Source organism: Rhopilema esculentum, chromosome 8, assembly GCF_057945365.1.
Source record: "Rhopilema esculentum isolate cy_ngs chromosome 8, ASM5794536v1, whole genome shotgun sequence".
NCBI lineage: Eukaryota > Metazoa > Cnidaria > Scyphozoa > Rhizostomeae > Rhizostomatidae > Rhopilema > Rhopilema esculentum.
The window spans coordinates 2,805,325-2,928,283 of NC_142822.1; the positions used below are offsets into that span (position 1 = coordinate 2,805,325).

General features: G+C 37.5%; 4 protein-coding genes across 7 annotated transcripts; 2 read left to right on the plus strand and 2 right to left on the minus strand.

Moving 5' to 3' along the window:
* The first annotated feature begins 445 nt into the window (after positions 1-445).
* Positions 446-48,426, plus strand: LOC135694755 (tyrosine-protein kinase transmembrane receptor Ror). The gene is made up of 13 exons (XM_065213617.2): positions 446-709; positions 1,150-1,198; positions 14,329-14,351; positions 15,017-15,182; positions 17,688-17,812; positions 19,524-19,545; positions 22,303-22,451; positions 27,355-27,684; positions 42,414-42,455; positions 43,396-43,440; positions 43,987-44,226; positions 44,841-45,019; positions 45,455-48,426. The coding sequence occupies exons 1-13, from the start codon at positions 655-657 to the stop codon at positions 46,889-46,891; spliced, it is 2,862 nt and encodes a 953-aa protein (XP_065069689.1). The 5' UTR covers positions 446-654; the 3' UTR covers positions 46,892-48,426.
* Positions 48,427-48,981: 555 nt separating this feature from the next.
* Positions 48,982-62,831, minus strand: LOC135694761 (uncharacterized). Of its 4 annotated transcripts, XM_065213630.2 has the most exons (6): positions 62,692-62,831; positions 62,441-62,509; positions 57,796-58,019; positions 56,308-56,481; positions 55,100-55,218; positions 53,376-53,501 (listed from the first exon to the last, which is right to left on the minus strand). In XM_065213630.2, the coding sequence occupies exons 1-5, from the start codon at positions 62,814-62,816 to the stop codon at positions 55,115-55,117; spliced, it is 696 nt and encodes a 231-aa protein (XP_065069702.2). In that variant the 5' UTR covers positions 62,817-62,831; the 3' UTR covers positions 53,376-53,501; positions 55,100-55,114. The 4 variants fall into 4 exon arrangements, with proteins under 4 accessions (XP_065069701.2, XP_065069698.2, XP_065069700.2 ...); XM_065213629.2 differs by lacking the exon at positions 55,100-55,218 and having other exon boundaries at positions 48,982-53,501; positions 57,796-57,911; XM_065213626.2 differs by lacking the exon at positions 55,100-55,218 and having other exon boundaries at positions 48,987-53,501.
* A 3,040-nt stretch (positions 62,832-65,871) lies between these two features.
* LOC135694751 (uncharacterized) lies at positions 65,872-69,641 on the minus strand. Its single transcript, XM_065213611.2, has 2 exons — positions 69,183-69,641; positions 65,872-68,280 (listed from the first exon to the last, which is right to left on the minus strand). Exons 1-2 carry the CDS (start codon positions 69,304-69,306, stop codon positions 67,028-67,030), a joined length of 1,377 nt encoding a protein of 458 aa, XP_065069683.2. The 5' UTR covers positions 69,307-69,641; the 3' UTR covers positions 65,872-67,027.
* A 1,534-nt stretch (positions 69,642-71,175) lies between these two features.
* On the plus strand, positions 71,176-122,867 carry LOC135694747 (cytoplasmic dynein 1 heavy chain 1; the record flags this gene model as incomplete). The annotated part of the gene is given in 86 exon segments (XM_089109586.1): positions 71,176-71,782; positions 72,106-72,361; positions 72,882-73,068; positions 73,534-73,754; positions 74,669-74,719; positions 75,489-75,658; positions 76,196-76,441; positions 76,777-76,993; positions 77,223-77,465; positions 77,834-77,971; positions 78,383-78,517; positions 78,967-79,038; positions 79,539-79,622; positions 80,184-80,363; positions 80,706-80,840; positions 81,190-81,336; positions 81,773-82,014; positions 82,372-82,555; positions 82,980-83,099; positions 83,456-83,596; positions 83,951-84,173; positions 84,537-84,682; positions 85,065-85,175; positions 85,633-85,842; positions 86,246-86,392; positions 86,974-87,140; positions 87,576-87,749; positions 88,188-88,353; positions 89,064-89,249; positions 89,620-89,820; positions 90,303-90,585; positions 90,839-90,939; positions 91,099-91,249; positions 93,056-93,293; positions 93,525-93,708; positions 94,147-94,359; positions 94,918-95,070; positions 95,326-95,411; positions 96,181-96,337; positions 96,639-96,878; positions 97,500-97,703; positions 98,063-98,230; positions 98,726-98,959; positions 99,221-99,395; positions 100,169-100,322; positions 100,801-100,966; positions 101,341-101,504; positions 101,774-101,960; positions 102,221-102,412; positions 102,985-103,269; positions 103,912-104,097; positions 104,530-104,721; positions 105,024-105,116; positions 105,442-105,528; positions 105,648-105,713; positions 106,583-106,670; positions 107,341-107,536; positions 107,860-107,977; positions 108,369-108,458; positions 109,036-109,161; positions 109,362-109,500; positions 109,932-110,032; positions 110,578-110,762; positions 111,296-111,512; positions 112,107-112,257; positions 112,853-112,940; positions 113,417-113,582; positions 114,000-114,134; positions 114,438-114,532; positions 114,673-114,775; positions 114,962-115,036; positions 115,667-115,742; positions 116,213-116,485; positions 117,410-117,470; positions 117,667-117,790; positions 118,248-118,361; positions 118,498-118,668; positions 118,829-118,930; positions 119,364-119,485; positions 119,884-119,987; positions 120,493-120,571; positions 120,766-120,859; positions 120,973-121,041; positions 121,307-121,430; positions 121,737-121,879; positions 122,757-122,867. Coding segments are annotated over 86 exon segments (13,611 nt in total), but the record flags the coding sequence as incomplete, so codon positions are not given.
* Positions 122,868-122,959: the final 92 nt, after the last annotated feature.

The window sequence follows — 122,959 nt, forward strand, 5'->3', positions numbered from 1 at the left end:
TGTCATTTTTCCTCTCCAACATTCCCTCGTCTGTCCATATCTTATTTTTCGCTATAGTCATATTGTTACGTAAGAATGTTATTAGGACTTTGAAATGTGAGTCCATTTTCTTTTCGTAGCTATTAACAAGCATAGGAATTTGTTAAGAACTAATTTACACTATCTCCCCAGAAGTCTCTTTACGGATGTGATGAGTTGCACTTTGCCCTTATTCCGCACAAATTTTCCACCTTTTTGTTCGCACTAATGCGTTCGTGTTCTCACATTTTACAACCTTTTCTTTGGACTTCTTGTTTCTTTTGTTCATCTACTTAGCAGATTTCGCGTGTCCTAGCGCCCTTTGTTTCTATTGTTTCTTTTGTTTTCATCGACTCTTTTGTTTGAATTGTTTCTATTGTTTTTATTGTTGACATTTTTCATTCCCACAACTCTGTGCGATTGTCTTTTCTCAATGCTGTGGTTTGCATTTAGTCGCTTTTCGCTAAGTCGATCACAACTCCAAATGCTGCGAGATTTCTATGGTAAAACCTACTTTTAATCCATTAATATTTCTGCTGATTTCCAGTAATACGACTTGTATGGAATGGTTCTCAATGTTTCGCATTTGAGTGTTCAGAATCTTCACTTAGATCTCTACTGGAACCTGAATAAAACATGCGTTTCCAGCTCACTGAATGGATCACACTGACGGTCTACCTTCTATGGACAGGTAAGCTTAAAAAGTTTTTCACCCCCACACATTAAGTTTGAACATTTTTGTTGCGGTTTAAGTCTATCACTTAAATTGATGTGTATATACATCCTTGTTTAGTTCATGAATTGGATATTTTGCTTACAATGCGACTAAGAATTGTTTATGATTCCTCATATTATTACCGTTGATTAACCTCTACTTCGATAGGCCGTACCGCCGAAAGAATGCAAATTTGTGTTCGATAAACATCGAATTCGCTACTTTAATCTCTTCACTGTTAGTCAAAACAAAGTGCAAGTCTTTCGTAACCTGCACTTGGCTGCCATAAAGTCTCCGTTGTTTTCATCCGATTTTGTACCTATTCACATGGTTGATTGGAATTGACACTTTATTTTGAGCTAAGGTGCGAATCAAAACTTCTGCTTTGAAATATACCGTTTCTTTTGTTCTCACAGATTCGGTTCTTTATTCTGGCATTATGGTCATGTCTTCCAAGTTTGATCGGTATGTGATTTTCACGAGTTGATTTGTTTTTATATACGTTTTATGACAGAAGGCCTTTGGTTTCACAAGTTTGAAACGAAAAAGACCTGTTGTGTTTTAAGGGTAGAAGTCGTGGGCCTACCACAATCCACTCTTATTATTCTTGGGCTTGCGGTTTTCACTGAGGGTTAGGTTTCAAGGATTTCGGCATTTACATTGGCATGTAAGCGAGAATTCGCAGTTATTTGGTAAAATATTGTGTTTCTTTGCGTTTTCTAATTACTTCAGTGCTGCAATAAAACGATATCCAGTCAAGTTTTGTGTAAATAAGTAACTGGCGACTTTGCTATGCCCGGCAAGTTGTAAATATCAATCCAGAGGAATGAGTGTGGATAAGGTTTATTTACATAGACATGTGTCATGTATTTAGCTCAACTCAACCCCAATGTGAGGGGAACCGTTCAACATTTAATCAAGTTTCCATTTTTGAACGATCGCCAGTTGTTTGACGGTTCAATATTTTGAAATACAATTTTCTGCTTCGGCGAAATCAGCCATATTTTATTAATTTTTAATTGCACAAGAATATAATAACAGAAATTATCCCCGAGGTTCTGAAATCCTTCCAAAATATCAGAATTTGAATTAATTTGCTATTTTTTTATTTTATATATTCATTGTTATATCTATAGAAAAGCATATGCTATATTTATTTTGGAGTTCATGGTGTCCAGTTTTCCAGATGTTTAGTTTTACCCCTGATGTAGCTCCATTTTTATTATAAATATATGAATCACCAATAAGATTGAACTACCAAGTGATTTTTTAACTTTTATGGAAACTTAGTGTGACAATTGAAGTTGAAGCTAATATTGAGTTTTAAATTAAATAATGTAAGCCATGTTAAGCTATGTATCATGTTATTTTAAAATGTGTCATGTTATGCAAGACATAACTGAATGCAAAGGCAAATTAGCTAGATAACTTATAAACTGCAAATTCCAATTGTTTAGATAAGATACAGTTAAGATTAAGAAATTGTTTTACATGAAATAGCTGTAGTAGTTTTTCATATCCTGGTTTCATATTCAAATTATTAAGCAAACATGTTCAACACATAGTGTGTATCTCAGATTAAAATGAAGTAAAGCCTCATTAACATATGATAAACCAGGAAGGGTTTAATTTAGCAACTTACAAATGGTCATTTTTCTTGAAAGCTGCCTTGTGAAGTTTTGTAAAGGTTTTTGTGGCTTTTATTTCAACAAAAAAGGTGTTACTGTTATGTTAGTAAATTAAGTTGGATATTCCAAGGATAGGAAAGTTGAACATTATTACATTGTTATACAGTAGCATATTCATGTATAGAAGAAGATGCCTATGTTTTGTTTTTGATAATTAAAATGGAGGTAAAATGTTTGTATAAGGTTTTGTTTTGTTTTTTAATCTAAGTTTTGTTTTTTAATCTTAGAATTCATCTTTCAATTTGATATCATCACTTGTTTGTGATTTTTAGTTTTGATTTATGTGAAATCTTAGTTCAAGTATTTCCAGCATCTGAAACTTATTCATCTTGAATAAAGTATGTTAAGTAAGCAAGATGAAAGAACCAAATATCAGCAGAAAGGAAAGTCTACACTATGGAACTGTTGAAACGTCTCAATTTATTAATGAAATCTCTATTTATTTTCATATATTTATAAAGGTATATGTATTTATATATTCATCTATCCTATGATTATATATATACTCATTTATTTATGGTTTTGGTTTTATGGTTTTGTTGTGCTCAAAAACACTATTTACTTAAGATGAAAATGGCTGTGATGCTTTAGAATTGCTATTTCTACCCAATTTTTTATTGACAGCTCATTCTAAGCTGTGTTAGATTGGCAAGTAAAGGGTGGGATTATATCCTGGACCCTGCCTTTCCATTGCATTCAGGGCCACTTTTTTCAATCCTAAGTTGTTTCATCATACCAAACAGGCACCCTTTAATATCAGAGACTACATTAGATAAAGTTCTGCTTGTGTGTCTTCAACCTGGCCAATGGCTGGTAGTTTTTCTTGGCCCAGATCTAGGTTACCCACATAATTTGATTTTATGATTAGTCTTCAAGATTGATTCAATTTATAATAGGTTTGAGTTATATTTTCTTACAAATCTTCATTTCCATCTATGTGTTTTAATATCACTTGATTGGTATCTACACGTCACCTTGTCATTCTGGTCAGTTCACACACACTTGTTTATGTTAGTTGGTATTCGATCTGTCTTTCAATGAAGAAGAAAAACTTGTATCTCTTACTGAACGTAAGTCACCTGTGGAGATTCACTGAAGAACCTTTTCAGACTGAGAGCAAGCATGTTGGCTTTTGTATCTCAGGAAATTACCACGCCGTTTTGGAGAATCGCGGATATAATTCCATACCTGATTTCAATGACGCTTAAGGACAGAAATGACGAAAGTAAACCTTAAAGCCCACGACTTTGGGGTTGAATTATCGCCACGTTGGAGACCTGAATAGTATGGCTTGTGTTTTTAAATGAGGGTTTAGAGTTACTTAAAGTTTGTTTGCGACCAAAATGGGATTATGGTTAGTTATGTTGAAAGTCCATTGTGTGACTAAATGAATTTCAGTAAGGGTTACTGATTAGGAAACAAATTCCGAAGGGTACGTTTTGGTGGTTTTTAAATTAGGTTTTCATCAAGAATGATCTTCATTGAGGATAAACATCGGGAATCTTTGCCACTGACGTTTTTAGTACATTATTCAGGACTTACCACCTCGTCTGCCATCACTCAATTAGGCGGGTGGGGCTTGAAAGTTTCGACAGAGAAACGAGTAGAATACTTTTGGTCACTTTATTTACATTTCTTCAGATGTCCGAGTCGAATTTCTATCTTCGTTGAATTTAATTAGTTCTGTGAACACAAGTCTGTGAGCCCTGTCGATTAGTGAGTAGCCAAAGATGATTGCAATGTTTATTTCAAACAGGGCCGTTCTCAATGTTTATCTTTCTAGTTACATACGTTTTTCACTTGCATCTCTAACGATTTGCCTTTAATTTTACCCTCCTGTTGATTTCTGACCATTTAAATTGTTGCATCTTGCTGATAGTTGAAGTCGGGCGAAATGTAAAAGTATAAAGCCATGATATTGGATTCTACTTTATTTGTTTTTTAGCAAAAATAGGCCTAGTCATTTACGCCTAACAGAAGGAGATTTGCGAGGCCAACTTATCTAAAATCCTTCGGGCTGCATTCATATCTGACAGGAGGGTTGTCATTAACCAGAAATGATGATGATCAGTGCTTGGCGCCAGGAAGTTACCAAGACGGGTCGTAAATCACCAACGCAAGTTGAAAATTGTCAAAGTTACAATACATGCTGCTTTGAAAGGGCTAAATGTTTTTAATAGAAATGACGCGTCAAGAGATCAACTCAAAGTCCTGAGGTCCTCGTAGAAGCCACAAGGAACAACCAGTGTATGTCACAGTCATAATGGTCACATTTGTGCCTTGATTCTGTGGTCGTGCTTCAAGTGGCCAGTTTCTCAGCAATTCTGGAAATGCTTTATGTAATGGAGGCCACTTTTTCGCTCAATAAAAGACTAAAAAAGCTTAAAATTTTCATGCAGATAAACCTTTTGATTACAACAAATCCACTGAACTAAAGTTCTCAAGTAAAACAGCGTCGGCAAAATGACTACCACAATTGGAGCTAGAAAAGGAAGAGGAACTTTCTTTACATTGCTGGCCCCTCCAGTTTAGGTTCAGTGGCGCAGGTCCTGTCATGTTAACTAGGGTCATGGTATGCTCACATCCAGTAAATCGGCAATATCCTCCATAGTTCTGTATGGAAGCGAGCACCTGGGAATGATTTACGGGGTTGTTTTTGGTCAGGTGTAAAGATGTGAAGACACTTGACATTTATGTCTGACGAAAGAAGATATATCATTTTGTAGGCAGCAAATTTCAGAATGTTTTTGAAACTAAAAATTTGACGCTTGTGCTGATTGGTTTTTGGCCTTCTGTGCTTATCGCCGCGCTTTTGTACTTATCAACTCGCTTCTGCGCTTATCGCCGCATTCAGCAAACAGCAAATATCTGCAAATAACTTGTACAAAACCAGGGTCACCGCCAGGCTAATGTTGACAAATGGCAATCTAGCTAAGCAGGACTCGAACTGACAAATAGCAACTGAAGACAACGATTTTTGAAAGACAACAAAGATTTTATGAGATAGGTGGATAGATAGAGTGACGTAGATGGATAAAGCTCGTACCCAGGCGCCAAATCTACTTCATCCAGAAGACGTTGGAATGTTCACGATAACAACTCAAGTTTATTTGACAAGACATAGATGGACAAGACAGGAATTCAAATGACCTTGAAATTCTATCCTATCTGATTGGGCTTATCTATCTCTAGCGCCAGTGAGATAATGTTCAACTAAATCGAAAAAGCAGTGACAAGCTTGTCTCATAAGTGAAAGTTTGCCGAAGCTCCAGTGAATATCTGTTTTTCAAAGTGCCAAGCTTGTTACAGTTTGGTAATAAATGACAGTTGATGTGTTTCACCGTACAAGAGGATACAGCTTTTGATATAGATAAATTAGTTTGAACCAAGCTAGAATATGGAATTTTTCTGGTGACATAGGTATGGTCTATCTGCATCGCTTATACCTGTCTGCATAATTGACATGCAGACATGCAGATGCAGACTGTTTTCCAATGCATACCGGATAAGGAGGTTCCGAAACACAGGTCCTTTCACAGATGTCTAAAAGTAGTGGGAGAAGGGGTGCCCAAGCGATTTCTGGTCTTTCTGACATGGGGAGGTGGCCAAGACTTTATTCTGGTGTAAAAAACTTTCAAAAAATAAGAAAAGTTTGTGTAGCCTACCGAAAATTAAAATGAACAATTCTAAGATTGAATACAAAATTTTTAAGCGAAAACTCAGTAATTGTTTATGCAAGTGGCAGTAATTGAAGGATTTAGATGGTGCTGGCACTAGTTTTCAGTTAGCGCTTAGTGCAAAAGCCAGAACTACCAATAATGGTATCGGATCATTAAGTTTTCAAGGGTCTAAAATCTGGAAATCACTCTCGGAATCGATAAAGACAGCACAAAATACTAGACAATTGAAGAATTTGATCAAAACTTGGTTCCTTGAAAACAAGTGCGCATGCTCATTTTGCAGTAAATGAACTGTCTCATGCAATCCTTGAAATTGCTTCATGTTAGTCTTAATTAGTGTATATTCACTATTGTAGAAACTAACGTTAAATGATCTACAATAGCATACAATACAATAGCATACAATACAATAGCATACAATACAATACAATACTCTGGGACAATTTAATCTACAGGTGCAATCGGATGGTGGATAAGGTCCCCTCAACATTCCAAATGTTTTACGCTTCCTCGGCAAAAATTTCCTCTCTGGGTACCATTTTAGCATTTCTCGTGGCTTTAGTCAGATGTCTATTACCTAGCTATGCTTTATAGTTTAGATTGAAATTGATACTAAAAGTTTTGATGCTGGAAGAAGCTTTGGGGTGTTAAGGTTAGAAAATGAGATTTATAGAAATCGTGTTTTGGAAGATTTTCTTCATTATTGACTAATCAAAATACCAGTTAAGAAAGGATTAAGTTGTTCTAGTTATAAGCCAGAAGCAGAAAGCAAACTTTACACTTAATATTATAACAATTAAGAAATTTACAATGATAGTGTCTTAATTATCAGCTGTTAAAAACCACATTCTTTGAATATTGAATAAAGACATTTGTATTTTAAAGCAACTACGCTAATGAGCACAGAAACAGTTACGATAAGGATATACTAAATATTTTATACCCATACGGCTTTACTCCTCTTTTTGCCATGACCTCATATTGTTTCAATGCTTTTTATTGATGAACATGAGGTTGGGCTTGCTATTGACCCCCCCCCTAGACTAGGAAACCCCAACTTTTATGTCCGAATCGTCTCCCTCTTACCTTGTTGTGCCACTTTACCTTCTTACCCCCTTCAGCCTCTTGCTATCTCATTCCCCTACAATTATCCTCATCCCCCTTCCTATACCCCTCTTACCTGCTTATACCCCTCTTACCTTCTTACCTCCCTGTTACCACCTCGTCCTCATTTTGCCTTCTCATCCCCCCTTTGCCTTCCTATACCCCTCTTGTCTCTTCATCATCCCTCCTATTTCCCCATCCTCTCTTACCTCCTCGTTTCCCTCCCCCGCTAGCCTCGTCACCCTCGCCAGCCTCTTTGCCACCATCTTCCCCCTCTTCTGTATAACAACAAAATCATTGCTGAAAATTTTAATTTGTTTTTGCCCGTCAATTATATTTTCATGGTCGTCAGAACAGTTGCTTATGGTAACAAAGTGATTTTACAGACGTTAATTAATGCAAATGATTTTTTTTAAATAATGATGGGTCAGAGAAACATTTCTTGGTTGTTTTATTTAACAAGACATAAACATTTTTGCTTTAGCTTATTTGTTGTTGTTTATAGCGTTGTTCATGTGGGCAGAACTCATCCGCCAATCCAAACTGTGCGCCCAATTCCAGTTTTGCCCTTGGTTTCCTAATGTTTCCTCATATGAGAACCATTACGTTTCACCGCCTGGAGATTATGGCGTACTCGGTGATGTTTTCTGTTTTCTCTGCTTTCTTTCCATGGCGAATGTCGATAAGGATTAGATTGGCTTTCTCTTGATAATCTATGCACTGCAAGGCAGTCCTTTACGAACTCTTCTTAAGACAGATAAGCTTTAAAAATGTATACAATCTCATCTATGTAATAAATCATTCACAGACATGATCGAAAAACGTTGAAGAGTCCCTTTTGGTTGATGCATATCAAGGCCCATTTTGATATGATAAAATATTGATAAAAGTCTCAAGATGAATATCTCACGCACTGTCAATATCCCGTTGAAGAATCTTAGGGAAAAGCTACAGACCTCGCTTCACAGTTAATCTCGTCTTCAACCGAATTAGAGCGTTAGTCTAATCAGCAGTTTCTTTCAAAAGTTACGACCTCGTTTGTCTTTAGAAATAAAAAATCCTTTTGATTGTCAGTGAGTAACTTAATAGAAGCAGCAAGATTTATTGCATTTCGTGTCCGCACTACGTCTTGGCAATATCAAGGGTGGGTGTAATTACCCCCAAATGGTTGGCGCTGCCATTAAATTAGTCAATATATTGAGTCAGATACATAAAAATATCCAATCCAAGATGCCGGTGTTTCCAGACCTTGGATAGCATGAAGAAATGCTTTTATCTTTTTCAAAAACATTTTTGTGAAAATACACGTATTTTTTATAAGAAACTAAGGTCCGGTGCTGGTAGGCAGTTTCTTAAAGTTTCCGGCCATTGTGCTATCAAAGGTTTCTTACATGTTTCTTTAGTTTCTTAGGTAATGAATTTTTCTTAGGTAATGAACGTGTTTCCAAGGTAAAGTAAATGGTTCACTCACATTCAGAGATAAACTAACAAAGTGATCAAAAAATTTTTTTTTCCTAGAATGACTAACTCTGTTGAGATCTGTAAGCTGTAAACCTCATTGAACTTTATCATGGTCAAGTTGAAGTCAAAACAAATTTTTAAATAGAAACTTCTTGAGGGTGCAATTTACTGAGAATGAATGCAAACTGCATGTGAAGTGTGATGTTGCAATATACAGTGATGTTCAATGTCAAGACTGTTTCGAGTTTCAACTCGGAAAAGTTAAAACTGCAAATTATAAGTTTCTCAGCTTTGTTCAATTTGGGTAGGGTTTTTTTAACTTTCGAACAATTAAGCCTACCGTTTCTTATAACCTGTTTCTTATAAAAAAATGAGTGTACTCGAGGACGTTTTACTTCTGCCATAAAGGTGTTATGATAAAAGTCGAAGCACCCTTGGGTTAGTCCTCATGTTGATCCGTTGTGATATTAATAAGTCTCGTTGATCGTTGGTTGTCAAGAAAGATTTGTGTATAATTCAGATAGAAACCACGATTTATCACCCATATTGAATTTTCAATTTTGAAATATATCATCCAAGTACAGAGCATTGGGCTGTTTTACGGACAATCCTTCCTTCAGTACCAGTTCTTTTAAGTGACTTCTGCCCTCCAGGAAGCTTGTGCACCTTGACAACTGTAAACTATTTCATAAACTTCTGTTATTGAGATCTTTGCTGTACAACCCTGCGGCCGTGTTTGTAAAATCCTGGCTTAGAACGACTCCTAAGCAGCATCAAATTCAGTGGAAAGGAATTATCCCGTAGCCTTAATTTCCGGAGATTGGTCGACATTATCTTAAAGCATTTGATTGAGTGTTAGTGGGACTAAGAATAAAGACCCAAAAGCCATTAATTTGGTAAGGCAGTATTCTTGTATTACCAAAAGGCTACCGACACAGATCATCATATTTGCAAACTTCATTCAGACAGTTTTTGGAACAAAGTTAACACTCTTTATTCAAGAATGATTATGTGGTATATAGCTGACCCAGCTGGAGAAATCGTTTCTACATATCAGAAGCAGGCCATTCATTTTATTTTCAACAATGTCTTTTGATAGGAATTGTTGGGGAGACGAGCAAGAGAAAGTTTTTTAATAAGTGAGGCAACTTAATGAGTGAGGCAACAGAAGTCATGGAGTCGAAGAGCATGCACATGGAACGAAGTTATTACTACGCATGCTCTCTGACTCCAGGGCGGAGGGTTCCCTCACTCATTTGAAGATTTTCGCTCGCTCGTCTGCCCAACAAGGAAAAGCAGTATTGCTGTGAAACGACCGTTCAAGTTTGGAATTTCTGTCATAAGGAAACTGTAGCCTTCTTGCTCATCGACTGTAAACGAGTGAAAAGAAGTAATTTTTATTAACTCCCCTAACTCGTCTGTAGTCTTGTAAATCTCTTGGAATGTTAGGGGATATGGTAAATTTCTGCGATTCAGTACATTTTGTTTAGTAGAGTTAACATCTACACGCAGAGAAAACGTAGGAAGTTCAGTGTAAAGAAAATTGATGTTATAATGTGAGCGAGACGCCCAACATGGAGAAATGATTTTGAGATTTTGCACCCTCACACCTCACCTTCTTTCTCACCTCTTCTCCACCTCTTTCCCCCCCCCCCCCTTCTTCCCAAGAAATTTTGCACCATTTAAGGTGCTGTTTGCAGAATGTCATCTTCATGTAAATAGGGCGCGATATTTTCGTTTTGTCATTCTCCCCGTTTTGTCACTCAATGGCACGCCCGGAATTTGTCGGAACAAGTGCAAAGCCTGGTAATCAGTAGCGAAACCAGCACAAGCACAAGCACTAGAGACTTGCTTTCTTCCTTTTTTTTAAGAACACCAAAGCTCGATTTCCAAGAAAAGAACAAAGTGAGAACATGCCAAACCTCATAAAGAATTAGGAGAAAAACGATGTGTTATTTGCGAATTTTCTTATATGAAGCGATATTGTCAGGTAACCAACGATATGCTATGAATGTAAATACAAAATTGTAATTTGGTGGTCTTGGGGGCAGTTTATAGTATGTAACTGTAGAAAAAACAATGTCAATATAAGAACAATGTTAAGAAAACTGAGCCTCAAATTATACCCAAAAATAAAGAACAGTGAGCCTCGGCAGGAACTATATTGTGCTTATAAAGGAGTGTATGCACCAGTAAGGAAGGACTGGACACAAGGATGGTCACAAGCAAAATAACACCAAAACCGTCCATTTTTCTTACACTTGTGCTTGTATTGCTGTGTTTCCATTGGGGGCATTTAAACCACAAGCAAAACTAATATAGGAAATAGCTAGGCCTTGTATATATGCCTAGCTAGACCGTCCCCATCAGCGCATAAGGTCTTCGCTTGCGTTTGTGCTTGTATCGCTACTGTGGGCCAAACTCGTATAGTCGGATTTAAACTAGTTTCGTTTCATTTTAGTTAAATTCGATCTGTTAATTTAGATATGAATAAGTTAATGAAATAGGTAACTGTGCTAACATCAATACAGCCCAATTGATCAATCATGCTGAAAGTATTTAGATTTCGTTATGGTTACAAATTTGGCTTAACGACTAGTTTTGGTCAAGTCTTACCAATGTGATTGTATCAAATGTGACCTAATTAAGCCTTGTCTGAATCTTACAATTACAAAGAATGCACTTGCTTTCGCTTTTCCGTTCTGTATTATTAGTTGGTTACCTTTGCGGTTGCTTTTTTCAGTATTTCTAAACTGCGCGCCTAGCGGTTGCTCCCTGAATCAGAAATTCATAACTTATAATTTAATCGAAGCAAATAAAGTTGAAGCTCGTCTATAACGTTCTACAAATGTTTAAATATCAACGTATTCTTGTAGCGCCATATGTTTGCAATTGATACTTTTAGTCCTTTTGAAGGTAATTTGATAGATATCATTTGAAGTTAGAGTTTTTTAAAATTTGGTTTATAGATTATATGAATTTTCCCTTTTTCAAAGTATAAAACTAAATATGTACATGGTTTATAGAAAAAAAGGGAGTGGGGGGGGGGGGGTTATAGAAGAGTGAGAGGTATATGTTTCATCCTTTTCCATCCATTCCTGTCTTCTCTCCTTTTCCAAAAGGCTACCAACTGATGAAATTGGTGACTTATAAAACTATTTTCGCTTATATGCTTTTGGTTAATAAGTTAGTTAAGAGAGATGGGTTTGGAAGTAATGTATCCCATGTAATTGTTTTTCATCATCTAAGAGATTATGATCGCATCACGTCCTGGCAATACAGTATAATCCATTTATTATTTTATTTTGTCAAGATTTCTGCATTGGTGCCCGTGTTTGGGGGCCGTGAGCTTCTAGAAAGTCTAGGCTTTTGCTTGAGTCAAAGCAGCTTCAACTGAGCCGGTATCAACATTGGGCCGACTCATGTTGATAGCTTATAGTGCTTCCTTTAGGCGTGATATCTCAGTGTCTTACATCAGTAGTAGAAGGCTAGTTGGGAACCCTTTCTCTCTTTTACGTCATCATGGAAGGTTTTCCACGAAAACACCGTAAACCAGGTTCCTGGGTGCCATGATGTTGAAGAAATCGATGCCATCGTGTTTAACACAATGCAGTTCCGTTTTAATGCAAGATAGAGTCTCCCCCGTTCTCCTTTTCCAGGTGACTGCTTGCTTTTGACTTACGGTTTGGATGTTTGTACCTTGTGAAAGGAATATTTTTACATCGGTGTGACAGTATATAAAGGTTTGTTTGCAAACACTATGAAGCTGCATATAGTACGAATGCAGTGAGCGTTTGTTTGAAGCAACCACTTCACAGCCTCTCCTTCACCTATTCTCCCTATGTTAATGCCCAATCTAATAATTAAAGCATTAAGTTTATTGAAAACCAAGTATTAAGAGCTACTTTTCGAAAGAAAAATGACAAACGAAAAAGGTAGTATAAAAGAACATAAAACAGAACACATCATCAGTCAAAAGTTGCAATATCTTTCACCCCTGAACACAAAATGAATACATAATCATGTAAAGGAATAATTTCCTTCCAATCTTTGAAAAAACCATTTTCGAGCAATTTATTAAGGAAAATTATTTTGTTATCTTAGTCTTGGTTTCTTTTAATGAATGCGTCTATTTCATATTAAGATTTTTCATATGACAAAATTAAAGTAAATCTTTTATGCATAATCTGTTCTTGGTTGAACAGTTCCTTGGTAAAGTTCATCTTATGTTTTTAATGTTTTTCATATCAAATAAATGACATCTAAATTCTTGATGAGAAAAAACTGCCCGTGCTATTTTTTCAAGTGGTTTATCTTATACACTGTAATCTATTATTTTTCTTATTTAAACGATGTTTCCAAATGCCTTTGAATAGAATAAACGCATTGTGGTGTTCGAACTGACGTTATCCAATTTGCATTAGCTATTTTTTGGAGAGCTCTCGTATTATCCAGTCAGATGGATAAGGCTTCTCAAGAGCTCAAAAAACCACACGTGAAGGCCAGGGACAAGAGGCAAAACACTGTTTTGAGATCTGCAGCTGGCTCGTTGTCATAACAACACGTCAATATTGAAAACATCAATAATACGTTTAAAGAAATTTTCAACTGCCACCTTCTGCATAAATTGCGGCAATGCGATTGGAAGTTTTAAGCAGAGCTTAACTTGTCATAATTTAGAGATTTCTCAGCCCTAATACCGAGAAACTGTTTTCTTGGCCAAGCAAAAGTGCGTGTGGGATTATTTTTTTCAGAAAAGGGTTGGACCTTGAGGTTAGCAACAAGTCGAAGACTTGTCCTTCGAGTGTCTTCAAAGTATTACTTTTTGTTATGCTTCTGTTGAATAAGAGTAGATGAGGAATAAGGACCAAACGGTCTTGTTAAGTCAAGAAACAGAGAATACGGTTTACAAGGGGCGCTCAGCTAAGGGAAACTTACACGTATATATAGCTAAAGCGTTTTACCAAGCATATATTTGTTTGAAACGAAACAAACACGCCTTCCCTCCATTCATATTTTTTATCAGTATCTTAGCAAAGAACCAGAGCTGAAGTTTTTGTTTTCACCAGAACCGAGTCGAAACAGTTTCATATCCGGTTTTTTTAGGATAACAGCATCAAATTAATGATATGGCCATGTTTTGAAACAATGTGTTGCCGCCATTTTACGGACACCTCCTATTAACGTGTCTTTCTAAAAATCTTTATTGAAACAGAATCCCCTGCATTATGTTCACAGAAGTTGCATGAACCAATCAAACGCGTCCTCCTTTCACGTTTCTTGCCATTCACATCTAGTTATAAGTTTCGCTTATCTTCTGGACCTTATGGTCATTGTCTGTCGTTTACACTCTTAGAGTTGTCGGACGAACAGTTCATCTGTATTATTTGATTCCATTTCCATTTTTCCGTACCAGCTCAAAGTTGGTTATTTTCAAAATTGATTTTCTGCATTCCATACCTTATAGAAATAGTAGTCACACACGCAAGCCTTTCCACACAAGCAGTTATTATATATTCTTGCAGTTATTTCCACACAAGCAGTTATTCTTGTCTCAAGACGCTACCATATATGAATTTCAATCATGTACCTGTCATGAATTTAACTATGAGTATTCAGCTTTGTGTCCACACATATTTGATTTTTATTCTTTATTTTTCAGGACATCTTGTGCGGACTGCAAAGGTAAGTCTCAACTCACACCCACATTTCATAATGACTAGCTTTGCAGAGTTGGACACTAAAATTTGACAGGCGACACTGATTGGGCGATCTGAACAGTCACGTGCTCGTGTTTCTTTCTGCCTTTTTTGAACCACAACTGTATATGTGTATGTATTTCCTAGCCTCTCTAGAAAATGAATGCAAGATAACTTTTGGTAGCACTGCTCTGTTTTATTGAGCTACTTTATGACTGGTTTTGCTTATCACCCATTTATATCGAAACTTAGTGTAACGATGCTGTTTGTTCAAGTAGCTTTTTGACTAAGAAAATTTTCAAAAAAATTAATTTAAATATTCATATTTCTCACATCCAGAAATTATGATTTGCAAATACACTTGACGCCGTGATTGAAAACCGTAGGTACAGTTGATTGATGCACTGAAGGAAGTTGAAATAATCAGCTGATGAAAAGGGGGTATTTCTGGATATTTGTAAAAGGGTACGAACATTCAAAACCCTTGGGCCCCAAGCCAAACAAAACTTAATGATGACGATTTCCAACTGCAAAAAGTTTAGCGTCGATTTTGTGAGGTGTGGTCCAACTGAATTTGGCCCTGGTCTTCTGTTTAATTATCTATATTTTGTCTTGTTAATTTATTATGAAATGATACTGCTTCTATCATAGAGCTTGTGTTCACGAAGAGCCCCCGCAACAAAACTGTAACCGTAAACGACAAAGTGCGCTTGCGGTGTCGCGTTACTGGCGCGCCGTTGCCGCACGTGGCCTTTCTCTGGAATGGCAAGCCGATGTCTGAAAACGAGCACGGAAAAACAATCACTAGTGATAAGAAGTAAGTTTGATTATCTGTCACTGTTTGTTTACATTTTTGATTTCACTGGAAGACCTACCTTCGCTCTAGGTGCGCCGGTATGGGCAGTTATGGTATGCGAAAAAGAGTTGCGAAAAAGAGTATGTTATCAACACGAATAAGTACTGTTTCGTGGCTAATTGTTATTGGGGTAAGAAACTCGTGTATGGATATGGCCTTTTGCCTAGGGTAAAGTATTTCATTTTAAGAGAAGGAATCTATAATGAGGGTGGCAATCTAAACGAAAGAGCTATCGACCTTTTTCCTAGGATGGAGTCCTTTTTCTATTAAAATACCTTTAATAAGGTAGAATCTATCATTTGGGTTATACGAACCTTTACTAGAGGCATCGCGGAGCCATTTTTGAGCTAGGGCTAGGGACATGTTTTCTAGGGAAGATTGCTTAGGTGGGAATCTATTTCCAGAGTAGAAACTCACAAACCTGTTTTAAAAGCATCGAAAGTTAAGTTCTTTATATTAAAGACCCAAATTAAAGACATCTCTTTATATTAAAGACACTTGTGATGTCTCTCAAAATAAGCAATTCAAGGATAATGTGAATATTGTTACTATAACAATGCAAATAAGAATAAAAATGAAATTTTTAGGGGGTGATAGGCTATTTCCTCTCTTAGAGAAGCATTTTTTTTGTTAAGAATGTTCCCTCTAGTATCTTCGCACCTATTCGGTACATCGAATGATTCAACGGTTTGAAGAAGAAAGGTTAAAAATGTCTTGCTTCCCGCCCTAAACGTGCCTTGTTCCTCACCTTGAAAATGCTTTGCTTCCAGCTCTAAACGTGCCACTTTTCCCGCCTTAAACGTCGGCTGATTCTCTTTTTCTAGAGAGTGATAACTATTTATGAAATGTAATTTTTGTCATAGGGGAAAATTATAATTATGTAACATGTAAACTAAACGCTAGGAAGCCTCAGATAACATGCCTACGTGAGTGTAGTAATTCATAATATATTGTGTTTGTGTCTTGTGTTCACCGATGAAACCTCGACGTCTGAAAAGCTTTCTAATTACCAGACGCCCATTACATATTAATTTGCTGAAAGTTTTCTTTTGTGCTGAAGGAAAAACTGGTCTGGAATTGTTCGTCTGTGATTCTAAATCTCCTGCTTTAGTCAACAAATTCAATTTGTTTGAAAGCCAAATATGTGCGATCAGTCTATAGCCATAGAAATCTTTCAGGCAAAAATTGTTTCTTGCTGCTCTAAGCTTGCTTTTTTGTGAAAACTGAGACCTTTTAGAATCCAAGTGACTTTTGCCCAGCTGGATGCGGTATGATAAGACATTCATTTTCATATCATTAAAAAATTGCCCATCCAATTTCAGAACTCGTAATTTTTCAGCATCCGAGTTCCTGTGAAGATTAAAAATGGGCGGGACTACATGAGTAGATAATGTAAATTTAACTCTTTCATGAGAAATTATTGTTTTTCTCAGTAGCAAGCCTTCAAGTTTTTAATCACGGATAATCTGTATGGAATAAAAGCTAGGTAAACCTGATAACACACTAGGTATTAACTTATGCCAATTCTGGTACATAGCAAGGACTGTTTAAACGCCTTTTGAGAATAAAGGTTAAAAGTACAGATGGGCCTTTTGTTTATTCGTTCAAAGACGTACGTTATCGCTTCCCCTGGACTTTAAAACAAGGGAGATCAACTAGAACAAAATCTGTTTTTCGGATCTTTTGGTCAAATTCTCACTTTGAAGAGTATTGAACGTTTCCTACTAGGTGCTTGAGGAAAACGAGGCATTGTGAGCTATCAATATGAGGCCTTTTCAAAATTGTAAATTTGCGACTATTATGCTCATGATATTATTCTGATATTTCCTAAACCAACTGAATGCATCCAAAATTTGGTCTTTTTTCTTATAATTGGAAATGGAATATTACGTGTTCTTAAATATCTTCAGTTTATATTAAAATTCGTCCAAATTTGGAAATTTCAAGTCGATTCGCTGTAAAATAGGCCGAAACTCCAGGAGGGCATTTTTTGTTGCTGATAACAGAAGTGCGCTACAAATTTTTTGAATCTTTTCCTACCCAACACCAGTTATTTAAAAGTCCAAAGAAAATTCTTCTGATTATTCTAGAAGATGCTGTTTTATTATTTGTAAAAATGTTCATTTTAGTATTCTACAGTCGTGTTGGTGTAAGAACACACTATAATTATCCCAATTAATTTTAATTTATTCATCAAGCATAATGAACGAAACAATGCTCAGAAAACAAATGTCAGTCAACATTTCCCAACAGACGTGCATCGAATTATCAGCTTTCAAATCGTAAATGAAAACGAATGGATGAAAAGTATAATCGTTGGAGCGTGAGAAAACCCTTAATTCACCTCCTTCAGATTATCCTTTATTTAAATTGTGTTTTAATTGTAAATTCTCAGATAAAGCTGTTATCTGTGTCAAACTATGGATGTTCCTGGTTAAACAATTCTTGTTTTTTGTGTTACTGTAGAGGTACAAGAGCAAAGAAGGTTTATTTGACGATTAACAAAGCGAGTCTGTCAGACCAAGGATATTACCAGTGTCGAGCGAGCAACAGTTACCAAACAATTTATAGTAGCAAGGGATATATTGTGGGTGAGTCGATGTTAATAAATTCTTGATATTATTTGAGATATTATAATTTTCGGTGAAACCAAATTCGAAAATGGCTTTAAAAAAGCAAACACTTTAAAGGAACCATCCTTCAACTTCAGTATGTTTAACAATTTGTCAGTATGTTTTTAAAAGTTTTTTGTGAACACTTTAGTAGTGCTGGAGAAAAGCACGCACACTTTTTTATCAAAACACCGATTTTACTGAGCCACCTTATTTTATCAGAACACCTTGATTTTACTGAGCCGCCTTATTTTATCAGAACACCTTGATTTTACTTAGCCTCCTTATTTTATCAGAACACCTTGATTTTACTTAGCCTCCTTATTTTATCAGAACACCTTGATATTACTGAGCCTCCTTATTTTATCAGAACACCTTGATTTTACTAAGCCTCCTTATTTTATCAGAACACCTTGATTTTACTGAGCCTCCTTAATTTATCAGAACACCTTGATTTTACTGAGCCTCCTTATTTTAAAAAAATTGTAACCCTGAGCCTAAAATTGTTCTTCAATCAACATCATGTGTGAATTTGGTATAAATTGAGGAAGATTCTTCAAATCATTGCTTATGCTTATGTTAGTTGTTCATCATTGAAACATTTAAGAAAATGAAACTTAGTACCACAATCAAAGCTTAACAAGTGCACCTCATATTTGATTGCACAATAAGCGAAGGTAGATAAAGTCGAACTGTTGATGAAATTCGAGTCTGTCTGTTGTTCTTTGTTCATTCTAAAATTTCACCAGTTTCGAGCCTCAATATTCTCAGGAAATTTATTCATATAAAAAGTGTGTAAATAAGACGAAATGAGTTGTGATTATGCACCTTAGCATATTAAAGAGCCATTGATTTGTTGACATTGAACCTTTTTGATCGTCAAATGTTTCTTAGGTATTTGATTTCAGATTGGCAATTTTGAAAGATATCTTCATTTTTGGCATAGCTGATTTCTATTCTTAGATTCTGGCATGAACTGCACAAACATTTGAATGAAAAAGTGTAGAAAGTTGTGTGTGAACAGTTGTTTGAGTGAATGTCAGGAAAGAAAATATTTTCATTAGAAACGCCTTTGAATCAACAAAACTAACGAGAAGTTACAAAGGAATCCAGCCAGTAATATTTTTAAAGGAACTTTATCTACTCTTTTAGAGCAATTAAAAACTACTGTTTTTCTTGCATGATTTAATCAAACTGCAAACTGTTTGTGGACGTTTTTTCAGCAAAATATGGTGTGATTGTGTTAAAAAATCTCATAGTCAAATTAAGAATTAAGAAACTCGCTGTGGCAAAATTTGTTAAGAGACATGAGGTGCTGTGTACGTACCAGATGAAGATCTGTGTCGATACTATTTTGTCGTTACGTCATCTACTCAGTTCGTCCAAGAAGTCACCTGCACCAAGTCCCCCTACTAGCTACCGGAGCATAACTTTGGCTTGTCAATAATGTCTTCAACAGAAACACTTTCAATTTTCAGGATCATTTGGAGATATTAGTTGTGTATTCCACTTTATAAATGTGAAATGATAGTCTTAAGGCAGAAACTATCCTTGCGCCGTGTTCTAAAGCTCTTCGCAGTTTGTCATATATTTTTATTGTTATTTGGTCTATAGAGGCAAATAAAGTTCCTCGCATTCTATGGTACAATTATTTATCAATTTGTTATATTTGTTATTTTTCTTTTTGCAGTTAAAAGATCAGAATCATCACGGTAGGTTTTATTCTATATTAGTTCTATTCTTTTTTAATGTTCTTTTGGATATATCGATATATCTGCAGCACAAAATAATGCACAAAATATTTTTATCAAACTTCAGGACCTCATTAAGGGGTCTCCCAGTGCTTCAAGTATGATATATCCTCCAGTTATCTGCTTATTTTTATTTCTGTAATTTCTACGTTTTTTGTGAAGAGGATGCCTTTTGGCATGGGGGCTTTTGTGCGCCTACCAATCAGGTGCAGATTTTTATGGTATTTCTACAACGTTTTCTCCTTAAAGAACCCTTCTTTCTAAAGGAAAATCGATAGGCTGCCCACGTTAATTTTTCATGCGAGGCAAAGAGCAGTGTTTATTATTAGCTTCAAAATATCTTGCCAGTTTCATGGTCGATTTAACCATGGCAAAAACTGTCCGTGTGTTGAATAAACATTGGAGTTACTGGATCTATCCCCGCAGTTGTGAATCAACCGGGAAGCAACTGATGATTATTTTCGTTAGCGAAAAATTTAATTTTCGTTTGAATATTCATATTGCGAGGGACATCACAGAATTGTTCGTTCTTTGGCTATCTGTCTGGTGACATTTTCTGTCCTGGTGGTGAATGCAAGCAATTGAGACTATAAAGATTGGGAATGGCTCGTAGGAATAATGAAATGATGTATGGCATATAGAACCTCCTTAAGCTTTGCTTCGTAAAGTCTAGATAGACATTTCTCCAGCCATTGCAGGTCGGATGAGTTTTCTTTCCGTGCATTTAAAAAACTATTGTTCCTTAGCGGGCAACCCTGCCACGGTTTTTACTTTAGGGGGGCATTCTTGCACCAAGTTCCCGCTACTAATATGGGGCTATGGAATTTTTTAGGCCAAATATGGATCAGATTTGAGCATATTTTAAGACTATGTCCCTAAATAGATCCCAGGCAAGCATCGAAATTATTCGCAAAATCATATACCTCATAATTTGATCTATTCATTATCAACTTACACATTCGAATTTAACAGTGTTTCGCAATGTTTTCGCAATTTGCTTGAATATGTTGTTTGGAATGTCCGCTTGGCATGATTGTTTTTAAATTAATCTTTGGACTTTCACTTCTAGTCGATAAAGTTGCCTGCTTGGTTTTACTTTAAAAAGAGTCCAATGACATGAGGCCCAGTTTGCCATGTAGAAATGTTTTTGTTTTGTTTCCAGTCCTCAGTCTTCATGGTTTCAGCCGTTAAAGTGCGTTGATAAGCGAACGAATTTGTCTGTTTTTCCTTATCAGCCTTCGCACAACGCCTACTTCTGGATTATCCTGCAAATCCACACCTAATTATCGCGTTTGCAAACTTTAAGTCGGGATTTTCAGCTGGATTTGCGAATTTTAGACAATTGAGAACTACATTTTGTCAATCTTGTTTCTGAATTTTGCCGTTTCTCATTGACAACTGTTAGTTTCTCCATGGTTTTGCAAAATTCTCTTGCGAATTAGCTGAGCTTTAGCCCTGTAAACCATTAGTGCCCTAGCATAAATCATATATCTTTTTTACGAATTGGATAACTGCCTCTTCAATAATCCAGTAACTCAAATAATATGCGAAGAATCGATAGTACTTTCTGCTGTGGAGCTTCGACCTGAGCCTTTCAAAGCATGTTTTAGTGGTTTTGAGCTGTTTCAGTTAAGGTAGATTAACGATTCACTCGATTCTCGTTGTAACAGAAAAAGCGCTGCTGCAAAGAATTGTGAATTGTTCTATTCTTTTTCCTAGTTACATCTAGAGACACTTGTTTCTCATTGCACTCTTTTTTTAAAAAACATGCTTTATATATAAGAACACCATGGCTGGATTTGCCAAAATAGATTAGAGTATTATGATAACGTCCTAGTCTCAGACGAAAAATTAGAAGAGAAAGCACAAAGTGTTTTGAAACGTTGCTCTGTTGTTAACAAAATCATGCTACATCAGATTTTATTGGCAGAGCAACCCTGCTACTCAAGATATCTTGCAAAACTGGTATTTAGTTGCCTAAGAAACAATTGATATTATGTAGATGTACAAAACTCAATATTAGAATAAGACAATATTTAAGAACACCCGAGCATGAAATTAGCAAAACTTTAGAACATCGATCTGGCTTTTTGTTAACAAATTAACAAATTAGAAAATCATCTGGTTTTTATTAACCAAAGAGTGTAGACTTAGGCTTCTCCTATAGAGTAATGAAGTAAATTGCATCAAAAGTACACACTGGAAGGTGTCCGTTTTTGGAATGTTTGCTTATATTAGAAGTTGTCTGTTATTGCAGAGTGTCTGTTATTGAAAGTTGTCCGTTATTTGAGAGTATGCATGGATGAAGAACGTGTGTTATTAGGAGGTGACCATTACTGGAAGGTGTCCATTATTGCAGAGTGTCTGTTATTGAAAGTTGTCCGTTATTTGAGAGTATGCATGGATGAACATAATTTGTTATTAGTAGGTGACCGTTGCTGGAATGTGCCCCTTATCTGTGTGTCCGTTATTGGAACTCGTCCGTTGATTCGAGTTCCCACTTTTGACCTTACTACCTTTGTTTTTACTTGCCGCCATTATTTATTATTCCAATTAATCCTGTTGCCTCTACATTTATTATTCCATTACCAAATTTCCTATCCCCTTCGCCCCCTCCGTTCTCTTTGTGTGAATTTTTCTATTCTTTTTCCTAGTTACATCTAGAGACACTTGACGTCTGTTCGATGTGTTTTTTTAAAATGCCACTTTTTGTTTCAGCACATACACGGAAAGGAGGCCACAGGTGCCTGCAGGCCCCGTTTGTTTGTTATACAGAAACTCAACATGCAAAAACGAGATCAATCCACCACGTGCCATATACGCAACAAGCAAAGAGAGTTTCTTATTCCAAGAGAAGAAATTGAGAGGTGAGTTATCTGATCTTTTATTATCAATGTAAACTCTACATTGCTTCCTACAATTCGAACTGTAAAATGAAAGCAACATTTGTCGTTTATCAGTAGTTATCACAAGCTGGCTTAAATATGGAGAATAACCGAAGGGGCAAGTTTTGTCCGCGATGGGAGAAACTCGAAGAACCCAATTTATTAAGAAGTTGATTTATCAGATTTTACTGTGCCATTTCTTACTGTTATTTCTTATGATATTGGACTGAGTTATCAGAAGACGATAAACAAAGGGATCAAGTGATCAAATGATAAGTAACAAGGTATCAGATAGTTTTGATGCGTCAGGGATCTATTTGCTTTAAAACGAAGTGCATATCCACGCTGCAGCTTTCATTATCACAGACCCATGCTTTTTTTAAAGCATGCCTACGATTAGGGGCAAGAATAATAGCCTTCTTTTAAAGAAGATTTGTTAAAATAACAACCAGTTGGTCACAACATATGGAAAGAAGTATATTCAAATTAATTGTTATTTTCGGTCAAGGTTGATCGACAGTAACGATACAACATGTTTAAAAGTAAATGTATGATTATGCAAAATGTAGGATTGTTAAAAAAAGATCTTCTGTCAAGTTTCAGCAACAGCTGGGGAATCATAGCGCTTAATCGGCTGAAGCATTATTAGTGTTATTCCCTTCAGATAAAAGGCCCCCATAAACTGCCACTATCTTATTTTACCAAAGGTTGGGATAAAATGACATTCGAAAGTACGCCTTTCCTCCCCAAGTAAATACTGGCTTTTCTCGTTCATTGGCCTCCTTCAAAGTGTCTCTTTATAGGATCACATAGATACTGCTACATGGGACACCCAAGCTTTTTTTCTGGTGGGTGAAGGCTGTCGTTCAGCTCGTCCCTAGAAAATGGTTGCAAAGAGGACTCCCTTTTTTAAGACATTACCAATATTTCCATGCGTCAGAAATTCCTGAAAATGGGTAGGGGTAAGGTCTGAAGAGCAGCGTTAGAAAAAAATTGTGAACAAAGTTTCGAAATATATTTTGGGTTTTTACAAGATTTATTGCGGTTGCTAAAACGAAAGAGTTTACAGTTTGATAGAGTTCGGAAAACACTTTAATCTTCCTCCGGATGAAATTTTGCCCTATTTGCCTTGCTCGAAGTTTTCCTTTTATTTTTTTATAAAAGGATTATTTTCATGGTCTCATCATTATTATGTGAACGTTGTTGTTATTTTGGCTGCGAAAAAATCATTAAAAATATGTCAAGGCATGAAATTCCTTTTCAATAATACAGAAAAGTTGTTAACCTTCCTCCAGACAAAAACATCCCAAAAGGCAAACCTTCCTCACAAAACAATAGAAAGTGGGTGTGGCTTGGTTGTGTCATAGGAGCTTCTATTGTTTTTCGTGGACCTTCCTCCGCTCAGTGGCCGTGCGACCGTGATGTTTTCCTGACTATGGATTGACCCTTAGCAGCCAACACTAACCATAACATTTCTGACCATATCTGGTACCTCCATGACTTGAATTTTTCAAACAAACTTAATGCTTCTTTCAAATTTGTTATCGATTTAAAAAAGATTTTTATTTGCTAAATATTTTATCGTTATATTATGATTTTTTATAGAAGTCCAGTAAAACATTTCTTTTGACCCTGTTTTTCGGCTCATATTAGTAATTTTTTTTATAGTCAATCTAAAGAAGCACATTTTATAAAAACAAGGTACAAAGACAATATGAATGGGAGCATGATAGGCATGTCTACCCATTGGCCTTAACAAAATGAAAATGATACAGTAGCCCCAACGGCTGCTATACCAAAATCCTGCTTAGGTCATTCGTTAGAGATAAGTTCGTTCGTTCGTTAGATTAACAGAATAAAGAGACTTCCTATATTTGTTTCTGTTTTTGGTATTTGCTATTGTCTTTATGATAAATACAGTGACCTTCTGTCTCGTTCATCGTGCCTGCATCTCTAACCGAGTCTCTAACATCACAAATCAATCATCAATGTTGTATCATGCTTTCTGTATCCCTGACTGTTTCACTTTTGTTTATCTTTGATGATGTGTGATGCGTGATGTGTGATGTGTGATATGTGATGTGATGTGTTGTAGCACTTCGCGAGAAAAACATGTGAGTTTCTAAACTCTTAAGCACGGTTTACACATGCAATTTTTCAAATGCAACTTCGTGCAACTTGTCGCACAAACATGACGAGATGAGACTGAAAAGTGTCACGTGTAAGCGGGCGTGCTACTTACTTAAACTTTCATTTTGCAACCTACTGCAACCCGCGACTAATTCAGGATCGAGATCCTATTTCCAGGTGAAGTTGCAATAGGTTGCAGGTCACTGGCCAATGAGAATACTGCAAAATATAATGTGCTTTTTACTCTGTGTTGTGGTCGTGTGTTTCCCGGTGACGACTCAATTCAAAATGGTGAAGTCAATCAAGTTCGAATGGTCATCCGAGGCATGAAACACGTTAGTTGAAAATCTCGAGAGGTACTCGTGCCATTATAACACAAAATTTGACGTGTATAAGGACAGGAACAAGCGGCTACAAGCGGCTACAAGCTCCTAAATTATTGCGTCTTGCGATCCACTGCTTCACCCAAAGCCTTTTTTCTTTGCTTTCGTCTAAATTTTCGTTTGTGCAGCACTGCTACACAGCCAGCGTCTGCTCCCTGTTTGTTTGATTTCCCATTTTTACTGGGTCTCCAGGATTCCCGACAAAGTTACGGCAACTTGTTGCCAGTTTTTGCAACTTGAAGTAACTCGATGCAACCAAGTGTAAACTAGCCTTTATAAGTCTCCTCTAGAATTTGTGAATACCTAAATTGGATAGAAGACGCTCTTTGCAAAAAATGGTGCTTGGAGAAAGGCGATGCTGATTCCCTGTGCTCTAATAGTGTGGCTGAATAACCTTCGCGAGATGCTGAAATGACTTTAGCAAATACCGTAAAAGCTCTATTAAGCCACCGGGGGCTTGTTTATTTTTTCAGTCCTAGAGGGGGGCTTAAAAGAAAGGAAGCTTATTAGAGAGAGGGGGCTTATTAAAAACTTGAAGTAAAAAATGTTTTGAAATTGCCCTTGTCAATTTCTTGTTTTAAAAATGTCATACAAATGTTCTCAGAAAGCTTATCTAGCAGCTTCGAAAGTCTATTATAAGGTCCTTATCTTCATCATAATCACCAGGATCAACTGATAACCCTGGACATCTTCTAAACAAATTTTGACTGACTTCTTAGGTGCACAAGAACGTCTTGAATGGGCCGTAGTTAATGCACACTATCTTATTATCAAACCTACTAAATGCGCATGTTTACTATGTTTGACAACAAAGGCTAAAGAAGGGGGGGGGGGGGGGGCTTGATAGAGAGTGGGGACTTATTTTACGTTTATGCTTGATAAGGAGGGGCTTAATAGAGAGGGGGCTTAATACAGAAGGGAACTTAATACAGAAGGGGACTTAATACAGAAGGGGGCTTCATAGAGAGGGGTGCTTAATAGAGCTTTTACGGTAAGTTTTATAAGCCTTGGATGCTGTGTTTGTAATCCATAAACCTTGTCACTATCGGAGGAGCGTCACGTGCGTCGTCTGAACTGACCATTTTATCGAATACAGTCGTTAACTGCATTCCAGTTTTATGACTCGTTTTGTCTTCTTTCAACATTTGGTTTTAGCCTGTGTGGAAACAGATTTAGCTGCGGTCGCTATTTCCCCCGATTAAATCCACTGCGATTTAACTCATCCTGGTTTCCAACAGGCTCTTTGATATATGAATAAATGAATTTACTGATAGCTTATCAAACCTTCTCACTTGATCACAAATTTAATTCAGCTTGCACTATTTTTCTAATCTCGTTATTAAATTAATATCCCACATCAGATAATTTTATCCGCTGCAGTCATCTTTGTTTAATACAGGAACATTTGATCCGCAGCAGCCTTTTTGGAATGACCTCTTTCGCGTTCATTTCAACTAATCTCACATATTCTTACCCTTGTTATAACAGTCATGTACCTTCCTTGCTGCTGTTGTTGAGATTTGTGGGACATTTGTCAACTGGATAATTCAACAATTCGTGCATTTTTATTGCGCACGACTAGGGAGCAAGCTTGCTATTCTGTGCTGCAATAATTTCATCGTTAGCCACTCGCGCATGCGCTACATGTAGTCATTTGCAATGATTAAAGCGCGTCATATGATCTCACACAGTTGTAGTTACGTGTTAGTGCTCGCAGTTGATGAAAGTTCGTTATTATTTCGCATGCCTCGTAGAGATCAAATCTGCTTCCCGCCTTTTTCTTCCTTTTTGAACAATTTATTTATTGCTACATGATTCCTGCCATGGCCCTTCCTTGTGTCGTCATTTCTCGCCATCTTTCTCTTGTAAGCTCGTGGAATTGCCACCCTCTCTGTTAATTCCAAAATTCTAGTCTCTATTCTTCCCTATTTGTCCTTAACAGTTCTTATTTCAACAAATCCTGAATTAAACTGATTGCTTACGCTCGTCCTATGCATTTTAGTCAAAACATTTAACTTCTTTTGTTCTGCATGTAATTGTCGTTTTTATTATGTTAAATCTAATTCTTTAATTTCTGTGAATAACAGTCGCTCGTGGGCTTGCTATGCTACAACAAAATCGCATATTTCATTAAAACTTATATCCATGCTTGTAAATGAAGCAGATGCGATTCTTAAAAACTGTCTGGTTTGAAGCCGTAATATCATGTGTACAAGTTCTTGCAAAGAAATATGAACTGAATATTATTTAATTGACATTTTGCAGTGTTTTGTTAAAAATTTATAACATGAGCAATTATTCTGCTTATTGCTTTTTAAAGTCCCGTATTCAGTGACCTATTCCGTTAATAAATCAATGCCTTCTTCTTTTAGATACGTACAAATCGATCATGAAGCAGGGCCTGATCACAAAGGTTTGTCGCCCGTACGTCCTCCCACTTCTTTGCCACACACAGTTTCCGTATTGTGCCCAAAACAGTGATAAAACGCCAGATTCCTCCAGTTTAGTGGAGTTATGCCGCGACGATTGTCTCAAACTGCAAAATGACATATGCAAAACGGAGTACATTGCCGCTAAAGCTGACAAGTTCTTCTCTAGAGAACTTCTGCCAGACTGCTCAAAATTGCCAGCAAGCAACTGTGTTCACATTTTGAGTGAAAAAAAGCCATGGAAGCGAAAGAAGAATCGTCTTCCTGTGACAAGTAAGTAAATTTTGTGTTTGTTTGTGTTCTTATTCGTTTTCGTCAATAAATGCCTTTTGACCATCAATAACAGTAATGACGTTAAGCATTACCTGGCGATTTCTTCTGGTATTTTGACCCCCTTGCCCCCCTCCCCCAACAGAAAAATATAACTATATGCCTAACCTTGCAAATGACATCACCCATTTCCATTTTACCTGCTGAGAGTAAAGTTCGACAAAAAAGAATCTTGACCATCAAAGATGGATGCTTTTTGATCGACTGCTAGAACTTCATTCGAGGCATGGGGTAGATTCAATGTGACCAGGGGCGGATTAATGATTTCTGGTTCCTGGTGACGTCACAATAGCGTTCGATAGCATATAAATTAAATACCTACCTGCACCCTGAAAATGAATTATTTCAAATGGGTTTTTAAAAAATACTGTTTGATTAAAAAGGACAAAGAAGATTCTCGCACTATAATGCGACCAAAATTGTGTTATGTTATAGAACCAGTCTGCTCGATTTTCAGTTTGAGACATTCCAAAAATCAGGGATATACAAAGTTTTTACATCCAATTAGTTAAGACGTGAACTGTTGGTATCATATTGGGCTAGGCCATATTTTATTTCAATCAATAATCAACTGTTTGTATCAATTTTTTATACACCCATCATTCGAATGCTAACTGTCATCTTTGGTCAACATGTGCTGGTCATATTGCTGTTAACATGATTTTTATTGCATTTCTACCACTTACGTTCATCATTTAGGTGAAAAAAGAAAATACACCAAACGTTTCAAGTTTCGAAAGAATCTATGAATTCTTTCAATATTCTGCCTGAGATTTCTTAAGGTTTAGACTTTTTTACTCATCGATTAAGATATTCCGCAATACTTGAAAGCAAAATCTCGAGAAGATTTATTTAAAGTTTAGAGCTTTTCAGAATTTTTGTTAAATCTTCTTTCAGACTACTTAATTCCAAGGTCTTTGTGACCTGTGGTTGGAACAAATTCACTGCCTCATGTGGAATCATGTTTCAATCCTTTCCCAGTAATTGACGGAAAACCTGTTGTCGGTGATCGTAGCCTTGGTCACGTCGAAGCCTGTAACTAGTGTCTTTCTGCTTAGACCTAGTGGCTTGAGATTTACGCGCGCGAATATGAGGTGATTCGCGTTTACGGATGAGTCAATCTGCTTTATGGCCTTCTCACATTTATATTTCAACCAAGTTTAGATTACAATGGAATTTTTCTATTACGAGCCCTGTTTATTCCGAACTTCTGGCTTTTAAGAACCCCCTGTTTAACAGTCCCTCGATATAACGAACTCCCACTTTTACTAGTCCTTATTCTTGGTCACCACGGATTTCGTTATCGCGGGATCCCGTGGGTACCTTAATAAGTTTTGAGGTACGGGGTCGTGCGATTATTTAGGGGTACTTTTTTCTTTTAAGTGCAGATATATCAGTACCAATTTTGAAATACATGAGGTATCATGGGTACCATTTGCATGGTTAGAAACATGCAGGGTTATGGGTACCAATTTGGGGAAATTTTGCGAAATTGTTATCAGAATTTAACAAAATGAATGTCCCGTTAGTAACGAAATTATGAAATATGTGTAATTTTGCGAGTTTGTGTTGTGTTTTGAAAATGTTATTGGCCTTGCGGAATTATTGTTTTAGTTTTCATCATGTTCGCGGAATTATGGGTCACATTTTTGCAGACATGTGCGGAATTATTGGTGCAAATATTGAACCAAAATGACACGTCCCCTTTCAAAGCTAGTCCTAGTTACCCATAATATTTAACCATTCCAAAGTCGTGTTAGCCTGTCCCCCTGGTAATGGTGAGTTCCTAATGAACCCAGTACACAGGCTTACAAGTAAACATAACCAGTAATCAGCGAAACGCCAAGAAAAAGAAGTAAGATTTCTCGGATTTTGAGCAATTTATGAAGTTTGGTTTTTTAATCATGTTTGATCCAATGAAATCAAATGCTTTTATAGTTGCCATCGGTGTTTTATGAATCTTTGAATTGGGATTTTTGGTTCATACTCCAGTGCTTTGGTTTATTTGCTACGTTATTAACGTATAAACAGACGGGGGTAGTGGCTTATTATGATCATTTGACAAATGGTCTTTAAATAGTTTTGATCCTTACAGTTCATTCCTAGACATTTCGTAGACAAAAGATTCTAAGCCAATTGTTAGGTTCGTAATGTCTCTTAGAATACATAGTAAATATGAGTTTTTAGTTTCCTTCATCGTATTGCAAACTTGTTTATGTGTCAATGGCTGAACCAGTTCCAAATGGCTTAGAGCAATTTCTTGAAATTGCTGTTCACTTAAGACCAAACAGGGCAATATAGACGGTACAGTTAACTGAATTCGCCCGTCCGTTTTTCAGTTCACTGGGGCGTCTTACGGGATATGCAAGTTATTTTTTATGCTTTTTACGCATTTCTTTGCCCAACTTCAATCACCTCTATTTGATCATCGGTTAAAGCAACGTTCGTTTTCAAATTTTTTCTTCATGAATAATTTTATTCCAAGTGAAGACGATTTTTGGATATCCATGGCTCCTGGCAGTCTCGCTCTGCTGCAAAGCCTCACTTTGGCGACATCGGACGACATCGCCCTCAAGATATTTTCGCCTTTAAAACACGAGTTAAATCAGCCAACCGACTAAAGCTCTGCATGTTGTGGTTAGAAAAGCAGTGACACGACAGTACATGCTTTCAGGCGCCACAATGCCTTTGTGAAACGAAATAGAGATGATATGAGGTGCATATATGCTTATCTAGAACTATGTCCGTGTGAAGGCGATTCAGCACGTGTTGTTTGAAACACCTGCACTTTAACGACCTAGCTTACAAATGAATACGTGATCATGCAATTTATAGTGAGACGGTCATGCTTATAGACGGGTTAAATGCCTCTTTGCCTTTGTCCTGTTATCGATATGTACACATGGCCTGTTTCAAACTTGCCAGTCTCAAATGCTGAACAACTTTATTTGCTATCTTTGGACTGCCAGGAAGGTCACTGAACGAGGCACAGGTCACACCTTTGTGCCTCGTTCTATCAAAGTCTTTGGTTCTATTGAACTGGCCCAGAACTAGGCGTGAACCTGATTTCAGTTGTAGCTCGTAATGTGTCTTTAATTGTCATTCCTTTACAATTAAATGAATGTAGTAAGACTACATCAGGGGTTGATTATTGCTGCGGAAAATGTAGTTATGTCATCCTGTTACAACACCAATAACCAATAGTTGGTTATTAATATCCAATTTTATGATGATATTGATCTCATAATGTTTGATTTGTGTTCAAAGTTTTATATGTTGAAAGAAACGTTTTGAAGAAAAGTTTTGTAACTGAGAATCAAACGATTCAGCAAGGTGATTGCCTCTCAACCATTGGCTCGGCGAGCCTAGGAAAAAGTCGTCCATGTTTTACGATGCTGAGCGAAAGAAAGCCAAGGAGATCAAGGGATGGCGTATAATGCTGAGGATAGAGTGGCCATAGTAACACCGCGTTTCCTAACAAAAACTCATTTATTTTCTTTGACTTTCTTCGCGGTCGTACACTATAGATTATTCCCACCGGTCACGTGATCACCACCAATCATCTTTTTCTTTAGACTCTTGTTGTTGTTGTTGTTGTTGTTGTTGTCATGACTGTCTAGCATGTGCCCTCAGTTCTTGTATAGTTGTCCGAGAAGCACGAAGCTTCAGTTCCCTAGGCGGGAGCAATAATCTAGAATTGTTGAGGACCACTTCTTACTGTTTTACTACATCAATAAGGTCTTTGAACATGGACTGAAAGGAGTTTAAGACAATTAAAGGGATTAATTGTAAAAGTTAAAGCCTGTGACGAATGCGATTTGATTCAAATCGCTTGTGGATAGGATTTGTTTTACTCTCTTAGATTATTAAGACAAATTATCTCCAAAGCTGCACTGGTATGTCTGACAAATAGCGAGATATCAATCAGTCGCTTTTTCGCTTAGGCCAATTAATATGATTCAGATAACTTCATGCAACCAGCTGATTTAGCTTCTTAAGAGGTGCAAGATTTCAGTAGACTGAAAAAATAAAACAAATTGCCTCAAGCATTGCTTAGTTTTGGCCTTAGCCTAAACCGATCATATCAGTCAGTATTGTGTTTGTCAGCGAATCACCAGCGAAGCAGAAAAGCCTACCAAAGACCACAAGTGAGATACTAGGTGCAGACTACATTTTGCAATATTTATTGTGAGAAACGAACTAAGGAAGCTGCAGTAGCGTAGTGAGGCCTTTCCACCCCCCCCACTTGCAAAATATATCTTTGGAAAGGGCGTTTTCTGGTATGGATCCCCCAATTTTACCACACTGTCTTCGCTGCGGGGTAACTGCAAAGTGGGGCTCATATCGTTTATTGATGGTCTTCTGTTGCCATTTCAACATTCATTGCTAGGTTTTTGATCATTTTGCTAGAAACTGTCATTCTAAGACTTGTCTGTATCATCGTTTGATTACATTTACTATAATAAGTTGATTATCTTTTTCCACATCGATTATAAAGAATAATATCCTTAGCAACACGCAGACGAATTGTTGGCAAACGTAGGGCACTACTGCTCAGCTTTGAATGCATTTCGAAAATAACATCAGCTTATACTGTGGATAAAAAGTATTGCGTTGTTAGAAGGTTAACAAGATTAAAGTTTCCCAAAGATAGTATTGTTAATGTAGGCTGCAATTTGTGTACTTTGTTTTTTCTGGTGAAAAGGCCCATACAGTATATACAATGTTCTGTTTTGAGTGATATTGTGATACAAAACCACACCACACAGAAGGAAAACGAGCAACTCGATACGTCTATTTCTTAGCCGGTATGTCACTGTTCAAGCTTATGTAGCAGCTGGTAGCATTGTCTATGTGCACAATCGATATCTATACAATTTTAACGCGTTATTTCATTAAACTGAGCTAAATTTCCTTTCAAGAAGCCAAGAAAGGAACTCGAAAGGGTCATTAATGTTCCGAACTATTCCCTCACAATTGCTTTGACAATCAATTTATCTACCAGTTGAGGTATTTTCTGTTTGGTTCTTCCAGTGAGGCAGAAGGGTGTCGCAAAAATATAGCGGTTTCTGTCAATATATAATTGGACAGCCATGGCAGAATTTTGGTGCAGAATTTCTTTTCTTTGCAAGCACCAAGTTGCCAGCACATTGCAAATCTTTACATGTATCTGTAAGTCCAGGTAACATATGCGTTGGGAAGTTGTTTGTTAAGCAACTGGAGAGCTAATTTTCCTGGCTATCTTGCCAGTGCCGTTTTGCAGCTTTAAAGCATTTGTTCACACGATAGGAAAGATAAAGACGTGGCCATTTTTTTATGAATAGAAGTTCCAGTTTAGTGCCTATTTTGTCATAACTACGTTAAAATTGTAAGCTTTGGAAATGAAATAACTGGTCTTGGTTGTATGTAATTTTCAATTGTGAAACTGAAGAAAATTGATGTTTAGACGATTTTTGATGAAAATAACTCTTGGATGGCCATAAAGCTATTTTTCCTACGTTACGTTAGATAATTTATAAACATCTTTCCTTGCCACTTATCACCTCATTCCCTCAAAAGGAAGCGAAAACCGCAAGACACGTCGCGCGACGGCTGTTGATGCGGCGTGCGAACGTAACCCTTCAAAGGAATACCGTCGGCGAATTCAAAACAGTGGCTGCCTCATTTCCTGGCTATTCCAACCATTTCATGTCACTTGTCAATGTACAAGTTTCTTTTACGGGTGCCTTTTGGCCGAATATGATAACATCTATTCGTTGATCTTATCTCGCCATATAATGTTCATTGCAGTCCCATGTTCCACTTTGCGATTTTCGTTTCTTGAATAGCTTGGCCCCCCTGAACCGCCTGATTATCTCACTTCTTACTTCGCAGCAGTATATCAAGAAATATTTAGTAGCATTTGACATTTCCAGGCATTGACAAACCATAGAAAAGTTTCCGGTCCTCCCTACCCCCGTGTTGGCAGTTCACACCGCGCTTTGTTAGTCGGGTGTTTTGAGTTCGCCATTGTTTGGGATTTTAAAGTGGATTTAGCGCAAAGGAGCCGACCCTGTATTTTTAATTATGCAAAAGTTTCTCGCAAACGATCTTGTCTTGTGAAGCCTCCGCTTGCTATTGAGCAGGATTCGAAGAGAAGCGCGGTTGCGAAATTGTCGCTTATTTATCGGTGAAATTCAGGCCATGAAAGCAAGCCTATGGTGTCATTGAAGATACGTTAGTTCTCATCTATATATATATACATCTTTGACAATGGAACTTACGGGAGAGAGGATGGAGCTTAGCTTTAATATTGGTGAGAAACTTTACCTTTGTTTTGGAGTGCGAACGCCGCTTAATATTGGTCCTTGCTTACCAGCAGCGTCTTCTTAAAGAATGACTTTTACTGAGCAAAGCCTGAACATGTTTGTATTTTTGTTTGCGTCTGTTATTACCACCCTATCCAGTTTTCTATTGAACGGTCCTTATCTTCTGAAACTGATACTGTGTTTTGTTTCAAATGAGTCACATGTGCTGTTAAACCCTTGATCGCGCAATTCATAGCTCGCCGTATAAATAGAGCTTAAATTTCAAGGATGTCCCATCTTAATCTACTCGACTGTATAATTTCGTATTAATTTCATCTTTTAATGTTCTTCAGTAGCATCATTTTCGTGCTTTTCCCTGTGCTTCGTATGATATTTCAGAAACACCGCAAGTCGTATCGAAAAATGGCGAATAGATTCCGTCTTAATTTGCTATGAAGTGCGCAGCGGAACGCGACGTTTTCAAGTTGTCAAGAGTCTGTTGACAGCACCTTTCAAGATTTATTATTTTTTAAAAGGAGGTTACATTTCTAGCAGGTGAAGATCTTTGGTCACATTTGTGTGTTGATTATGTAAAAAACACAGTGCGATTTTGTGGAATTACGTCGCATCTTTGTCAGATATAACTCGATTTTTAGGTGATCAGAGAACATAACTCCAGTTTTTGTTGACGATTTTGTTTTAAAGTATTCTTTAATATTTATGAAGTCTATCCACGCGGATTTTGCTGCTAGGTCAAGAAATCAAATCCCAGCTCGGTGTTTTATGCTTGTTGTACTTGAAAGGACTAATAATTGTGCTATTTCCCTTATGGAAACCCTGAAAGCCTTTGCTGCCATTTACCTTTTTCGCGAGTTTTAAAAGTTTGCTTGGTTGATTGATCAAAAGAGCAACTATGTTGAAGAAATACTGGTTGTTAACCAGGGTACACAAGAAATCAATATAATAGGAGTCGTGACTCGGTCTGGACGATAGCGGTATATTCAGATATCAGATAAATGTTGCTTTGAATTTGGTACCCCTTTTAAGTATCTCTCCCTGAACATTGTTATCATTCCCTTCATCCTTACCCTAGTAAATTTCGGTGACAACTCACAGTCACGTTTACGCAGGCCTAAGTAAACTCTGGACAATAGATAAAAAATCAATGGCGTTTTAGCAAGAAGAAGGAAAGTTTGACACCTCGTTTTCGCATATGCTTCAGTTTTTGGTGCTAGCCTTTGCGAGCTTTGTCCGTTCTTGTGAAAGCATTTGTTTTTGAACAATTAACGGTAACCTTTATACTGAAAAGTATACTTGAACAGCACTAGGCTTATGCTGATTATCATCAGCTGCGCGTGTTTCAGTGTCAAACATCTTCTTAATTAGCCCCAAAGCGAGAATAACTGTCGGTCTACCCGAACCACCTCTATTGTTATGATCAGTGTTAACCGGGAATCGTTGGATGTTCGTCCCAGGAATCGTTGGATATTCGTCCGTGCTGTGCTACGTTGTAGCTAGCGAGGGACAAATTCTATATTCTGGGAAAGCTGTAGAAAGATTTCCACTAAGCTGCATAGAAGTAAATAAATTCGCAATTGAAGGTCAAGAACCCATTGGCTTATTACTCCAGCGGAAATAGTATTAAGAAGATAGCCAAAAAGGTGAGAGATAATGGTTAAAGGCAAAGGATCTTAGTAAAACCTGTCTTATATGGGAAATTTACCATACTACAAGGAAGGGAAATGAAGAAGGTTTAAGATATCACTGAATATCAGTCTTTATGAATATCCTTGTGTTTTGCATTCAGGGGAATTTTCAAGGGATCTTCCACTTTTCATACTACTATAGGAATGATATAAATTTTGTCAAGCCATGATATTTGAATTGCTGATTCTGAAAGTATTCCAATTTTTTAATGTCTGATATGTGTTCATAGGAACATCGTCTGCTCTTGAAAAAACGAGATATCTTAATGATGCAATTTTCTGTTATAAACATGGCAGAGCAAGTAGCTGCTGAAAATGAAACAAAAATTTGCGAGACGAGGGTGGCAATATTCTTATAATATTCTTAAAACCGGGTTGATTCTGCGCCTCAATATTCTTATTCCCAATTATCTGATAAAGAATAAAGAGTGCAAACTTCCTTAGTATGCCTGAGAAAATGGGAACATCAGACGCGTCATACAGGTCAAAATCCTTATGGCCTCTTATCTCGGTTTAGTTAGCCTCAAAAACAGTGCCCTGGGTAGGTTGAATTTGGTTACTGAAAATGACGTCACAATTCTGTTTCGAGATTGATAATGGTAATTGAAGTACTACATAAAATGGAACGTTTCTTGCTTCTCTGTTTTGCGGTAAAATAAGTTCCAAGCCGTTTTCATGTTATGGTGGAGCAGCTTTGTTGCCGTCTGATAAAAACACAAGTTTTGTTCTAAAAATTAATCTTCTTAATTTTCGTAATCAAAAGTGGTTGGTATTTTTACAACAAAATGGTCCAATGATTGTATGTGGACCAAAATAATTATATGTGTTTTTATTTTTTGTGAAAATGTATAAAATAAATTTGTCATTACAAAGGGTTTTATAACGTACAAATTCTAAGGGATAAGCTTCTTACAAAGAGAATTAGTATGAATTTCGTATATTTACGTTGATTTAAATTTTTAAGTAGAAAATACCCAATTATTATCGATAATAGTATTTTTTATAGCAAAAAGTTTTGGTAAATCGAGGTGATCTGGGATACTTTCCACGAGACACACTCATTTTTTTAAGTAACTTTACTCTAAATATTTTAGTAGCCTTCCTTGTTTTGACACCTTTGCTGCCTTGCATACACACAGCTCAAAATTTTCATTAATCGAAGTATTAACATTTTCTGGCACGGACCCTTAAGTTCAATAGTTTAAGTTTTTATCTAAAAGGCAAAATGTTGTAGCAGTTATAGTTAACTTCAAGTAATTTCTTAGTCTCTTAAATTTCAGAAATTGGAAGATTTGATAAGCGGTTGTGTTTAACAATGGTTAAGGCTAGCAACGGACAATTTTTAAAGTTGGGAATATGATATTTTATTGTAGTCAATAGCTTGACATTTCTCAAATAGAGAAGGGTCGGGCCTTCATAATACGTTCATTGTCAGGAGGCACAAAATGATACTTGTGTCAGTAAAACTATACATGGTTAATTCGTTGATTCAAGTTTTTATTGATAATGAACTGTTTCAGGAACTTTTAACAAGAGGTTTGGACTTGATAGTAAATATTTCTTTAAAATTCAACCCAAAACTACTTCTTACAATAGTAGAACTCTGAAGAAATATTTTTAGGTAATTAGAGGTAATACTGCATTGGTAAATGGAAAATAAGTAATAAAAGTAGCAACAATCACATTATCCTTCCAGAAGTTCCCCCTGCTGAAGGTTTTTTCCTTGAGATCCCGATTGCGATTTCTTTGTCGCTAGTCACAGTTAAAACTTTCCAATGCACTGTTTTGCGGCCAAAAGTCGTGAATTTTCTCCCAAATTGCGAAAACACATGCAGCGATGGTCTTATCGTCACAATTGTCCTGAATTCTTTTTGTGAATGTTGCCATCTTCAGTGCTTTAAATTGTCCTTGATAACAGTCGAGAAAACGTGTTTTTTTTTAAGTCAGGAGGTCACCAGTGTGATGAAATCTTTTTTTGAATCATCCTTCACTTGATCGGCTCGGCTTGTTGAAAATGATATTTTTGAGGTGTTTTTTTATGTTTCTTTATTATTGATAATCATTATTAAGTTAATTGCAAATCATTGTTGATTATTTAGTGAAAATCATATGTTGTTCTGATAGCGCTTTAATATTGACCCAGACTTTCCCTTTTATTACATCTTTTTAGTGTTCTTTCCAGAGAGTTGTTTGTCTTTACCAAGCTGTTGTTCCAACCCTATATGCACATTTTCTTCTCTCTTCATTCCCATATTTCCAACGCATACTGTTGCAGTGAGTCTTTAAAGAAGACTCATGTTTGTTATTGCGTTTGGTCTAAACTGTCTTTGCTACTTTCCTAAGTGGGCCTAAGAGAATGCAATACCAAATATTTGGATTTGGATATCCCGAGACAATACCATTTATGTGTTACCCTTATCGCTAGACTCAGGCCCTTTCCATCCCGTGACATTTCTTTACTTTAATTGATACCTTGCAACAGTCCCTCTGTTACAAAGTTGAAAGCTTGACCCCCTAGCTGCAGTATTTTGGTAGAGATCGTGGCTGGGATAGCCCTGCAAAGACCATTGCTTATCCTTTGCATGACTTATTAAAGACTTGTCACACCAATGAAACACTCGGCTGAGTATGAAATCAATTCAAGCCAATTTAAATTCTCGCATTCTCAAGCAAATCAGCCTGCAAAATAGGATAGGATGCCCTGCATGGCAGAACAATGCTAAACGATTGACCAGCCGTAAACTTTGATAGCCTCTCCGCAGTCGCATTCAATCGATTTCATTTCCTCAAAAGGATAAGCACGACTCTGCATAATTGCATTTCTTCACCTCAAACCAGATTTTGGCCTAATTTGAGAGCGTTTTCATTCACTCTATAATACAACGAGATTTATTGAGCGAATGTTGGCGTTTTCGTTTTATCTTGTTAATTTCATTGATTTATTGAGTTGAAATTGCACCGGGGGAATAAAAAGCATCGCTTGTTACTTCGCTGGATTTGCATTTTATCTTTTAGATTAGGCCTAAGATTACTACCAAGTTCCCTTTGTAACTCAGCAACGGGGGTCCTTTCGTATTCCGCACCGTTATAAGCGAATTTATGACAAATCATTTCTTTAAGCAGGCTAGTGTGAATTTATTTAGAATTAACGCTCTTCGCAGTTTCGAAATTGCATCGTTGGGCGAGCTTTTTGCTCGAATCGCCAGCTGTTTCAAATACAACAGCCTATAGATCATATCATACCGAATTTCCTTGGCAATGATGGAAGCAAGAAAACCTTGGGATTCCTTGGCAATAGATCAAGTTATCGTGATCTATGCCCCTTCTAAACATATGTGGCATGTGTATAGGTTTAATTTTTTACAGCTTGTTTATGTTAGGCCAAGGTTTTTCCTTTAATGATACTGGTTTCAAGTTTTAACTTGACACCTTAGATCCTTTTTAGTATTCCATTTTTCGAAATTATATTTTGAAACGATGATATTTATTAAAACGCGAAAAAATAGAGAAACGTGCTACCAATAGAGTACCGAAGTGTGACGTCATAAAAATCTATTTTTAGAATTTCTTAAATTTGGCCACATAATTTGAAAAAACGGCATAAAATGCTTCACAACATGCAAAATTAGTTAGATATGTTCCAAATTGGGCGAGATATGGCCAGTGAAAGATTTCAAGTTTGCTAATGGATTATTGTTGTTCTTACCTGGTCCATAAAGATATGACCCAAGACATAATTACAGAGGTTTGATGGGGCAAGACCGAAGGAAGATGGGACTTTAAACAAATCTTTGCCCCTCCTCAAATTCAATGTTGAGTGCATGTTTTTAAAGCCCAAATGATAGAATTACTAACCAAACATTGTTGCTTGGAGAAAGTGGGAATCAAAATTTACAGGGACAACTTTGTCTAGACAATTTTGTTCAGGATTGTAGGTTGTTGGCCGTCGTCTGTAGGTACAGTAACTATGCCCCCTAGTTTCAATGTTTGTAATACCAGTCCAAAAAAATTTTCGAAAAAATTTTAATTAAAGATCAAGTTGAACATTTTTACTAGAGTTTTTCTCTAAAATTTTGAATGATCACGGCCGTTAGCTGTCAAGAAGCCGTCTCTCCTTGGAACTATACTTTTCTCTTTTTATTTTCAGTTGTTTTGCCTTTTATTGCTTGCCTTTTTATCTATTGTCCATTCTTGTGATATTCTCGACGTCATGAAATTATTACCCAAGTGTAATTTATTACCACACAACGGTTTCGGCTTCAGTTGCAGTAGGATGTAAATATTGGGAGTTCGATTTGGAATCTGCTTTCTGCGGTATTTGAACGTGGCTTATGATCCTATAAACTAAGCTCGACAGCTGCTAAGAAAATCCTGGTAGCGATTTTGAAATTCAACTGTTCAAATTTTCGTATGGTTGGTGTTTAAACAACTGACATTCTGGCCGGGCTGCAATCTGGACGTTTGCCGCCCTTTCCGTATGCGGTGAGTGGGAACAGCTACCCAGCGTCGACTTGAAGTTCAACTGTTCAACAGTGGACAAAACATTATGCGTTATGCTTCATAATGTGGACAAAACATTATGCTTTAAAAAGCAATTGAGGTCCATTTGCAAAAAGGCTGGGCAAAAGCTACATGCTCTCTCGAGAATCTCTCACTTTCTTGGCACTGAACAACCAAAGAGAATAATGAAGGCATTTATCTTGTCCCAGTTCAGCTACTGTCCTCTTGTTTGGATGTTCTGCGATAGAACACTCAATAGTTAAGTTAATCGTATTCACGAACGGGCATTGCGGATAACTTACAAAGATATGAAATCACAGGAATTTACAACTGTTGATGATTGAAATTTATAAAACAAAATGGGAGCTCAATCCTACTTTCATGAAAGATATCTTTATTGAAAAACACAGTACGTATGGATTGAGAAGCTGCCACAATCTACTACTGCCCCAAGCGCGCACCACGTGCTATGGCTTAGAGACGATATCGTTTCTAGGGAGTAGATTGTGGCAGGCACTTCCAATGACATAAAACAATCAGATACCCTCTCCAGCTTTAAAAGGAGAATAAAATCTTGGAAAGGAGAGGAATGCAACTGTGGACTGTGTAGACCTTTCGTAGCTCAGGTTGGGTTCTTGAAAATGCCAAATATATTGGCATTTTCAGGATAAATGTATTGTATTGTAAATTCCAAAAATGCTATAAAAACATTGTAAAGTAATTATATATGTATTTATACTTATTTCTTATGTTAGATATATATGTATTTTTATTTCTTTTTATTTTTAAAAATTTTACTTTGTAGTAGGCTTGAATTAGCTTTTATTTTGTAGCTATTTTTATACGCCTACTTTAATTAAATAGATAATGATAATAATAATAATAATAATAATAATAAATCAAAGATCAGGAACAACGTTAAGAACCGTTTGGAAAATGCACCCCGACCTCTTGTCAATCAATCCCAACCCAAACGAGGCATTGCTGATTTCAGAAGGACAACGCACGTTTATTCAGCATTTTACAAATAAAAACATATGTACGAAATGATTTTTGTTGGCAAAAGGGCTTTGTAAAAAATTTTCTCAGCCAAAATACTTCCTGCCTTGCTTGGTTCGGAAGAATCCAAAAAGAGAACAAGCCTGACCTTAATTGACCGTCTCTCACCTCGTGTGTGATTTTGTGGAACCCGTCATTTCTTGTTAAAGCCCGTAAAGGTTCCGACAATCGTTGTTGGCTTATGAGTCAGACAAACAACCCTTGTTTGAGCAGGTGCTGGCTTGCTATATTTCTTCAACAGCCTATTTTCAAATATTTTCAATTCATTGTGTTTTCCAAGATTGGCGTCCCAAGAAACAGCGTTTACTTTTAGGAGACAAGCGCTCACTGAATAATTTTGTTTGGAAGCAGCGTTTGTTTAGTTTCTTGTCGTAATCTAAATATTCATTTTTCTTATTTGCAGTTCCTATTTTTGTTTGTATGTGTAACTCGCGAAACCGGACGATACGCTCTGAACAGCTTTTGCTAACGTTGTATTGCTGTTGTTGTTGTTGTTATTAGAAGCGCTTTTTTTCTCGCTTTTGTGGTTGTTTGGTAGTGAATGTTGATAGAACGGCAAACAGTTTCATTCCCCTCGTGAAACTGTACACTTTTTTGTATAAGAACCAGTAAATTTAAGTTCAGACTGACTGTTCTTAATTTTTTAAAAAATCTGAGGCTGGATTGTTCTTCATTTGTTCTTAAATTAATAGGCTGTAAGAAGTGCTCTTGCTAACTTTTTCGTAATTTTCACCGAGATAAGCACCCACACATGGCTAAAAATCTTCGTTTTTGAGATAAAACGTTGTTCAAAATTGCATTTTACAATCGCGCAGTCTCAGCTTGTTTTTTAATTTGTTCTTAACTTTTGACCAATTTTGAGGCTCGTATTCTTATAAAATTGTTCTTATAAAAAAGTGTAATTTAGAATTGAAACAGACTGTTTTTATTTTAGGTTACCTCATTCTTTATCACCAAATTATAGTAATATCGCAATGATAGCTTAAAATATAACTTGTTTGGTTTTTAAAATAATCTAGGACTGTCTAAGGTAATGTTTGTTCTGCTGGCTCTGGTTTAGAGTATGTTAAACTGAAAAAAACCTTTCGAAATTTGTTAAAACTGTTAAATTTTTTTGTAGATTCGCCAGCAGTATCTCAGTGGTCAGGGATGACCAATCAAGGTGTGTTTTTTAATCAATCTTCGCTTTGGATCCGGGCGGGCTCAGTCAGTTGGTCCAATGTTTATTGTGTGTGTTCCTGAGAGCAGAAACCGGACCCTAATCTCTGAATCTGGGTTGCGTAAAATGTACCCTGTTCTCTGCCAAAATTGTGTAACCCTTTTCACGGAGAATTTTTAAGCTTGAGCAAGTATTTTTGAAACCAATTCATGTAAGAACCATATCTGAACTTATGTCTTATGAACATATAAGAACTTATGTCTGAAGGCATATTAAAGAGCAGATTTCACTAAATTTGATTTTAACAACAAACCCTTGTGGTTCTTTATATATATTTTAACAAAATGGGACAGTTGTGAAACAATAACTGCAACACAAAACTTACTTCGCAGTTGTGTTCAATGTTTTTAATGAAGAAATGGAAAAGCTGTGTCAAATTCCAAATTTATCCCTGGAAAGAGTACAAACTAGCAAAGACTTGAACAAGAACTTGAATTTCTTATCTTGGATTAGAACAATAGGCAAGGCTAGATGCCACTGCAAAATTTGTTGTACTTCAATAGCCATTGATTTACCATAAAATTATCTGTAACATCATATCAGTAGCTTTCTGCTCTTTTGTCGTTCCTCTGAATGAGTTAAAAAGCAGCCCTATTGTCAAGATTCTTATTCCTAGAATTCTAGCTTTCAGACCACCCTTTCTCAGAGTTTTTCGGAACTCACATGATATATGTTTGACCAACTGACTGAGCCAGTCGGGCTTTGGCTTCATCTTTCTTTCTATTTCGTTGTCGATTGGTCTATTTGAATTAAATTTGCAGTTATGCAGATCACTATGTTTTAAGTACAGTTTAATTTTTCATTTTCTGTTCTATAAACGATCAGATGTAATGTTATGGTGAAACAGTGGCCTTTTAGTTTTGTAAAACTCCTGTTTTTTTAGATTCACAGACGCGCCGTATAGAGTGGTCAGCTGTTGTTGACGAAGGTGAGTCTAGCTAATTATTACCTATCGATAAACAAATCTGGTTTGTATTGAAAAGAGGCTCTAGATGAAATAGAGTGCTACCTTGCATTCAGCATCAGCTTTTGTTGCAAGAATCACTGGGCTCTGCAGATGTCGAACAAAGCGCCAGTTCCAAGGAAAATTCTGTTAAGAACATATAGTGCCTGTCCATATTTCAACGAATCCGATTCATTTCAGAAGATGCCAAGGGGTTTTCACTTAACGCGCATTTTTTGTACGAAGGGCAAAAAGCTCCTTAAAAGTCTCGTACACCTTTGGTGGAAATTCCACTTTATTAACTGAGAATCCCTAGAAATCATTCTGCTTTGGTGGAATCTCATAATTTTTGGGAAAAAGTGTTTTGTCCCGCGTGTTTGAACGTTAAGCAGAATCTTCAGGGTTTGCCACAGATTTGTAGGGTCAAAGTCCCGCGGAGTTGTTGGAAACCGCGGGGTTGCATGCTATTGAGCTATTTTCTTATACGTTAAAACATAATAGTCTGCAAAGTTCGTCTGTCTTTGTTTCTAGACGACAACTGCTTTTTGGACCAAGGAGATGATTATCGTGGAATACTTAACGTGACCGAGTCTTCTTCACCGTGTAAAAGGTGGAGCGAAACAAAATATCATATGACAACCAAGAAATATCCAGAACTTCATGGTGGCCATAACTATTGCCGAAATCCAGGACGAACGATGGAGAGACCATGGTGTATTGTAGACTACAACGGAAAGGATATTGCGCAGTTTTGTAGCGTACCACGATGTGGTAAGTGTGGATATTTTTAGCGTTACCAGATAGAATATCTGGAAACAATTGTCTTCTTCAAATGGTATATTCTACAGATCTAATCAATCTAGCAATTGCGATTCAATAGTCCATTTTCTGAATGTCTTCACGGCTGCTGGTCCTCGATTTCAAACTGAGGCATTTTAGACAGAGAGAATTATTACATGATACTCAAAGGCATTTGACATGCATAAGTACAGCGAATCCAAAAATAACTCGATCAGAGCACGCGCGTTTGAAAGAATTTCGAAACTACTCACGTGAAACCACTATAATGTCTCGCCAATTGGCAGAAAGGCGGAAATTGTTCACATGTTTTTCTCTGGGCGTAATTCAATTGGTCAACACATGGAGGTCAAGTGGCTGTAAGCCACTTTTATCTGTGTCGAATGCCTTTAACCTTGTTTTTTATTTCTCTTAATGATGTCACATTGTATCTCTTCAATTTAACTCCGATATCCAGGATCATGAAAGCTGTCTTGTAAGAATTTTGAACATTAGCCAAATCTCGATGATAGGCCACCTATGTTACTACCTGCTCACTGTTCCATCTGCTCCATCTGCTCACTGTTTTAACTAATGATTTGTTGCAGCCCTTCCAAAGAGCGTTGAAGTAGTCAGCATCCTTTGGACGATCATTCCCTGCCTGATATTTGCGCTGGCTTTGTCTCTTGCCATCATCATCATTGCCTGGAGACGACACAAGCAAAACCTATATCGCAGCCCTACGTCTGTTCCAATAACCCCTGTACAACCAAGGGTCAATCCAAAGGTAATATGCTCTTGTATTGCACCTTTTATAAAAACCCAGAATTTTCATATTTGTTTACCTGCATTGATTTGAACCATGTTCTTCTAGCCCAAAGAAAATCAAGAAAACCCCCTTTTACATAATTTAGGGCCATAGTATATGTGGCCTCCTTCCGTTTCCCAGTAGGTATACGTGCCCTCCTTCCGTTTCCTTGGGTCTGGCAAGCTGAAAACTGTGCAAATGGAGAACATTAAAGCTATTTTTGGGTTTACATAATGTACTTCTGATAAACACCATTATTGAGAGACAGATTTTCTTTGAGCTACGATTGAAATCTTAAATAAAATCTTTGTCTCAAATCCAATAATCATTACCGTATCTATCATTGCTTATATGTGCGAGCAATCAGTTTGTCTTCAGTTGAATTTTATGTTTAAAATGTAACGCTTTTTTCAGATTCCAGAGCTAAAACGAGAGGATCTTTGCGACTTCCGGTTAATGGGTGAAGGCAATTTTGGAAGAGTTTACAGTGCTGAAATGATTAGCAACAGAGATGGAAAAACATACACGGCGTCTGTTGCTGTCAAAATTCTCATTGAAAAAGCAACTAACAAACAAACAGAGGACTTCATTCGCGAGGCGGAGACCCGCATCAATTTCAGGCAGGAGAATGTTGCGTCTTTGATTGGGGTTATTATGAAAGAAGAACCTTTTTGCCTGACTTATGAATACACGGAATTCGGGGATTTGCACGAGCATCTGCTTTTGCACTCTCCAAACTTTAGTGGTGCTCACGCCAGCGATGACTGTGAACCACTAGACTATGTCGATCTTGTTGATATTTGCAACCAAATTTGCAGGGGAATGGTTTATTTGTCATCCCAGTCATTTGTCCACAAAGATCTTGCTGCTCGAAATTGTCTTGTTGCGGACAATGGGGTGATAAAGATATGCGATTTTAGCGGACTCCGTGATTTGTATGCTGGTGATTATTACAGGGTTTCTGCACGATTGCCCATTCCAATAAGATGGATGAGTCCGGAAAGTCTGCTTTTGAGCAGCTATTCCTCTGCAAGTGATGTTTGGTCATTTGGTGTAGTCCTGTGGGAAGTCTTCTCTTACGGGCTTCAGCCACATTTTGGTTATAGCAACCAGGAAGTGATTGTCCGTATTCAAAACGGCCAGCACCTGCCTTGTCCAGATGGCTGCTCAATGTCTGTTTATACAGTGATGAAAGAATGTTGGACTGAAGATCCTGCAAAGAGGCCCGGATTTCAGAAGTTACTCGATCACATAAAAGCACTAAATGAACCAGCTAATATATCTCACATGAACAGTCACATTCGGAATGGACCTGTTCCAACTCAATTACCTTACCAGTTAAAAAATGGACATGCTCCTTCTCACCACTCCACTCATTCCGGATCAGGTCACATTTCACCCAGAAGCCACTCACCGTCTGGGCACAGTCTTCCACACAATGGCTCAATTCGCAGCCATTCCCCTTCTGGTCATAGTATTCCTCCACCAGGTTATAACATACACAGTGTTCCTGCATCTTACATCGAGGGTTATTGCCCATCAATGGTAAGCCATCCAGGCACTTTGAATCCGGAGTCCTTATTAAGTCAGCCTGGATCAGTAGCTAGCCATGGTGGTGCAATGAAAAGCTACCCACCTTCAGTTGCCAGTCACCCAGGATCTTACATGAGTCATCCTGGTCAGATGGCTCGTCCAATTTACCACAGCCTTCCTCGATCAATGGTGAGCCAGCCTCCCTCCATGATGCAGTCGCTTCATAGTAGAGCATCATCTGTAGCAAGCCATTCTAGTTCCGGTCACAGCTATGGTTCGTCCGGTCGAAGCTACTGTTCCAGCAACGGTTACACATAACCATTCATGTCTTTCTATGATATGAAAAAGGATATTCTCGCTCAAAGCGCTGATCCCTAACTTCATCCTCAAAGTGCCACATGGATCACTGTGACTGCTGACGGTGATGCCAAGGATGCTTGGCATATAGTTGATATAATTGCCAAAGATATATGGAAGCCGAACTAGTAGAATATTCCTGCATGGCAGCCTTGGATGACTAAGAGCTGCTCGAAAAACGTAGAAAATGCAGTTAATCAGCCAGTTATAGTTTAGAATGCGTGATATTCACCCCCGAAAGTCATCTTGTTTGTTGACATCTTGGTCTCCGCGAATTCGCCAACTTAGAATAATATCGTAAAGTATATGTCAAAGATCTTAATTGCTGTCGGCTAAGCCAATTATGGAGCTCTCCCTTGAAACCTCAGATAAATATCACCATAGAGTTTTTAAAAGACCCACCAACTTTCAAAGGGTAATTGCTTGAATTAGTGGAACTCCATTGATTATTAGCATTCAAAGTACCTCTCGTGGTTGTTTTACTTTCTGTGTGTCAGTCAGGAAGAACTGACAGGGCTTACTTGACATCAGCATGAAAAGTCGATTAAACAGAATCTCCGTCCCTCCGTTCCCAGTTAGCTCCGGTACCAAGACGACTTGTTATAATTGGTAAACGAGGCCAAGTATATTCGTGAGAATCGCCACCTTGCCAGATTCGAAGGAGTGCAGAACATAGCGGTACTGTATCGACCCATTTTGTGCTCAAGGCCTAAATGCAGTCATCTCAAGTTACTTTAAGCCATTTTCATGCCATTTTCATGTCATTTTCATGCCACCCTTTGCTTTAAACTCGTTGGATCCAAGGTTCCACCTAGCTTACTGTACGCTATCCTGTGCGTTGATTTCTCCCACTAAGTATATAAAATTAATGTTTTTATGTTTTAGTATAATTAAGTCAAAGTCGGCTGTATCGAATAGGGAATTGAATCTTACAGGAAATTTATAATTTTTTAGCTATTGAAAATTTTTCTTCACCAAATATACTACTCTCAATCATTATTCTCACGGCAGCATTCGTGTTTTATATAGATCAACGGTAAAGAAAAGTTCTTTTCCAATGGTCATAAAACTTTGCAACAATTTTGTATCTAAAAATTTGTGTAAAATCCCTCACAAAATCCCTAAAATGAATGTTATATATTGGCTGTGGTTCTAAAATACCATAAAGCAATGTTTTCTCTGATGCTTCAAGAAATTCAGATAAGTTCTTGTCATGCTGTCGTATATGAATCAATCTACGCATGCCCAACAAATTTCCTTTACTTACAGCCCCCCCCCCCCCCCCTTTACAATCCCCTCTATCCTAACTATTACTTGTTCATAAAAATATGTAAATACAGAATAATTTCGAGTGCTTAGTTCTTATTGTGAATGTGATTTTAGTTTATAATTTTCTTAACGTTTCCCATCGATGTTGAGTATATGTATAACGAATTTTATACCTCTGGTTTGCTAGATAGAAAAATTTAGAATTTGAAAGAGTAACTGGATTATCACTTTTGAAATCTTTCTTGTCCAGGTTTTCTTTTCCGGACATTATAAAAAGATTCGTCCTGATGCATGGACAGGGTTGGGTATATCCTCACTAATTTTCTTACCTCGACCTCCTAATCCTTCAAATATTTTAAACATTTGTTTTTAACATAGAGTTAATAAAAGCTCTATTAAATGGTTCGGGGAAGATAAAAATATATTTGATTTAGTCTTTTGAATAAAGAAGTGAACCTGAGCTTCAATTCAAATGATAATACCTTAGAAACCTATAATTACGACTTAAAGAACCCAGATGTTCTTCAGGTTTTAAGGTAGCATGGCTCCTTTCCGCCCGTTGTGCAGTTGAGGCGTATTAGATGTACGAGTTTGGAGTACCGGCAGCAGTTTAAAGCTCGGGTGCTTTTGGGCCTATCTTTATTTTAAATACGAAAAAGAAATTGCTATGACTTTTCGCCATCGATTGTTATGAGAAAACCCTCAGATTATTTTGTTTATAGCACTTTACCCCTGTCTGATACGTGTGAATCGCATACAGTATAATCCGCTAATAAAGTACTTGTGTAAAGCGTCTCTGAATATCGTTTTTCGTCAAAATTTCGTTGACTGCTCCGTCAATATTGCTCAAGATCTTCAATGTTTCGTCTGCATTAGACAAATCCAAAATTAAAAAAATCGTTGAGTTTATTCCTATGACGGAAGGCATCTTTATACAATAATGAATAAATGATGCAACACCAAAGAAGAAGTACGCTATAACCGAAAGTACGTTATAAATGAGTACATTGTAAGCGGTGTACTTTCTTAATGTTAAGAACGGACCTTTTTGCGGGACCAAGTACACCAGTACGTTATATCCGAAAGGACGTTATAACCGAAAGTACGTTATAAACGAGTACATTATAACCACTACTTTAATCACATGCCTGTGCTTATGGTGTTTACGGTTAGAGGTCTATTGTGACAACGCCCTTTTGCTCTCCGGTAACTGCCCCTTGTAGTCCAGTCGCTTAAGGTGAAAATAGTGACAGACTGGAACACAGCACCAAACTTTTCATGGTGATACCTAGGGGCATGGAAAACATTTCCAGAAGGAGTGCCGGTTTCTATCGATTTCTTCATCATTTTAGTATTTTCGGAAATGAAAAATTTTAGCACAATGCAGCTTAACGATGATAAGTATACTTAGAACTTGTTTCTTTATAACCATGTTTGTCTTGTTTGTTCAAAATTTTTGGATATACAAAAGTGAAGCAGTCGATGAAATTACAGCCTGCAGGCTTGGACCTAGCCAAAATTTTGCCCGGTTTCGTGTTTGTTGACCCTTTACAACCCAGTGTGTCAGTGGTAAATAAATATTGCTAAGATTTGCACTGATCATGAAAATTTATGAGGTTAATTTGCCCTCCCTTTATCTAAAATGTCAAATTTTACTCGGTTTACATTGCCTTTGACCCACTTCCTGCATCTTTATTCTAATTTCCATGAATCTTTCCGAGAAAGAAAGACTAGTCCCTCAATACAAGATCTAAGACTCACATTTGCATCCATATTCCATTTCTTATCGTTATGCATCAGAGCATCCATACTTTGTATCACTCTCAATTTTCACCGATTTCGAGCCTCATAAACATAATTTATTTTTTCTAAAGAGAGGTGCATAAGCTTTCTTGTTCACATCTGCCTCATAACAACTAATCACTTGTTTTCAAAAGAAGAAATTGCTCTTTCTTTCAGTTGGGCAAGGGAAAGTTTGAGCTTATTCCCACTTGGCCTTCAATCTGGAACTTTGCTTACATGCCCCAGAGGGAAGAGACAAAGAAATACGTCACTCCCGTGGGATCTTATATTTCACTTCCAGATATTTGAATTTGGTACCAGAGAGGCATTTACGAACTTTGTCACGGTCAGTCCTAGGCAAGACAGATATTGTATGTGGGCACTTCATGCAGTGAGATATTCAGGCAGTTAGTGAAGGATTCGGTTTGCAATTCAAGTTCAGTCAAAGGTTTGAGTTTGAGCCGAAGATACACCCATACCTTGAGACTCGACAATAAGACAAGGACGAAATCACTTATTTTCTTGTTGGAGGTGAGTCAGCTACGAACCTTAGTTGGTATTGCTGTAAATTGTCAGTGTTTGAAAGTTATAAATTGCAAGTATTTCGTATTTTAAAACTTCGGGAATAGGGGTACAGTGGTACTATCTAGTAATTTCGAATCCACGTGGTGCTTATCCTCCATCATGCAAGACCTAAACAGGATTATATTTTAATTTATATACTAACTCCCCTTAGTATAGAAATTTCCTATACGAAGAAATGAACCTTCCCCTGGCTTGCCTGTTACAAAGATATGACAAGGTTCAAAGTTTCGAGAAACAATTATTCCCTTTATATGAACGTAAAATGTAACATTTTGAATGCATTCTCATATGACCTTATTTGAGAAGCCTAGAAACTTTAAAGCTTGCATACATTGAATAAATACAATGATAAACACGTGGCTGATCCATGGCTCCACCATCGAAACGGTGAGATGTCGTTATTGAAGCTCAATCCAATTCAATGCCTGACCAATTATCAGAACAACTTTATTTTTCCAAATCTAGAGTTATTAATAGAATAAAAAAATAGAGATTATATAGTATTATAAAGCATTTCATTGATACAATTAATGATACGTTTGTACTACTGCAAAGTATAGCAATAAACATTTGCTAACATTTATCATTGAAAAATAATGTCTGGTGGCGAAATTAATTATTCGGCAGTTAAAGAACATTTTCGTTGTTATACACGATAAAATTGACCGATTAGTTAGCACACGATAAAGCCAATTATACAATTAGACATGCGCTTTGGTACCCTCGATACCAGAGCCGCAAAAATTTTAGGCTGCAAAAAATTCATTATATTTGCAGATGTTCTGTCTACCAAAAGTGACAAGTTTTTATGAAGGGGGATGTATCTCAAAGTGATTTCCCAAAAATTGACGCAATTACTGGTGCAAGGTACTGCGAAAGCTGAGGGTGGCTTAGGGGCCCCATTGTGCTTTTTAACATACATGTGGGGAACTTATGTTTCCCTTAGAATTATTTCTGTGCTCTTTCAATCTCCAATTCTCAGTGACACCAAATAAACTAACATTTGCTACGATCATCGTTTAGTATCTTTGTCACAAATATCTACCTCCTTTTACTCTACTTCTTCCAAGCATTAACCATCCGTATTCATACATTTTTCTTACTGATCAAGAATATTCGAGAACTTAGTCATGCTTTATACGTTTGTTCCTTTTTGTCAAATTGCACCACGATACCGAAAGCTCCACAATTTTCTACCAAATTCTCGATTCTCAAAACGAGGCTAAATGCGAGTTCGGGGTTTTTTGGGCCTAGTCGATACTCGGATAATAAAGTTTGTAAAGTCAACGATTACTACGAATTACATCTAAGTCAATGATTAAAATTTATTAAAATCAAGGTGAGTTATTCAGCGTTCTCAACATACTTTTATGTCATCTTAATCTTAGCTATCAGCACGTTGAGCACCCAAACCATTTCACCATCCAGTTCATAATAAAGCTGATGTCTCGGTGCTGTCGGAACTAAATTCATATTGGGGAGGGGCTGCCCAGGACAACTGTTGGGGCTGGGGGCTCTAGCCAGTCGCTGCTTTGAGGTTTTGCCCGAGTGCCATGACATGTACAAAGCAGGCAGAGATCATCTATAACTGGCAACAGTTGTTTAGTTTTATGTGAGGCCTTCTTTCTATTGATTCTAGACTAGGGGTGTAGAGCTAGGGGACTCGGGGGCTGAGCCCCCTGTTAATGCCGAAGATCCATGACATGTACAAAGCAGGCAGAGATCATCTATAACTGGCAACAGTTGTTTAGCTTCATGTGAGGCCTTCTTTCTATTGACTCTAGACTAGGGGTGTAGAGCTAGGGAACTCGGGGGCTGAGCCCCCTGTTAATGCCGAAGATAAGCCAATTTTTTACTTTCCTGCTTGTTCGGGAGATGAATCCTGCCCGTCTTCCAGACATGCACTAGTCCCCATTTTGAGCTCATTGCACATGCGCATTATCACTTGAAGCCCTGGCAAAAATTTCAAAAATTGTGTGGTCGCAGACAGAACAGCTGTGTGAATACTGCTATTAATGCGCATGTGCTATGACCCCGCAACACTGATTGGTTCAAGACAGTATTGTTTCGAAACAAAGGACTGATAGTTTCGTCTCCCGACAACTGCTGTTATTAGCAACAACATGTGCAAGATCCCCCTTGTTATTTTGATAGACCATTGCTCTAAAAGGACTTATCAGTGACAGGCAAGATATTTACCTTTTCAACGTATTCATAACTGTCTACAACATCATCTAAACAGTACCAGTATTCTTCGTACACAGCGACAGGATACCCACCTTTTTTCTGATTTGGAGTGAATTCGGGCACATAAAGTTTCTACGGGATCGACCCAAGCGTATGGATTATATCGGGTAGCGTTGTTGTTGTTGAAGAAACACGGATAGAAATAAAATCAGCAAACAACGACATAGCGGAAAAGAAACAGAAAAATCAATTTGAGGGCTATTAGTAAATAAATCACAGTATTCAGTGCTTTTTAGATGCATACAGACTGACAGTTTCCTTCCTGTAGCAGGAGTTGATATAATTTATGTTCAAAAGCCCGAGATACGACTATAATAGCCATTCGGGGGTTAAAAAATAGCCTTTGGAGGCGCAGGTCTGCTTAGCATCATTCTGCAGTGTATCAATCTACAACAATAGGTGCAGTTCAGTGCGAAAGATTTTTCTTAAAAATCGTCTTGGGAGAAGACATCCCCGTCGCTTTGAGATAACGGCATAAAGTCACTTTGGGATGAAGGTGGACTGAGACTTTCAGAATCGTCGAGGACCGACGACGGGCGTTTTGCTTTAATATCTGTCTCATGAAAAAACACTTTGTTTAAATTGACCGGGATTGGTTCTGCCTTTCTTTTGTCGGGATTTTGCTTCAATGGAGTTTCCTCTGACTGGTAGTTTTCTTCGTCTTGACTTTGCGGATGGCAAAGCACCCCTGTAAAGACAATTGCAAAGTGATAGTAACATGAAGTAACTGTTGCTACAATATATTTCTACCTTTTGTCCTCCTAAGTGAACTGTTCAGGCAGATGTGGATTGAATCCTAGAGATTAGATGAATGACCAACAGAGGTCTCATAATAACGTCATAAACGAACATCATGCGCAGTGGGGTTGGAAGAAAAACACGAAACGAGGCGAAAAATTTAGATCTGAACAAATAAGCATAATTTCCAATGAAGCTAATCACAACTACATTTGAACGAAAATAAAACAGAAAGTAAACTCTTATTACTTAAGTCAAGTTTCATAAATCATACTACTTGCAGATTTGTCTTGCTTCTTCTCTAAAAAGGCATTATCAAGTACTGTACCTTATTAAAAAGGATCGCAAAGTAAGGCTACCTTATTTGAAAGAGATTGCCAATCTTACTCAGAACAACGGAAAAATTTTCTATTTTCAGTTTTGAAATCTTTCTTTAAAAATGTAACACTTAGATAGAATATAAGCAACCATGTTTAATTTCGGACATGATCAGAAATTTTTCCGACATAGAAGCAGCTTACCTTTACAGGGGGGGGCTTTTCGCCCCGTCTGACCCCTTCCTCTCTCTATCTACACCACTGATCATATGTAATACCAACTAGATTAATTACGAATTGGCTCACAAATTGACAAATCAACAAATTGGGCCTCGTTCAAAGAGGTAGCAACAATCAACAGGTCTAAGTCATAATAAGGGAAAAAAACTTCACCCTTGGCCCTTGGCGCATAAAACAAGATGTGCAAGTAGCGAAAATTTTCTCTGATTGATCAACATAATTCTATATCCTTCATCGTTGTCACTTTTAACAAAAAAAGAGTAGAAGCAGCGTAAAATGCTGATTCAGATATCTTCAAAATTTCGGATAGCTTCCAAAATTAAGTGCAACGAAATATTATATGATGTTTTTCAGTTAAACTGTAAGGTGTGGTGCCAAAAGTTCTGGGGGAGTACCCCTAAACCCCTCGGCTCTCGGCTCGCTTCCCTCACCTACCATCTTCATACCTTAGGAAAAAGTCTGCCCCCTTGTTAACATCAAGAGAGACTTTTGGGGGGGGGCCTAGCCCCTCTTAACCAGCCAGTGAATGTTTGGTTGGTTGGGCAAATTTTTTACTTGCCAATGTAAATTATCCCTTTAAATTGCTGTTGATTTTCCATGAATGAACAGTTTCTGTTAACGTTTTAGATTCGGTGCAGTGGCGGATTCAGACCGGGTTCCAAGGGTTCTGGAACCCTGTCAAATTTTCCTAAGACACATAACATCAGTTTTTCCTTTACTTTCGAATAAATGGCAACGAGTCCCAACGTCAAATGGCCTCTAGTACCACAACCTTTGCTGCTCTCTAAGTATGGTATTGTGAAAGAAAGGAGCCCTTTCGTAGCCAAGGCAACTCTTTGTACCATATCGTATTTTTTAAGAAAGGAACCCTGTCGTAGCCATGGCAATCGATTGTCTTATATTGTTTTTGGCACAGACAAAAGAACCCTCTTGGAACCCATCTCCTGAACTCATTGGAACCAATGAGGTATAATAAAAGCTATTCTTATACCTCATTGATTGGAACTTATTTAAACCGCTGACCATGCATGCGTCCTGTTTTCATAATGGCGACGTGAAGCTGCGAGTGAAGGCTTTGACTGCACGATGACGAGGGGAAGAGACCAGCACCTGGAGATCAATGAAATTTAAGGATCGTATGGAAGAGTGCTACGAGTTTTCAACAAAGCTTTTCAAACACGCCTCGCAAACTATTTGCTCATTTTTCTCGACTGGCCTAGCTAACCGGGAGAAGACAGATAGCCGCTTTTTTGCTCATGGATCAAGCGAAAAGTCCATTTCAGATAGTTGATAAGTGACGTACACGAGGTTTACTTTTATCGACGATTTACTTTATGACGCAATAAGAAGGAGAGAATTCTTGGCAGGAAGCTCAGGAATGTCGAAGACATTTTCTCTTTGACGTGCAAAGTTTATAGAACTCTTGAAGCCCCATACATAATATATTTAACTATAGAGTGAGAACTTTATCAAGACAAAATGAAAAACTTTAGAGAAAGGGGCAAGATGATTTCATATGTCATAATTTGATCTTTTCAATAATTGGGTTTGTTTGCTATATATGGTAAGAGTCTTCGTCCATCGTTATCCATTTTTGACAATCTTGGTGACTATTTGTAAATTTGTCTTGTTTATTTTTGGTAACATTGATATCATGAACTTCACTCAAATCAGACAACTTCACTACAAAAGTAAGCTTAAGTCCTGCTGTAACCAGCTAGAGGAATTTATTAAGGTCCTCTGTTTGGCAAGAAATTGAAATCATTCTTGTAGAATTCATAGTGACAATTCCTGGCTTGGTTTACAGACTGATTTTTCTTACCTGCCTTGTAATCATGATAATGAAAGATATTATCTTGTCTAAATTAAACTTTACACTTGTGAATCTTAAAAAAAGTGAAAATTGCGTCACCCAATTTTGGACGAAAGTAAAGGGCGTTGCTAGAAAAATATAGGACCACACCCATGTAGGAACCCACAAAAAATTTTGTCTAGATCCGCCACTGATTCGGTGGATAGTTTTAGATTTTTAAACAAGGCAAGTAGATAGGATATGAAAATAGTTGTGGCTGCAAGGCATTTCTTATAGCACAGCCCCCTGCCTTACTCATTGCACCCCTGGTTAAGGGTATTTAAGTCACCTTGCTAAAAGCTCTAGAAAATTATCTTGTTTAAAAAATTGAGTGAGAAACTTCAAACCTTCGGTGTTGTCATTTTCAATCGGTCCTCGACGATTTCTCTTTAGTGGTAATGGTGACAATGGAATTCTATTTTTCCGTTTCCCACAGCTCGACTCTGAAATGCGAGGTTGTCGACCATTGTCATCTGTAGATGACGCGCTCTCATTCGAGTTTGTGTTCATCCTTGATATTTCTGAAAAAAGGCATGACAATCTAACAAAGCGTTAGCCCTTTTATACTTCATCATGGGCGTATCTAAAAACGTTTTTAGGGGAGGGGCTGGATGTGTAGTCAGTCAATCTACTGAAAAAGGGATTTCATTATGGGTGTGACCATGTACGTGATTACGGCAAAAGCCTTTAACGATGTACGAAAAACTAATCATAGCAGCAACAATTGTTCTTGAATATGAATTATGCAATTTAAAGTTTTATCATATCAAATGCAATGCTAAAAAGTGACGAATCAATATTGAAAGGTGACGAATCATTTTACAAGTGACACTCATCTTCACGGATGTCTCCCCCTGGGGGGAGGGCGGGTGTTGATGGGGGTACATTAACAAGTTTGAAGGTAGCGGGAGTTGCCGTTATTTAGAGTTACCATTTTTCTGAAATGCGAGGAATCATCGGAATCAGTTATTGATGTATTATATATGTGGAACTATGGGTACCATTTGAAGAAACATGCAAAATTATGGATACCATTTTTGGAAAATATTGTAAGATTATTAGGAGGGGGATTTAGCGTCAACAAAATGAATGTCTAGTTAGAAATGAGAGTATAAAATATATGAATGAGATTTTGGAGCAAAGGACATAAATAATGTGCTTAACAAATGTTACTCGCTTTGCGGAATTATGAGTATAGCTTTTATCATTTTTGAGAAAATATGTGTCACATTTTTTCAGACATATGCGGAATTATGGGTCAAAATTTTTTTAACCAAATGGCACCTCCCCGTCCAAAATCGTGATTAGCTACCCTCCACCACCTAGGTTCTTCCAGCTCCCTTGTGTGTGTGTGATCCTAAAAATACGGTGTGCTCTTAAAAGGTTGTCTATTAGGGTAAAGGATGAGGGCCACATATAGGTCCATTGAGGTAGATGACGAGGAGAACGTAAAAATAGACAGCAATACCCAAGTAGAAGTAAGGATGAAGTTATAAATATTATTTTAAATATGAATAGAAAAGTGAATAGAGCAAATGACACCCTAGTGGGCTACCGGGTTGACCACACCAAATGCTCTTGAAAAAAGGAACGCCCTAAAATGAAAATTGTTAATAGATTGTCTCTGAACCAAACAATAAAACACTTGGTTAAAACAGTTTCCGAAAAAGTTTTCAACACACCCTAACCGCATGATCAGTTATGTAAACGGATGATCCGTGTTTAGATCGCTTGACTTTAAGGAAATGATACGAACTAACCCCACCGTTATCCGTCCCCTCAATGTGCCCTTAAATATCTTGGTCTAATCTAATATTCAATTGATTATAACTTACCTCTGGATATTTCTTCATCGGTTTCTCCTTGCCGTACCTTGGTGGGTATTCCCACATCTCTGTTGGAGTCTTCCCCAGAATCAGTAGATTCGAAACGTATTCCTTTGTCACTTTCACTGGAAGACGAATCAAATTTAACGTTTGGTTTCCCTATTCCTGCAAAACGTTTGGGATCCATGTTATTTGGTGCCCTGTGTGGGTGACTGTCCTTCTTGGCAATTGTACTGTAATGAAGACAAATACGAGTCACATCAAACTAAAAAATCCTTTATATATTTAACTTTGCTCTTTAATAAACCTTCTAGTTGCCTGCAATTTGTGTGATTCTGAACCCAAAACGATAATCAAAACATGGACACATTTAAAAATTCAGAGGACTTAACTCACATAAAATCTCACATCGTACAAATTTTTTTATTTTCAAAATTGTATTTGCAAAAAGTGGTGAACCTTTTTTCACTTAGTTTGTGGCGTAGCCAGAGTGGGAAGATTGGGGGGCAAACCAGTAAGAAAAATAGCAGGGGGTCCGTGGTCTTCACCCGGGAAAACTTTTAAGACCATACCCTTTAGAATGCTGGGAAACGGCTCTTTTTAGATGGCTTATAATGAGCTATGCCATTTGCACATGTCAAAGTTTGGTTAATCAAACGTCACAACAACAAAATTTGCATCACAATTCCTCTCAAGTTTTATTTTCTGAATCTTGTCAGGCGAGAAATTTCTATGTTAAAAAACTGTTTTTTAAAGACGCGAGTAAAGTTAGTTGACTTGTACTTCAGTTTCAATATTCTGGTCGTTCAACTGCTACTTATTTTTTGCATTACATTGGATTGCTTCTTATTGTTTTTGCGACATTGACTTCTTCACATTTATTTACCATCAATTTTTCAAAGTTAATTTAATAAGAATTGTTGATAGCATTTTAACGTAGCACGGTTGCTCTATTTTGTTAAAAGGCGCCCTGTCCCACCGGGTTTCGATTGCCATTTAAATTTTCAATTGGTTTGACTATACAAAAGGCATATTCATACGTCCAATTGTCTATCATAAAACGCCACAGAGCCAGAGCCTATTGTTAACTCTATGTATTGCAGATTTGCACTTTTCTCAGAGACCAACGTTCTGAGCATTGGGGGGCGATTGCCCCCCCTTGCCCCCGTCGCTACGTTACTACATTTAGTAAAACTATGGTGAAACTCCACTTTGCCTGTTATTGCTTTTGGCAAAAAACAAGTTGCCCATCACAAGCTACTGCGCATGTCTTGAAGGACATACTAATGTCGTTGATCACAGATTGTAACTTTTCAAGAATGTTGAAAATATCTTTATGGCCTCTAATACAAGTCATTCAAGGTTTGTTTAACTTTTTTCAATAAGCAATTTTGAATAATTTCACTTATAACTTATTACCTATTAAATGATCTTACTGCGCATATTTTTTAGTAAATATACATGTTGATACAACTAAGATTCAGTTGGGAGAATCAACCGGATTTGTGTTTTTGCTTTGTGTCTTTGAGAGCACTCCAAAACTCTGGAAAGTATCTGAAAAACTATGGGTTTGCTTTGAATTACTGGGCGTTTGGTTATAGATCAATGGACTGAATTTGATGCAGCTCCTTGTAAACAAAAGTACGTGCAAGGGACCATGAATACTCCCATTAAGGTCTGACAGGGGATCCAGTCCGTTTGAGGGTCTTACCAAATGGCTACCAAATTGCCCATTTTCGATAATAACTCAACTGCTCAGTTTAGCTTGCGATTTTTGATAGATAATGAACAAGATTTATCTTTCCCGAAACAACAACAATCAGTTATGAAGAAATTTGTCAAAAAGGGACCAGGGGAGCACAAAGAAATGGATGTTACCAAGGAAATAATTTCGGTTTTTATGCTACCGTTTGTCAAAAAGTATTACCATTTGAGGGTATTTTTTTCAAAAATTTTAGCGTTGGCCCTCTTTGAGCCTGACCGGACCCCTCTGTCAGGCCATAATGGGAGTACCCCCCCCCCCCGGGTGTGTTTTGCGAACGAGCAAAATTGTGCTTTGTTTGTATGAATTTATTCGAATATTTTTGACAAAAGAAGAGACCTATTTGACAAAAAACTACTAAATCTCTTTTTACATCAAGATACTGTGCTCTGATACTTCCTTTAGGCAGGTGCTCTGTGATCTTTCTTGAATTTCAATCGCTTTCTTTACTTTGAGCTTGATTGACACTTCCATAAGTAAGACTTGGGCAATGGGAGACGTCCCTTGTAGAAAGGGCAGGTGGAAAGCTTTTCAAATCAAAAGTAAAGAAATCACTGGCTCGCATAATCCTTCTGCGTGAATTTTGTCATAATCTTCTTTATTTCTTTATAGGATAAATATCAAGCTTTGAATTTCTTCCTGGGTGCTTATTCAGACCCTTACAGCCAAGGACAGATTTTCCTTATATTTTCCTTATATCAGTTACAAATCATTTGCAAAAGATAGACATCAGCGTGCGGAATTATGATTAGGTATTGAACCTGTGCCTAAAACTGTAGACTTGTCCGAAAGATATCTGATAAAATATCTTGGACAAATTAATTCTAAGAGATTTTGCTGCCATCCGTTTTGTGCAAATTGATGATTTCGTACATTGATAGGCTCCTTCCGTATGAGAAACTGTGCGTAGACATGGTGAAAAGGATAGCGAATTTTCTCAAGAAATTCTTTAAATTTGAAGAAGTTTCTTACACGAGGACATCAATCCTCAACAAATTCTGCTTAAAATTTTTTAAAAATCGTGCAAGATTTTTTTTCCAGCTAGTCATAATTTCTTTTTTGTACGAAACTCCTGGTTTTAACGTACAAAAAGCAAGATGTCTATGAGTTGTTAGTTGAATAAAATAGAATAGAAATGAAATAGCTTGCCACAGAAGTCTTGTTCAGAAAGTATTATGCTCTATCATACCTAGAGCAGTTTTCACTATCAAGGGATAGTTCATGGCCCAAAGAAAAAGGACTATTATTCAAGAGAGACAACACAAGGAATGTGCACATACTACGCAATCAAAAATCGGCAATATTTGAAAAATCCGCTTCTCCCTAAACAACTATTTTAACAAACTTCCACAAAGATCATGAACGTAATAGCCATAACATTTGTGTAAGTCCCCCCTCCCCTCCCCATCTTTGATTACGTAATATATGAACGTCCCCATACCCAATATTTTTTCCATACCCAGCACATCGATAATTTTATCCAGTTACAACCATGGTGATTGGAAGGAGCATAAGGTAGTGCTCAGTTAATTTTTCCAAAGTGTGAGCCCTCGGTTTTTGGATATCAGGCACTAGGAATAATTTGCATTAGTCATAAGCCAAAAAAATAATATGGTTAATCATAAGTCACTGGTTTCACAAAATTTTTAGTCATTAGTCAGTTGGCAAACAGTCTGCTAGTTAGCTAGTGAAATCCCTTACTACCCCCTCAACAGATATCGAATTAATGTATGGCATACTTGCTCTAAAAAAATACAAGCTAATCAGGTTTGTAGTGAAAGTAGGCTTTCTGACTGCTACCACATTTACTGCTGTCAATAAAACAATATATGAACAATTTTTTGGCGCTACCAAATCTGAAAATTGCTTTGAAAAAAGCAAACAATTTAACTACACTACAAACTTCTGAACCTCTTCAGAGTATAGAATGTCAGAATTAAGGTGAAGCTGAACGAACAAGATGAAGAATAAATACCCATTTGTGGATCGAATTTTCCATCTTTTTTTGGACCATTTTTTGACATTTTATACTCTGAGGAGTTTCAGACAACAAAGCTGTATGTTTAAAATGTTTCATTTTTTCAAAGTCATTTTCATGACAAAATATGTTTTTTACAAGATTCTCAGAAAATCTTGCAGAATTTGCTGATCAACATTTTGTCTTTTTATTGTTAATTAACAATAGCAAAGGTTGGGAAACTTTGCAATTGACCTTAACATGGCTCAACTTATAATAATAATAATAATAATAATAATAAATAATTTGTTTAAAGTTGGCGTACTAAATGAACGGCTGATAGCTATAAAGAAGCTAATTAAGGCCAACTATCTATAAAGAGTTAGTATGAAATAAAAATATATGATACAATATTAAAAAGGTTTAAGGTATAATGTTCTAAATATAACCTAACCCAGCAATAAATTTTTTACACAATCTACAGTCGCATTCTATAGGGTGTGCTCTTAATTCTTTTTTAAATGTTGCCAATGATTGGGACTCTCTTATACTGTGAGGTAGTGTTTGCCACAGTTTTTGACCTAAATATCTCACAGTTTCTATACCATAAGAAGTTGTCCTGGCTTTTGGAATGCAAAGATTATTTTTACAGCTAAACATTTGAAGGTGAAGCTAAACATGAAGCTAAGGTGAAGCTAAACATTTTAGGCAAACGTACTTTGGATAGGAGGTCAATTGATTGATTGTAATCAATTTTAGTTCTGTGCGAAGATTACTTGCCTTTTGAAACTTTTCAAGTTTTTGAAAAAATCACTTGGGGCAGAGGGCGCACCGGGAAATTTCCCGGTGTCCCGGTGGGTCAGTCCGCTTCTGCCCGGAACTACATTCTTTTGTGAGTGACGATTAAAAGAAAACTGTCATAAAAACAAACCAACCTCGCACATGGAAACCAGCAGATATCCCTACAATGTCCTTTGCAGGATATCGGCAACTTTTTATATTTTCTGCAAAAAGATGCATAGTGTAAACAAAAAGCCTCAATCGGCAGTTACTTTTCTCGTTCTCTCCCGACTGAATCTAAATGACAAGCCCCGGAAATCGATATGAATTTCAGTACTCTCAATTTGACGAAAGATTATTGATAGCCAAAAGAATCATTGACAATATATTATTGATTAAAACGTACCGTTTTCCCGGGCCTATCCCATCAGCAACAGTTCCCGATGCAAGGCGAACGTTGGGACGGAGACGGACGCTTTCTGTCAAACTGCGGTTAATCCCCTTTATTGTTTTTTTCAGTCTTTTGTTCATATAGTGTATTGATATTTCGGGCCATTTACTGACGAGACTGCACAACAGTTGCGGCCGGGCCCTTTACGCCTAGGGGGGCCAGCATCAAAATGGCCCCCCTCCGAAACTAACACTATTGTCTTTTTCCTGACAATATTGGCAGTCCAGGGGCGGTGCCAAGAAATTCAAAGTGGGGGAGGGGCTCGAGTTAATAGCTTTATTCGACTAAAAGACCAACATTGGGAAGGGTCGGCGAGAGATTGTCGGAGGCCCTTGGCATAACTCTGAATAGAGGCTTTCTTGCAAGCGTAGCGAGCTGACAATTTTTGCGACCACGCCCTTTAGATAAGCTTAAAATACATTTCAAAATATTTCTTGCAGTCTGTTTCTTGAAATCGTTTAAAAATTCTGCTATTTTTAAGGCATGTTTTTAGTACGTTTGATTAATTCCAGTCTTAAAATGGATTTCATTACTTTGTTATAGGGAAAAACATCCACCCTATCGTTGTATCGTCGAGACAAATTGGTCCTTCCATGAGAAATGAAGCAAAGTGACAAAATCTACTGACCCCCACATGAGCACAGGGACGCAAATAAAATATTTTTTCATGGGGGTGTCAGGACAAGTTGGACCGACTCACGTACAAAATTGACTGTCTCTTAGAAGCCAATCCAAGCAGATAAACTAAATAAAAATGTGTCAAAAACATGTTTGGGGAACTTTCAAGAGACCCTACGATGTGGTAGAATGAGAGTTTTGTTCTTTTTGTAACTGTTGTGTTCATTTGGCACCTTGGAGGGGGATCCAAAGCGCTTGATAAAATATTTACCTTTGTTTTGCTAAACTTGTACATTTGGGGCAGCTTAACAAACTCAACACATTCATACAACTCAACTAACAGTCAATGGGCAAATTAGGGGAGTGTAGGGGTAACAAATAATGGAAAGAGTCGGTCCTAGCCAATAAGTGGAGGATTCCAGTTACTCATAAGGCTAGAAAATGCGTTTCTAACATATCTTTGAATGCATCATGTCATTTGATACAAAATGAAGTAAATATTTCATCGAACTTTAAAGAAATATTATTAAAGGCCAAACAAAACGCAACCGTTAAGAAAATTAGGCCCGACCCAACTTTCTTGTCAAAATCAATATATGCCTCTTGAAACAAGCCTGAAGTATCTACGCGTTAGAAACATGAAGTCAATGTTTTGAGTTAAAAGTAATCTGTTTAATTTATCCTTTATGAAAAAACCTAATAAGAGCTGATTTCATTATGTTTTAGCTTTGAATGCACTTTTTAACGTTATTTCTTGTTATCTTGTGCACTTAAAACTCTACGTTCGTGGAAGTGTCTTGAGACAAAACATATGGACCAATCTAGGATAAAGCAATTAAACAACCAAATTGTCTGTTAATAAGGTCTCTGAAGGCCACCAGAGCCAAAGATACTCATCAAAAATCAAAATTTTCCCTGGAATTGGGGCATGAGTCCGGACACCCTAAACACAGACTGTCCCCCGACACCCTAAACACAGTCTGTGTGCACTATAAGTGCTGTATTCTCCACATAAAAGAATTAATACTGTTAGTTTCCTGACAATCCTCTAAAAAATTGATTAATTTTTTCGCCCCTTGGAACAGTACAAATGTTTTGTCTGGATAATACAGTACTGAAGGGGCACAAAGACGTGTCCTTGAAGTGAGACTGTTCTAGGGGGTATGGCGGCGTGCGCCCCAATAAAGTTTTGAATTTTATGGCGTCTTCTTTGTCACTGCTGACCTCCTAGAGACCTAATAATCAGACAAGTCGGTCATATCAAACTTTTTTCGAGCTTTGGCGCCCCTATAAAAAAGTCAGCTGGGGGGGCCCTGGCCCCCCCGGCCCCCTGTCAGGCCGCCACTGTTGCACAAGCGGTCTCGAATAAATTCCTTCTTTAGGATCGAGCTATTAATATCCACCCCCCCCCCCCATTGTTACTGTCAGATTTTGAAAAACAACTACCAGCCAATTACAACTGACGGCTTGTGCAGTTTGCACCGAATATCTACTTGAAGTTACATAATATCATATTAGAACTTTTATTCTAGAGTATTTTTTGATGGGATTACATTTCAGTACGTTTTGGGGTCACAAAATTCTATTATTTTCGTACAAAGAATTGTTTTATTCCAAAAACTGTAAGAAATATCCAAATAAATTCTAGCTGAAAAGAGGATTACACGCCTCTTAGCTTAGACTGGACGTTACAGTGGCGTAAGGGAGCAGTGTAGGGCCCTTAGTAAAAGTAGTGATTTGGAGACCATATACTTAACTAGATTTGAGTCAAATTTTAGAGCCTAAGTACTCACTTTTCACGGTTTTTTTCACTTTTCAGTGTTCTTTTGGAAAAAACCGTAAAAATCTTGAAGGGTCCTCTTTTTTCACTTTTCCCGCAGGGCTACTACGAAATCCTCTTGCTTGGCCCTGGCACGAATTCGAACTTGTCTGGATTCACCACCACTTGGCATTTGGGGCACTCTGCTATTATCTAGACACAATCCCGAGGTTGCGGAAAATATCCAAAGATAAATAAGCAATGTCATAGAAAGAGACCAATAAGGTAATTAATCCCGTCTGGAAATATCCAAAGATAATAAAAATTTTACAGAGAGGATTGTGAATACTTTCCATTCAGTGCCAGGCACGTCTCACCATTCTAAAAGTAGGTGGGCTTAAACGCTGGAAAACACTGGAAAACGTTGGAAAACGCCGGAAAACGCCTCCTTTAGAAAATACTTCCTTCTTTCCGCTTATTTTTCAAAAACAGTTCGATTCAGGGAATTAATTAACTACTATAAAATAGATTTAACAAGATAATACACCAAGAAAATGAACAAAAAAGGGTTCCCATTCCAGAAGAACTGCTACTACTTAGGATCCGTTAAAGTAAACTTTTGTAAAGTTGCGTTAGAGTAAATTTTCTAACCTACAATTGCAAACAAATGGGGGGGCAAGGGGTTAAAGCGCGGTGTCTGTTCAGTGCTATTTAAGAGTAGGTTTTACTATAAAATTTGATATATTTATGATGCGGTACGATATGTAGGTTTCCAGTTCATGTCCTTTTTTGTGTGGTAAAGATCATACAAACGTTTTATTAACATCAAGAGAGCGATGTACTACAAAAGAAGCTCAAGAGTAGCTTGATTCCATTGCAAAAACAACAGGAATGTTAAACAGCAATGTAGATTCTAAAGCGTTCCAATTTTAACTGGACCTTGAGCCATTTCTCCGTCGCCAACCTATCTTCTCAACGCATTGTTTTCACAACTAGTGGTGTCGTAAAAACATCACGGCCCTAATCTCACTGGCTGGAAGAAGGTTGTAAAAACAAACAAGAATTGAGAAAATTGAAGAAATCATATTGCCTTTTGCTTTTTAAAATACAGTCAGATAAAATAATTAAATAATACAAGACTCTTGTTTTTTAATGTGAATGCGTTTTTAAAAGCTTTGAAAAAACTTCTCAGAGTAAAAAATTTCACAGCGACGCTTAACTTGATTAAATTCGACTAACTTTATTGAGTGCAGCAGAATGTAGTTGGCGCGATTGAACCTGTCGCATTATGCGACTTCACATGGAACCCTCTGGAGCGACTCCAAATTAAACATTGCTTTTAGCAGCTAATTTTTATAAGGCCCCTCTCTTTTTGGGAGCTGTGTACACCACTATTCGCAAGTATAGTTAAAACTTTTAAAACCCGTGGAAGGAAACAGCTGATGAAAAACATTGTTCGAAAATGTGAACCAAGGTTTTACTTTAATGAATTTCCACATCCAACACTATTCAAAATGCATAGTACAACCAGTAAAACGTGCAGCGCCACTACCAAAACGCGGAATATGGAAATTCAGATTTTCGAATATGATCTTAAAAACCATAACAGGCGTTTCAATGAACTCTTTGGAGCATAGGATGCGAGAGATTTGTAGATAGGGTTGTAAATTTCCCTAATTCCAACATTTCACCTTCAGCTTTCACGTTAAAATCTATTTGCTTCCGAGACGCTTCAAAGGCAAAAACTGCAAGAAATATGCAATACAATTTAAGCAATAAAGGCAGATTCAAATGGTCTCCAGATTCCAATCGTATGTGTTCGGTCCTTTCCCTCGTGCAGTGCGATCGATCCTATGATGCTTCCCCCATAGCATTCTAGGTAAAGGGGCGTTTTGTCACTACCTCTACGCACTTTCATTGATTACTAGTCATTTCAATGTTTCTAGACAATCGCTCGAGGTTTATGCGTAACCTTTCAAGCTGTTCTGTTCCCCTCCGTTGTCTCGGTATCGGAACGGGGTCGGTTTCATCCTGATGTCTGATGCCCAGAATGTCTTTCTGCAGCAGATTCCCCTTCATTTGTCCTTTTGTTTTTGACAAACGCGGGAATGAATTGAACTTCCTACGTCGTCTTGAGAATGCTGGTACTGGGCTCACAGTGCCCGTGGGAAGATAATAGGAAGGCAAACCTTCTGTCTGCTGCCCCAGAGCCGGATCATTAATGTCACTGATAGATTCCATCAATTCTCCAGTGTTCAAGGGATTTTCTGTAGCTGACAATGGTGAAGAAACCCTTCGACCATTAACAGTAGCCCAATTCAAGTTATCCTGTCGGCTTCCTTCTACAGTGAATTCTCTGCTTTTGGAGGGCATAAAGGCTCTCTTCTTGAAATCATTTCCGACCTCAGTTTGAGAGCGAGGTCTTCTTGCGCTTCTCATGGCGTCAATATTCAATTTCCATTGCTGTTCTGAGACTCCACAACTCTTCGCTGTCCCCATGTCCATACTATAACTTCTATGTTTCGATGTTGCTTGCTTTTTAGTGAATTCTTTTCTTTCCATTTTGTGCGAATCACTAATATCCACATTTGGCCATTCATATCCAGATCTGGGTTGGACAGGAGAGCTGTTCCATTGGTCTTGATTCTTTAAAAGCTCATCTTCTTTATTATTAGTATGAATTTTTGCACTGAATTCTCTTTCTTCATGTTCCCTTGTTTCTTCAGGTGGTGCATTTTTAAGTTTTTGCACCTCTATATTATTTTTTAGGCCCCTTGAAATAATCCATCGAGAACTACGCTTAATTGCTTTCTTCAAGGTTCCATGTGCTGACCGCCTAAGAAAGAGCTCCTCCCTGCCATTGGCGAAGCTTTTATCCAATGCACAGCAATTTATCTCATTTTGCTTACGGTCAATTGCTTTTGCATTGCTTTTTTCACTCGTTCCATTTATCAAACAAATACTGGGTCGTCTAGTCACAGCTCCGTCAACTCTAGACACTGACTCTTCGTCGTCCTGAGCTGTGCTATTCCGATGGGTTCTTTTGCGGTAAGCCAAGTACCCTAGTAGCGGCACTATTATTATGGCAATACCTATCGCAATTCCAGTTAGAATACCAGTAAGATACGTTTCTGATACTGCTTTCTCTTTATCCTTGATGCACTTTTCTGCAGAATAAAGAGAAGTTTTGGTAAAATGTTATATTTGCCTAGTTTTGGTAAAATGATATATAGTTTCGGTAGACGGTCGGGCTAGAGCCCCCCTGCTCCGCGGTGCCTGTTATTAGTCCATGACAAAGCTCTAATTCATTAAATGAAAGCTACCGCCCTGCAAAAATGGTCCAGGTTCCCTGTATAGGGGGTTTAAATAAGGTATCTTGAGAAGTAAGGGGCTTGACATCCCGGGGATGTTTTGTCAATGAAGACTGAAGAGGCAAGCACTTCTATGTCCTGCTCCGGCAAATGGTTTTCCTGGGTCGACTTTCCCTAAGTGAACAGCCTTTAAATCCAGTCTTAAGCATCCCATAAAATCACCTAATAGCATTCCAAGTAATTTCCCTTTAAATAAACACGAGCATTGGCTTTAATGTAATGCAATATAGGGTAAAAATGCGTTTACAGTCTCATTTACCACGCAATGTTACGAAGTATAGCAAGTATCTTGTCAAATTAGCAGGGTAAAATCTTCAAATCTGAGCCCGGCCCAGATTTAGGCCCTCGGTTTTCTGGCATACATGTTTATTTTCAGTTATAAGCAGACAGTTTCTTTTGGCTAACTTGCAGTGAGTTGAAATTATCAGAATAAATTGTTGAAATTAGAATTACTAGTGTCTAGTACGGATGTTCCTTGCCGGCGAAGCTCTCTTAATGTATACAAGAGATTTTAGGCTCGGTGACCCAAAAATGGCGTCAATATATTCTAGGCCAATAGCCCCTAGACATTAAGCCCGGCGCTGCCATATTGTTCTGTTAGCACAAAACTAGCAGCTTTGATCATGTTTTTATATATTAAACTCTGTGCTATTCTAAAATTGCCCCTAGCATGTTAACTTTATTTAAGCTTTACTCACCTAAAGTGACACATTCACAGAATCTGATGACATACGAAGACCAAACCAAAACTGCAAAATAAAGCTGTAAAGAAATAGTTGGTTTTCGCTCGTTCTTTGTCGAATGATAAATGCAATCATCCATGTTGTATGTTGCTTCATTTCATATCGTAAGTGACATCTGTTTAATTATAGATAAGAGGATGTTGTATAATACCATCCATGCAAAACAAAATGAAATGTTGTCGAAAATATCAAGTCGAGCCCAAATGAACACTTATTCATTTTTATTACCATAATTGCTCGCAAACGGTAATTTGCGAATCCATTATTTGTTTACTTAGCTGATATAAAGAAGAGCTAGCGGATTAATGTGCTATTATAGTGTGTGTTCAGTGGGACTTATATTCACTGCTTTCTTTTCAACAAACGACGATCAGTTATGCCTCAGCGGAATTGGTCCAATGTGGCAGGGTGTTTGATCTGAATTCAAGTGTTATTTCTCTTAGGACTTAATGTCTTTGGTGTGAATTGAAGAGTACATTGATTTTTTTCTTGAACAATATATCTCCTTTTGTAGAAAACTTCAAAACACCCACATGCCTGCGTAAGCAGCAGGGGTGGACTGGACCGGGTGGATAGGTGGCGATCGCCACCCAGGCCCCTCAGAATTTCAATAAGCAGAAATTTTGGAGTTTATGTATAAGTCCATATACGTAAAAGTAACTGTAACGTAACGATAAACGTAAAAGTAACTGATTGGAAACTACGGCTATCTCTGGAACCGGAAACTTCAGAGCCACAAAGCTACCCCGGATATAAAGCCCGCCCCTGTTACGCAGGCCTTAATGGCATGGGAAAAACTTCTTCTTTTAATTACAAAATAGAAATAAACTAAGCTAATTCGAATAGAAAAATGATGACCAAACTTTCCGAATTGTAAACTTGACGAAAACTAAAATAGAGCCAGCCTATTGCTTTATCAATCGTTTGAATATGTAAACAGTTTCCGAGGATTTGATCTCTTTTGGTAAACTATTAATTCCATATCTTGGGACCCAAAGATTTAAGACAAAACATTCATTTTTTATTAGAAAGTCACTATAAACAACGAGCTCTGGACCGTCAAAAAAAGTAAGAAGCTTCAGTACTCGTATCAAGCTAATTCAGAAAAAATGAATTTTGAAAAAGCCAAGAAGTCAGAAATTTCGTCGAAATCTATCGTTATGGGTTTGTATAGAACGTTCACAGTTTTAGACAGAGAGAATGAAACTGTACTTCTCCTGCCCTCATAGAATAAGAATGGAATCGAATCTATTAACATTTGTTTGCAGAAACTGTCATGACATCAGCATTTGTTTGCAAATGCGAAAACTCTTCACAACAAGTTTCTGTTGGACAATTTCCTAGCATCTAAAAACTGAATGTTACTGAATGTTCACTGAATGTTTAAATTAATCATAAGTATAATTAAAAAAATCACACTGTCAAAAAAATAAGCACAACAAGATTGAGAGGTCTAGTCATCTGAAACTTTTTTGATGACTTATGGAATGAGTTTTATTACTTGTATCTGATATAGAATTCACCCCCAAAAAACAAACTCACTTGGTTTTTAAACTATTTGATTCTAATGAAATAAATATTTGCAAAATAGAATCGTTTAGCAGTTTTTATTCTGCTTGGTCATGGGCCCAAATATTATTCACCATTTAAGTTTATTGTTTAATTGAAAACGGGCACCTAACGTCAAGCAAAGTTAACCTTCCTATTTTTTCGTTTTGAAAAATTGTCTTATTAGCTTTTATTATTGTCTCATTCCTTGCTGTTACCAACTTGCAACCCTTATCTTTGTAAGTTGGAGACAAAATGTTTGTGGTTCGTTTTTTCATTTTGTTCAAGATTCGAATTTTTAGCTTTAGTGTTTACACAGCAGCGAGCGGGTGACGGAGGAGCTCCCAGGCTGGATTTCCTCTGAAGAAAGGGCGTGGGATCACATATCCCAGCAGTCTGTGCGCGAAGTTCGCTCTTCTGTTTTCATTCGATTGGAGGTGAGATACCCTTTTTCAATGAGAATGGAATAATCGCTCGAGATCTCAGCAATCCGAAATGGAACAAGCTGGGGAAGGTGGGGAACCTCCAACTCCAGCAGTAATGACTGCAGATCTTGGGAAAGTTGTGAAATACATTCGCAGTGTCTCCGCTGGAATACTTGATGATGACCCGTCAGGCTCACCTGAATTGGACAAGGCCTTGCAAGACCCGGCAAATGTCGAGTTTATCAAGAAGTTCATCTCAGACCCTCAGACACGCTCTATGCTAGTTTATAGAAATGTCCCCAAGGAAGAAGAAGGAGATTCTGAAGATGGTGCTGGTAGCACACAGACTGTCGCGGCTGAGTATAAAGTTGAGCTCACCGTACAGTTCTTCTCCTCAAAAATCGTCTCTGTAGGCTTTATAAAAAGAGGCCCAGTTTTAGAGGCTGACAAGAAGATTGGCACACAAGTGAGAGTCTTGAATTTCGAATGCGGTTCTCCGTTTGAGACCCTGCATTCGTATGTAAGCAATGCCGTGGCTCCGTTTTTCAAGTCCTATGTGAAGAAGTCTGGAAAATCAGACAGGTAACACCCTTCAGACGTGCATTTGGTAGAGCTGTTAAACATTGTCTTGCAGACACTGCAAAATTATCTCATCCTCAGATTTAACCAAGTTCAAGTACACTTTATGTAAAGTAACATTGATTGTCGGTTTTTGCCAAAATTTTTGGAAAAATTCAGAAATTGAAAAGCAATCTATAAATTTGAAATGTTTATGCATTGAGATAAAAGCTTATATTTATGCATTGAGATAAAATCAACTGCCATGTTATTTCCTCATTTTAAAAGTTTTTGATCACAAAATATATTTTATTTTCTCATCAATAATTTTCTGTTATGTTATCCAGGGAAGGCGACAAAATGATGCCAATGGTCGAAAAAAAGATCGCAGAGTTAGAAATGGGTTTGTTACACCTTCAGCAGAACATTGACATTCCAGAGATCACACTGACCTTCCACCCTTTCGTTGTTGCTGTCGTGAAAAAGTGCAATGGAGAGGGGAGGAAACCAACTCCAGAAGATTTTGCAGATAAAGTTGATGATTCAACGTTTTTGAATGCTTTGCAACATGGAGTAAACAGATGGATAAGGGAAATTCAGAAGGTTTTTTATGATAATTATATAAGTTCAAATTTACATAATCCAACGAATTTCTTTTCATAAAGTTTAGATGCTACAGTACTCATTCAAGTTTTATCATGTACAGAAAAAAATTGTATGCCAGTTGAACATGCTTTATTTTAGGATGCTTTGTGAATTTCTTCCAAGCTGCAGAAGCCTTTCATTTAGATAACAAATCTTCTGCAAGTGGTATCAACTATTAAACATGATTAACATGAATTTTTCATAAATTTTTGCAAAACACTTTACAATGATTAATAGGAAAAGAAAGTTTCTACAAAATCTCACCTAATAGGCATGGCTGACCATCTAAAAACGTGATCTCTTCATTCTTTGTCACATGACACATTCTTCGAAATTTTTTTTATCATGAATTTTAACCAGCTGGAATTTCTGAGCTGTTGCTCTAAAGATTTATGAAGCAAAAGTTCATTTAATATTTTCCAAGTCTTCATCACTGAATGTTTGAATATTCATTGAATTACAAATCATTTTGTACTAGGTAACAAAACTGGACAGAGATTACTCATCAGGAACTGCTTTGCAAGAAATAAGCTTTTGGTTGAATCTTGAGAAAGCTCTGCAGAGAATTCAAGAGAAAAGGGACAGTCAAGAAGTCACATTGACATTGGACATATTGAAATATGCCAAAAGATTCCATGCAACGGTCAGCTTTGATAGTGATACAGGTAAGATCATTTGATTTCACCTCAAACTATAGCTGTCTGTGAACTAATGATTTAATTTTTTGTATGATGAAAGTGACTTTGAAAATTCTGCAAATTTTTGTTCCACAGATGTAGTTTTTTCCTGAAACAGTCTAATAATGTTGTTTGCCTTGAAGATGCTTTGGATGAAAACAATCAGCATGACATGACTTTTACATTTACGATAATATTTTCCTTGATTTTACACAGTGGCAGATAATTGGGGGGATCTAGGGGGCAGCTGCTCCTCAAATATTTTTGGAAGGCAATTGTCTCTTGTTCTAAAAGAATGGTGAAACGTGATGTCATTTTATAAAAACAATTGGCCTGCCCCCAATATACATTCTGGAAAGCTACCCAATTCCTTAATTTGCTACTTGTAATATTATGACTAGATAACTTCAAAGTTATCTAGTCAAAATGATCAATTTTCAACACATTTTGCAGGGTTGAAGCAAGCATTGACAACTGTAAATGACTATAACCCTTTGATGAAAGATTTCCCATTAGAAGAGCTGCTTTCTGCCACTGAGTTGAGTCGTATCAAAATAGCTCTCATGAGCATATTTGCTCATATGAGAAAAATAAGGAGTACAAGATATCCAGTGCAAAGAGCTTTGAGGCTTGTGGAAGCCATATCACGAGATCTCAGTTCGCAGTTCTTAAAGGTTTGCACCATTCTAGAGTATTTTTGAGTCAAAATTATTTTTTCAGCAATTATTCTTTCTAAAATATTTTAGGCTCCTTCCAGTTTGACAGTTTAGAGTAAAGAGGCAATGACATCATAAAGTGTATTTGGAATTTATGAATCTTAATAATTTTCCCTGAAGAAATGTAATGATTTTGCCATGCAGAATAAGTATGATAGTTTTCAAATGTAAGTTGCTTTCCCTATTCTTACTTCTATGAACCAAGCCTAATCTGCAGTAATCCATTAGTAAGCTTCTTTAGCAGGCTTTCAATGAGCATGAGTAGGATTTCAATTACCTTTCGATAGTTTTTGGCAAATTTGACCTGCACAGTTAGAGGTTCTATATTGGTCATTTAGATGTGGTTCGAATTAAAGAATTCTGAAAGCATGTTTTTATGTAGTGCTTGCTTTTATGTTACTCAATGGCATTGTAGCTTATTGATTAGCATTGAGGGAGTTATTTTTACCAGTTATATGCTCTTTGTCCTTTATGAGTGTTAACCTTGTTGTTATAAACTTTTTGGTAAACATGCTTAGATGAACTAAAGGAAATATTATAGGGTTAACTTAGCTGCTATTGTAATACCAAGAAAAAATTAACTCTTCTTGCGTGCAATTTTCAAGAGGCAGTCATCCTCTCTCCTTGTTCGTTCAAGTCTCCCTTTGTCCTTTCAGATGAGTCCTTATTTACTTCAATCACATAATCAACATAACTAAGGGGTTACATGAATAAAATATAGTGAAAGTTTCCCTAAAATTGTATCACTGTCTTTGTAGGATAGTGGTACATATCAAAATTTGATATCAGGTGGATGAAAAAAGGTATAAACATGCATTAAAGAATTTTCAGCTTGAAATGTTCTTATTTTACAATAAACTTTTTTTACTCAGGTTGTTGGGACAAGGAAGCTGATGCTTATTAATTATGAAGAATTTGAAAAGGTTTGTTCATGAGTTGAATTTTTCTTTAGATTAAATTTCCAGCATGAATTGTTTTGTTGAAAGCTCCTTAGATTTTTAAAAGTGAAGGGATTTTTTAAAGTGTCTCAGATTTTGAGAGCTTCTTTAAGTGGTCAATTTTAATGCTATAAGCAAGGAAAAACTCTACTTTTCAATTATATTCTTTTTTATTATGTCTGTTAAAACTATTTTTAGCCAACATATTATGCTATTATAGTAGGCACTGGCATAACATTTAATCCAGGGGAAATGCGCTTTGTTATGAACAGAAGAAATTCTGCTAATCTGCAGAAGGTGCTCCAAAAAATACTATATAATTTTTTTTATCCAATTTTTATCAAAAATTGCTAATCTTGTGGCTAATGATTCATATGGCATAGAATGCTCTTTAATATATACTCTTTTATTCCAGTTCAGAAAAACCCTTACCCATAAACCCAGGAGCCTCATCACTAGGATAATATTAGTTGCAATCAAACTTATTTAAGGTAGCAGGAGAAGACCCTCACCAGATCATTTTCTTATTTTGCTGTTGTTTTTCTTCTTTTACCCTTTGACTAGACTCTCTGCAGACATCCATAACTGTTCAAGAAATGTTTAACCAGAGGAATGATGTCTGGTCTTGTTGGTGTACTTTTCTGCAGAGAATCTTGCTGTTGTGGCTCTTTTCTCTTTCACAGTACAAATTTCTGTTTGCCACCTTTTTGCTAAACAAAGTTCCCTTTGGTGACATTAGTGAAATATTTTATAGGTAATGGCAAGCTGTTTTGATGTTTTTGGCACATGGGATGATGAGTATGAAAAGCTTCAATCACTGCTTCGTGATATTGCAAAAAAGAAGAGGGATGAGAGCATGAAGATGGCCTGGAGGATTAACCCAAGCCATAAGAAATTGCAGGATAGATTGAATCAAATGAGAGTGTAAGTTCATTTGTATGATTTCATAACTTTTTCTGTATTTCCATCTTAAAGAACAAATTCATTCAGTTATAAGTTTTAGTCATGTGTTTGCACTGAGTGGTGATTATTGGCTACCAAATCAAGATCAGCACTCTGCTTTGTCATTTGAAATATTTGAGAATATTTAATTACCACCCTTTCCAAGGTTTGTGATGAAGTACCATGTATATACTTTATGATATAAGAATCACATGGGGTATTGTAGATGTTAGTTGTCCAATCATGCTGACCTGTTCATGAATGACAACTTTACTTTCTACTGTCTCTTCGCAACCAAAAAGATCAGTCACATGGTGTCAGGTGTACAAAGACTTTACATCTAAACAAATTCCAGCATCTTTTGACATGAAAATTGTTGCTTTGTTTCTTTTGCCCCTATATATATTTGTTCACTTTACTTCTGTTGTTAATGCATTTTCACCTCTACAAACAGGTCAGTATGACTTTTTAAACCTTTGTAGAAAATTGTTTTTAATAAGATGTAACTGGGTGTTTCAGGTTTCGCCGTCAACATGAGCAACTTAGAGCTGTGATCATGCGTGTGCTACGGCCTGCTCCATCAGACTCTGGAGCTGGGAGTTCTGCTAGTGAGAACAGGAAGTCTAAAGATGAAGAGGCTATGATTGACATGGCTGATGCTAATGCTGTCAATGAAGTTGATATGGCATATGACAACATGAAAGAAGTTGATGGACTTGACGTTAGCAAAGAAGGTACAGAGGTATGGGAGGCTTCTCTGAAGAGGTGAGAAGAACATATGATAGTTAATGTTGTATCCAATTTTATTATATCCTGTATGCAGCAAGATTCTTACCAGGATGGCTTTATTGACCTAAATGAGCCTGGCTCTGAAAATACAGTTACAAAGAAAGTCAGGTTTTTGAAAACGCTATTATAGCTATAACTGTTTATTGTAAAATTAACAAGCAGATTTCTTATTTAATTCTCAAGGAATTATTTTGCGTATTTGCTAATTAAATTCTTTCTTAGATTTTTAAGGATTAGATTAAAACTGATATAGATTTGAAAACAAATATCTTGCTTTTCTGTGTCTAATTTCATATGCTAATTCCTTCTAGATATGATGAAAAGATTGACCGTGTGGAGACAAGGATCACATCAAGATTGCGTGACCAACTTGGAACAGCAAAGAATGCCAATGAAATGTTCAGAATATTTTCAAGATTCAATGCATTGTTTGTAAGACCAAGGATAAGAGGAGCCATAAGAGAGTATCAAACACAGTTGATTCAGAGAGTGAAGGATGACATTGAAACACTCCATGACAAGTTCAAGGTACCTGAATTAATGGTTGTTTGGTGTTGAAGATATTTTGTTTTAATCTTATCATTTTTTGTTTGTTCCAACCTTAGCGAATATTTTTTAAATAAAGTTAATGAATGCAGTTGGGAAGGGATAATTATTTTCATACTTAGTTAGCCCAAAACTATTTGAACTTAACCAACTTTTCTGGTACTGTAGAGATGGCAAATTTTACTAACTGTGATCTTTTTATGTTACATAGGTTCAGTTTCCACACAGCAAAGCTTGCCGAATGAGCAAAGTGAGGGATCTCCCTCCCATCTCTGGTTCCATCATCTGGGCCAGACAGATTGAAAGACAATTGAAGGCATATTTGCGTCGTGTTGAAGATGTATTGGGCAAGGATTGGGAAAACCATGTCGAGGGACAAAGACTCAAGGCTGATGGAGACAGTTTCAGGCAGAAACTGAGCACACAAGAGCTTTTTGATGACTGGGCGCAACAGGTAATGAGGGCCATCTTAGCTATTTATTTTTGGTTGACACTGATAAAGACATTGAGGACTAATCTACAAATTGAATAAAACTGATCTGAACAAAGATTTTTTTGTGAAGTAAGCAATAGTCCTCTTAAAAGCACCTGTCAGGAGTTTCTGTTTTCATTATTACCTCTGGCAAGATTGGCAAATTGCTTATCGTTTGTTAAATACTTTTCGTAGCTGCGTTTAGGCATTCTTAACCAGGTTGTCTTGAAATATGGGGTTGCTAAATTCCACTGCCCTCAAGACTCTCTTTACAGGAGGTTGATATTCCACCAATATGTCAAGTTATTTGTAATATGATGTTATTAATTTATATACCGTTGTCCTTTTAGGTTCAGCAAAGAAATCTCGGTGTTGTTGGAAGAATATTTGCCATTGACACCGTTCGCACACGTGGAGGTGGGCCAAGAGCCACCCAGCTGAAATTGAAAGTTAACTTCCAGCCTGATGTTATCACACTAGCTAAAGAGGTTAGAGATTTACACGAGATGAAATGGGCTGTATTTTGTATATTCATGCAGTACGACATCAGGCCGGTTTTGAAAACATGCCGGGCTCTGCCTTTAAGCTCTTGTTCAATGCTTTAAATTCAATGTGTTTTGTTCGGGTTTTCCTGGCTATAAAGTATCACTGTTTGATGTTGGCTTAGCATTGTTCTTAACCTTTTGATAATCTACGGTTCATTAACTGTTATTGCAATTGAAGTACCTTTTATGATGTAGATGTTTTAAGAATGTTACTTATTGCAAATGTGCCATTAAAGTGAAATGAACTGCCAGTTAGTTAAGAAAAAGCCTTCTGAAAGTAAGACTATAAATCTAATGAGGTGAGCTTTATCGATCATGCCAATTTTTTAACTAACTATGATTTGTATAATCTAGGTGCGAAACTGCAAGTGGCTTGGCTTCAGGGTTCCACTGGCAATTGTGAGACAGGCTAACGATGCCAACCAGTACTACCCCTTTGCCATATCATTGATTGAAAGCGTGCGCACATATGACATGACAAATGACAAGGTAGCTTTGTAAGCAATTCATTGATTTTCCTAAGTATTTTATTCACCAAAGTTCATTTGTACTTCGTTTTGTAACTGAAGATGACATTACGAGAAGAAATTGAGCTAAATACAAAGTACATTGACACCGTCGCATTGTGTTGAAGGTTTAAATCTTGTTAAATGTGCTTGTTTTCCAGCTTTTGTATTTAAATCCTTCTCGCGTTTTATATCATCCAATGTTTCACACTGAGTAAGAAAGACCTTCTGCTGATGTGTGTGAATTGCCCGGATTTTCCGATATTCAAACCAGAAAGGCTTTGGAAAGCTGAACGTGAATTAAGTGGCTTTGAAACTTTCACAAGGAAAGATTTTGAACACATAATTGTCATTCCACGTATTATACGTGGCTGATGTACTCTACAGTTAATTTATTGGATTGTTTGTTTATATTAACATTATTGTCATCAGGTGACAGAAAAAATTTCCATTTCACCACTGGTTGCTGGAATCAAGAAGGACATTCAGAATCTTATCAACGAGGTAGAGAATTTTATGATTGTTTATCAAGGCTGATTTTTGTTGATATTATTGTTGATCGGTGCATTTTATTTGTGTTAGACGTAGTTGTGATTTTGTAACTATTTTTGAATAGTTTTTGTTGCTACTGCTGATGCTGTTTTGGTTGTTAACCGTTCTATTGGTGCTCTCTGTTTTAAAGCTAGAGCATAACCTCTCACAATGAGTAATGCGAAGTGAATCCACCTTGTAAAGTTTATGAAGTGTGATCCGACGGCAGATTTCAACCCATCTAATGTAGCAAAATTCTTCTGTTTAACAATATATTGCCCCCCACCTTGGCGGCTCCCAGTCGTCGAAGGATTTGCATTGCTATGCTCTACAACGTTTTAATTTATCCCCTTGATATCTTTCGGCCTTATTATACGTCTCCTAGTTTAGCCACGCTGTTACTACATGAAGTAATTCAGTGAGCCATCTTATTGAATCTTTCGTCTCTAAATGTATTATGTTTTGTTTCTCAGGGAAGTGGTCTTGACTGGCAATCATACAAGTTGATGCCCTACGTGCTGCGTCTGTCAGAAGCTGTGACAAATTATCAGGAAAAGGTATGTCCAGAACAGTCAAAGTTATTTTGCTTCTTGCAAAAGATAGCAGCTTAATTTTCTGTCTGCAAACCGTAACACTGTATTCTTCGTCACCACGAGGTTAAGAACCGGATGACTCCTTCACAAAAATTTGTTTTTGGATTTTTTAAACTTTGACTGCAAAACCTGATAGGTCATGTTGAAATGCCCCTAATTGTGCAAAATCAATCAAATATATAAATAATTGACTAAGTTATGGCCACATTAGCACAGGTTCTGTCCCCCATTGAGTTGCTCCATGAACCAGAGCTTTAATAATCCAGCAGCGAAACTTAGTTTTTAAATTTGCTTTGTCTCAGTCAACTTACAACAGTTCTGCTTTATTTTATATTGTTTTGAGATATTTCATGTTGTTCCCTCAGATATGTCAAAATGGTTAGCCAGAAATTGTAATAATATGTTTATGATGAGGTCACACTTCAGTTCTCTAATGCTATTAAGGAATGCCCTTAGCCTAAGCTTAAATTTTTCGACATGTATCGATTGATTAACCTAACACTTTTCATTTCTGTGCCTTTGCAGGTAGACGAGTTGATTGCTAGCATCGAAAAGATTGATATTGAAGTCAGATCTTTGGAAACTTGTGCTTACAACCGGGAAACATTCAATGAAGTTCTTGGAAAAATACAAAAAGCTGTGGATGATTTGAATTTGCATTCATACTCGAACTTGAGCTCCTGGGTGAAAAGTCTTGATGAAGAGGCATGTAGTTACTTGTGCTAATCAAATTGCTATCTCCCACTGTCTCCTTTTGTAATTAGGTGTAAATTACGAAGTAGCTATTGATAAAGCTACTAATCCGGTAAGTAGATTAGGATATAGGTACCTGGTTATGTAAGTTACTGTGTCGTTGGATCTCTAATAAAAATTCATTTGGATTTAGCAGTTAGAATATTTGAATGAAATCACCCCAGTTTATAATGAAATCAGCCAGGAATTGGGGATTTCAATTCAAGATAAACCATTTTTCTTTTTAAACAAACACGAATTTCATGAAATTTTCGTCCATTTTAATCATCCATTCATCCATTTTGCTTTTTCCAGGTTGAGAAAAGGCTTGTTTGCAGATTGCAATCAGGAATCAAAGCCTGGATCCAGTGTCTCAAAGGCGATATTATTGATTTCATTGATGACTCAGATATAGGAGCACATCGTGCTGGCGGGAAACCTGAAATCAAGGTATATTTGTCTTTATGATATAATAACCGCATCACTGTGATTACTGTCATCAGCGCTATTATCATCAACCATCATTATTTATCAAATATCGCCATGAGCAATAATCATCAATCATATTAAATCATGATCAATCATATTAAATCATGATCAATCATAATAAATCAGGGTCAATCAAAATCAACCATCATCGTCAATCCTTAAATTACTGTTCAAATTACTATGAGTTATTGAATATATATATATACTCCTTGATTAAACTATTATCTATTTTTATTACAAATCATGTACAACAATCTTGTAAGATGTTCTTTAGATAGCTAATTACTTTATGTATCCAACTTTCTTCTAGACATTGCGGCATGAGTTCCGAATTCAAAATCAAGTGATTCACATGCATCCGCCCGTTGAGAAAACGAGAGAGCATTTGTATAACGAGTTGTCAAGCTGGTGTGGAATCATCACTCAGCTGTCCCGAATCCAGAGCCAAAGATACCAGGTAAAATGGGCGTTGACCCGTAGCATTAGTCACTCTAAAGGAAGGTTTACCAAAGTGTGGGCTCGGTAGCCGTTTTATGTCCTTTGTCTTATATTAAATTAACAAACTCGTGACCAGGAACTAAGAAACTTTTTATGCGCCTCTACCCACAGTCTTAAAGAAAAGCGAAGCGCGAGGCTGTTTCTTTTTCAAACAAGACCCAAAACGAGGTTATTACATAATGGTAAGGTTAAGAGAAGTTTGCTACTTGCTTAATGTAGCTCTAAAGAATTCGAGTCTGTTAAGTTATTCTAATGTGAGAAGCCAGGAATTCGTTAGAATTTGGATTGCTTTTTTCAATCTGTTGTTGCTTATCAAACAAAGAGTGCTTGCATATGTTTGAATGTAGCAAGTTCTTTGAATTGCTGCAGTAGCAATGAGCATAATGGTTTTTTAGGTTGGCATAGAACGAGGCGATAGTGAAGGAGAGTCGACGTATCATAAGCTGTTGACCCAAATCACAGACAGCACAGGCACCATTACTGAAGCGTATGGCACTATTCAGGAGCTGGTCAAGGATGTTGAAGACTATTCACAAACTTGGCTAAATTACCAAGCACTTTGGGATATGGAAATGTCAGTAATTGTTGACAGAATGGACAGCCTTGAAAGCTGGATGAACCTCCTAAATCAGATCAGGTAAAATGACCAGGATAAAATGACAAAAGTCTTTCCACATATCAGTTTTATAGCAAAGGCCTTGTAGTAATCGTTTGACTGCAAAAATGTCTGTTAGAGTACATGCCTTAGAGTTGCAAGTACGAAAATCGAAGTCGATCTGATGAGCGAAACCTCCCGAAACAACACGCAGGACTACCTTGATAATCAAGTAAAATAACGACTCGATGTTTTGAAGAAGAAAACTTAACCTTATAGCTTATTCTTAAACCGCCTTTTAGATTCTCATATCAGTAGGAAATGAGCATTAATCAAATAACTAACACCTGGTGTTAGTTGGCGTACAATATTTTTGCATATTGAGCAATTTTTTTCCAGAGAGTCTCGAGTAACATTTGACACGTCAGATACAAAGAAAACGTTTGGACCAATCGTTATTGACTACACCGCCGTGCAGTCTAAAGTAAATTTGAAGTATGACAACATTCAGAAAAGTGTTCTCACCCAATTTGGAAGTCATCTTGGAGACAACATGAACGATTTCTACACTGGTATTGCAAAGGTTCGTGTTCTGTTTGGTTGGCTTGCTATAGAAATGTATGCATTGCGGTAAATGTTCGACACCCGGGGCAATAAAATTGGCGTTACTGAATTGTTTAGAAAATGAAGGCGCTCACTTTTAGTATAAATAGTTGCCAAATGGGCTTTAAGTTTAAAGAAGCCATTGAAGAGGTTCATATTTTGTCATCTCTTGGCTTGGCGTGTTGTTCCACCTTCTCTAAAAGTAGTGTCCTATGTTTTCCAACTAAAGCATCCCAAAGCACAGGATTTTATCGTATTTATTTCCATTATTTATGTCATTTAGCTGAGTCAAATGATGGAGTTGTTGATAGGGGGTTACTTCTAATAGCCAGGGCGTTGTATAGAAATTTGTTTGTCATTACGTTTTCATGTTCATTGTTGTCACCCTGGTTTATTTCCACCAGGCACGTGAAGATCTGGAACAGCAGTCGCTTGAAGTTGCATCAACAGCCGAAGCAGTTAGTTTTATCACAGACGTACAAGCATTGAAAAGGAAAATTAAGAACTGGGAAAGGCAAGTCGAGGTAGGTTGTCTGTGTCAGGTGAATTAATACTGCCGAAGACTGACTGAGCCTCGACGCTACATTTATATTTTTCTGAACTTTCTCTGGACTAGCTTTAATCCTTAGGATCTGTTGCATTTTAAAAATAAATTCAAATTCAGGAACCCTTCACTAAAAGGATAATATCCTGAATCTTCTCACTTTCACTATAATGATGAAATATTCAGCAAATGATTTCATTAGTTTTTTGTTTTTCAGTTTATAATTTTTTTGTTTTAATTATATATTGTTTGAATGCATTTTAAAAAAGTAATTGAACGTTTTTTGAATACGATCTAATCCGGGCAGTCTTTGAAGCGACTAAACAATTTTTGCAGACGTACAGAGATGGCCAAAAGATATTGGAGAGACAGAGATTTCAATTTCCATCCAACTGGCTCTACGCTGACAACGTTGATGGTGAATGGGGTGCCTTCAACGAGATTCTAAAAAGGAAGGATGCATCGATCCAGACGCAGGTTATTCGACTTTGCCTTTTTAATATCTTAAATTTCAGTTTATAGTTTGAAATTCTGCCATTTTGATATTCAAGGAATAAAACTTACGAAGGTATTTGTATACAGAAGGCAAAGACAGCATAGTTCTTTGGTGGGCTCAGTCTTTTTTACATCAAATCTTGGTCAGCAAAGATGTGATCTAAGTTTTAAACATGTATTTATATATAAACTATAACCAGTTGTTTTGCGGACTGCGTTAATGTTCACTTCAAATTTAAACACTGAAAGATGTATATATGTTTAGTTGTGTCGATTTGGTGTTTTATCACGGAGCAGCTCAGATCGCTAAATATTGCAATGCATTTGTTGCTGCAGGTTGCATCTCTGCAGATGAAAATAGTTTCAGAAGATCAGATTGTCGAGACCCGAACATCAGATTTGCTGTCAGAGTGGGAAAAAGGCAAACCTATTGCTGGGACTACAAAGCCAGATTCTGCATTGAGTTCTCTCGCAATTTACGAGGGGAAATTTTCAAGATTGAAAGAAGACAGGGACAACGTTGCAAAGGCGAAAGAAGCCCTTGAGCTTGTTGATCCTGGTTGGTTGGCTTTATTTCGTTTGCATTTGATGTTTAGAAGATCCATGTATTTTTGTTACAGTGGCTGTCTTTTGCAGTAGATGGACAATGAAAAGACAATATGTTTTAATCAATATCTTTGATTCTCGAATGTACTTCTTCAGGTTGCTTCTTTGACCTATTTAGACATTTATTTCTGCAAAACACGAAGGGTATTTTCGAATTATTGTTTATAAAAGTTATGGAAGTACGAAACACGTAAATTAGTGTAAAGAATTGGTAAATGTCGGTAAAGGTAGCTGTGAATGTGTTTGATGTAATTCTTTTCTAAATGTCCAATGAGCTATGAAGAGCTGTCTAAGGACCTACGTGCTTCTCTTGAAGGAACCGTTGCACCTAGTGATGAAAGGGTAGTCGTCGCTTTGGAGGAGCTCCAAGACCTGAAAAGTGTGTGGGTTGAGTTATCAAAGATCTGGGAACAATTGGATAGCCAAAAGGATCAGCCATGGCTGTCTATCCAGCCGAGAAAGGTAGGTTACCGATGGCTTTTTGTATTAGGTTTGCTATTCCTTGGGATTCTTGTTCTGGGGACCGAAGAATTGGGTCGTGGAGTTGTTTGTGTTATCATGAATGTAGAGCAGGTTAAGTTTATTATCACCGCAAATCGAAGAAGTCACCGGTTTCCACTTTTCAGCTCCAAAGACCGGTTGCTTATATTGTGTCCAAATGCAATATTCTTGTCTTTCGAATCCGTCCGGAATGTTGCTTAGCGGTGTTATCCTCCAGTCCCTTGCTCCGCTGATTGGCGGTAAAACCACCAAATGCAAGCCACCTCAGTTTTCTGCGGGCTAACAAAAATTTGTTCTTTCCCTGTATTTATTTTGTATTGTTTTTATCTCTTTTTCTCCATAGTTAAGACAGTTCCTTGATGGTATTGCCACACAAATGAAGAACCTCCCCAGCCGTATGCGCCAGTACGCTGCCTATGAGCATCTGCAGAAGACAATCAAAAGCCACCAAAAGGTAGTGTTCCCATTAGTTTGTTCGGGTTGCTTCTCCGCGTATTTTCTCAGTCTGCAGTCTGCGTTTTTATCATTTCAACCCATTTTGAATGATGAAGACTTGGGAAGCACCTTGAATGCTTTTTGTTGCCTCTTTCTTTTAGATTTTTGTTTGATCAAGAATCTATCCAAACATGCCTGCTTGCTTACTAAAAAATTGCTTGCTCAAAACGTGCCATTTTGTTAGAATTTTCTCTTCCCTAGTGGGATGACAAAGAAAATGTCAATTTAAAAGTTACTGCTAGTTTTTATTAAATTCAACAATGCTATTGATTTTTTCATTCCACTTAAATTGCTCATTGTCTAATCTCAGTTGGTGACGTCATCCATTTGGACCAACCCTGCCTTTATTTGCCTCATCCAGCCGTCTTTTACAATTTTAAAGCAAGTTTAAATATGTCACTATTTTAATTCGTCAGGTGAATATGTTGATTGTTGAATTGAAATCGGAAGCGTTGAAAGAGAGGCACTGGAAACAGCTGATGAGGAGATTGAGAGTCAACTGGGTCATTTCTGACCTGTCATTGGGTCAGATCTGGGACGCTGACCTGCAGAAAAACGAAGCGATCGTGAGAGACATCATCAATGTAGCACAAGGTGAAATGGCTTTGGAGGAGTTTCTCAAGCAGGTGACGTCATATATTTTCGTTTCTAATGCTTGGGGTGTACTGCTCTAGATGTTACTTACAATTTCTTTTCCTCTGATAGGAAGTTGCTACCCTTCTGTTTGTTCTAGTGCTTTTTCACTTGCCTCACTAGAAAGAGGGTTTCCTGCCATAAAAGTTCTGTTTTTGTTTCATTGCACACCTCACTAGACTGGTATTGTCTTTAGACTTAAATTTTAAGAACTCTAAGAGACCACTCATTGCTTTCTAGACTGTATTTAAAGACATGTCCTTCAGCTTTCGGTGCCTTTTCTTTTACTGAACAGAGAAATTCGTGATGGCTAGAAAACTTGAAAACAATAATGATGATAACAAGCTAATGGTTTTTTATCATTTGTGAACAATCTAGCAACGTCATATTTTTTAGGTCCGAGAAGCATGGCAGAGCTATGAGCTTGAGCTCACAAACTACCAGAACAAATGCAAACTGATCAAGGGTTGGGACGATCTCTTTGAAAAAGTTAGAGAGCATATCAACAGTGTATCGGCTATGAAGCTCTCCCCATACTACAAGGTGAACAGTCTACAGATCTACGTTGCTATTATACGGTCAGCTATCGAAGTTGATAGCTAAATACCCCAAATTGAGCAAGGGAGATGCGTTCTGGCGGGACTGGAAGATGAGAGAAAGCGTATCTTTTTTACATCTACCCTATCGTTTAATGATATGTCTAACATCAAATTGTGCTGCTTCAGACTAAGATTAGCAACATTAGATGAGGACATATATTTTCTTATTACAATGCTTTATTTTCAAATGCAATCAGTCGATATGTACAGCCAGATTGATTGAAAAATTTGCCTGCCTTTCTGTGTTAAGTCTCCCCTCGTTTTTTTCCTAAGTCTATACCTGTGTTGTCTGAGAAGATATCACCTTAGTTTTGATACATTGAGCCACTGCACAATCTGCAACACTTCGTACTTAGCATAGGTTATGTTCAGTCTGCTGGTGAATGATGTAATTCAAAGCTCTGAGACACGTCAATGAGTTTGTAGCACTAGATAGTATCTGACACCGGCCTGTTCTAAGGATGACATGTAATTAGCCTTTGATAGTCAGGCAACTTTATTCACCTTTCAAACTTTTCCAAACAGGTTTTTGAAGAGGATGCAGTCCAATGGGAGGACAAGTTAAATCGCATCCTCACTTTGTTTGATGTTTGGATTGATGTACAGAGGCGATGGGTGTATCTTGATGGAATATTCTCAGGAAGTGGTGACATCCAGCATTTGCTTCCAATTGAAACTCAAAGATTTCAAAGGTAATGGACACACCCCTTGGTAATAAAGTCTGGTAATAATGGCTTGATTTTGCTAGATGGAGTGTTTTCCTGTATACTGTAGTATCTTTCTAAGTGGCTGCTGGCAACGTTTGCCATACCCTTGGCCATTTTCCATTTCTGTGGTCGCGATGAAAATTTCTCTTAAATGAAGTGGAATTTTTTCAAAGGTCAGTGACAAAAATTGCAGTTAAAATGTTGCAAAATAGGATTAAATAACACGAGTCAATGTAGGGGAAATGAGAAATTGCAAAGAAAAAATAGTTAAAAATGTGTATTAGAGTAATTCAGGAAGAATTCCTCATTTCTTTGTTCTTCTTTAAGGGTAGTTTAAGTATTATGCTATATAAATAGTAAGACGTGTTTTTTAAGATGTAAAATGCAAAAGTGTTTCAACACCATTTGATTTGATTTTAGCATTAGCACTGAATTCCTCGCACTTATGAAGAAAGTCGCCAAATCTCCATTGGTGATGGATGTATTGAACATTCCTGCCGTCCAGAGATCATTGGAAAGACTTGCCGATTTGTTAGGGAAAATTCAGAAGGCACTGGGCGAATACCTTGAGAGAGAAAGAGCGTCTTTCCCCAGGTTTGTATTTTCTGCGTAAAAAATACGCGTATAGATATCAGATAGATTCAAATATTGTCCAGCTTTGTCCAAAAATACATCGTGGTGAATGCGTAAGCAAATAAGGGCCTGGCCCCCCTACTAGCCAATTAACCAGAATTTCTGGAAACTGCACCAATATTTCGATTGTGCATGAATAACTGCCCTTTTCAAACTCCTTTGCTGAAGTGCGCAAAGGCTTTTATTTTGCAGAATCATACAGTTCTATTTAGAGAACTCTATAATTTTGTCCCATGGTAAGCTTTGCTGTTTTGTCCCTTTCATAAACTTTGCTGTTTTGTCCCATAGTAAGCTTTGCTGTTTTGTCCCATGGTAAGCTTTGCTATTTTGTCCCCCCCTACCACAACCACCCCCCCCCCCGCTGTCACCTCTAACGCAATCTCTTTCAACAAACTTTAGATTCTACTTTGTGGGTGATGAAGATCTTTTGGAGATCATTGGCAACAGCAAAAACGTTGGTAGACTGCAAAAGCATTTCAAAAAGATGTTTGCTGGGATCACGTCAATTATTCTTGAGGAGGAGAAATCATTGATAACTGGAATTTGCAGTAAGGAAGGAGAAGAGGTAAATGGTGTTTTTGTAGTGTCGTATGTTCTGATCTAATGGAAATCGAAGGTTCCTAAAGCAGCTAGCTCTCTCGTATGCATCATAAACGCTTATTAAGATAATTTCTATTGGTATCCAAAAGCTCTTTCTTGAGTGTCGCGCTTAACGGATTTTATCACGAGTCTTATTGGAAAACCTTCACTCTCTAATCGATGTTTCACACCCAAATCGCGAGAGACTAAGTGCATGGTTGATTGTCCAAAAAAGTGGGTCATCGTTTTCGTCATTCATTATGTGAAAACTTTGAACATCGTTATTAAGCATCAAATACAAAAGGCGTCGTTTTACCTAAAACGCTTGAGTTTCATCTTTGACGACCCTTTTCAAAACATTCAGTAATACAGCGGCCACAATTTTGGAGTAATAGTCAACGTTGACTGCAATTGGATACGATTTCCGTTCACTGCTTTCCTTTTATGTTATAAATGAAGTTGGAAAATACCATTGTGTATAGACATGTTAGGAAGGGATTTCAAACCGTAGAGCATAATGTATACTGGCCTATGCTTTTCCGCCCTAGATCCTGAAAATCAGATCCCTAAAACATCTGTAACACCTCTGTGATTAAAACTTGGGTACCTCCACTCAACCTTGCTCGATTTCAAAGGCATAATTATGTTAGACGTGTTTGCTAGCATTGGGTTCCTTACATGCTGTATCATTTTTAGGTTATGTTCATGAAACCTGTGAACTTGATTGAGAACCCGAAGATAAACGAGTGGCTCACCATGGTGGAGGAGCAAATGCGACTCACGCTGGCTTGCCTTTTGGCAAAATCCGTCAAAGACATTCAAGAATTCAATTCAACAAACATAGATCCGAAAGCCTATTTGCAATGGGTCGACTCGTACCAGGTGGGTGGATGTGAGGCACTTCAGAATAACCAGAGTGCTAAACGCTCTGTATTTATCAAACATTATTGTTATTAGAAATCAATTTAAGAATGATATAAATGAACGCATGTCAAATCTATGAATCATACAAGTAATGCAAACTCGAGCCCCGTTCAAAGACTAGCAATAGCAAAATAGGCTTAAAACAGCAAACTGAGGCGACTGCACTTGCCATTGTTAGTGAAATAGATCATTTAGTCGGTGAATGCAAGTTTGTTTACTTTATTTTAGAAAAGCTCATCTTGTTTTTAACACATTCTGTGCTCTTTTTTTAATTCTTTTGATGTTTTGATTTCTTGTTTCAATGCTGATCTTCTTGTATTTTCCCTAGGCCCAGCTCGTCGTTCTGTCAGCACAAGTGGTCTGGTCTGAGAGCTGCGATAATGCCTTGCAACAGATCGAGAAGACTGAGTCGGCTGATATGGCACCGCTTGAGAATGTGCTTAAGATCGTTGAAGCCACTTTGAATGTCCTTGCTGACTCAGTTTTGCAAGAGCAACCGCCAGTGAGGAGGAGGAAGTTAGAACACCTCGTAAGTTTCGCCAGATAATCCAGTCATTGTGAATTTTCAATGCTGTTAACTGTTAACTGTTAAACTATTTGCTGGTGAATGATGGAAAATTTGCTTCTGAGATTTGTCCTTGAATTTTGCTATGCACTAGATAGTATCTGACACCAGCATGTAGGAACACATTGGTTTAAACAATGATCTATACCCTTGTTAAAGAGCTGTTTGGCATTAAGAAACCCGTATTGGCTCCAATGCAGCTGAGCCATTGCAGAAATGGAGTTGTAAAATATTTCATGCAGGAAATCGTTTAATGAGTTAAACTTATCCAGGAGAGGGAAAGTTCAAAGGAATAGGGTAACCTTCAATACTTGAGGTTGAATGACAGCATTTCTACGACTGGTAATTATTTTCAAAGAAGAAAAATCAGCCACACGTGTTTCCATATACTTGTTATTCATACAAGGAATGAACTTGTTCTGTTTTTTACGTATTGTTTCTTTTAGATAACAGAGCTTGTACATCAGCGAGATGTGTCCCGTTTGTTGATCAGCTGCAAAGTGTCAAACCCACGGGCATTTGATTGGCTTTGCCAGATGCGTTTCTACTACGACCCGAAACAGAAGGACGTGCTTCAGCAACTGTCTATCAAAATGGCGGACGCTTGCTTCAATTACGGGTTCGAATATCTGGGTGTTCAGGACAAACTTGTGCAAACACCACTTACAGATCGGTGCTACTTGACCATGACGCAAGCTTTGGAAGCAAGACTCGGAGGCTCTCCTTTTGGTAAGTTAAAGAGAAGAGTACTCCATGATAGAATTCAGTAATGCCTAGAATTGCAAGACAGTAAGGGGCCATTCCCCACTGCAAATGGCAAGCGATTTATTTACAATAAGACAGTGTTCATTCTTGTTGTTGTTTTTTGTTGTTAATGGGTTCTGTTGTTAATATGTTAATTGATTGGCGAATAAACAGGTACTTATATTTTATGTACAGTTCTTAGTTTTTCCCTCACCTTTTGTACCTCTCTCTCTACCAGGTCCTGCGGGAACAGGAAAGACGGAATCAGTCAAAGCCCTGGGTAACCAGCTTGGCAGATTCGTGCTTGTCTTCAACTGTGACGAAACTTTTGATTTTCAGGTATGAAGGGTTTGGATAGCTAATTTACTGAGATTTTTGAATAATTTTCAGTTCTATTGATTACAGCTGTGGAATATATTTAGTCCATAGAAAAATTCACATTTAATCAGTAATATGTATAAATATATTTGTTTATTAGATATATCTTCATCTCTACAGGCAATGGGACGAATCTTTGTTGGTTTGTGCCAAGTTGGAGCCTGGGGCTGTTTCGACGAGTTTAACCGCCTTGAAGAAAGAATTCTATCCGCTGTGTCACAACAGGTTCAAACCATCCAGCAGGCTTTGAAGGAGTTCAGTGCAGAGGAAGGTCAGTCAAACAGACTCTGATTTCGTTTGAATTGCTTTTTTGCAAATAATTAAGTGACAGAAATGAGGCAGCCGGTTTTCTATTGAAATGGAAATTTTTCGTAATAAGGCAGTCTTAAAGGAGAACTGACACGCAATAATAACTTTAGCTTATTCTATGCAAAATTTGTCGCTGACTTCAAATCTGGAAAAAGTTTTCTTCTTAGATTCACCGTTTTTCTGATATTTGCACTTTTATCCGTCAATTACGTCACAGCCAGGACTCGGGAATTTCCCGAAGCGGAAACAAGATTATCGCCAGGAGTTGTTAAAATTCTCGGTTGACGTCACAAGTGACATGTTATCAATGCCGTTGTAAAGGCTTTCACCTCACCGCAACGGTGAAAGTACAAATGAAGTTTCGTGTTTTATTGAAAAAAGTCCGCGGTGAAAAGACAAAAAATTGTCAGGCATTTCATTTATAGATATAAAAAAGCTAGAAAATCTTAGCTACATGTCTGCTAGGACGCTAATATCCACATAAAATTTATTTTTATGCCATGATATCTTCGAACCAGGATGCTTTGAAACATTGAAAGAACCTCAAAGCTTGTGAAAAAAAGAGTCGACTTTGTTTAAAAATTGATGATACCGTTTCTTCAAAGTTTTTACTTTTATAATTACAAATAAAATCGCAACATGAGGGAGGGGGGGGGGGGGGGTTGAAGCAATAGCCAAAAGACAAACGAAATCTAGTGGAGACGGTGGTAAAAGCGATCCTGCAACCTGCTTTGGGTGCAGAAATATGAATTCAAGAAAAAACCTTGGTTGACGGGAGCTGCGATTGTGACTAAATAATAATTTCACTGAACTTGATTATCGTATTTTAACAGAGGTTGAGATACTAGGGAATTACCTATTCTTGAAAAAGACCATCCCCTACCCAAAATGGTTTGCAAAAGAAGATAATGCGCCAGTTGATATTCCTATGACAACTAAAAAGCATTTTCTTCGACTAAGAAATCAAGTTCTATGACTAAGAGCTAAGAGCCTATTTCGTAGATCCAGATTTTTCAACAGCCTTAAAGGTAATTCCCGAAACCCTTCACACCCGGTGAAAATGGCATATAATCCGCACAAGTGCGACTTTCAACCTGCCTTTACTATTTAATATCACGATACAGTTAACGAGTTTGAAACATGGAAAAACAATCATAGAATGCTATATTGATAATGAATAACTTGCAGTTCCGTTTAGGGCATCATAGGCATTTCAGCGAATTAGGCCATACAGACAAAGCAGTCTGTACAAGGACCATTGGCCATTGAAAAAGTCAATTATGTGTCAAAAATGCAAAATTAGCTCCTTTCAGATGCACAAAATAAACATTTGTCCGCAGCATTTTCTTAAAGGTTTCTATAGAGAAACACAATACGTGCTGAGAACATGTCACTTGTGACGTCAAAGATGATCGCCCACTCGTGACGATTTTCTCCTCGAGTCTCAAGTTGTCGGAACAATTGTCGTTTCTCAACTTAAAACGCCTGTATTTCGAAAACGGTAACTGTGATTTAAAAATTTTTTTCGATCCCGGAATTTGCTTGTCACAAACTACCGTTTTAGCCAAACTTATTTTTGCGTGTCAGTTCTCCTTTAAAGGACGATACGGGCCTACAAGTAAGGTAGACATTGATATAAAAGAAGGCGATTCCGAATGTTCATAATTGCAAAATATCAAAAACATAATTCTAAGCAACTGAACGGGAAAGCTGATTTTAAATGATGATGTGAAAGGTATTAAAACGGTAATTTTGTTTGTTTTTCTAGGCCCGATCCAAATCGAGCTGATCGGAAAAGACGTGAAAGTTAACAGGGACATGGCAATCTTCATAACAATGAACCCTGGGTACGCTGGAAGGTCAAACCTGCCAGACAACCTGAAGAAGCTGTTCCGTAGTTTAGCAATGACCAAGCCTGATCGCCAGCTTATTGCCCAAGTTATGCTGTATTCTCAAGGTTTCAGGACAGCTGAAAAGCTTGCCAACAAAATCGTCCCGTTCTTCAGGTAGATAATTTTCGTTAGTTCATCACAAATTTGTTCGTTCAGTAGAAAGTGTTGTCATAATTTGAAAAACTTCTTGTCCTGTTTGCCACCATGCTTTAGAATTTCCCTACGTACTAAAATGCCTTAGCACAAGACAGAAGAAACTTTCCAAAAGGGAGACTTATTTGAAAGTATTTAATGCTCAGCTGTTTGTGGACGATTTTTCCTTATTTCTTTTGTTTTTCTATTTAGGCTTTGCGATGAGCAGTTATCGTCTCAGTCGCATTATGACTTTGGCCTGCGTGCGCTGAAGAGTGTGTTGATCAGCGCTGGCAATGTGAAAAGAGATCGAATCGCATCCATCAAGGAGGCCTTGACAAGCAAAGGAGAAACAGCAGACGAAAGTGCCATTTCGGAGCAGCTCAATGAACAAGAGGTAGGTGGATATCTCCCAAGCTTCTATTCAGGGCAATTTTGGCCATGTCTCGTTTTCTAATTCCATCATCTGTTGTTTTTTCATTGGTTATGTCCGTACACTGACAAAAATGCATCTAATACAAGGGACATAAAGAAGACATCTGTCGGAGTTATCGGAAAGAATTGTTAACCCTGCTTGCAGACGAACGAAAAAAAACTTTCAAAAAATTTGTTTACAAATCTGTTATAACATTTCTCTACATTAAAATCCGACTAAGCTAATCTCTTCATTTATTTGATTTTTTTAACTTTCTTCTCCTATCTTCAATATTCAAAGATTCTAACTTGCATTATTTTATCATTTAGCTTTGAGTTCAATTGTTTGTTAGAAAAAATTACAATATTTTACTTTTGAACTTCAAGCTAAAGAACAAAAATTTGATCTTTGTGATTACAGATCCTGATCCAGAGTGTGTGTGAGACAATGGTTCCAAAGCTCGTTGCGGAGGACATCCCGTTGCTTCACAGCCTTTTGACAGATGTCTTCCCAGGTGTAGAATACACGAGTGCTGAGATGCGTGCCTTGAAATCCGAATTAAGAAAGGTCTGTGCTGAACACCATTACGTGTTTGGTGAAGGCGAGGAGCTCGGAGCACAGTGGGTAGAAAAAGTATGTATTAGTTTTTCGATATCATTGTCTTTGTCTGTGTTTGTAATCATTGTAAATGGACAACCTTTGTATACAGCATTTGTAGTAGGATTTCAGGCGCAAATAGTCTTGATGCTTGACATTTTTTAATTGCAATCGCTTCTTTATTAAGAATGCCCCGTGCTCTCTCCAACAATGAGATGTGTACGTCAGTTTTGTAGGCGGATTTGATGATAAATGCTCAAGTTTATAAGGTTAGCGGTCGCAGATTGGTAAGGAAGAAGGGACCAATCAAGTACGCCATTCTTCGTCTCCCGTTGCTTTCGGTTCGCAGCTATATCGATTCTGGCTATCCTTTTGGTCATTACCTGATGCTCTAAACTTTGAAGACTGCCGGGCGAAAAGCGCTTTGTTTTACTATGTTTCCATTTTCCCCGGCTATTTTCAAAGATTTGTTTATATAGAGGGAAAATCATAAAAAATAACTTTCTCTGAACAATTGTTTCAATCTCCTTTTTTTTGAGCATTCAACAAACAACATACTTTATTTAAGATCATTGTATTTTTTTCTCAACGCAGATACTCCAACTGTATCAAATATCATGTATTCACCATGGTTTAATGATGGTCGGTCCCAGTGGAAGTGGAAAATCGTCAGCATGGAGAGTTCTCTTGAAAGCACTTGAAAGGTTGGAAGGAGGCGAGGGTGTCTGTCACGTGATAAATCCAAAGGTATTGGTTGTTGTGATTGGTTTTCTTTAGTTTTTGCTGTCTGACACTTTGATTGAATTATCCCGGTAACTAGTATTGATCTAGATGACTGGAAGTTTTAGAAGTACTTTTGACAAGGAAAGAAACTTTTGTCCAATACAAATTTTATTGGATGAAATTTTATTCAGGGTTCTGCTGTATTTGGAATTTAGAAAACAGTATAGAAGTATCCTGAAGGCAAATATATTGATACTGAAATATCATGTTGTTTTCTAGGCCATCTCAAAAGAAGCATTGTACGGTGTGTTGGATCCAAATACAAGAGAATGGAGTGATGGGTTGTTCACACACGTGCTCAGGAAGTACGCCATTTCTGTTTGCTTATTTAAACATTGTCAGAAGAAAAAATATTTATTACAGAAACTGAACACTCTTTGCAAAAAGACGTTATTTTTTTCGGACAATGAATGTATCTTGGTTTGAGGATAAGAACATTACCTGAAAAGTTAAACCCCCATTTGGTAAAAGTTTGTCTCCTTTAGTTACACCCAATGTTCCATATTTTGACGTATTTTATGATGTATTTGTAATTTTATACAGCTTTCAATGTTTCGCAAGGTGCATAAACTTTCTTACCATCGTGAGGTGTCAGGCTTAGCTTTGTTGCTTGAACTTCTTTGTCTCTTGTTGTTTTTAATCAGGTCTCGTTGAATAGTTGTCTAGACTTTGCTTATCTTGGACCTTACAAAAGCAGCCAAGAGAAGCAAGTACTTATTATGGAAGTTTATTTACTCCGTTGCTGGTTTGTACAATTAGGTCTCGATCAACGGACACCCTCCACTAATGGGCACCTCAAAACAGGGGACCAATACTTATGTCCTAAGGTGCTCTCTTGCTGTCAAAGTCTTCAACAGCCTTCAGCAAACTAGATCCATATAAGGGACACCTGTACAGAAGACGATATTTCTAATACCTCGAGCGTCCACTAAATTCAGTTTTCACTGTGTTACACTGGTGAATGTCGCCATGCGAAAGATTAACGCTGTTTTATTTTTCTCTGCCCCTATCAAAAGATTGTTCAAGTAGATGTTGCAGCTTCAGCGAAATAAGCAAAGTGTTTCTTCCTCACAGGATTATCGACAATGTGCGAGGAGAGCTGGGGAAGAGACAGTGGATCATATTTGACGGTGATGTCGATCCAGAATGGGTTGAAAATCTAAACAGTGTCCTTGATGACAACAAACTATTGACGTTACCAAATGGAGAGCGTTTGAGCATCCCACCCAATGTATGTATTGAACGGGAAAATAAAATGTTTGTTAGATGTCAGAATGTTAACTCGTTGTCTGCTAATTTTGTGACGATGAAAATCTATTTCACAGACAATCTTTGATTGATATGTTTTTGTCTCTTTAGAGAAGTGGGAGAATTTTTACCCTTGAATGTCAAAATATGTACAAGGCATAAGTTAACAAGATAATCAGTTGAGAAGGTAACCTGTTCTAAGTGGCACCCATCTTTCACATGATGTATTTCATCATAGTTGTTAGCTGTGTTCAAGGATATGAAGTTTGTTCTTTTATCTCAAGGTGCGTATCATGTTTGAAGTCCAAGATCTGAAATACGCTACCCTTGCAACAGTCAGTCGCTGCGGAATGGTTTGGTTTAGCGAAGACGTCGTCACACCAGAGATGAACATCGAGCAATACTTGAGCACGCTGAGGTCTATTCCATTAGAAGAATCTGAAGAAGACGTCAGGTCTCGTTTCTCAAAAGCACAGGTTGGAGGTGGTGATTCAGAAGAGAAAGCTTTGTCACCAGTGATGCAGGTAGGTACTATTCACTGGTAATGCTTAAGCAGTTCGTGTATTGTTTTTAAAAATGATTCCGTTAAACGAACTTCTTTAAAAACAACCTCTTTGTCCAAACATAATCAAACGCAAACCCCACTGTCCAGGACATGCTTTCTTGTTCTATGATCGTACTGTAGAACGCTTTGTTAGTTGTCATTATTTATGTATATTTCATTAAAAGGACAATGGTTTCATCTAAACGCAATTTGTCTGTCATCGACCTAACGCAGTGAGTTTGTTTGTAATGGAGCCAAATTCCAGGTGCTCGTATAATCGAAGAAATATGTCGGTTGAAAAACTGCAAAAGTTGGGCGAAGGTGAGGTTAATTTGGTCAGCCCCCCTGCCCTTCCGTATTTGAAATGCTACTACGTCACTGCTGAAATTGAAGTTGAAGAATAGAACATTACAATGTCCAATCGCTGTTCGTTTGATGTTTGGTTAGGAGCTATGAAGAATGATGATTTGAGACGGGCGGTTTGAGATCGTTCAATGAAACATGTCTCTTGTCTGACTGTCATAGAACCGAATAAGGCTGTTTTCATAGGTTTTTATATTCTATTTGCGATGAATGAATGCAAGGAACTCGTCTTTTGCAGGTTCAGCGTGACTTTGCCGATATTTTGGCCCCATATCTGACATCAGATGGACTTGTCTTGAAGTGTCTGCAACATGCTGCTAAACTAGACCACGTGATGGACTTCACCAAAATGCGGGCTCTCAACTCGTTGTTCTCCATGTTGAACCAAGGAGCAAGAAACGTACTGACATACAATCAGCAGCATCCGGACTTTCCCATGACGGTATGCAGCAGTGGCTACTAGTTTTTGACTATATATTAATAGATGGTGTTATCTTGTTCCTTGAAAGAAGCGTTTTTTCACTATCCCGTTTTTCTTTATTTGCAACCACTCAAGAATAAAACAGAATTTGCTATAGTGTTTGCTCCTTATTTCAGATGTAGAACTTATCTCAATCAACAGATATGTCTAATTATGCACATTTCTTAATCCTGTTTGATGATTAATGTAGGGATTACCTACTTTGATCGAAATGCACGTGCCCTATATAGCGACTGCATTTTCGTATGTTAATACTGATGTAAAAACATTTCCTTTTTATATGGTTGTAATGACATCGAAGACTTTATTTCTGATTTCAGAGAGACCAAATAGAATCATATGTGCCAAAATATCTGGTTTACAGTTTGCTGTGGTGCATGACTGGCGACGGCAAATTGAAAGACAGAGAAGATATGGGAACATACATCCAGAAGATAACCACTATTCCATTGCCACCATTGTCGTCAATGCCAATCATTGATTTCGAAGTTAGTATCGCAATTGCTTTTGCCCGTTACGTTATAAGTCTGCGCGTATAAATACTAGCACCTTAAATCGAGAACCGTGTATTTGCCAGTACGGATACCTCTTGAGGGAGTCCATCTGTATCTAGTTCTCCCGAGGCAACGCCCATTAACATTGTATTTGGATTTAGCTGTCTGTATAATATTTTGAATGGTTAGGATGATCACTGAAGTATGAAACTCATTTTTTCATTTCTTCTCTATTGAAATTGTCATTTTAAAATTCTCGCACTATTGAAAAAGATTCGAGGAACGACTATTTCCATCAAAATATATTGGCTCTTTTTCATCAACTCTTCCTTCAATATTAACGTGACATCGCAAATTCACTGTACCTGCCGTATTAGCATTGTTTTAAGTCAGGGCTTGACTAAATGTTTAGTGACTTGTACTGTGTAGTTTCCTTCCGTCTTTTCATTTAGATTCTTTGTATTCAAACTATTAATCTTTTGAATACAGGTTACAACTCAAGGTGAATGGGTGCCGTGGCAGAACAAAGTGCCACAAATTGAAGTCGAGACGCACAGAGTTGCATCGCCAGATGTTGTTGTTCCTACACTTGATACAGTAAGGCACGAGTCGCTTTTGTACACCTGGTTAGCCGAGCACAAACCTCTTGTCCTCTGTGGACCACCTGGTAGTGGAAAAACCATGACGCTCTTTTCAGCTCTTCGTGCCCTGCCTGATATGGAAGTACGTACGATGCTGCCGCTTTTGTATTTCGACTTTCAATTTTGTATTCAGCTTATACGAATTCTTAAAGATTCTTAGTTGAAAGGCTGAAAATCATAGTTGTTGACATGTCATTTATATACTTTATTTGAATTTATATGCAACTGGTCTTTCACACACACTAATGCCATTTTGATTGTCAACCCCTCTTTGCCATCGTGCTTTCATGTTACCCCATTTTTCGCATTTGAACATTCCAACAATCGTCTTTCCTTTTTGTAGGTTGTTGGTTTGAACTTCTCAAGTGCAACAACGCCAGAACTGATATTAAAAACATTTGATCATTACTGCGAATACAGACGAACGCCAAATGGAATTGTGCTAGCACCCATCCAGCTTGGGAAATGGCTAGTCTTGTTCTGTGACGAAATCAACTTGCCAGACATGGACAAATACGGTATGTTTTCATTAAACGTTCAGTTTAACGTCACACAAAACCGTGACACAGAAGACTTTGAGATACATGTCAATTTTTTGCTTTTTGGTTCGAACGTAGTCATGCACTAAATATGAATGATTGAAAGTGGTGAAGAACCGTTGGTAAGTCATCCCCCGTATTCTTAAAACTTCTAGTCATTATTTAGACATGTATTAGCTGAACCAGTGGTTGACACCTGGGGGGCGACGGGGGTAGTCTTTTGTTCTAAGACAATGCGACGTCATCTTATTCAAACAATAGGCTTGCCCTCGATATTTGACCAAGTGTCTGCCCCTGAGTTGGACATGTTCAGACAAAAAAGTTTTTCATTGCTTTGGTTTGGAAGCTATTAAGAATGATGATTTGAGACGGGCGGATTGAGATCATTCCATGAAACATGTCTCCTATCTGACTGATATAGCAGAGGCTTTATAGTTTGTATGCTCATCTGTTACTATAAATATAATATTTGTGGTGAAAAAGTACAAGGAAAGTATTTTTTGATTGATACCAAAGTTTAATGGAATGTTCTGATATGTGTAACTGGGCGCAAGGGAAGAAAAATTCGAGAACAACTGTCTAAACCCGACCAGACAGAACCGGACAAAGAAATCTGGACACGCGCTTTTACAGTAAATTTAAGTATTTCATGTTGTCAATTAAGGCTCGATGGATCCTGGCAGAACTCACAGTATCAAGATAACGTGATTTATTCCGATTCTTACAATACAACATTGCTATAATTAATGCAGGAACCCAGCGTGTCATCTCATTTATCCGCCAACTCGTTCAGCACAATGGCTTCCATCGCACAAGTGACCAGCAATGGGTTTCACTGGAGAGAATCCAATTCGTAGGAGCCTGCAATCCGCCTACCGATCCGGGAAGAAAGCCACTTACCCACAGGTGATTATCTCCGATTCCTTCCCTATTCTTTATAGCAACAGGATAAGGCTCCTTGCCATTTCGAACATAAGAACGCTATTTTATGTTTGGAGCTCTTAAATAAGGTCATGAATGTTTATGATTGCTTGTTTATAGGGTTGTCTTTCTGATTGACCAAAAAGTTGGTTGGCACGAACAAACCAGTTAAACAGTTGCAAGTGATATGCCCTCCATTTCAGCATACTAGAATAAAAAAATATTGTGAAAGTTCGAAGCTTGACCTTTTTTAGCTGCTTTGGGATTCGTTGGGGTCGTAACTACAGTGGACGTATTGGGGAGTTACATATCTCATTTCGGCATCTTTTTGGCAAATCTAGGATCAATTTAGATCTCCTGTGTTCCAAGTTTTGCTACGGCCCGCTGGCCTGGCCAATTTGATTTCTGTCCAGTTTAGAATCTTTGCGACTTGTATGAAATAGAAATGACATCTTGTTCTCAGGTTCTTGCGCCACGTTCCAGTCATTTATGTAGACTACCCTGGCCCAACTTCACTGACACAGATTTATGGGACATTCAACAGAGCCATGCTTAGGGTTGTACCGACACTCAGAGCCTTTGCCCAACCTTTGACAGATGCCATGGTTGAGTTCTATACGATGTCCCAGGTAAGGCAAAACTTCCAAAACATTGCTGTTAGTTGCGGATTTATACAATATATTTTGCCTTGTTGCAAACCATAACAATGCAGACAAAAACTTGGTTTTGAATAGCAGAATGGTAAAAGTTCCATCTGATTAATCCCTTTAATGTTATAAAAGGGTAAGTGCAAATGTTATAAAAATTATATTTTTGCAAGCCAGCAAAATAAATCTTTTACCAAATAAGAAAATACGAACAAAATGCATTTTCCTGCGATTCAAATTATCAAAATTCTTGCTCGTGCTCTCTTTTGTGTTTTTTCGAAAAATTTTCGAAATATTGACGAAAATTTGTCGTTTTAATGGCATAAACATATTGTATATGTGATATTGATTTCCAGGGAAGATTCACCCAAGACATGCAGCCCCATTACATCTACAGCCCTCGAGAAATGACTCGATGGGTCCGTGGAATATTTGAAGCACTGAAGCCGCTAGAGACTTTAGCAACGGAAGGGCTCGTTAGAATTTGGGCGCACGAAGGGCTGCGACTGTTCCAAGACAGGTAAAGACTGTTGTTGATATGTAGAATGGTAATTGATCATCGTTGTCAATCACTATCATTGATGATCATTATCGATCACTAATCATCAATCACAAATCATCATCGTGACAAGCCCATCTTCTTTTTGATTGTCATCTTGCTCTGACATCCGACAATATTAGGTAGCACTTATTATTCTCAATGGAGTATTCAAGAAACCATAACGAAATAGCAATCAACAATCCCCTTTGAATATTTGATCTTCTCTGATTTTCTTGAATTATTTCCAGATTGGTGTATGACGAGGAAAGGAAGTGGACTGATTCAAACATCGACATGGTTGCTTTGAAGCATTTCCCTAACATTGATCGCCAAACTGCACTTGGTCGTCCAATCCTTTACAGTAACTGGCTTTCAAAAGATTATATTCCTGTCGATAGAGAGGAACTGAGAGAATTCACAAGAGCAAGACTCAAGGTATTTTGTCACTCACAAGTGAATTGTAAAGCTTTCATTCAAATCTCAACGGAGATTCTATGCAATGAAGCCAAGATATCCTGGAGTCAGTGTACCATTTTACAGTATCCGTGTTTAAAGCTTTTATAATAGTTTTGGAACCATTAAAACCTTTCTATGGCGGTAGATATGTAAGGATTTAGCGAGTAAAATGATAGATGTATGCTTTCATCAATAGGCTGTCTTCTCTAACTTCTCTCGCAAATCTTTTTTTCCCAAAGGTTTTTTACGAAGAAGAGCTTGATGTTCCGTTGGTTCTATTTGACGAAGTCCTTGACCACGTGCTTCGAATTGACAGAATCTTCCGACAGCCACAGGGCCATTTGCTTTTGATTGGAGTGAGCGGGGCTGGCAAGACAACGTTGTCTCGTTTTGTGGCGTGGATGAATGGGTTATCCGTGGTACAGGTCAAGGTAAGCAAGCAATTTTGATGCCTGAACTGTTCTATTGTTTCATTATCAAATGATTTTCCATGACATATTGCAACATGCAATAGGCCAGTTACAAGTGATATTGAAAGAGGTTTGAGTGACATGAAATAAACATGCCAGAAACATTCCAGCAATAGGTTTGTATGGTGGTAGGTCACTTGTGTACTGTGCCTTTGTTTTACCACAAGAGCAAGTAAATTTTCTATCTGTAGCCTTCGTTTCCCATTGTTCTCTCTCTCTCTCTCTCTCTCTCTCTCTCTCTCTCTCTCTCTCTCTCTCTCTCTCTCTCTCTCTCTCAAATGCCTTTGGTGTCCTTATCGAAGCCCGCCAAACAAAGAAACCTTATCAAGTGATGAGAAAAGAGACGGGCGGATTGAGTTTTTCTATGAGAAGTGTCTCTCTCTGATTGGTATGGTCCTTGAAATTCCTATTGCAAGTAAATGCGTTTGATATTTTGTAATGGTGTTTCTCAGTACTGAATTTTGCATCTGTATTGCCTAAAATCAACGTGCCCGTGGAAACGTAACATGAACACAAATTTGTTTGATTCAAAGGTCCACAGGAAGTACACTGGTGCCGACTTTGACGAAGATTTGAGAACAGTGCTTCGCCGATCTGGTTGCAGAAATGAGAAGATAGCCTTTATTCTGGACGAAGGTAACATCCTAGAGTCATCTTTCCTTGAAAGAATGAATACGCTATTAGCAAACGGGGAGGTACCTGGCTTGTTCGAAGGTGACGAATTCACGACACTGATGACCCAATGCAAAGAAGGAGCTCAGAAGGAAGGGCTTATGCTTGACTCTGGAGAAGAGCTTTACAAATGGTTTACTGTTCAGGTAAAATTTGATTTTTTTCTTAGCAGCTCCTTCGCGATTGGTAGTTATACGTGTTAAATCCTCTGCAAATTTGCTTCACCAGTCGTTCCCATGAAATCAATTTGCAAGCAATGGGTAGATTTCTATCGTAAAGGAGGTCCACGTGTGTAATAGTGTTGTGCTGCGACTGTTGCCCCCCTTCAATATTTAATAAAATACTGTTCATTGTATGTTTGGTTTGGTAATGATGAAGAATGATGATTTGAGACGGGCGGTTTGAGATTATTCCATGAAACATGTCTCACTTCTGACTGTCATAATTCAAGCTTAATGTTCAATGTGCCGTGCTTATTTCTAGCCCAAGAAAGAGGGTTTGACAGTATAGTAATCGATTAACCAAACTTTCTGACAGAGAATCAGCAAATGTAAGATTATTTTCATGCTGAGTGTAAGACGATATCTTGTTGTTAAATAGTGTATTTTTATTGTGTCTGCCTGTGCAAAATGGAAGGTTATTATTTAGTTTTAAAAATTGTAAGGAAAAGGTCGTTTTTTGGGAGACTTCGTTCACATATACTTCTTCTAGTATCCGCCGTCGAACTGTAAACAGACTGTAAAGCACGAGCATGTTTTGTCAATGAAATTTGCATTTTGTCTACCCAGGTGATTAAAAACCTCCATGTTGTGTTTACCATGAACCCGTCATCTGAAGGGCTGAAAAGCCGCGCAGCAACCTCCCCCGCGTTGTTCAACCGATGCGTGTTGAACTGGTTGGGTGATTGGTCGACTGGAGCTCTTTACCAAGTTGGCTCAGAATTCACCAACAAATTAGACTTAGAAAAGAGCACGGTAAGTTTTATGAAAGGCACTTGACCCTGCGCCGGATGAATTTTATTCTTTTTGTGTATCCGATTGCTATTATGCAAGTCATGAAAGATCTTCGTAACATGTTAAAACAACTTTTTCAGTATGCAATCATCCAATGCACATTCACATTCTTTTAAAAATGTTTTGAATTTGCTAAAAACGAGTGCTAAAATATCACGAGTGAGGCCCATGAGACCCTGAAAACAGCAAGGATGCAGACTGACTGCCTTTGTTATCATCTTAGTTGTATTTCTTATCATTTTTCATCATTGACTGTATTTTAAATAACGCCTTTCACTAAATACCAGATTGCAGTTCTCAAAGTATTTTCCAACTAGGCTTGTGTAATTCCTTCTTTAGTCTCCAAAGATTTTAATTTAATCTTTGTTCTTACCTGTTATATTCAAATTTCAGTACAAGCCCCCGGATTTTATTCCAAAAGTATACGAAAACTTGCCGATGCCGCCAACATACAGGGATGCTATTGTCAATGCCATGGTGTTTGTCCATCAGACCTTGCATCAAGCCAACGCAAAAGTCTCAAAACGAGGTGGAAGAACAATGGCTGTCACACCGAGACACTATCTTGACTTCATTAACCACTATGTAAGGGACTACAGAAGATTTCTTTGGTAACTCTGTCTCGTAGATGACAGTAAGCAGTATAGGGCGCCCCTCTATTACAAAATCCTTCTGTTTTTTTCTGCCATCTATAATATGCTTTTCCAGGCTATGTACCTATGTTATTTGCCTAATTGAAACACAAGGTCTTAAATGCTATGTTTCAAACGTAACGGCTCTTTCGATCCTATCTAAAAATTTTTTTGCCTATCCCGAAATAAATTATAAAAGTCACACCTACGCGCTCGAAACTCACATAATGAAAAATATGGCTGTGACTTTTTTAGGTGCAGTTATTCAACGAGAAAAGATCTGATCTGGAAGAACAGCAGCTGCATTTGAATGTTGGGTTGAACAAAATCAGAGAAACTGTTGAACAGGTGCGATATCCTAGTTTGTGGGACTCTTCCTTGTCTTTTTTCTAATAATTTGTTAGATGTGTGGCATAAATTATGTGTGTTGTTAGTTTAGTATAATAAGCTCATTGGCGCAGATTGTCCTTTTTGCTGTTATTTGTTGCTTTTATTTACATTAAAGTATTAAGTGGAAACTTTATACAGAAGCGAGGCTTCTAAGCTGATAATAAGGCCACACACATTGCTGAATCAGTTGTAATGTTTTGTTATGAATTTTTAACTGTTTAAAGAAGTGTTTAGAAAAAAATCTAGTAATGTGTTTGCTAATGATCCGTTTCAAAAATTGTAGGTAGAAGAGCTGCAAAAGAGTTTATCTCTGAAGAGCCAAGAACTTGAAGCTAAAAATGCGCTTGCAAACCAGAAGCTGAAGCAAATGGTGAGGCATTTATTCCAATTACAGCTGCTGTATATCAAAACTTTTTTTATTCTGTAGTGTCTTGTAGTGTAGAAAGTATTTTCGCAGCAACATCGTCAATATCATTTTTGCATTTTTAGGTAAAAGATCAGCAAGAAGCTGAAAAGAAGAAAGTTACATCAACGGAAATTCAGACTGCATTGAACGTAGGTTTTAGGCTGTTTTGTTTCCCAGACATGGGGTTCTGGCTTTTTTGTGTGCTGCGATACTATCAGGCTTGCAAAGTCGTAACAAAACCGTTTCAGATTTTACTACAGAACATCGAATTTTATGTATATAGTTTGTTTAGACCGGAATAATTCACGCTTTTATGGTTGTAAATTGCTACCAAAGTTGAAAGCTGATCTTGGAAGAGCTAGGTAGGAGCTTGGAAGAATAGTCACGTGATGGTATGGCCGCCGATACCAGTCAAGTATAAGCGGTTGCTTTGCATTGCTCCTTCGTGCAGGTTCCTTAACCCAGTAGAATGTTTCTTCATTTTCCCCAAAAATGTTAAGGAATCGAAGCATTTGTTGATAATACTGTGTAATCGAGGCTAAAATTGTAAAGTTATAAAATATCAGTTTTTTTAGGAAATCGAAGCATTTGTTGATAATACTGTGTAATCGAGGCTAAAATTGTAAAGTTATAAAATATCAGTTTTTTTAGGAAATCGAAGCATTTGTTGATAATACTGTGTAATCGAGGCTAAAATTGTAAAGTTATAAAATATCAGTTTTTTTAGGAAATCGAAGCATTTGTTGATAATACTGTGTAATCGAGACTAAAATTGTAAAGTTATAAAATATCAGTTTTATTGTTGCATTCTAAACACGTTTGTGGTGTTTGTTTGAAACTGAATATGATGAATATGAGACGGGCGGATTGAAAAACTTAATGAAAAGCGTCTCTTAACTGATCAGTTTCGCTTGATTTCAGACATGATTCCTTTTTGCATGCGATAAAATATTTTCTTTTTCATAAGAAAATGATTTAATGAGTGGTAGTAAAGTTTGTTGTCTGCATTGAAACGTAGGAGCAAACCCGAAACATCGAAGAAAAGCAAGCTAGTGTCATGACAGAGCTCTCCCAAGTCGAACCAGCTGTCCAAGATGCAAAAATGGGTATGAAATGATTCATGAAGCTTGTTTTTCTGGTTTCAGCTACAATCAGACATGTTCTGTATTACGAAGATTGTTCTTAGAGAAGGGATCCTTTTCTGTAAACATGATTTTGGTATTAGAAAGAGTATCTTCTAAACCTCGTCATGTTTCTTAGGGAGTATTTTGGAAGCTAATGATAGGAAAGAGCCAAATGATAAGTTTATTAAAACATCAGCGGGTTCCTAATGAGACATGATCTTGCACGCACTGAGGTATGATGCGAGCATCTTTTAAGTTATAAAGTGTCTGTTGCTAAAAGTTTTGAGAAGAATTATACTGGCCCTTTTTGTTAATCTTTTCGGGTTTGAGTTGCATTTTTAGCCACGTTTTTGTTACTTTATGTAATCTGTCTTGCATTGCATTCTTGGTATTGGTGATTTTCTCTAGATAAGAGGGCCATGATGAGTAGCGCAGGGGTATTGAACGACCCAACATGTAGGGTCGAGTAGCTGCTGGGATTAGCGGCTACTGAAATCGCGCGTTCTGAGCCTCTGTTTCAATTAATAAGAGTGTGCCCGTAAAGGCTCATGAAGTCATAGAAAAATAGAAACCCTGATAAACATGTACGTTAAACTGTTTTCTTACTTTCATCTTCGTTGAAACCTTCAAAATGTTTCATTTTTTATCATAGCTGTAAAGGGTATCAAGAAACAGCATCTCGTTGAAGTCAGGACAATGGGAAATCCCCCGCCCGTGATAAAACTTGCTTTGGAGTCAATATGCCTGCTTCTGGGACAACCTGTAGCAGACTGGAAAGAAATTCGTCAGATTTTGATGAAAGACACGTTTATATCAAGCATCGTCAATTTTGACACTGAAGACATAACGTAAGGGACTAAGGATTGTTTGACGGTGTTTTAACATAGCTTGGTTACTGTTGGTAATCTTTTGTTACCTATGTTATGTACCACTGTTCACATGTGGTTATATGTGGTGATATGCTATAAGTAATAAGCTCATTTGTAGTGGGACCCAAGGAATAAGTTGCTAGATTGCAAATATTGGGACTGGTTTTAGCTCTGATGTTATTGTTGTGTCTCTGTGGTGTTTCCTTCACACTTTTACTGCTGCGTCCTTATCATTGAAGGAAGTGTCAGTACCAGTTTCATTAGCATTTTTATTACAATTTTATCACAATCTATATTTTCAGGGAAGACATTCGCAAACAGATGAGAAAACTTTACCTCAGTGATCCGAACTATACATTCGAGAAAGTTAATCGTGCAAGCTTGGCTTGTGGTCCTCTAGTTAAATGGGCCATTGCTCAGGTAGGTCATTTTGCCGTGTTCTCTATCTACAATTCAGCCTATAATGCAATACAGAGACAATCTTATTTTTTGCACCCCACCACTCTAGTCCAGGTTAATATATCTGTTTTTAGCGATATACACGTCCGACCTGTGTATGTAAAGGAGTTTAGTTTGCCAAAGGGGAGACGTAACTCAGAGAGGGATTGTATTCATTTTCAAGTTTTGAATCATAATAATTTCGCGACTAGTACTACAGTGACTCACTATTGCGTCTACAGTGACTCACTATCATTTGCATGTTTGGCTAACTGTGGATGTCTTGATGCATCGATTGATCGATATACACTTAATTGACATTTTCGTAACATGTTTTCAACTGATGTACTAATTTTTTCTATTTCGTCTCCAGATCAGTTATGCTGAAATGTTGAGAAAAGTTGAGCCACTTCGCAACGAGCTTGACTCCGTCGGCAAAGAGAAGGACATCAACCAAGCGAAGGTACACAAAAGATTCTTGTTGGTTTGCAAGTCCTCTTGATTGCATTTAGGCAGTTTTTGGCGAAACAGCGCATTGTCTTTTATCTAGCTTTTGTCTCCATGACTTGAGGTGACAACACTCCTGTGGCTGGAATTATGGGAGTTCAGGGGAGGGGCACTGGTTATGCCTCGGATAAAATATTTCTCAAAAAAGAAAATCTTATCTGGGAAATCAAGGAAATGTTGATCGATTAGGTGACAAGGAAATATTCATTCATTTTTTTCAAAAGTAGTCAATTGTAGAGCTATTTCCTGACATAAGCTATGTATACGATCATCTCTTCATTAGCGTATTTTGAACTTGGTATTTTTGACTGTAAGTTTATTATCGTTTTTCTGACTTTCTGGAATATTCATGGTCATAGTTGAAGCCATAGTTGAAAGTTTCCCTGGTAGAGCTGTTTTTTACAATTGAACCAAAAACAAACAGGTCTGTCTATAAGTGCCAACCGCCATCATGCCAGTAAACCAATTGTTGCAAGTTATCACTGTCTGTTTTCTAACTGGTTAACTTAAGCAAATAATGTCCTGTGTTGTAGTTAACGGATGTGGCAAATATGATTGCTGAACTGGAGAAGAGCATTGCCCGATACAAAGAGGAGTATGCTGTTCTTATCAGTGAAGCACAAGCCATCAAGGCAGACCTTGCTGCAGTTGAGGCGAAGGTAACTCTTGTTATATAAACTCTAATGACGGATTGTAACCTGTATTACCCACAGTAACCTGTGTATTATTTTTAAATCTCACGTGGTTCAAGAATCTTCAGAGTTGAATAATTAGTTGTTTTTAAATTGTGAATTATAAATTGCCTTGTATCGTATCTAATCATATGATATTACATTCACCTGTTCGTAAACATTTTCAGGTATCTAGAAGTACAGCACTGCTGCGTAGCTTAGGCAACGAAAGGCAGCGATGGGAATCAACGAGTTTGGCCTTCCAGACTCAGATGGGAACGATAGCCGGAGACGTCCTTCTCTGTTCTGCATTCCTGGCTTATGGAGGTAACTTTGCCAAATATATTGCAAGACTGTTGCGTTTGTATTGCAGTACAAAGCCCAGGCATTGAAGAACTTTATAAGCCTGTATTCACTCTGGAATTTCAGTGCTACTTCAGATGAATACAATTTCACTTTAGCTTAAGTTCTTGGAGACGGTGGCATGAAATCCTGTCAAAATATCCTGTTTTCAAAAATAGAATCATGCTCTTTAAAGCAAAAACTAGTAAAGGCTGCTTTTTTTATCTAGGTTATCTCCCTTTTTTTAAATCTTATGGTTATTTGAATAAAAATATTATTTTTGCACGGGATTGCAAGAAATTAGGATGCTTTGCTACTTGACAAATAGAAAGATATGGTTGAAAATATTCGGTAATAAAAAAGTACTGCAGAGTTACTTTACCTTAGTAATGAATACTTTAATTTTGTTCTGTCAGGTTACTTCGATCAGCAACTCAGACAAAGTTTATGGTCGGCATGGAGCTCACATCTTGAAAAAGCCGCCATTTTGTTCAAACATGATCTTGCACGCACCGAGGTATGATTCGAGCATCTTTTGGGTTATAAAGTGTCTGTTGCTAAAAGTATGGTTTTCTGTTGCAATCTGTGTTGCATTGCATTCTGGGTATTGGTGCCTTTCTCTAGATTAGAGGGCCATGATGAGTAGCGCAGGGGTATTGAACGGCCTAACATGTAGGGTCGAGTAGCTGCTGGGATTAGCGGCTACTGAAATCGCGCGTTCTGAGCCTCTGTTTCAATTAATATTGAATACACGGGTTTGTAGAATGGTTGGTTTAGTTTTAAATCAAGATTAGGACTATTGGCTTTACCTCGTATGGTTTTAAGTCTTGAACCTCCTTTGTAGTCTTTTGTGAAAATTCGAATTGCAATGAGTGTTGTCGCCTTCCAGATGCATATAGCCTCGCGGTAGACCAAGATAAAATTTACAAGAGCAATGCAACTCCCGACATGTAATTGATAAACTCTCTCTCTCTGCAAGATGAAATTCCTGATGCCAAACTCTTTGAGATTGCTGGTGGATAGATCGGAAGGGTTTTCTATTTGCTTAATTTTCCTTTGCAGTATTTATCAACCGCAGATGAGAGATTGGAATGGCAGGCGAATTCTCTGCCTTCGGATGACCTTTGCATTGAAAACGCAATCATGCTGAAGAGATATAACAGATACCCGCTGATTATTGATCCATCTGGCCAAGCTACCCAGTTCGTAATGAATGAATACAGATCCAAGAAAATCACAAGGACCAGGTACATTTCATATTTGTAGCACACCCTGGTTTTTAGAGCAATGTCATAGCATATCCTTTTTATTCTAAACTTATCAGGGAGTCTCATAAATGTAAGATTTGAGTGTAGGAAACAGAGGCAATTTTTGAGAAAGTAAAGATCTGCTTTGCCCGCTCCTTTGTTTTAGTGGAGCTTTGTTAAGTGGCTGAATTTGATGATGCAGCATCAACGACCGGCAATTGCATCAACCAAGAGAGGAAATTTTTGTGGGATTTTGTCATTATAAGGTTTAAGTCGTTTATTATTTAGTTTATCGAGAAACCTTTTTGATATTATTTCTTCAGGTTCTCTAAGATTGCTCGAAATGGTAGAAACCTTTCTAAAACCTTTGAATCCTTATTTTTTTGTCAAATTTCACTAATTATAACGAAATTTATACTCTGCGAGAAGATTCTAAATTTTTTCAGTTTTCATTGTTATAGCGATATATAGCTATGAACCTCTTTGCTATGAAGTTATTGAAGCTCCTTGTAAACTGGCTGTTTTGCTCTCAGCTTTCTCGATGATGCGTTCCGGAAGAATTTGGAGAGTTCCCTCAGGTTTGGAAATCCACTTCTTGTGCAGGATGTTGAGAGCTATGATCCCATCTTGAACCCCGTCCTCAATAAGGAACTGCGCAGGACAGGTGGGCGTGTCCTCATCACCATTGGTGACCAAGACATCGATCTTTCGCCGGCATTCACAATATTTTTATCAACAAGAGACCCCACTGTAAGTTTTTGTTTTATTGCAGAACACTAATGATACCTACCATGCGTATCCAATTTTGATTGATATGATAACTGCTTCTCTAAACAGGTTTTGTGGGTACCACTTACGCCTAGATTTTATAGCCCCAAGTTTACTTTTATCCCCGGCTGATGGGGCCTTTTTGTAGATTAGGGGGCCATGATGAGTAGCGCAGGGGTATTGAACGGCCTAACATGTAGGGTCGATTAGCTGCTGGGATTAGCGGCTACTAAAATCGCGCGTTCTGAGCCTCTGTTTCAATTGATATCGAATACGTAACTTCATCTGTACGATAGTCACTTCAACCTTAACATATAATTGTGATTAAGCAGTGATGATTGTTATGGCTGAAGGTAGACCTCGATGCGAACTACAAGCACTGCTGGATCTACTTCTATACTTCATTTTGAAACAACTTCACCTTCGTTCCATACTGTTCTTCCCCCATGCGACGTTGTGGTATAATTGTTGGCTTTTCCCAATGATGCATGTATCAAAACGCATTCTAGTCTTACCTTTATCTCTAGCGATGTAAATGGGGCACAGGAGCTGCACGTTGAAATTTCCCTTTTTCAGGTTGAATTTGCACCAGACCTGTGTTCCCGTGTCACCTTTGTCAACTTCACAGTGACAAGGGGAAGTTTGCAGAGTCAATGCTTGAATGAAGTATTGAAAGCTGAAAGACCCGAAGTAGACGCAAAGAGGTCTGATCTACTCAAATTGCAAGGTTAGAATGCTTCGAGATACGTTTTAACCAAAGACCTGAATATATCGTATGATGCAGTGCCCTAGCAAGATGATTTTTAAGGAGTACCATAGCCCTCCAGATAGATGATTTTTAATGAGTAATGAGTAAAATGTCACGCAAAGCAGAACTACCTTACTGCATTTTTCTTGCAAATTTTGAAGTAATTGAATGTTTTATTTAACTTTTACAGCTAATAATGTTTCTATGATATTTAGAAGCATGTCGTTTAGATGGAAATTTAGAATTTGCTTAAGAGTGTGTATTTTATCGGTTCATGCTACCAAAAACCTTCTGTTTGGAGCAATATCAAAATGTTTCTCATCTACTCGTTTAATAATATTACCTATTCTGTTAATGGATCCTATTTTATGATACTCACTATTAAGATATGTAACAATATGTCTCACCTGAAGAATCAAGCCTCTCAATAGGTTCCGCTTCTTTAAATCCAGTAAGTCTACTTGTGTTTTAGATACAAAAAGCATAATTTTGTCTAGCGCAACGTTTAATGTAATGATGTTTCTTTGAATATGTTAGCGACAATAGCAGTTTAATCACACGTTTGATTCACCAGGTGAATTCCATTTACGTTTACGGCATCTGGAGAAGGAGTTACTCCAAGCACTGAACGATGCTAAAGGAAGAATCCTAGACGATGACAAGTGAGTGACGTTTGTCTTATGTAGCAGAAACTGGACGGTATTGTATGGCTGTGATGAGTCGCGCCAGAGGTATTGAACGATTCGGTATGTGGAGTCGAGTGGTTGATGGCTTTCAGCCGCTAAAAACGCGCATGCTGAGCCAATATATTGCTTCCTTTCCTTGCTATCATCTTATTTTATTCTATGCTTATAGGTTAAGGCTAGGTTTCATCACTGCTTGAAAAACGTTCTCGTTTTATATAAAATGCATCTCATCTTTCACCTGAACCTAAATTCACGGCGCTCCCCCCTACACCTTATGGTTTTCTGTTGCAACTAGCTTAAGAGGGAATAAAGTATCCAGGTGCTTTGCAAATCATTTAAAAACCATTTGTTGATATTGTAATGGACCAGTAGCACATCGTTTGTATTATGTAAAGGACAGAGTAGTTTGGTACGAAAGTTTGTACAGAAAAGTATTTGATAATTTTTTTAAGGATCATCGGTTCGCTGGAAACGCTAAAGAAAGAAGCTGCCGAAGTGACAAAGAAAGTCGAAGAGACAGATTTGATTATGGCTGAAGTCGAGAGCGTGTCTGAGCAATATCGTCCACTGTCAGCTGCATGTAGCAGCATCTACTTTACACTTGAGTCGTTGAATATGGTAAACAGCTGCTTTTCAATATTAAGTTGCATTTGTACCACGTTTTGTACCATGTTGCAATTTCCCCCACCTTGTCTACCAACGTGCGACAATTCATACATTGTCATGTAGCGTTGTTTGATGTTTAGGCTCCCCCAAAAGGAAGGCATTTGACTCTGAATAAACACTTTAGCAAGCTGTTAAGCTTGTTTGTTGAAAAAGGAAGGCTGTTGTGAAAATTTCCCTGGGAAAGGATTTATTAATAATGAAAGAACACACACAGGTGAAGCACAGGTGATACCCCAACCTAATGATAGCCAGTTAATTATTTTAATGCAATGAAAGGTTATCTCGGAAGGACACCTTGTTACTTAAAGATTTAAGGACTTTTATCATTTGGAAATTATTTGTGTTTATTAAAATATTTTTCATTTTCAGATCCACTTTCTGTATCAGTATTCGCTGAAATTCTTCTTGGACATTTTCCAATCTGTGCTCTATGAAAATCCGCACCTGAAGGACGTTAGAGATCCCATTTCCAGGCTAAAGATATTAACAGAAGATCTGTTCCAGGTCAGTTTGCTGATATAATCTGAATCTGTTTTAAAAGTAGAAAGTCCTACAGAATCTTATTCACGATTTAGGGGCAATCACGTTTTCTTTAAATATATGATTCGACATTTTGTTTTCTTATCTTCCCAATAGTACACAATAAAAAATGTGTATCTCTAATCTTTTTGAACATAACTGTACGACGAGAACATGATATTTTCTTTAATATTCCAGTGAATAGAAACACTGAAAATCTGTTATGAATTTTTTATCCTTTAAGTAACTGTTAGTTTCTGTGATTCAAAAATGCTGTTTATTCTGCAGATCGTGTACAATCGGGTGGCACGTGGCATGCTACATGATGACAGAATTACATTCGCAGTTTTGCTGTGTCGAATCAGAATGAGAGGCTGGACGGGGTTAGTAACTTTCCATGACAGTTTATCTTTTCGCTCAATTTTCTTTTTAATTCAGTGAAAAGACATTTCAAACTACTTGCTTAAACTTTTTGTCATCTGAAAGGGGATTGCATTTTATTGCTTTTTCTTTTGCTCCTCAGAGAACCTCAGTATGATGCTGAATTTGACCATCTATTACGTGGAAAGGAGGCTGTAATTGGTGGAAGCACAAAGCGGCTGTTCCCAGAATTCACTTCGTCACAGGTAGCCACAATCGCGTATATTAAACGCTCTAATCTCCTTTGCATTTTCTTAGAGCGGTGTATAAGTGTGGAGACAATAAGCCATTTTTCGAAATATACATCATCTAGTATTATATTTTATGTTTGTGAATCGTCAATGTGTTTTATATCTGCTTAAAAATGGAATTAAACTGTTTTTGTTTCTTAGAATGATGCTTTGGTTCAACTCTTAAAACTCGAACCTTTCGCCAAGCTGGCCGACTTCATTGGTGCAAATAAGCCCGTAAGGAAGTATTAACTTTTGTTTTTATACATAAACCGACGCCAATGAATTTTGAATGGTTTGTTTTTCTTGTGGCGCATTCGGTATTTGTGTCGAACAATCTATCAGACACATTGAAAGGAAGGTACAAATTTCGGCTTTCCATTTAATTTTCAGTTTTGAAATATTCTACATATCCTTTTCCAACCCTTGACTTTGTGAACTATATACAATTAATAGCTAAGATATGTGTCGATTATAATCTGTTAGTTAGAAGCAAAAAGATTTCAGGCTCGATCTATCTTTTCGTTATTTTGACTGTATGTCGTAATGTAGGAAAATTTGCAAGATATTTTATTTTGTGATATTTTCTGATTAGCTAGCAGTGTATATTCATTATATTCTGTTGTGTTTTTTAACTTTTTGTGAATTTTTACTTTCGGAGGTAAAGCTTCTTGTAAAAATGGAGTTTCACTCCTGATTCCACGAGTCGTTATTTCCAACCATGTTTTTCTCATATACTAGATAACCTACTGCCCCCCTTCCATCATAACCTTTATCGTGTATCTTTGCTGTTTATTTATAAATAGCTTCATTTATTTTATTTAACTTCAATCTTACGCAGGACTAATGCCCTTCTGTTATTTTTAGGGTTTTGTAAGCTGGGTTCAGTCCCAGAATGCTGCCGAGAATGTTCCAGTCTGTTGGAATGTGCCCCAGCCTCTTTGTGAGTGTCCTTTAGTCTCTTTTTTTACTGTAAACAATATTTTTTAGGAGACACTGATTCATACTCCCAACATCGAATGAAAATATTTTTATAAAATGTTATTATTACTCAATGTGCTTTTGCTAAACGAATTTAATTTATTGGAGAGATACAGTTTATGTCTTGTCTGTGAAATGAGTTGTGATGTAACATATTCATTGATTCAAATTGCGTGGATAACTTATTGATCCTTAAATAACAGACTTTTCTCCTTGTTTTTCGTGTTCCTTATTTTCAACCTTCAATTGAACCAAATAGCGTTCTATACACTCCCACGACCTAAAATCTCGGTTGTCCCGTGTAAGATCTTAGGACAAGTGTTTCAAATATTATTTTTATACCATTTTTATTCTTGATAGTTATTTATGAAACCTTTTTCATTACCCTTTTATGAAATTTTTTGTATATAATTTATCAAATTTTCTTTTCAGCTCCAATCGGTGTTGCATTGTACGAAATGATCCTTTTGCACGCGTTCAGACCAGACAATCTTATTAATTCAACCCAAAAGTTTGTTGCCGCCGTCATGGGAGAGAGCTACACGCATGAAGCTGAGCAGGAGCTTGACCTGGCCTATGTTGTTGAGCACGAAGTCAAAGCCAACACTCCAGTGCTTCTTTGCTCTGTTCCTGGTTATGATGCAAGTGGGAGGGTTGACGATCTTGTTGCACTGACCAACAAGCCGTGCACTTCTATTGCCATAGGTGTGCTTAAGCACTTTTGTCGAATAGCTGCAACATTTCTTACATCGGCTGGCTTCTTGCTTATCCAAAGAGTTCGCGACACCACGACACCAGTGGGGCAAAAACCGCAATAAATACGATGGCGGCCTATATTATCGATATTTATACATACTTCTGTGGCTCAAACAAAGTCTATTGTTAATCAACGAAATTCAGATTTTCATTCTTAAAAGTTTTTTCTCTATTCTAAAGAAGTTTCTCGGCCGAAAAAAATAGAATGGCCACTATCCACCACGAATTTTTGCTGGTTGGCCCCCACTTGAGGGATTGGAACTAGCTATAGAACAATTGAATCCCATCATGGCGTCACCAACTCCGAGATGGTCTACCCAAGTACAGCAACATTCTGCGCTTGTTCTGTGCGAGATCTGTACCCGTCGAAAACATATCACTCATTTCCTATTTTGATATTGCTTACGTCGTCACCAATTGGCTGTCTGAATGTGTGTGAGTTGAATGTACTCAGCCGCAAATTTGTGCCCAGTGTTTTACTGGGCCTCTTTTGCAAACACGTTCTACTTGCAGCCATAAAACAACGAAAGTATCATAGTACTGCCTATCATTTCCATTGATCTGCAGCCTCCATTCACTCCAACAGTTTCAGTGTAGGAATGAATCATTAAAAGGACTAAAAAAACAAAGTCAGAACTACTGTTAGTCGTCAGAATTCTATATAGAAACAACCCAACATTGGCAATTCCATACTGCAAACATAAGCTCTCAATTTTCCTTTTACTTTTCGGCAATTTACCGTCGATTGAATATGAAGAAGCATGACACTTCTAGTTAGAATCGGGACTATGAAACTAATGGTTTAGTATTATTATAGCTTACTTTTATTTACATTCTTCAGCGATACTGATTTCTGATTACGAAAATCCTTAGGTTCTGCTGAGGGATTCAGTCAAGCAGAGAAGGCAATCAACTCATCTGTCAAGTCCGGACGGTACGTTCTTGTTTTATTTGCACAACACTTGTTCCAGTTACTTTTTACTAGTTCTGGATGCATCGTTAGATATTCTAGATTCGTGCTACCGTAAGCAATGGCTACGAGCCTTATAGTGTAAGCAAATATTTTGAGTAATAGTTTCTTTTTATAAAGGAGTCAGTTAGTGACCTAATCAAGTACGTTTGTTCTGCAGATGGGTATTGCTGAAAAACGTACATCTTGCGCCGAGTTGGCTGGTGACTGTTGAGAAGAAGTTGCATACACTGACACCCCATCCTTCGTTCCGATTGTTCATGACCATGGAAATTACGCCCAAGGTATGTCTTGAAGTTTTCCTTGGTAGATATTGCATTTCAATTGAGATGTTATTGTTAAGGAAAACCCCAAAAAAATTTTCTTCCAACTATCTTATTTCAAAGCTCTAGTATGGTTCAATAAAGGTAACTTTGCAATGGGAACCTGTAATTATTCGTATCAACAGTTGGTAATTATCTCTTGAATTTTCGATGGAGGTATATATGTTATGTTTATACAGTCAAGTTTTGAAAATCGTGACAAATTCTACAATACTTCCTTCACTTTGTAATACTACATATAAGTGTTATGTGATGTTTTTTTTATGTGATGTTATCATTTTCTGTCCTCTACGGTTATTCTTTGTTAATATTCTTATGTATTTGCTGTATATATTGTATTATACAATCCACTGAATAACTGTATTTATTAGTCCAATTCATTTCCTTCTCCTTAACTCAGTTCGTTTCCCATTCCCAGGTCCCAGTCAATCTCCTTCGAGCGTCCAGGGCTTTCGTCTACGAGCCTCCACCTGGTATCAAAGCAAACATATTACGGACCTTCAGTACCATCCCGTCTGCAAGAATGTGCAGTGTATGTAAATTCCATTACTACCAGCAGCTCTCTATACCTTATTTAATTTCCGTTTACTTAACGCGCGTTAATCCTTTTACCAATCAATAAGTCTTGCTAATGCTTGTCTTTTCACCTGCGATTCTCTTCCTTTTAGGCGCCTGGCGAGAGGGCAAGAATGTATTTCCTGCTGGCCTGGTTTCACGCCATTGTTCAAGAGCGCCTTAGATACGCTCCCCTCGGCTGGTCAAAAGTTTATGAGTTCAGTGAGTCTGACCTGAGAATGGCTTGTGACACACTCGATGCATGGATTGACTCTATAAGCCAGGTATTGTGCCTGTTCGGTCTTCCTTACAAAATATCCCTTTTAAGTCGTCTCCAGCTGCAATGTTTAATCGCTTTTGTTGGCCCAAATCACGTTAGTTTTAATGAATATTTTTTGTTCATGTATAGCTTAAAGAAATGGTTTCGGTATTCGTCTTTTGTAGGGTCGTTCAAATATCAGACCAGAGAAACTACCTTGGGATGCTATTCGTACATTGCTTGGCCAGTCTATCTATGGTGGAAGAATAGACAACGATTTTGACCAGGTACGTAGGTTACAACGACATTTCTGGCCCTAGTGATCGTTGAAGTAACATTATAGCGGACACTTTGTCACCATTAGTCAATCGCTACTACTACTGTTATAATTTGTGCCGTTTTATATTTGTCCCATTGTTCATTATTTTTCCAGCTTAAAACATTGTAACCGCTCCTCAGTGTAATCGTTTGCAGAACGTCATTTTAATATGACTAGATTAATCAAAATTCAGCATCACAGCTCATTATCACACATAAAACCTCTTTAGATGTATTGATGACCACCAAAGGTGCTGTTGATTTTTGCTAAGAATTCAAATTTTTAGTTCCACCCAAAACATGAAATCTTCCAGTTGAATTCAATGAAATGTTCTAAAGTGCTGTAGATATTCATCCAGTTTTCACATGTTCATTTTCATATGATTTTTACTTCTTTCCCAGCGACTTCTGCAATCATTCGTAAGCAGAATTTTCACTGCAAAAAGCTTTGAATCCGACTTCCCACTTGTTATCGACGTTGACGGGCAGAAAGGAAAAAATGTCAAAGTTCCTGATGGCATTAGGTTCGTAAGAAGAGCATATGTGTCAAGTTTCTGTTCCTAGATACTTGAAATATATTTTCCTTTTTTCTGACTTTTATTGTTTCTCTTCACGTATGCTCTTCTTCTGTTGTTCTTTGTATTGTTTCTCAATTATCTAATGCGATAAACTCACGTAAAATACCCAAATTCGTCTCAAGATATGCTTTTACGTGCATGAAAAATTGTTTAAGAATTGTCAGAGACGAACAGCACCAAAAGGACGGGATGAGGCAGATATCCGATAGAAATGGTCTATTTGGTAAATTATAACTTGCAACACAATGAAAGAAAGTTGCATATGTCTTAACACTTTTATTAACTTGGTCAGATTTTTTTGCTTTGTGAAAATCATCTGTATTGTTATTTACTTTCATTTTCAGGCGAGAGCAGTTCCTGCAATGGGCGGAGGGATTGCCAGATTACCAAAGTCCATCTTGGCTTGGTCTCCCTAACAACGCAGAGAAAGTCATTCTCACCACCCTTGGTAAAATTCTTGATACTCTTAGATGTATGAACAGAAATTAAATCTTAGAAATTCCCAAACAATCCACAGGATATCAGGATATAGAAAATTGTAGAGAATAATGATAGGAGCCTCATTTGGTCGTCTTAGAGGCTAGCAAAATTTTAGAATGCTTGATAATGTGTTCATGGGCATGTTGATGAAAAGTTAAGAATTGGTGTCATGATACGTGGTTAAAATTAAAAGAATCAATAATCTTTCGAAGAGTAAGTGAAAAGCAGATTTCAACCGGGGTGTGAAAATTCCAGTTTACCAGAATTTCGTTGGTTCAGAGAATTTAGGTTAATGTTCGGTTAACAAAAATGATACCTTGTGAAAACGTTCTGTTTGATATGATAACTAATGTTCTGTTTACTCGTGATACAAGAGCTTGTTTGCTGGCAACTCCATCGAACCTCTAAACTTGAAGCTTGCCTCTTTTCATATATATCTTGCCGATTAACTTATTTTTACAAATATCTTTTAGGCGACCAGATGCTGGTCAAGATTCTCAAAATGCAAATGATGAGTGAGGAAGACGAGCTGGCCTACACCCCTGAAATCAGGTATGATGGATAGTTAAATAGGCCCAATAACAAATCCAGTGCTGTGACGTTTGAACGATTCGACTACAATTGAAGGGGACAGTCAAAACGTCGGAAGTAATTAAGAGGCTTCTGTTGATTAAAAAATTTACCATTTTGTCTAAACTATTTACGTAACAAAAGATCCACAACTAACAACAAGTCTTATCTTGTAGTGGAAAGAAGGAAGCTCAAGAAGGAGATGTTAGACCAAGCTGGATGAAAACATTGGCCACCTCAGTCAAAAACTGGCTATCTTTCTTGCCTGAGGTAGGACCCATTCAAGTTGCAAATGCTTGCTTTTTTGCTGTTATAATTAAGCATTTTCACCCGAATCGACTTTTTTATTCAGGCTGTTAACTTGATTCATCTTTGTGTTTTAGAAACTCTCCCCAATGAAGAGAACACTGGAAAACATTAAAGATCCGCTCTTCCGATTTTTTGAACGTGAGGTAATGCTTAGATGGTTTTTGTTGCAAAAGTTGCTCTAAATTTATTTTGTTTACTCCCCATTTATTCAGAATGTCGCTCACCTTATCACCCTATTGCTCACCCTTTTCGCTGACCCTTTTCACTTACCATTTTGGCTTGCCCTTTTTGCCTACCCTTTTCGCTTACCCTATCAGTTCCTATAACTCTGGCACTGGGTACGTCTCTGATTTCCAGGCGGACGTAGTTTCCCTAAGGTTTGCAATTCAGAGTATGTCTGTTTTTTAGGTGAATGCAGGAGCAAGGTTACTGCATGATATCTTGGTTGACTTGCATGACATTGTACTGGTCTGTACTGGATCAAAGAAGCAAACAAATCATCTACGAACATTGATGGAGGCATTGGTCAAAGGTTAGTCACATGTGAAGATATTTCGTTAAACATTTTGCATTCAGAACCTTATCCTAGGTTAAGCCTGATACAACGATATTGAACAGTGATCAGTCATTGATCATCGTCATCAGTCATCGATCATCATTGGCAATCATTGATCATCGTCATCAGTCATCGATCATCATTGTCAATCATTGATCACAATCATCAATCATTTCCAATCATCATCATAGTCATTGCCATTATTTATGATCAATCAACAGAATCATCATAACAAAATCAGAATCAAACATGATAATTTTGATTGTTATTATTTCTTTCAAGGCGTGATCCCAAAACACTGGAACCGGTACACAATTCCAAACGATCTGACCGTCATTAGATGGATTGCCGACTTTGCAGAAAGAGTCAAACAGTTGCAAACAATCTCTCAAGCCGCAAACAGTGGAGGAGCTAAAGAGCTTAAGGTGCCAGCATGGAGCTACTTTGAAACGCCGCCTTAGGCTAATACATTTTATTGCCTTTGTCTGGTTGCTTGCACCTTAACCTTCAATATATCAATTTATGTCGTCTGATTGTGCCTTTGAAGGCGTATTTGATGATTCAGACCACTAAACGCGTTGCAAAAGTAGAAAACATAGTAGCTGCAATTGCATTTACAGAAAAATCATTACTGTGGCTCCGATGTTGTTATATAATCAGTCTTCTGTTGCTTCAAGTGCAGATGATCGGTTCTCTGACTTTTTCGCTTTGACTATCATCGGAAGTTGTTTTTATCATGGTGGGGGTTGAAAACAGTATTTGTACAATGCATGACAAAAGTACTTGGGACACTCAATCAATTTCAATCAATTCTAGATCTATTTCTAAAAGCTAAGTATCCTTCTTTACCAAAAAATGTTGGAAAAGAACCTCAGACATCCTAGTTGTAAAATTACAAATTTCGTTCGAATAGTGTAGTTCTACGGACAAGAATCTTGCATTGTTTGAAAAAAGATAGGGGAGACTGCGACTGGGATAAAAATGCTGTTGGTTTTTCAAAACTTTTAGCTGGCATTGTAGATGGAGAGACACGGTTATAACATTTGCTAAAATTGATTTTTGCGCTTGCTCCTACATTGTACTGTTCGAAAAGTTGCAAGTGTTGTTCAGAAAATGTAGTTGTACAATGGTCTGATTATCTAATGGCAGCGCTTTTTTCCAGAAGCTTTCATTTATGTTGTAATGTCTGATGCTACAAGAAGCCCATGGTACTAAAAGATCTAACTGTATATTGATTAACAATTGTCGAGAGACTGATTGTAGCTTTAGAGAATCTCTCCTAACGGGTGTTATCTGTTTTAGAATGTGACCGTATGGCTCGGTGGCTTGTTTATCCCCGAGGCCTACATCACTGCCACACGACAGTTCGTTGCACAGGCAAACCATTGGTCGCTCGAGGAGCTCAAACTTCAGGTAGGTGCTCCTACCCCGATGCCTTGGTTATGCGAAAGTTATGCCTTAGTGAAGGGCAAGATATCGCAAAGTTATCTGCCTGACGGGTGGCA

Bases quoted from the DNA above. Each gene is read 5' to 3' on its own strand.
- LOC135694755 (XM_065213617.2), top strand. From the start codon at position 655: ATGCGTTTCCAGCTCACTGAATGGATCACACTGACGGTCTACCTTCTA. The intron at 17,813-19,523 runs GTGAGTCGATGT...TTCTTTTTGCAG, and splicing joins TAGCAAGGGATATATTGTGG to TTAAAAGATCAGAATCATCA. The intron at 44,227-44,840 runs GTAAGTGTGGAT...GATTTGTTGCAG, and splicing joins TTGTAGCGTACCACGATGTG to CCCTTCCAAAGAGCGTTGAA.
- LOC135694761 (XM_065213626.2), bottom strand. From the start codon at position 62,816: ATGAACAAAAGACTGAAAAAAACAATAAAGGGGATTAACCGCAGTTTG. The intron at 62,510-62,691 runs GTACGTTTTAAT...ATCTTTTTGCAG, and splicing joins GGGATAGGCCCGGGAAAACG to AAAATATAAAAAGTTGCCGA. The intron at 56,482-57,795 runs GTAAGTTATAAT...GCCTTTTTTCAG, and splicing joins CGATGAAGAAATATCCAGAG to AAATATCAAGGATGAACACA.
- LOC135694751 (XM_065213611.2), bottom strand. From the start codon at position 69,306: ATGGATGATTGCATTTATCATTCGACAAAGAACGAGCGAAAACCAACT. The intron at 68,281-69,182 runs GTGAGTAAAGCT...TTTATTCTGCAG, and splicing joins CTGTGAATGTGTCACTTTAG to AAAAGTGCATCAAGGATAAA.